This window comes from Haematobia irritans, chromosome 1, assembly GCF_050003625.1.
Source record: "Haematobia irritans isolate KBUSLIRL chromosome 1, ASM5000362v1, whole genome shotgun sequence".
In the NCBI taxonomy this organism is placed as follows: domain Eukaryota; kingdom Metazoa; phylum Arthropoda; class Insecta; order Diptera; family Muscidae; genus Haematobia; species Haematobia irritans.
The window spans coordinates 81,873,678-82,017,856 of NC_134397.1; the positions used below are offsets into that span (position 1 = coordinate 81,873,678).

Genomic DNA, 144,179 nt, shown 5'->3' on the forward strand with positions numbered 1-144,179 from the left:
TGCATGGTTGTTAGAGACCATATACCAACATCATGTACCAAATTTCAGCCTGATCGGATGAAATTTGCTTCTCTTTGAGGCTCCGCAAGCCACATCTGGGGATCGGTTTATATGGGGGCTATATATAATTATAGACCGATGTGGACCAATTTTTGCATGATTGTTAGAGACCATATACCAACACCATGTACCAAATTTCAGCCAGATCGGATGAAATTTGCTTCTCTTTGAGGCTCCGCAAGCCAAATCTGGGGATCGGTTTATATGGGGGCTATATATAATTATAGACCGATGTGGACCAATTTTTGCATGATTGTTAGAGACCATATACCAACACCATGTACCAAATTTCATCCGGATTGGATGAAATATGCTTCTCTTAGAGGCTCCACAAGCCAAATCTGGGGATCGGTTTATATGGGGGCTATATATAATTAAGGACCGATATGGACCAATTTTTGCATGGTTGTTGGAGACCATATACCAACACCATGTACCAAATTTCAGCCGGATCGGATGAAATTTACTTCTCTTTTAGGCTTCGCAAGCCAAATCTGGGGATCGGTTTATAAGTGGGCTATATATAATTATGGACCGATGTGGACCAATTTTTGCATGGTTGTTAGAGACTATATACCAACACCATGTACCAAATTTCAGCCGGATCGGATGAAATTTACTTCACTTTTAGGCTTCGCAAGCCAAATCTGGGGATCGGTTTATATGGGGGCTATATATAATTACGAACCGATGTAGGCCAATTTTTGCATGGTTGTTAGAGACCATATACCAACACCATATACGAAATTTCAATCGGATCGGATGAAATATGCTCCCGTTAGAGGCTCCAGAAACCAAATCTGGGATCGGTTTATATGGGGGCTATATATAATTAAGGAACGATATGAACCAATTTTTGAATGGTTGTTGGAGACCATATACCAACACCATGTACCAAATTTCAGCCGGATCGGATGAAATTTACTTCTCTTTTAGGCTTCGCAAGCCAAATCTGGGGATCGGTTTATATGGGGGCTATATATAATTATGGACCGATGTGGACCAATTTTTGCATGGTTGTTAGAGACCATATACCAACACCATATACCAAATTTCAGCCGGATCGGATGAAATATGCTTCTGTTAGAGGCTCCACAAGCCAAATCTGAGGGTCCCTTTATATGGGGGCTATACGTAAAAGTGGACCGATATGGCCCATTTTCAATACCATCCGACCTACATCGATAACAACTACTTGTGCCAAGTTTCAAGTCGATAGCTTGTTTCGTTCGGAAGTTAGCGTGATTTCAACAGACGGACGGACGGACGGACGGACATGCTTAGATCGACTCAGAATTTCACCACGACCCAGAATATATATACTTTATGGGGTCTTAGAGCAATATTTCGATGTGCTACAAACGGAATGACAAAGTTAATATACCCCCATCCTATGATGGAGGGTATAAAAATATGGGAAAGGTCTTCACAAAAGTTTATTTATGATTTATCGCTCGATATATATATGTATTTGAAGTTAAGGAAAATTACAGTCAGTTTTAAAACTTTTCGACTAAGCAGAGGCGATTTTACAAGGAAAATGTTGGTATTTTGACCATTTTTGTCGAAGTCAGAAAAACATATATCTGAACCGATTCCAACCAAATTTGGCACACACAGCCACAATGCAAATTATACTCCCTGTGCAAAATTTCAACTAAATCGGAGTAAAAAATTGGCCTCTGTGGTCATATGAGTGTAAATCGGGCGAAAGCTATATATGGGAGCCATATCTAAATCTGAACCGATTGCAATCAAATTTGGCACACTTGACTCTACTGCTAATAATAATAAAACTCTGGCTTCTAGGACCATATTAGTCCATACCGGGCGAAAGATATATATGGGAGCTATATCTAAATCTGAACCGATTTCAATCAAATTGAGTACAATTAACTACACTACTAATTGTGCTCCTAGTGCAAACTTTCGACCAAATTGGGCCAAAACTCTGGCTTCTGGGGTCATATAAGTCCATATCGGGCGAAAGATATATATGGAAGCTATATCTAAATCTGAACCGATTTCAATCAAATGTGGCACACATGACTATACTACTAATTTTACTCCTTGTGGAAAATTTCAAGCTAATCGGGATAAAACTCTGGCTTCTGGGTCCATATAAGTGCTTATCGGGCGAAATATATATATGGGAGCTATATCTAAATCTGAACCGATTTCAATCAAATTTGGCACACATAACTATACTACTAATTGTACTCCTAGTGCAAAGTTTCAACCAAATTGGGCCAAAACTCTGGCTTCTGGGGCTATATAAGTGCATATCGGGCGAAAGATATATATGGGAGCTATATCTAAATCTGAACCGATTTCTTCGAAAATCAATAGGGTTCTATTCTGACCCAAAAAAGGAACAAGTGCCAAATTTGAAGGCGATTGGGCTTAAATTGCGACCTAGACTTTGATCACAAAAATGTGTTCACAGACAGACGGACGGACAGACGGACATGGTTATATCGACTCAGGGAACCACCCTGAGCATTATTGCCAAAGACACCATATGTCTACCTCGTCTCCTTCTGGGTGGTACAAACATATGCACTAACTTATAATACCCTGATCCAAAGTGTGGCGCAGGGTATAAATATTGAAGTAAGGATTTTATACTTTATTTTAATTAAAATTTCATTATTTTAAAGAAATGTCTCCTTAATATTTTGTAAATTGCGCGCAATCTTTAATATCACGTAAATATTTTTTTCAGTGTACGGTCACACTGGGAAATCCAAAACGTATTCTTTGTCATAGTCAAAGCAGCAAATTTATTTAGCTCATATTTGATATACAGCATGACGATAGTAACATTTTCCCAAACACGATTTCCAGACATTTCTAACCTGCTCCTGAAAGTAAAATTTTATATTTGTTTTTTGTCCAATATTTGCCAAGTGTGACCTATGTATTGTGAAATTAATCAAAAATGTATTTACAATATTCTCTTTATTTGCTGAATTGCTTGGCAACAAAAACTCTATAAAACATCAAGTGTACACAACTAACAGAGCAATGTAAATTGGAGCATATCACCGGTGTGCTCTTTTTTCCCAACCAGCATACGTATGCTTACATACAACGAGATGAAGTTCTCCCAAGTGTCAATGGCAGATATCTACGTTTGGAACTCTATTTCTGAATATGATGATGGATGAATAGATTCTCTAATTTCACTTTGAATAGGTTTTCCTCATGCATCTAAAAAGCCAAAAAGCTGTTCGTTCTTTGCGCAGCAGTTGATGAATGCGGGTTTCTTGCTTTTGTAAGAGCAAAACAAAAAAAAATCATCATCATCATCCCTAACCACTTTTTGAAATGATTACAATTTATGGCATTTGTAATAAACGAAGCGCAGCGAATGTCATGGGAAACACAAAAACCTATCAATTTATTCGATAACAATCATGGTTATATGACTATCTATGATTTATTACATAGACAAACATACAGAGATAGATGCAAGCACATAAACGCTGATGTGATTTCAAGGATAATAATTTATTGTTAATTATGTCTAAAGTTAATTGGTGTGTAAGCAAACCTACATTCTGTGCTCAATAGTGCTTGAGGCATTTATAATCCTCATATTGAATAGGTTTTTTTTTTCTTTATTTGTGTAGTGGTTCTAAGGTCTCCTCACAAAATTAGGAATTGACAACCGAACTGATATGGTATACGCTGCGGTAATGGAGACGATGATTATCAAGATTCTAGGTAATTAAATAGAAACTACTAATGGAATACGAGTAAATGATAATGACTCAGTGAGGACAAATTCGAACAAATGACAAGTTATTGATTTACTCTGCCAAAACTTTGAGATGTCAAAGTTGTGATATCTATTTAAAGATGCTCGTATGTGAAGACATGTCGTTGACCGACTAAAGTGTATCTGCAGATTCTTTGTAAACAATTTTCGAAATTAGCAAATTTGGGTACAAGCGAAGTTTGAAAGAAATTCCAAGAAGAATATTTAAAAATTTGTAATATGTGGTGCCATGTCAAGTTTGAATGATGTTTGTTATAAAAAATAAATACATATGTGGAATGAATTTGCTCCTTAAAAAAGTAGAAAATGTGAGCGTATGCGCAGTTTGGAAGAATTTTCGTCATTATTTTCTTTTCCAAAAACTGTAAACAAATTTAGTAAAAAAAAACAAGTATATACGGCCGTAAGTTCGGCCAGGCCGAAGCTTACGTACCCTCCACCATGGATTGCGTAGAAACTTATTCTAAACACTGCCATCCACAATCGAATTGCTTAAGTTGCGGTAACGCTTGCCGATGGCAAGGTATCTTAAAACCTCCTAACACCGTCTTCTAAATTGTATGTAAGTCCATATGTGGTATATATTAAATCAAAAAAGATCGATTAAATACGTATATAATTCAGTTTGACAAATTTTTCTATAGAAATAAAATTTTCACAAAATTTTCTATAGAAATAAAATTTTCTAAAGAAATAAAATTTTCACAAAATTTTCTATAGAAATAAAATTTTGGTAGATTATTTTTGACTCGAGTGGTAACCATGATTATGAACCGATATGGACCAATTTTTGTGTGATTGGAGATCGGCTATATATAACTATAGACCGATATGGACCAATTTTGGTATGGTTGTTAGCGGCCATATACTGACACCACGTTCCAAATTTGAACCGGAACGCATATATAATTATGGACCAATTCTGGCACGGTTGTTAAATACCATATACTAGCTCCATGTTCCAAATTTCAACCGGATCGGATGAACTATGCTTCTCTTAGCGGCTCCGCAAGCCAAATCTGGGGCTCGGTTTATAAGGGGCCATAACATATAATTACACGCACAGAAAAAACATGTCTAGACATGGTTGTCGCATCCATTTAATGCTTATCTAGAGTAGGTAATTGTCTCGAAAACCATGTATTTTGTCTTTGTAAAAATAATTGTCGAGCGGAGAAAAATATATGGTGGCAATAAGCATTTAAATGGTTCTCAAATGCCGCAAACATCTTCTATTATTTAAATGATAGAATTTGAGACCATTACATGGTCGGGAAAATCATGTACCTGGCCATTCATTTTTTTTTAATTGACCTGGTTTTCGTTCTGCATTTTGCTTATGGTATAATTTATTTTTATTTGCAGTTACATGATGCCTGCATTTTTAAATTTGATGGGCACGAAGTAAATATCGAATGATTACTTATTGTTGAAATTGAACCAAAATAGTGTGTAAAAATATGTGATGTTTGCTTGCACGACATTATAAATACAAATAAACAATGAATTAGTTTATGAATAAATAATTTTTCTTTTCTCAAGTGGTGTCCTTTCTTCGACGATGAAAAAAGTTTTTTCATAAAGATCAAAATATTTTAGGTTGTGACCATGTTCTTTTAACTGGAAGAAAAAAATTTTTGACGAATACCGTAACATTTTAGATCGTGACCATTGTCTTTTAATGGAAACAAAATTATTTTTATCAATATAATAACATTTAAGATGAGGACAATTTTATTTTTCTTAGAACCATGTTTACTGAGCCAACGTGGTTGCAGGTGAGAATGTTACATGGTCGCCGCAAACATAGCTTCTATCATATTATTTTGCTCTTCGAATATGATTGTGACAATCATGTTTCTTCTCCGCGTGTATGGACCGATGTGGACCAATTTTAGCATGGTTGTTAGAGACCATATACCAACACCATGTACCAAATTTCAGCGATATCGGATGAAATGTGCTTCTTTGCAAGCCAAATCTGGGGATCGGTTTATATGGGGGCTATATATAATTATGAACCAATGTGGACCAATTTTTGCATGGTTGTTAGAGACCATATACCAACACCATGTACCAAATTTCAGCAAGATCGGATGAAATTTGCTTCTCTTTGAGGCACCGCAAGACAAATCTGAGGGTCCGTTTATATAGGGGCTATACGTAAAAGTGGACCGATATGGACCATTTGCAATACCATCGGACCTACATCAATAACAACTACTTGCGCCAAGTTTAAGTCGATAGCTTGTTTCGTTCGGATGTTAGCGTGATTTCCACAGACGGATGGACACCGCTGGATTGACTCAGAATTTCACAACGACGAGATTTTATATACTTTATGGGGTCTGAGACCAATATTTCGATGTTTTACACATGGAATGACAGAGTTAGATTAGTATAATTTTAATATTTAAGAAAATGAAGCATTTTATTTCACGTCAATTGACCGCCTAGATCGTGCGATCTAACGCCTTTCGACTACTTTTTGTACCATGCCCGCTTCTATTGAAGCATTGATTCGTGAAATACCGGCCGAAATGTTTGAAAGCTAATGCCAAAATTGAATTAAGCGGATGGGCCATTTAAGGCGCAGTCGAGTTCAATAGTTGCATAAAATAATTTTCAAACATTAAATTATATGCACCACATTATCTATGTTCTAACATCCCAGCAAAAAAAAAAAAAAAGCGCCGCCAAAAAGTATTGAAAGTATTAGATCTGAAAGTGGTGCAAAAGTGGCGCAGAAGCGATGAATTTAATATGGACTTGTCGTAGGACGGATGTTCACCATTTCAACAGCCGTTGCACTGAATTTGTATAACTTCTTTGGATGATATCCGAATTCAGTGTTTTGGATGTGAATTAAAAAATTTTGTGGTATTTTGACAAATAATTAATTATTATAATTTTTTATGATTTTTAATGCAATCTAACCTCCTCAATATTTTCAAAAATTTTCAAAATTTCGCAATTTTTCTAGCATGAACTTAGAAATTTTTTCGACAAAATTTATACCCTGCGCCACACTGTGGAACGGGGTATTATAAGTTAGTGCATATGTTTGTAACACCTAGAAGGAGACGAGATAGACACATGGTGTCTTTGGCAATAATGCTCAGGGTGGGTCCCTGAGTCGATATAACCATGTCCGTCTGTCCGTCCGTCTGTCTGTGAACACATTTTTGTGATCAAAGTCTAGGTCGCAATTTAAGCCCAATCGCCTTCAAATTTGGCACATGTTCCTGATTTGGGTCAGAATAGAACCCTATTGATTTTGGAAGAAATCGGTTCAGATTTAAATATAGCTCCCAGCAGCCAGAGTTTTATACCGATTTGCTTGTAATTTTGTACAAACATAACACTTAGTCGTATAGTCAAGTGCGCAAAATTTGATTGAAACCGGTTCAGATTTAGATATAGCTCCCATATATATCTTTCGCCCGATATGCAACTTATATGGACCCAGAAGCCAGAGTTTTATCCCGATTAGCTTGAAATTTTGCACAAGGAGTACAATTGGTAGTGTAGTCATGTGTGCCAACTTTGATTGAAATCGGTTGAGATTTAGATATAGCTTCCATATATATTTTCGCCCGATATGGACTTATATGGCCCCAGAAGCCCGAGTTTTGGCCCAATTTGGTTGAAATTTTGAACAGGGAGTAGAATTAGCATTGTAGCTATGCGTGCCAAATTTGGTTGAAATCGGTTCAGATTTAGATATAGCTCGAATATATAGCTTTCGGCCGATTTACACTCATATGACCACAGAGGCCAATCTTTTGCTCCGATTTAGTTGAAATTTTGCACAGGGAATAGAATTAGCATTGTAGCTATGCGTACCAAATTTGGTTGAAATCGTTTCAGATTTAGATATATCTCCCACATATAGCTTTCGCCCGATTTACACTCATATGACCACAGAGGCCAATTTTTAACTCCGATTTAATTGAAATTTTGCACAGGGAGTAGAAATACCATTGTTGCTATGCGTGCCAAATTTGGTTGAAATCGTTTTAGATTTAGATCTAGCTCTCATATATATGTTTTTCTGATTTCGACAAAAATAGCCAAAATACCAAAATTTTCCTTGTAAAATCGCCACTGCTTAATCGAAAAGTTTTTAAAAATGACTCTAATTTTCCTAAACTTCTAATACATACACAGAAAAAATTTTCACGACAATTTTTCCAATTAAAATTTTAATTGAGTTTTAAAAAATATTCAATTAAAAATTTAATTGAATTAACAAATTTTTTAATTGAAAAAAAACTCAATCACAAAAATTAATAGTATCAATTAATTTTTTAATTGGATCAATTAATTTTTAATTGACCGTCAATTAATTTTTTAATTGATAATATCATTTCTGTGATTGAAGACATTCCAATTAAAAAATTAATTGGATCAATTAATTTCGTGATTGAATCTGAAAAAATTTTTTTGTGTGTATATATCGAGCGATAAATCATAAATAAACTTTTGCGTAGTTTCCTGAAAATTGCTTCAGATTTAAATGTTTCCCATATTTATACCCTGCTCCACACTGTGGAACAGGGTATTATAAGTTAGAGCATATGTTTGCAACACCCAGAAGGAGACGAGATAGACACATGGTGTCTTTGGCAAAAATGCTCAGTGTGGGCTCTTGAGTCGATATAGCGATGTCCGTCTGTCCGTGAACACATTTTTGTAATCACAGTCTAGGTCGCAGTTTTAGTCCAATCGACTTCAAATTTGGCACACGTATGTGTTTTCGCTCAGAATAGATCCCAATTGATTTTGGAAGAAATCGGAAATTTAGATATAACTCCCATATATATATTTCGCCCGATATGGACTTATATGGCCCCAGAGGCCAGAGTTTTATCCTAATTTGCTTAAAATTTTGCACAAGAAGAACAATTAGTACTATAGTCAAGTGTGCCAAATTTTATTGAAATCGGTTCAGATTTAGATATAGCTCCCATATATATCTTTCGCCCGATATGGAATAATAAGGTCCCAGAAGCTAGAGTTTTACCCCAATTTGGTTGAAATTTTGCACAGGGAGTAGAATTAGCATTGTTGCTATGCGAGCCAAATTTGGTTGAAATCGGTCCAGATTTAGATACAGCTCCCATATATAGCTTTCGCCCGATTTACACTCATATGACCACAGAGGCCAATTTTAAACTCCGATTTAGTTGAAATTTTGCACAAGAAGTAGAACTAGCATTGTTGCTATGCGTGCCAAATTTGGTTGAAATCGGTTCAGATTTAGATATAGCTCCCATATATATGTTTTTCTGATTTCGACAAAAAAGATCAAAATACCAACATTTTCCTTGTAAAATCGCCACTGCTTAGTCAAAAAGTTGTAAAAATGACTCTAATTTTCCTAAACTTCTATACATATATATCGAGCGATAAATCATAAATAAACTTTTTCGAAGTTTCCTGAAAATTGCTTCAGATTTAAATGTTTCCCATATTTATACCCTGCTCCACACTGTGGAACAGGGTATTATAAGTTAGAGCATATGTTTGCAACACCCAGAAGGAGACGAGATAGACACATGGTGTCTTTGGCAAAAATGCTCAGGGTGGGCTCCTGAGTCGATATGGCGATGTCCGTCTGTCCGTCTGTCCGTGAACACATTTTTGTAATCAAAGTCTAGGTCGCAGTTTTAGTCCAATCGACTTCAAATTTGCATAAGTATGTGTTTTGGCTCAGAATAGATCCCTATTGATTTTGGAAGAAATCGGTTCAGATTTAGATATAGCTCCCATATATATATTTCGCCCGGTATGGACTTATATGGCCCCAGAAGCCAGAGTTTTACCCTAATTTGCTTAAAATTTTGCACAAGAAGAACAATTAGTACTATAGTCAAGTGTGCCAAATTTTATTGAAATCGGTTCAGATTTAGATATAGCTCCCATATATATCTTTCGCCCGATATGGACTAATACGGTCCCAGAAGCTAGAGTTTTACCCCAATTGGTTGAAAATTTGCACAGGGAGTAGACTTAGCATTGTAGCTATGGGTGCAAATTTGGTTGAAATCGGTTCAGATTTAGATATAGTTCCCATATATAGCTTTCGCCCGATTTACACTCATATGACCACAGATGCCAATTTTTAACTCCAATTTAGTTGAAATTTTGCACAGGGAGTTGAATTAGCATTGTAGCTATGCGTGCCAAATTTGGTTGACATCGGTTCAGATTTAGATTTAGCTCCCATATATATGTTTTTCTGATTTCGACAAAAATGGTCAAAATATCAACATTTTCCTTGTAAAATCGCCACTGCTTAGTCGAAAAGTTGCAAAACTGGCTCTAATTTTCCTAAACTTCTAATACATATATATCGAGCGATAAATCATAAATAAACTTTTTTGAAGTTTCCTTAAAATTGCTTCAGATTTAAACGTTTCCCATATTTATACCCTTCACCACAACTGTTGTACAGGGTATAATAAGTTTGTGCATTTGTATGTAACGCCAAGAAGGAAAAGTCTGAGACCCATCGTTTAGTATACCGATCGTCTTAGAATTAAATTCTGAGTCGATTTAGCGATGTCCGTCTGTCTGTCTGTCCGTCCGTCTGTCTGTCTGTTGATGTATGTTTGTGTGCAAAGTACAGTTCGCAGTTTTAGTCCGATTGTCCTAAAATTTGGTATAGGGTCCTGTTTCGGCTCAAAGACGACCCCTATTGATTTTGGAAAAAATCGGTTCAGATTTAGATATAGCTGCCATATATATTTTTCACCGATCTGGTCATAATTGGCGTGTATATCAACCGATCTTCCTCAAATTCCGTACATCCGAATATTTTATGACTCACGAAAAACTTGCAAAATATCAGCCAAATCGGTTCAGATTTAGATATAGCTCCAATATATAGCTTTCGCCCGATTTACACTCATTTGCCCACAGAGGCCAATTTTTTGCTCCGATTTAGTTGAAATTTTGCACAGGGAGTATAATTAGCATTGTCGTTATGCGTGCAAAATTTGGTTGAAATCGGTTCAGATTGAGATATAGCTCCCATATATAGCTTTCGCCCGATTTACACTCATATGACCACAGAGGCCAATTTTTAACTCCGATTTAGTTGAAATTTTGCACAGGGAGTAGAATTAGCATTGTAGCTATGCGTGCCAAATTTGGTTGACATCGGTTCAGATTTAGATTTAGCTCCCATATATATGTTTTTCTGATTTCGACCAACATTTTCCTTGTAAAATCGCCACTGCTTAGTCGAAAAGTTGTAAAAATGACTCTAATTTTCCTAAACTTCTAATACATATATATCGAGCGATAAATCATAAATAAACTTTTTTGAAGTTTCCTTAAAATTGCTTCAGATTTAAACGTTTCCCATATTTTGTACCCTTCACCACTACTGTGGTACAGGGTATAATAAGTTTGTGCATTTGTATGTAACGCCAAGAAGGAAAAGTTTGAGACCCATCGTTTAGTATACCGATCGTCTTAAAATTAAATTCTGAGTCGATTTAGCGATGTTCGTCTGTCTGTCTGTCTGTTGATGTATTTTTGTGTGCAAAGTACAGTTCGCAGTTTTAGTCCTATTGTCCTAAAATTTGGTATAGGGTCCTGTTTCGGCTCAAAGACGATCCCTATTGATTTTGGAAAAAATCGGTTCAGATTTAGATATAGCTGCCATATATATTTTTCACCGAATTGGTCATAATTGGCGTGTATATGAACCGATCTTCCTCAAATTCCGTACATTCGAATATTTTAAGAGTCTCGAAAAACTTGAAAATTTCAGCCAAATCGGTTCAGATTTAGATATAGCTCCCATATATAGCTTTCGCCCGATTTGCACTCATTTGCCCACAGAGGCCAATTTTTTGCTCCGATTTAGTTGAAATTTTGCACAGGGAGTAGAATTAGCATTATAGCTATACATGTCAAATTTGGTTGAAATCGGTTCAGATTTAGATATAGCTTCCATATATAGTTTCGCCCGATTTACACTCAAATGACCACAGAGGCCAACTTTTTGCTCCGAATTCGTTGAAATTTTGCACAGGAAGTAGAATTAGTATTGTAGCTATGTGTGCCAAATTTGGTTGAAATCGGTTCAGATTTAGATATAGCTCCCATATATAGCTTTCGCCCGATTTACACTCATATGACCACAGAGGCCAATTTTTTGCTACGATTTAATTGAAATTTTGCACAGGGAGTAGAATTAGCATTGTAGCTATGCGTGCTAAATTTGGTTGAAATTGGTTCAGATTTAGATATATCTCCCATATATAGCTTTCGCCCGATTTACACTCATATGACCACAGATGCCAATTTTTAACTCCGATTTAGTTGAAATTTTGCACAGGTAGTAAAATTAGCATTGTAGCTATGCGTGCCAAATTTGGTTGAAATCGGTTCACATTTAGATATAGCTTCCATATATATGTTTTTCTGATTGCGACAAAAATGGTCAAAATACCAACATCTTCCTTGTAAAATTCCACTGCTTAGTCGAAAAGTTGTAAACATGACTCTACTTTTCCTAAACTTCTAATACATTTATATCGAGGGATAAATCATAAATAAACTTTTGCGAAGTTTCCTTAAAATTGCTTCAGATTTAATTGTCTCCCATATTTTTTTAATAAAATTGTGTTCCACCCTAGTGCATTAGCCGACTTAAATTTTGAGTCTATAGATTTTGTAAAAGTCTATCAAATTCTGTCCAGATCGAGTGATATTTAAATGTATGTATTTGGGACAAACCTTTATATATAGCCCCAACACATTTAACGGATGTGATATGGTATCGAAAATTTAGATCTACAAAGTGGTGCAGGGTATAATATAGTCGGCCCCGCTCGACTTTAGACTATCCTTACTTGTTTCTACTAACATTGTGTTCCGCCCTAGTGCATTAGCCGACTTAAATTTTGAGTCTATAGATTTTGTAAAAGTCTATCAAATTCTGTCTAGATCGAGTGATACTTAAACGTATGTATATGGGACATACATTTATATATTGCACCCAACGGTTGTGATATGGTATCGAAAATTTAGATCTACAAAGTGGTGCAGGGTATAATATAGTCGGCCCCGCCCGACTTTAGACTTTTCTTACTTTTTTTAGTATATTTTAAACAAAAAATGTTAAAATTGCCCTTTAAAAGTATGAAAAAAGCGAGTTATAAACAATTCAATTAAAAGAACTTCCTGAGTAGTTAAAATAAAGAACATCTCTTGCAGGACATTTTTGGAAGTTCTTTCAAAGTTGTGTCTTTAGAAATATGTTACTTCCAAATTTTTTTCTGAGATGTTAATATATGTATCCCAAACAATTTGTATTTTACACTCAGAGAAGAAATATGATCACATATGATACATGTTTACCGTGAAGAAGTAACATGGTGTCTCTAGATACATGTTTGACGTGATCATATTCCTTCTTTGAAAATGTTATTTTTGCATGGGGAACATGTAATATATTTTCGCAACCATAATATTTTCGGACGTTATATATCTGATTTCGAGAACTATTTTATGTTTGGGGAGAAAACAACGTTTTTGCAGCAAAAATGATCCATTTTCCCCATCCAAAAGTTACATTTTGTTCTAGGAGGTGATCATATTCCTTCTCTGCGTGCACAAAGACCGTTTCCGCATGTTTCTACAATTTAATCATAAAACAAAACTATAACTATAACATGTTAATAAATGCAAATCACTCATTGGGTGAAATAACCAGAACGAACCCTCAATCTTTTCTCCAACAAATTCGAGAGATTACAAGTAAAGCAATGTTGAGGCATATTTTCAATTAATTTGGTCAATGTAAAGTAATATTCCCATCTTAGTATATGACTTCTTAAACGTTCAGGAATATTTCCAATCACTCTTTGCAATTTAGGGATCGGTTCATATATTTTATAACTAAATTTGCTCAAATATGGCCCATATAATAACCGCATTAAGTTCTACTTTAGCAAAGTTTATGCAATAATGCCCATTATCCATAGATATTAAATATTAATAAATATTTAAATTCGATATTGTGCGTCTATTAAATTATTTTGTATCTATGACCAATTTATGTACCACTTAAATGGTGTCTACCTTATACTTACTTGCTGGCATAATAATAAAACTCATTCACTATGGTATTATTTTTGTAAATTTTCGCATATATAATGAGCAAGGAAATTATCATTTACATACATACATAGATATATTGAACGAAACATATATACATTTCTAGTTTATAATCTAACATAGTTTTGTTTTTGTTTGTTTTATTTTAGATTTGATGAATTAAATTGGGATGCGAATTCGCAAGGAGTATAAAGGAAATATATAAATTCCAAATTACATTCACTATGAGTCAGTGAAGGCACAGAGTATCTATACAATCGAAGTAAATAAACTTTATTAAAAAAATTATAAATCAACAGTCTAACACGCTCGGGCACTAGGAGGGCACGTTCGCATTATTCACGCTTATTCTACGGTCACAGATTTAGCCAAGTTACGCGGACAGTCAACGTCACAGCCACGGAGAACAGCAATGTGGTAGGAGAGCAATTGCATAGGAATGACAGTGAGTATACCTTGGAGACAGTCAACAGTGCGTGGAATCTCTAAGCTGCGGGAACTGAATGATTTCGTCTCTTCATCACCTTCCTCGCAAATGATAATGGGGCAGCCTTTACGCGATGTGACCTGTTGCAAAGCATTCATGCATTTCACATAGACAGGATCACGTAGTACGATCATGAGAACAGGCATGGAATCGTCGACCAGAGCAAGAGGTCCATGTTTCAATTCTCCTGCCATGATGCCTTCACTGTGCATGTAGGTCAATTCCTTAACTTTCTATAAATTATAATCAGAAAGAGAGAGATTCATTGAATACAAAAATTATTTATATTTCCAAGTCTTTTGTGAACTTACCAAAGCACCTTCCATACAAGTGGCAAAGTTATAACCTCGACCCATTATCAGGAGAGATTTATGCTGATACAAGTCTTTAGCTAATTCCTGAACTTTTGTGTCAAGCTTGAGGACATCACGAATTTGATCTGCCAACTTTGAGAGAGCCTGGATAATTTCCAAACGTCTTTGCTGCAGCGACAAACGATCTTCCGACATTACCAAAGCGAACATAACCAATGAGATGAATTGAGATGTATAAGCTTTTGTGGAAGCTACACCAATTTCTGGACCAGCATTGATGTGAACACCACAATGAGATTCACGGCAGATACTGCTGCCTACAGTATTAGTGATACCAACAATGAGAGCTCCACGTTGTTTGCAATAACGTAAGGCCATCAGTGTATCGGCAGTTTCACCAGATTGTGAGATAAAGAAGCAGACGTCATCACGGAAAATGGGAGTATTACGATCGAGGAAATCTGAAGCCAACTCAATCATTACGGGCAATTCAGTAAGTTCTTCGAGAAGTTGACGTGTAGCAACAGCACTGTGGTACGAGGTACCACATCCAATCAACATCAAACGGCGACAACGTTTAATCTCGGGAATATAGTCCTTGATGCCACCCAATACAATCGAATTGGTATCGAAACGGACCCGGCCACGCATTGTATTGACCACGGACTCGGGTTGTTCGAAAATTTCCTTCAACATGAAGTAGTCATAGTTGCCCTTCATGATTTGTTGAATTTCCATTTTAAGAGTGATAATTTCACGGGCATGCGAATCATCAGTGGATTTCTTCAAACGATGAATACTTAGGCAGCCATCGCGAACAGCAGCAACGTCGTCATCCTATATGCGTAAGGAGGAAAAAGGGCGATTATTTAAAAAGAATTTCTATTAAGATTTTATTTCGTTATTTGTAAACAGTTCGCTCCAGATTTGTCATGGGATTCTACGACATACTAAACCATGGTCGTGAGCATTAAGGTCCTTATCGGTCCATAATTATATAAAGCCCCCATATAAAACGATCCCCAGATTTGAATTTCAAGGAACAAAATTTCATCTGATCCCTCCTTAGAGAACAACTCAAACTGTTTTATGGCAAGAATGAACTACGTCGTGCGAAAATGACACTATCTTATGCACCACATATTGAGATTTAACTAAAACTCACGAAATTATATCCTCTCATAGAAGATACAATGAACTAAAGGTAAAGAAAAAATCATTGGCCCCAAATCATGACCATTTTAACCATACTGTAGTTCTTCTTACTATTTTCGAGAATCGTACGAAAATGTTTTTTTGCTTTAGTTCATATTGAACTTAGGAACAATGGAGTGAATAGTCTAAGTGGCATGATACATTGGGCTGTCATCTAACCTAAGACATACTTAAGAAAAGGAACATTTCATTGGGCTGTGGAAATTTTCGAACAAAATAATAAAATTTAACTACAAACAAATATTTGTTTTGCAATAAAATAAGTTAAATATAGCTTTAGTTTAACTACGGATTTTTTTCCGATGTAATTACGATGCAAAAAGTGTTTCATTTCGGTTCTACTGAAGCCGATGGCAAGGTATCTAAAACTTCCTATCACCGTAATATATACCACATAGTCCATACGTCATATATATTAAACTAAAAAAAAGGCCGATTAAATACGTATATAATTAAGTTTAAAGTTTCTATAGAAATAAAATTTTGACAACATTTTCTATAGAAGTAAAATTTTGACAAAATTTTCTATAGAAATAAAATTTGGAAAAAATTTTCTATAGAAATAAAATTTGGAAAAAATTTTCTATAGAAATAAAATTTTGACAAAATTTTCTATAGAAATAAAATTTTGTCAAAATTTTCTATAGAAATCATTTTGACAATGTTTTCTATAAAAATAAAATTTTGGTAGATTATTATTGGCTCGAGTGGCAACCATGATTATGAACCGATATGGACCAATTTTTGTGTGATTAGGGATCGGTTATATATAACTATAGACCGATATGGACCACTTTTGGCATGGTTATTAGCGGCCTTATACTAACACCATGTTCCAAATTTCAACCGGATCGGATGAATTTTGCTCCTCCAAGAGGCTCCGGAGGACAAATCTGGGGATCGATTTATATGGGGGCTATATATAATTATGGACCGATATGGACCAATTCTTGCATGGTTGTTAGAGACCCTATACTAACACCACGTACCAAATTTCAACCGCATCGGATGAATTTTGCTCCTCTAAGAGGCTCCGGAGATCAAATCAGGGGATTGGTTTATATGGGGATGGAATTTGCTTCTCTTAGAGCAATCGCAAGTGGACCTATATGCCCATTTGCAATACCATCCGACCTACATCAATAACAACTACTTATGCCAAGTTTCAAGTCGATAGCTTGTTTCGTTCGGAAGTTAGCGTGATTTAAACAGACAGACGGACGGACATGCTCAGATCGACTCAGAATTTCACCACGACGCAGAATATATATACTTTATGGGGTCTTAGAGCAATATTTCGATGTGTTACAAACGGAATGACAAAGTTAATATACCCCCATCCTATGGTGGAGGGTATAAAAATTTAATGTGAAGATTAGAGGTAAAACCAATAATAACAAAACAAAAGATATAAACAATTTTGTTTGTTTTGTTTCAATTAAAAACAAGATTTTTTTTTCAATTTACATAATTTTGTATTTAATTGTGAAACGGTTTTTCTTTTTAATTTTATTAAGTTTGTAGCAAATTGTAGGCTGCAGAATTTCCTTCAATGAGACAGATATTCAGATGTAAACTTTTTCATCGACATACAAGCTGCAAAAAGGCCTTGGATAGTGCAAACCTAAGGTGACTACCTTCGACCTTAGGCTTTTATAAAGAGCTTGGAAAACACCTGTTAAGGATTGGACTACTAAATGATGATGTTTTTAGATGGTGTCTGGACCCTGAAGTTAGGGAAAATTCTTAACATTTGCTTTGCCAATGTCCTGCATTATCATTTGGAAGGAGCAAGTTACTTGCTCCCTTTTTCTTTACGAATATTACCGATTTTCTAGGCTGTAATCTGAGGAATATACTCGCATTTATCAAAGCTTCCTGGTGAAGGACCTAGGCAATGATTCGTGAAGTTACACGAATATGATGAGATTAATCCTGACGAAGCGGACCATCAAGAAGAGAGGGGAAAATCTTTGAGCGATCAAAATGGATCGCCAGGGTTAAAATGGACACCAATTCGTTGCCACGGAGCGTTGCCAGAATTGTTTAACCATAAAGACCACAAAAAATATTAAATATTTTTGTACAAACATTCACAGCAGCAATTATTGTTAATGTTAAGATTGAGCTTTGAAATATGTGGAAAACCTTATTAGATAAAACATATTACATGGTCACCATCCAAAAAATATTATCCTTTACAGTTAATGTCTTCGAGAATTGGCAGACCAAACAATTAGCGTGAAAGTTGGTAAGTTTACGGTTAAGGAATTTAGGGAATTTTGACCTATTGAAAGCTCGTTCTTAGCAAATAGAAGAATGCTTGACCAATATAGTTTAGTAATTGACATGAATATATCGTTCAATGAAGGGAACTGACGAGGATGGGGAAACCCGAAACAGCTGACTTTCCAACTATTTTGGACAACAGTTTTAACTTTCCATAACAGCATAAAAATACCAGTAATGATAGGCTAATAAATAAGCGATTCTATCACTACATGTATTGTGGTACGTCCTATGTACTTCGTATAACAACCGTCTCAAATGCAAAACCAAAAGATTGGAAAACAAAAACAATATTATTTATTGATCTATTTATGTTTAAATGCAATCACGAAAGAATACTATAGAAGCCATATCCACATTCTTAGCAATGTGGCCCAGACTCCAACCTCTTTGAAATGATTAACAAACACAGTTGAAAGTGGGCGCGAAGCATATTTTTTGTTCAAAACACTTTTTGTGCATAGCGGTATTAAACATTGACTAAATATAAATTTAGAATAGGTGGCATTGACTGGCTTCATATCTACTAGCTCCTTTCTATAGACACTTGTGATGTTTACCAAATATCTCAGTTCACCTTCAAACGGTTTTCCTGCCCAAAGAGTCTATACATACGGATGGAGGTATTAAGGCGTTTGTTTATTTAGGTTCTCCTTAGTGAACGTTCCCCATTGATTTAGTTGTCAATTCTTATCAATTGTTGAAAACTTAATTTAATTTGTATATGATTAATGTTATACCAAGAATGCTGATTAAGAGAGATTTCTTCTAGGTAGCGACAATACAGGAAACAATTGGTGTCAAAAGACATTTGAGATAATGGCATTAAAAAATTAGGCCATGTTAATGATAACTGTCCCCAAAAGTGCCACTCATGCCCATCGGAGTTTTTCCCAATAGTCACGTAGTCTCTTATTGTCCAAGTCATCGTGCTAAAGAATACTCTTTCACTTACCTCCAAATAAATGACACGATTTGTGTGCTCTATGACAGCTGAAGCATCCGACGCAAAGAAATATTCCACCTCCTTCTGTTCCATTGGCAAGAACTCCGAGGTACTCTCCGAACGTGGCAAAACTGATAAATCACGATTTTGAACATATGGACGATGTTCTTTAGATTAGTATTCAACAAAAATGTCGTTGTTCATTTGTTGTTTTTATATGACGTTGATGATGATGTCGATAAAAGCCGTAGAGTATATCGATATTAAAGATGACAATAGCGATGGCAATGGTATGGCATTTACAGAAGCGTAAGCATTTGCGAATCCATGCCAGTTTTGTGTTTTTTTTGGTATAGAGAGGATTTTATATGAATATTTACAATGTCATCGATTGTGACCATTGTGCAGCATTGCATTGTTGGCACAAATTTCACGTGAATGCGAAATCAGCCACCGCCATGAACGCAATGCGACAATACCAGCCATAAGAATTGCCCAACGTTTGGATTTGAGTTAATGGCAGGCGTATTTGCATTCGGTCCATAATCCACAAGAAGTTGTAAAAATATTTGTTCATCGATTTGCCATCGCAGAATATGATGGATAAGGCGTGGGATATTAAATAAAATGATGGATGCCACAGATATTAAATAATGAAATCAAAATTTTACATTAGCATAAAAAATTAATATATAAGGATGTAGCCATATAAATATTGTATATAATTATGTATGCGGGCATGTATATAAACAAAACTATAGTAGTAGAGCATATTCTTGAGCTTAAAATACGATATATTACGAGTTAAGCGTATAATAATTTAATTATCCAACACCAATAAACATCCGATACCATATTTTTAATGTCGAAGGAAACACACGATAATAAAATAAACAAAAATGAAATTTAAAAAGTACTATTTAATTCAATTAATCGTAGGACAAAATCGATTATAATTGATAATGAGATTTACGATATGAATTGAAGTTGAATTTTTACAACAAATTTCATTTCCAAAACTCCAACACATATACTTGATTAAAAAATTAATTGATGTCTTCGGCACTCTCAATTAATTTTTTAATTGGTTCCATTAAAAATTTAGTTAATTTTGGTCGCAAAACGCAAAACTTAATAGAAACAATTAATTACACTAGTTTACAAAAAAATTATGTACACTTGATGAGAGGCAACTTTTCTTATGTATTTTGATCTGCTGAATTCGAAAAAAACATTTTAAAATTTTATTTTATGGAACAGTTTTTGAGATATCCCGTCATTTTTAGTTTTTCGCTCTTTTTATACCCTCCGCCATAGGATGGGGGGTATACTAACTTTGACATTCCGTTTGTAACACATCGAAATATTGCTCTAAGACCCTATAAAGTATATATATATATATATATATATATATATATATATATATATATATATATATATATATATATATATATATATATATATATATATATATATATATATATATATATATATATATATATATATATATATATATATATATATATATATATATATATATATATATATATATATATATATATATATATATATATATATATATATATATATATATATATATATATATATATATATATATATATATATATATATATATATATATATATATATATATATATATTCTGGGTCGTGGTGAAATGCTGTGTCGATCTGAGCATGTCCGTCCGTCCGTCTGTTGAAATCACGCTTACTTGAAACTTCCCACAAGTAGTTGTTATTGATGTAGGTCAGATTGTATTGCAAATGGGCCATATCGGTCCAATTTTACGTATAGCCCCCATATAAACGGACCCCCAAATTTGGCTTGCGATTGCTGTAAGAGAAGAAAATTTCATCCGATCCGCCTGAAATTTGGTACATGGTGTTAGTATATGATCTCTAACAACCTTGCAAAAATTGGTCCACATCGGTCCATAATTATATATAGCCCCCATATAAACCGATCCCCCGATTTGGCTTGCGGAGCCTCTAAGAGAAGCAAATTTCATCCGATCCGACTGAAATTTGGTACATGGGGTAAGTATATGGTCTCTAACAAGCATGCAAAAATTCGTCCACATCGGTCCATAATTACATATAGCCCCCTTATAAACCGATCCCCCGATTTGGCTTGCGGAGCCTCTAAGAGAAGCAAATTTCATCCGATCCGGCTGAAATTTGGTACATGGTGTTAGTATATGGTCTCTAACAAGCATGCAAAAATTGGTCCACATGGGTTCATAATTATACATAGCCCCATATAAACCGATCACCAGATTTGAACTCCGGAGCCTCTTGGAACCAAAATGCATCTGATTCAGTTGAAATTTGGTACGTGATGTTAGTATATTATATCCACCAACAATGCAGGAATTGGTTCATATCAGTCCATAATTATATATAGCCATATAAACCGATCCCCACACGCAAAAAAATAATTCTTTCCTCCCAAACGAAATTTTAGACAAACAAAGTTCGTTTCTCATTTGCTTTTCGCTGTAAGGAAGTGTATTTGGAAGAAAAGTATATACTTTTTGTGATAAACGTTTATTCTTTTCCAGGATGTAAAAACAATTTCATAAAGACTAACTCAAAAAAATTTTTTTTTCTGGCTAATTGCATTTTCCCTCACATCTTTCTCACTTCCACGAAGATTTTTAGTTCTTAGTACCTTTTTCTGTAATACAAACAATGTAGAAGAAATTTTACGATTTTATAAATTTTTAAAATTTTTTTACCTTTCGCCTGGACGGAGAATCGAACCGCGGACCATGCACTTTGTAAGCCAACACACTAACCACTGAGCTATGTACCTGTTATGGTCATCAATAGATAAATATCCATATAAGTTATATTTATAAGCATAGCTTGCGGCGCCCACGAACCGAATAAACAAAGTTTATTTAACAGAAACAAACATTTAGTTTGGCACCGTGGAGCAGTGGTTGCTACGTCTGACTCTCATGCCAAGGGTCGTGGGTTCGATCCCTGCTTCGACCAAAGGTTTTTTTTTTTGTTTTTTTTTTTTTTACATACATTCTACATATGTTCGGAAGATTCCGAAAAAAATGTTCAACATTACATTGTACTATATTAAATTTTGAACTGTAAAATGTGTTTTATTAAAGACCAAAAGTCAGAAAAGAACAGTGTTTGATATAAACGAAATGGACTCTGTTGTTGTTTCAAAAATAACTTTGTTTATTGAAAAAATAATAACTTTGTAACAAACGAATTTTTTTGGTGATAAAAGTTTAAAATTTTCGAAGCAATTCAAAAAACTCTAACAAAAGAAAAACGTTTTCTGTACACGTTTTCCAAACGTTTTTTTTCTTTGCGTGCAGATTTGACCTCCGGTGCCTTTTGGAGAAGCAAAATTCATCCGATCTGGTTGAAATTTGGTACTTGGTGGTAGTAAATGATATTTAAAAACCATGCCAAAAGTGGTCCATATCAGTCCATAATCATATATAGCCCCAATATAAACCGATCCCGAGATTTGGTTTTGGAGCCTCTTGGAGGAGCAAATTTCATCCGAGTCAGTTGAAATTTGGTACATTGTGCTAGTATATGGCCGTTGATAACCATGCCTAACTAGGTCCATATCGGTCTATAGTTATATATAGTCCTCAGATAAATCGATCCCCAATCACACATATCAAGTTCATAATTCTATATAGCCCCCATCTGGCTCTCTACGTACCGTGCAAAAGTCCACGTCAATTTTTAATAATTATTTGTAGACTTACCTATACATAACATTTTTGTCTAATATATACCACGTATGGACTAATTTAGAAAACGATGTTAAGAAGTTTTAAGATACCACAACCAAATAATTCGATTGTGGATGACAGTCTTTCGTAGAAGTTTCTACGCAATCCATGGTGGAGGGTACATAATATTCGGCCTGGCCGAACTTACGGCGGTATATACTTGTTTTTTTTTTTTTTTGCTATATATATACTGAAAAAAAAATATTGTTTTGAGCACAAATATTTCACGTCCTTCTAATACGATAGTGAGTTTTGCTTAGCATAGAAAACGCATTCCAAAAAATGTTGTTTTCTTGACCAAAAGTCGATACATTTTTCAATAACGGTATCCTTAGGATTAGGAGATTAACCCGACAAAGTCTGATTCTCAAACTAGAGTTCATTAGAAGGTTTTTGAGATTTAAAGAATTACTTGATTAAATTTCACCTTTAAATGAAATGAAGTCACGAAATGAAAAACTTACAAATTCCCTGTAATTGCATTGACAAAATTCAGTGGTAAGGGGTTTTTATTGAAAGCATAGATAATTTTGTCTTATTCATAGTTTTAAAGAAATAAAATTTCTTTTTACCAACAGTTTCATCTCTGATTATATCTCTACCCACAGTAAATTCGTACGTATATATGCTTCCTACTAATAACAAAAAAGTATGGTTTCTTTGTTAGTTGACAATAATGTTTACATTTTATGAACAAAATATTATTATCTTCCTTTTTTTCCTTTCAAATAATAAAAAACATGTTAAAACGTAATCGAAATTTAAACCCGAAATGTGCGTTGAAAGCACTCTTAAAGTGAACAAAAAAAAAAAACGCATGTTTATTTTCAATTAATCGATTTATGGTTCATAAACATATTTTCAATAGCCATAATAAGAATCGCAATACAGCGAAGAAACCCCCCTCAAAGCGGCAGTGTGCAGTATATTATTGTGTGAAATATGTAGTCTTTCGCATTTCCTCTCAAACCCATATTGATGTGAACAGGATATGCTCTTACTCGTCCATAAAAAATGGAAAAAAGGGAAACTTTTTTGAGGTAAAATAAACTAACAAAGGACTTTATTTAAGGTCCATGCTTCGAATACCACAATGTGGTAGCTATAGCAGAGGGCATTAGTACCATTAACCACAATGTCATTGAAGTGGACATATCAGAGGTACAAAAGGACATTTTCTTAACTCTTTGTTCAACGTAGAAATTGATATTTACCTTTTTGAAATTCCATATTTCTTATCTAGATATAGCTGTAGAAATGGGTGCATGTTTGTTGTTGCTATTTTGAAAATCTCATGAGCAGTATTTATATTCCTCATACAAACCTCGTATACTTCAGACATATGCTATTAGTTTAGAATAACCTCCCATGTTCTACCCTAAAATTGCATTCAGGAGTCAAGTTATTATGCAGAGTAATCAGAGGTGGGTTCATTTATAATAAAGGCTTGAAAACAGCGGAGTTCTTTAGTTATTAATTATTTCGAAGAAATTTTCTCTTCCATTACTTTAGTTACATGAACCAAAAAGGAGAAAAATGTTATGCATAAATGAAGCATAAAATATTACTGGATTTGAGTTTCGCATAAAGTAGTTCAGGATTTCCTGAATTTTGTAAATTTTACCAAAACTATGTTCATCTTCAAATTCATATGACGCTAAAGAAATTTTTATAAATCAAAATACGAAATTTTCCTTAACAAGAGAAAAGTAATAATGCCTAATAAATGTTCTTATATTTGTGGGAAATAATTTACTTAATATAAGTTACTGAGTTGATTTAACGATGACCGTCTGTCTGTGAATCACAATCTAGGTCTTAGTCAAGTCGACTTCAAATTTGGTACAATTATGTTTTGGCTCAGAACAGAACCCTAGTTCACCACTGTGGTGTTACAATGAACTGAATAGTCTATTTAAGTGAGCCTGATACATCGGATTGCCACCTAACCTAACCTAGAAGCCTATTGATTTTAGAAGAAATCGGCTCAGAGCTAGATCGAGCTTTCTTTTATATAGATTGAAAAAAATATTGTCGTTAGGCCAACGATTTCATGTCTTTAAAATACGAAAGCAAATTTTGCTTAGTATAGAAGACGCATTTTTTTTGTCCAAAAGTCGATAAACTTTTTAATGAAGTCGTATTGTCCTTACAATTAAGTGATTTGACTTAAAAATGGTTATCATAACATGAAAGAAAAAACTTTTGGTCTAAAGTCAACATGACTTTAATAATTCATAAAACTTCTTTAAAATTAATGAAATTATCTTTAAATTTATTGCCTTTTTGCAACTTGAATACAAAGCAAAAAATCGTTCAAAAATAGGACATTTTTTCCAACACTTTATTATAAAGATTTTTTACTTGAATCAGAGCATAATTTCTAACGAAACTCGAGTCTGTATTTGGAAAAGAAAGTTGTCGTTAACTCGTTTTTAAAGGACTTTAATAGCATATGAAGAAAAAAGCTGAAAAAAACGAAAAATTAAAATTTGCTTCCTACACCCTCAAAACAAAAAAAAATCGCTTCTGTAACATATATCCCAAACACATTTTGCTTCAAGTGTATATATTTTCAGGATTGGTGCAAACAAAATATTGTTTGTATTGTTCAAACATATTATTTTTCACCATAGGGCATACACTGGTAATAAAAATTTTAATGAAATTTTTTTTGTGTGGATATATTTTTAAGGCGCATGTTATGCTAGTTTATGAACATTATATGCTTGCACTTAAAAATGTTGTGTTAATAAATTTGAGTTCCAAACATATAATTTTTACACCCAAACATATGAAAAACAATATTTTTCGTCCGTGTAGAAGCAAGTACACAAATCCCAAATTTAAAAGAGAATTGTGTCTTAAAAGTATCCGCTTCTTTGGCTCGGGAGTAAAGACAAAATCTTTGGAACAGGGCATGCTTTTTTTTTAGTATATATTTCGCTCGATTTAGATTGATGACCACGGAGGCCAAAGCTTCATACCGAATTTTTGAAATTGAAATTTTTAAAATTTTGCATGGAGAGTAAACATTTTAAAAATGTGTGCCAAATTTGGTAAAAATCGGTTCAGATTTAGATAAAGCTCCCATACACATGTTCTTCCGATTTGGGGAAATATAGCCAGAATACCCTCAGTTTCTGTGGTGTACTCATTTTATAGTTTACACACCGCAATTGCTTTCTTTCAACAGAATCGGTTAAAATTATTGGCCAAATATTGTCCAAAACCCCAAAATTCACCGCCCGGTTCCAAAGATTTTGTCCTTACTCTAATGATTTGGGTATTGATTCCGAGCCAAAGAAGCGGAGAATTGAAGTAAGAACATTTTTAAAATTGAGTTTGGGGTACTTGATTCTGGGAAACAAATTTTAATTGAATTGTTTTTCAGTTTTTTTTCTTCATTTTCTAACAATAAGCTTTAAAAAACGTGTGAACTAAAACTTAAGTTTCCAAATTCAGACTCGACTTCAAGTAGAAATTTTGCTATGTTTTAAATAAAACACGTCTTTAAAATAAAGTGTTGAAAAAAATCTCTTATTTATAAACTCATTTTTGCTTTGTAATAAAGATGAAAACATTTAACAAATTTAAAAACGATTTCATTAGTCTTGAGGAATTTTGCAGAAATATTTAACCCAAGTTGACCATAATCAAACAAAATTTTCTTTCATGTAAAAATACCTAGTTGTAAGTCGAATGGCTTAGCTATAAGGACAAAATGACTTCATTGAAAACTTTATCGACTTTTGAACAAGGAAAAAGACTTTTTAGCAGAGAAATGTGTTTTCTATGCTAAGCAAAATACGCATTTGCATTCTAAGGATATGAAATCTTTGGCTTCACGACAATATTTTTTCAGTATATCTTAGCGAGATCTAGCCCATTTTCTTGTAAAATCGCCAATGTTTAGTCAAAAAAAAAAAAACTGTAAAAAATGCCTATACCTCAAATTCGTATGTATCGACCTATAAATAATAAATGCCGGTTTAGAAATTGGAGTGAAAATGGCTTTACATTTAAAATGTTTCCATAGTTTTTACTAACATTGTGCTCTGTCCCAAGACATTAGCCCGTTTGTAAAAATTTTTTTTTTCCAAATCGGTTTAGTTCTCAATGTATGTAAAGGGTGATTTGTTAAGAGCTTGATAACTTTTTTTTTTTAAAAAAACGCATAAAATTTGCAAAATCTCATCGGTTCTTTATTTGAAACGTTAGATTGGTCCATGACATTTACTTTTTGAAGATAATTTCATTTAAATGTTGACCGCGGCTGCGTCTTAGGTGGTCCATTCGGAAAGTCCAATTTTGGGCAACTTTTTCGAGCATTTCGGCCGGAATAGCCCGAATTTCTTCGGAAATGTTGTCTTCCAAAGCTGGAATAGTTGCTGGCTTATTTCTGTAGACTTTAGACTTGACGTAGCCCCACAAAAAATAGTCTAAAGGCGTCAAATCGCATGATCTTGGTGGCCAACTTACCGGTCCATTTCTTGAGATGAATTGTTCTCCGAAGTTTTCCCTCAAAATGGCCATAGAATCGCGAGCTGTGTGGCATGTAGCGCCATCTTGTTGAAACCACATGTCAACCAAGTTCAGTTCTTCCATTTTTGGCAACAAAAAGTTTGTTAGCATCGAACGATAGCGATCGCCATTCACCGTAACGTTGCGTCCAACAGCATCTTTGAAAAAATACGGTCCAATGATTCCACCAGCGTACAAACCACACCAAACAGTGCATTTTTCGGGATGCATGGGCAGTTCTTGAACGGCTTCTGGTTGCTCTTCACTCCAAATGCGGCAATTTTGCTTATTTACGTAGCCATTCAACCAGAAATGAGCCTCATCGCTGAACAAAATTTGTCGATAAAAAAGCGGATTTTCTGCCAACTTTTCTAGGTAATAAAATTCAATGATTTGCAAGCGTTGCTCGTTAGTAAGTCTATTCATGATGAAATGTCAAAGCATACTGAGCATCTTTCTCTTTGACACCATGTCTGAAATCCCACGTGATCTGTCAAATACTAATGCATGAAAATCCTAACCTCAAAAGAATCACCCTTTACATGGCAATATAACTCTTTTGAAGGATTCGAAATGGTATTGAATGGTGCAGGGTATAATATAGTCGTCCCGCCCAACTTTTGACTTTTCTTAGTACTTTTTTCCCTTCTTGGGAATTGACGTTCCTTTCTTGGAGTGAGTATAAAAGTCTCCTCGTCAATAGTTCGCTAATCAGTACCATTATCTTTTGATTAACTGCTACGTTGCCAATATGTTCAAATGGAGCTGGGAGGTAAATTGTTATATGCTCCTTTGATGTCTAATAACCCCACTCACCTTCTATGAAGCTAAATAGTTCATGCAGTGCGGTCTCAGTATACATGCCCCTCCAGATATCTATCAAGCTTACTAGATGAAAATCCTTAATACCCTATAACTTTTGTTTCCCTAAAGATTCATTGATTATATGATAAGTTGATATAGCCGACAACAATGATATGTTCCCATATTCGGAATTGCAAATCGCGAGCATTTATTTTACCTATAACGAAAAATGTATGTAGTCTCTAACTTAAATTCATGCTTAATTTTAACTTCTCATTAAAGAAAACCATATTGCCTAATTTTGGGTTTATATATTTTATAATTGAGAAAATATCGACAAACCGACAGCAATCAATTCCCGATTGGCATTCAAAATATAACTCATTTCCGTTCAGATTTATATCTACACGCAAAAGAAAAATTCTTTCCTCCCAAACGAAATTTTAGACAAACAAAGTTCGTTTCTCATTTGCTTTTCGTTGAAAGGAAGTGTATTTGGAAGAAAAGTATATACTTTTTGTGATAAACGTTTATTTTTTCCAGGATGTAAAAACAATTTCATAAAGACTACCTCAAAAAAAAAAAAAATTAGCTAATTGCATTTTCCCTCACATCTTTCTCACTTCCACGAAGTTTTTTTAGTTATTAGCACCTTTTTCTGTAATACAAACAATGTAGAAGTTATATTTATATAGCATAGCTTGCGGCGCCCACGAGACGATTAAACAAAGTTTATTTAACAGAAAAATACGTTTAGTTGGGCACCGTGGAGCAGTGTTTGCTACGTCCAACTAGCATGCCAAGGGTCGTGGGTTCGATCCCTGATTCGACCAAAGTTTTTTTTTTACATATATTCCAGATATGGTCGGAAGATTCCGAAAAAATGTTCAACATTACATTCTACTATATTAAATTTTTAGTATGAACTGTATAATGTGTCTTATTAAAAACCTAAAGTCAGAAAAGAACAGTGTTTGATATAAACGAAATGGACTTCAAAAATAACTTTTTTTATTGAAAAAATAAAAATTTTGTAACAAGCGAATTTTTTTGGTGATAAAAGTGTATAGTTTTCGAAGCAATTAAAAAAACTCTAACAAAAGAAAAACGTTTTCTGTACACGTTTTCCAAACGTTTTTTTTTTTCTTTGCGTGTAACTCTCATATACATGAAACTAACGATTTTCACATGTAAGACTATAGGATTAAAACTTTTTAGTCAATCGAATGCAAGGTATATTTTAGGTGAAATCGGTGAAAATGTAATCACAACAACTTACAAAAAAGATCACAAAGTAACGAACTTTCTTTTTAGTAATACACCTCAAATGTGACGGTACGTTAATTCATAAGGTTTGACCTATGGTCTCACGTAGGGTCGGCTACGTTAACATTACCTATTATAGCCATTATTTAATACCATTATTATGGTCAATCTCATAAGATTTATTTTTATCAAAGAAAATTATTAGCATAAAAACTTAATCGATATTTAGGTAGCCACATTAATACAAGGAATTAATACAAAACTTTTATAAATTTTGACACTTTTGTGTTCTTTGCTCTTTCTCTTGCTTACTTAATTATTGTTATTAGCTCACCTTGTTTTTCACCCACATAAATAATCCTTATATTTTTATTAAAATTAACTTTTCGATCTGTCACAAAATAAATTCATTGCCATTGTATTTTATTATTGTTTTCTCTGCCACAGAGGTATATGCAATTAAAATAAATGCCATATTTTCATAACATGCCTTTGGATTAAGGCAATGTAATAATTTGTAAATGTAATAAGCCAACATAATGTTAATCACATTTAAAATAATTAAGTAAATCAAATTAATGGCTTTGACTCGTCAACGATATTTAACTAGGACTCGGCAAGGCATTATTTCAACCATAAAGGAGAGTCAATATCCACCACAACAAACTTACAGGAATAAATGAAATATTTACATTATGCGGTTTATTAAAGAGTTACTGCAATATAATTTTAAATTGTCCATAACCGTTTGATTTTAATTAAACAATGGAAGAAAGGTCTTTGGGATTTCGACAGATAGATAAAATATTGACTCCATTTGTATGGAGCTGCGACCAGGCATCCATTTGGGATTTTTCTTCACGACAGTGATAGTCCAATTGCCTTGCTAGTGCTGCTAAAGCGATCATAATGAGTGTCGAGAAGTCAACTATTGACTTCTACATAAGGTGGAGTTTCCCAAATTTCGTTTTTTTTTTATAAATTAGATTTCTACGTTTATTCACAGCCGACTTCGATTGCTTGATGAATTTTCAGCATTAAAAGGACTACATCACTTTCCCTTTTCAATTGCAAATTCGACTATTTCGTTAAAGTTCAATTAGTCGTTTTTGATCATTATATCACCATGTGGCCAACATCCAAAGTCGATTAGTCGTTTTGACTTTATTTTCAAAAAAAAAAAAAAAAAAATCTAAAGTATATTAGACTTTTTTGAAGATCACAAAAAGTCGACTTAGATTTTTGAATCCTTACGCTGTATTTGGCTAATATTTGAATAGAAAATAAATGTAACCTCTGGAGGCTGTTTGGTTTATTCACTCACATATGTAAGTCGAAAGCCGACTTTTACAAAATCTTATAGTTTAGAAATTTCAGAAATTTACAAAAATACTTCTCTTTACTGAAGGTTTTAAGGGGAAGATGTCTTCGATATGGCTCAAGTGCAACGATGCTTTAGATAGCTCATAAAAATTTTATGTCCAGTACTAAAAGAAACAGCCCTAATAACGGTATTCCTATTAAATTGAGAATAAAGGACATATTTCTACTGCCAAAACCAAACAGGAAGCTAGCTGGTATGAAGGACCAAATTTAGAAAAACCTTCATGTAGATGAAGTAGAAATGTGGCCATCATTATTGAATTGTTTAGAACACCACTGAACATCTTTTATTTATTTTTTTTTCAACAACTATGACAACAATGGCATATATTTTTTGGTGATAAATATTTTTCTGATCTATGCTTTCAATCCATAAAATATGAAAAATATTTATAGTGATTTTCTGTACATGAATTTATGCACATATGTTTGTCTCCTCTCCCATATTTTCCACATAATAGATTTCTAACCCCAATGTTATTTAGTTTAATAGGCTATATGAGAATAATAAATTCAAAATTTAATATCACTAAAAATAGTTGTACTTTATTTATTTCCATATAGTGGAATATAATAAAATATTAAGCGGCTTCCAACACATTTATGAAAGCCACGGCTTTGCCTTTTCCTCATTGTAAGCCATTTAAAAACAAACAACAATTCCCCGAAATTTCCCATAATTAGCTCCACTATTTTCGTTAACAATACATGGACAAATTAAATGCATTATTTAATTTTCACATTGTGGAAAGAATTTGTACTCCATCAATTGCATTGCAATTGTATTTACTTTTTGTTTTTTCAGAGAATTCACACGATTTTAGTTCAAATGGATCAATTTACCAATCGAAAATGCCAATGAATTGATTGCGGCCACAGCACATTCACCTCGTTCACTCTCAAAGAAATTTATTCATAGACTCAGACCAAGATTTTTGTGCACCTGGACCATCGAATTTCAAAAAGGGTTCGGTGTATTTTCGATAGAAGAAAAACAAAGCCTTGGATATGGCTTGACGGATAGCATACATTTGGGCAACATTACCATTAGAGTGATCAAAACCGGTGGACCGGTTTTTCGTTTTTCACCGATTGTCGGTTTTGTATAAAATCGCACTTTTTGATAGGTCGGCATTTTAATATAAAACAAGTATATACGGCCATAAGTTCGGCCAGGCCGAAGCTTATGTACCCTCCACCATGGATTGCATAGAAACTTCTTCTAAACACGGCCATCCACAATCGAATTACTTGGGTTGCGGTAACGCTTGCCGATGGCATGGTACCTTAAAACCTCCTAACACCGTCTTCTAAATTGTAAGTAAGTCCATACGTGGTATATATTAAATTAAAACAAGTATATACGGCCGTAAGTTCGGCCAGGCCGAAGCTTATGTACCCTCCATCATGGATTGCGTAGAAACTTCTTCTAAACACTGCCATTCAGAATCGAATTACTTAAGTTGCGGTAACGCTTGCCGATGGCAAGGTATCTTAAAACCTCCTCACACCATCTTCTAAATTGTATGTAAGTCCATACGTGGTATATATGAAATCAAAAAAGATCGATCCAATACGTATATAATTCAGTTTGACAAAGTAGACATAAAATTTTAACAACATTTTCTATAGAAATAAAATTTTCACAAAATTTTCTATAGAAATAAAAATTTTGACAAAATTTTCTATAGGAAGAAAATTTTGACAAAAATTTCTAAAGAAATAAAATTTTAACAAAATTTTCTATAGAAATAAAATCTTGGTAGATTATTTTTGGCTCGAGTGGCAACTATGATTGTGAACCGAATAAAATTTGAACAAAATTTTCTATAGAAATAAAATTTTGACAAAATTTTTTATAGAAATAAAATTTTGACAATGATGAAAATTTTATTATGAACCGACTAAAATTTTAACAAAATTTTCTCTAGAAATAAAATTTTGACAAAATTTTCTATAGAAATAAAATTTTGGTAGATTATTTTTGGCTCTAGTGGCAACCATGATTATGAACCGGTATGGACCAATTTTTGTGTGATTGGACCAATTTTGGTATGGTTGTTAGCAACCATATACTAACACCACGTTCCTAATTTGAACCGGATCGGATGAAATTTGCTTCTCGTGGAGACTTCGCAAGCCAAATCTGGGGATCGGTTTATATGGGGGCTATATATAATTATGAACCGATGTGGACCAATTTTTGCATGGTTGTTAGAGACCATATACCAATACCATGTACCAAATTTCAGGCGGATCGGATGAAATTTGCTTCTCTTTGAGTCTCCGCAACCCAAATCTGGGGATCGGTTTATATGGGCGCTATATATAATTATGGACCGATGTGGACCAATTTTTGCACGGTTGTTAGAGACCATATACCAATACCATGTACCAAATTTCAGCCGGATCGGATGCAATTTGCTTCTCTTTGAGGCTTCGCAAGCCAAATCTGGAGATCGCTTTATATTGGGTCTATATATAATTATGGACCGATGTGGACCAATTTTGGCATGGTTGTTAGAGACCATATACCAACATCATGTACCAAATTTCAGCCGGATCGGATGAAATTTGCTTCTCTTTGAGGCTCCGCAAGCCAAATCTGGGGATCGGTTTATATGGGGGCTATATATAATTATGGACCGATGTGGACCAATTTTTGCACGATTGTTAGATACCATATACCAACACCATGTACCAAATTTCAGGCGGATCGAATGAAATATGCTTCTCTTATAGGCTCCACAAGCCAAATCTGGGGATCGGTTTATATGGGGGCTATATATAATTATGGACCGATGTGAACCAATTTTTGCACGGTTGTTAGAGACCATATACCAACACCATGTACCAAATTTCAGACGGATCGGATGAAATTTGCTTCTCTTTTAGGCTCCGCAAGCCAAATCTGGGGATCGGTTTATATGGGGGCTATATATAATTATGGACCGATGTGAACCAATTTTTGCATGGTTGTTAGAGACCATATCCCAACACCATGTACCAAATTTCAGCCGGATCGGATGAAATTTGCTTCTCTTTTAGGCTCCGCAAGCCAAATCTGGGGATCGGTTTATATGGGGGCTATATATAATTATGGACCGATGTGAACCAATTTTTGCATGGTTGTTAGAGACCATATACTAACACCACGTTCCACATTTGAACCGGATCGGATGAATTTTGCTCCTCCAAGAGGCTCCGCAAGCCAAATCTGGGGATCGGTTTATATGGGGGCTATATATAATTATGGACCGATATGGACCAATTCTGGCACAGTTGTTAGAGACAATGTACTTACACCATGTACCAAATTGCAGCCTGATCGGATAAAATTTGCTTCTCATAGAGGCTCCGCAAGCCAATTCTGGGGATCGGTTTATATGGTTGCTATATATAATTATGGATCGATGTGGACGAATTTTTGCATGTTTGTTAAAGACCATATACTAGCACCATGTACCAAATTTCAACCGGATCGGATAAATTTTGCTTCTCTTAGAGGCTCCGCAAACCAAGTCTGGGGATCGGTTTATATGGGGGCTGTATATATAATTATGGACCGATGTGGACGAATGTTTGCATGTTTGTTAAGACCATATACTAGCAACATGTACCAAATTTCAACCGGATCGGATGAATTTTGCTTCTCCAAGAGGCTCCGCAATCTAAATCTGAGCGTCGGTTTATATGGGGGCTATACGTAAAAGTGGTCCGATATGTCCCATTTTCAATACCATCCAACCTACATCAATAATAACAACTTGTGCCAAGTTTCAAGTCGATTGCTTGTTTCATTCGGAAGTTAGCGTGATTTCAACAGACGGACGGATGGACATGCTTAGATCGACTCAGAATTTCACCACGACCCAGAATATATATACTTTATGGGGTCTTAGAGCAATATTTCGATGTGTTACAAACGGAATGACAAAGTTAAAAGTCGATTTTAAATTAAATTTATTTGTGATTTATAGTTTTTGCAGAAAACTATTAAGAAATGGAAAATCTTGACTTTAATAGTCAACTTGTCAATAATTGCCAAATTGGAAAGTCTACATTTACAAATTTTTAAATAACGAATGTAAACCTTTTCAAATTTTCAAAAAACTGGAACAGTAAAACTTTCCAAACTACAAAAAAAGTTGAAAATTCAAGCTTTGGATTCTCGCTGTATAATCCGCAACATTCATAGAGAGATTATACCGGAAAAACAAATTGCTTTAAATTTTTTACCTTGAGCGTAGTTATACAAAATGACGAACATAAGCCTAATGTAAATTTGTTTTATTTGTAGAATTTTTGATTTAGCCCATTCTCAGTTTATATGGCAAATAAAATGGAATTCACTTACAGAGATTATGAAATTTTGTTGATTAATGTTATATTTTTATACGTATTTATTTTTTGTAGTTTTTATACGTATTTATTTTAAAAAGGTAGCCCGCATATTATCATTTTTTTATTTTGCGATTAGACAAAACTTTAAATCTTTTTTCTAATGGTAAGCAAATTTCTAATTTCTATTGACAATTTAACAAATAGAAAAAACATTTATCTCTGACCTCAGTAATCTGTAGAATTTCATTTGGAATTTTTTCAGGACAATTTATTTTTCTTTGTGAAATTTCTTTACAATATGCATTGAATACATACATACATATACACATGTCTATACATATATGTAAATTCTGATTGCAATAACATTTTTTTGATTATCAATATATGTATGTGGCCTATCAAGAGAAAATGCCAAATGTTTATACCGTCATTTTGGCAATGTCCTTTAGTAATGTTTTTCATGTCGTTTCTATTGATATTTCATGAAATGCTAGAAATTTCTGCATTTTCTACATTCCATTGTTATCATTTGAAATACTGACATGCATGAAATCAATTTTATTTTTATAAGAATTGAATTATTGAGAACAAATAACAAAATAAAAATATATTCAATGAACCAAATCTGGTAAACCTTTAACCCCGAATAGATAAACATATTACCTTTAATTATTTCATATTTAAAATAAATTGTGTTACTAAGATTTCTTTCTACACCAAAAAAATATATAATTTTCAGAACTAAAAAAATAAAAACTTCTGAGCACAAACAAATACCAAACTTATTGCGAAACTTTAATTAATAGAAAGAAATTTAAAAATTATTAATTTATGTATTTATCTATGGCTCGCAAATAATACAAAAAATAGAAAATCAAAATCCGTGAAATCCGATACGGGAAATTTTGGCAGAGTTTAAATCTATTTCAGATATATTTCCTACACACAAATTAAATAAAACGTTAAGAAAACGGGAATCGCAAACTTTGTCCGATTCCTATACTTTGTTTTTTAATTCAAAATCACTATCTATTTCGTTTATATCAAGCACTTTCTTGCTTCGTGTTGGAAAATTTTACAAAACATGAATAACAGTTTTAAAACCAGTTTCCAAACAACCGCAGTTGCAACTGAAAGTGGAACTTTTTCTTACTGGTATTTATGTATATTTACCAAGCAATATCTAGTATATTCTATTTCAAAATATTAAATATATGCGAAACCCGCAATCTTATTTAATAGCATATTCACATTAGGTTCGAAATCTACTAAAAGTGGATTTCAAATCTCTTTTTATAAAGCATATGACAGTTGAAATCTAGTTAAAATGGATTTTGGAAGTGTAATGTAAATGAGGTATAATAGTATCAGTACGTTGACTACTTTGCCTACCAATGTCCATCCAGGAGGAATATAGATACATTATATCTGTATTCATGATCGGGAGAAATTCTAAGATGATATAACGTGGTCCGTCTGTCTGTTGTAATCACCACACAGCCTTCAATAATGAAGCAATCGTTCGGAAATTTTGCATCCATTCGTTTTTTGGATCAAGTATACCAATACATGGGCCGATATATAAATACTATATTGGGCACGTCTACTTATGGACCAAAAATACATCTAGATTTCCAATCTCAAGCAAATAAATAAATAAATATTTCGGTGTATAGATATTCAAGATAAGGGGGTTGGTTTATTAAAAAGAACGAAAAAAATCGTTAAAAGTACGAAATTTGTCATTGTTCTACAACCCAAGAAATTTTTCATTAAAGCAGAATGTTTCGTAAAATTTTCATAAATTCGTAAAAACTTCTTCGCAAAGGTTATGAAATTTAAAGAAAGTTTCGTTAAAAATACGAACTTTTTACGAAAAACAGTTAATGTAGAATATTTCGTATATTCGTAAAATGTTCTTCGTAAAATTTACGAAAATGAATGAAAATTTCGTTGTCTTAATGAAAAATTCACGAAGAATAGTTAATAAAGAATTCTTCGTAAAATTAACGAAGATAATTCTCGGTGTATAGACCCCATATAGATCGATCACTCGTTATTTGGGTGAAATTAGAAGCCTAGAGGTCTTTTAGATCGTTTTTTATCGGCCTATGTTTTGGGTATTTAAGATTCGGTCCTGTAACACTTAAGGAATCAGCTGGTTTATCGAGACGATAGATACTAACAAGTCATTGGGAAATCGGCCCTAAAAATAATTATTTTGTACTTTACAACACTAGAATAAAACAAGTATATATGGCCGTAAGTTCGGCCAGGCCGAATCTTATTTACCCTCCACCATGAATTGCGTAGAAGGTTCTACGAAAGACTGTCATCCACAATCGAATTACTTGGGTTGTGGTATCTTAAATCGTTTTCTAAATTGTGAGTTAGTCCATACGTGGTATATATTAGACAAAAAAGGTATGTGTAGGTACCCAGGAAAAAAAATTGGAAGTTCTTCCTAACGCACAAATTTAAAAGCACTTCCAGAATATGCACTCCCAATGATGTTCTTTATTTTAACTACCCAGGAAGTTCTTTTAATTAAATTTTTCATAATTTTAATGGGTAATTTTATTTTTTTTTTCAAATAGGTTAAAACAGAGTAAGAATTCATAAAATGGTACAAATCATTTAAGTTTTGTCGGAAAAAATGCTAAATCCATTCTGAAAAAATTGCGAATTTTTGAAAATATTTGATGCCGAACGTTCCACACAAGCGCAAGAATGCATTAAAACTCATAAAAAAAAAATTTTAAAATTATTTATTTGTGAAATATCACAAAATTTCTTAATTCGCATCCAAAACATTGAATTCGGATCACACCTAAAGAAGTGATGCAAATTCAGTGCAACGGCTGTTGAAATGGGGGACTTCCGTCCTATGACAAGCCCATGTTAAATTCATCGCTTCTGCGTCAATTTTGCATCACTTCCGGATCCAAAAAGAACATTTTCATTACTTTTTTGGCTACGCTTTTTTTGCTGGGTAAGTATACAAATAATTACGAATCGATATGGACTGTTGCACGGTACGTAGGGAGCCAGAATTGAAATATGGCGGCTATATACAATTATGAACTTAATATGGACCAATTTTTGTGTGATTGGGGATCGATTTATCTGAGGGCTATATATAACTATAGACTGATATGGACCTAGTTAGGCATGGTTTTTAACGGCCATATACTAGCACAATGTACCAAATTTCAAATGACTCGGATGAAATTTGCTCTTCCAAGAGGTTCCAAAACCAAATCTCGGGATCGGTTTATATGGGGGCTATATATGATTATGGACTGATATGGACCATTTTGGCATGGTTGCTAAATACCATATACTACCATCACGTACCAAATTTCAACCAGATCGGATGAATTCTACTTCTCCAAAAGGCACCGGGGGTCAAATCTGGGGATCGGTTTATAAGGGGGCTATATATAATTATGGACTGATATGAACCAATTCATGCATGGTTGTGGTATACCATATACTAACATCACATACCAAATTTCAACCGAATCGGATGAATTTTGCTCTTCCAATGAGCTCCGGAGGTCAAATCTGGGGATCGGTTTATCAGGGGACTATATATAATTATGGACTGATATGAACCAATTCATGCATGGTTGTTGTATAGCATATACTAACATCACGTACCAAATTTTAACCGAATCGAAGGAATTTTGCTCTTCCAATGAGCTCCGGAGGTCAAATCTGGGGATCGGTTTATAAGGGGACTATATATAATTATGGACCGATTTCGACCAATTTTTGCATAGTTGTTAGAGACCATATACTAACACCATGTACCAAATTTCAGCCGGATCGGGTGAAATTTTCTTCTCTTAGGGGCTCCGTAAGCCAAATCTGGGGGATCGGTTTATATGGGGGCTATATATAATTATGGACCGATTTCGACCAATTTTTGCATAGTTGTTAGAGACCATATACTAACACCATGTACCAAATTTCAGCCGGATCGGGTGAAATTTTCTGCTCTTAGAGGCTCCGCAAGCCAAATCTGGGGATCGGTTTATATGGGAACTATATATAATTATGGACCGATGTTGACCAATTTATATGGTTTATATGGGGGCTATACGTAAAAGTGGACCGATATGGCCCATTTGCAATACCATACGACCTACATCAATAACAACTACTTGTGCCAAGTTTCAAGTCGATAGCTTGTTTCGTTCGGAAGTTAGCGTGATTTCAACAGACGGACGGACGGACATGCTCAGATCGACTCAGAATTTCACCACGACCCAGAATATATATACATTATGGGGTCTTAGAGCAATATTTCGATGTGTTACAAACGGAATGACAAAGTTAATATACCCCCATCCTATGGTGGAGGGTATAAAAAAATTCTGAATTATTTGCATACGCCACTTTTAACTCAATAGTGAAAGGGTTAAAGCCAAGTTGATCTCTACTCAAACGATATATAAAAATAACAATTTTAAAGTCGAATAGTAGTCTGAGCTGCTCAAACATGCCATTGGTATTGTAAGGACAGGCATTTTTTGTGCTTAAAATATTTTTTTTCAGTATGTAAACTGTACACCGAAAGAATTCTCTTCGTTAATTTTACGAAGAATTCTTCATTAATTATTCTTCCTGAATTCTTCATTAAAATAACGAAATTTTCATTCATTTTCGTAAATTTTACGAAGAACATTTTACGAATATACGAAACTTCTACGAAACATTCTACATTAACTTTTCTTCGTAAGAAGTTCGTACTTTTAACGAAACTTTCTTCACATTTCATGAATTTTGTGAAGAAGTTTTTACGAATATTTTACGAAACATTCTGCGTTAAAATTTCTTCATAAAAAGTACGAAACATTTTCTTTGAAATAACGAAGAAGTATCATTGAAGTTGTAAAATTTCCGTTCGCGGCATTAAATTGTCTTTTATAATGTGCTTGAGTGTATTCCTTTATTCTATTTTTTATGCAAGTCTATGCTACTTCTCATTTGGGTGATAGCGCGCTACGAATAAAAGTGAAGCAATAAAACTAAAAATTATTGAAAAACTTAAGATGTAAAGTAGTGATGTCATTTTTCACACTTGCAACTACAACCAAATGCACTTTCGACTATAATTTTTTTTCTAAAAGTTCGAACATTTTTCAGAAAAAGTACGAAATTTTTTCATAAAAAGTACGACAATTTTTCATAAAAACTACAAAAATTTTTCATAAAAAGTACGAAACATTTTCATAAAAAGAACGAAATTGTTTCATAAAAAGTACGAAGATTTTTCATAAAAAGTACGAAGATTCTTCATAAAAAGTACGAATTTTTTTCTTACAAACTACGAAAATTTTGGAAGAACATTTCTTCGTAAAAAGTACGAAATATTTCGTACTTTTAATGAAAAGTTTCTTTGGTTGTAAAACAATGACAAATTTCGTACTTTTAACGAAATTTTTCGTTCTTTTTACGAAGAAAATTCTTTCGGTGTAACTAACCTGATTTAGAGAAAATGATTTAGAATTTATTTTTACAACAAATGGATAATAATTTGAGCCAATTGCAAGAACTCTATACAAGTATGTATGCACAAAAGCAATTAGGTAAAAAAAATATCTATTGCATTTTAAAATAGATTCCCCATGGAAAAACAACAAGGGTAATAAATTTAGCATAATTTAAGTTTTGCCTTTACAAAATGGTCATGATTTGTAGTTTCAAATTTAGCCAACAAATTTTCGGAAGTTGGTTTTTGTGTTTAAACAACCAAACACGTTATACAAACAAATAAGCAAATGATAATATTTGCTTAAATCCTCTTATCATAAATATACATTTGCTCCGTCGATATGTATACACAAATACACACAGTCATATATGGATATATTACAAATACAATCGAATGCCGACACATATGTACATAGTCTGATATATGTATGTATATATAAAGCTTATCCTTATGCAAATACAAAGTGAGTTTTTTGGTCTTATTTACATATCGATGAAATAAAATATAAATTTTAAACAATAAAGTTAGTTAAAATTTCCAATAAAATGAAATACAAAACAAAATAGTGACACAGAGCTAGAGTGGAGTGGCTAGCCACAAGAGAGAGAGAGATAGAGATAAGCAAATAAGAAATTTCATTTAAAAGCTCTTGATGTGTAGAATGTGTCAAATTTATTTACTGGCCACAACCGGTATTGATTTTGGTATTAAATTTACATTAGGGCCCCTATCCACATATACACCACACCGCCCACACTATTGGTTGGAGCTGGTACTACTTCATATGAAATAGCCCTGTATAGGTGTGTATGTGTATTAGGTTGATTTGTTTGTTTACCTTGTGGTTTGCCGGTTACAGTTTCTTTAGATGAGTTAATTTTTCGATTTGTTCATTTAGGTTTGTTTGTTTTTTTTTTTTTAACCATATAAATTATTGAATTTTATTGTTTGTTTTTGTGGTATTGTAATTTATATTTAATAAAGATTCACGTACATAGACACACACACGTATGTTTGTTTGTTTTTTTTTCAAAAAGGCCAAGGGGAGAGAAAGAAAAATAACAAAAGTAAATATTTAGAAAGTTCATTGATTGTTACAAATGGTTTCAGTGGGAAAGTAGGGGGGAAAACTCATAAATAATCTATTTACAACAATCTATTGCATGCGAGGAGGATGAAATTATATGGGGCTGTAACAAAAAATAACAACTAAATAAATTGAATACTTAATAATAATAATATAATATTTTGCATACTCACTGACACCAAGCACACATACACATATGCGTGTCCATATGCCACAGTGGATAGTAATGTGAAACAAAAAAGATTACATTTGTTAGACCTTAATGCCGTTATAGGGCTCTCACGAATGCCAATAAAGCAGTTTTAACGATAACAATACCTCAGGGAATTTTCATTAGGCAAAATTTCCTGTCCATTTCGTAGGGGTAGCGAAAAATACATTTGAAGTTTAAGTTACAGAAGTTCGAGGAGAATTTCAAATGCAAACAATCCCTTCAAGCAATTGGGTGATTATTTTTCCCTTCCTACAGCTAAAATTTAGTTAATTTTCACTTAATAACACACAATATTAAGGAAATATATTTTTTAAACACAGAAATTTCAATTGGATAAAATTTTATACTCATTGTTTAAAAAACAAAATTCTGTCTGCACATCATTGAATTTCGAGTCCTTCCATGTCTTTGAAACGAAGCTATTTTTTTTCTTATTGTAAAGGCAAACATTTTCAGTTTAATAACATAAACGAAAAAAGTTAATCTTTGGATAGAAGTAAACTGCTGAAATTTTTTCCGTTAATGTTAACCGGAGAGAAGATATTGGCAAAACCTTAACATTTCCCAGGTTCACCTATTCCCTAAAGCTACACTAAAAAAAATATTGTCGTAAGGTCAAAGATTTCATGACCTTAAAATATGAATGAAAATTTTGCTTAGCATAACATAGAAGACGCATTTCTCTAATATAAAGATTTTTTTTCTTATCCAAAAGTCGATAAACTTTTCAATGAAGTCGTATTGTCCTTATAATTATGTGATTTGACTTAAAAATTGGTATCATAACATGAAAGAAAAAAATTTTGGGCTAAGGTCAACTTGACTTTAATAATTTAGAAAATTTCTTTAAAATTAATGAAATTGTCTTTAAATTTGTTATCTTTTTGCATCTTGACTACAAAGCAAAAAATCGTTCAAAAATAGGACATGTTTTTTAACACTTTATTTTAAAGACGTTTTTTACTTTAAACTGGAAGTCGAGTCTGAATTTGGAAAATAAAGTTGTCGTTAACTCGTTTTTAAAGGACTTCGACAGCATATGAAGAAAAAAAGCTGAAAAAAACGAAGAATTAAAATTTGCTTCCTAGAAGCAAGTACACAAAACCCAAATTTAAAAGAGAATTAAATTTACTTGTATTCTCTGCTTCTTTGGCTCGGAATCAATACCAAAATTTTTAAAACAAAGACAAAATCTTTGGAACGGGGCATGCTTTTTTTTAGTGTGTAAACACACAATTTTTTCTTTTTTTTTTGTTCTGAATTGCAATCTTCCAATCTGTCATTCGTTCTTTGAATAGCCTTCTCATGAAATATGAGCTTCTAGTTTGTTACCGTCATACAAGCATCTATTTCCGTTTTGCTAAATCATCATATGCTTTTCAGCTCCTTACACTCCAAAGTTTTTGGCCTTCCTTTAAGGGTTTTGGTATTAATTTTATGCTAATGATGATGTTTTAGGGATGCATTTTTTGTGATATATTAATAAAGCTATTCATAGCAATTAACAGATGCATCAAAGTAAAAAGGGTTTGAATTCCAACAAAAAAAAATTTCAACCAAATATGAAAAGCCTCAGCCTACATTTGAAGCGTATTTATCTTGAATATAAATATTCAATACATCAATTATTTATGGAAAATTAAAATATTTAAAATATTTTTCTTTACGTTAAGAAAAGTTTGTCCTACTTCAAAGGCCTATAACGTTAACAGAGGTTTAACTAGGACACCCAAAATGAATTTTTTTTGTAGAAAAAATTATAAACTTTCTTTAAATTAAATTGACATTATTTTAAATAAATATGTCCTTAATTTCATATACTAAAATTTAATAATCTTCCGTATTAGATCAATATTTTTTGCCATGTTGTATATTGTTATGGTCCCTGTACACTGAAAAAGCAGTGAACCCACCAGTACGAAAACATTTAGTTAATTTTAGAAAATTTTTAATTTTTTTAGAAAATGTTAACTAAACCTTATTACAAACGCTGACATCACTCCGATATCACAAAAGTAAGTAAATAATTTCCAACAAATTCAAGAAAATTTATTGGATATAATTAATTTTTTTCACTTGTTAAAGAAAATTTTGTAGTTTGAAAGAAAAAATTGGAGTTCAAAATTGCAAGAATGTCTTTAGTGATATACGAAGTTCATGATGGATGCATTTGTAGTAAAATTTACCAATTTAAAGAAATAATGAACTATTTTGTGAGAAGTAAATCTTTTAACTTCATTTATGTATAATTTTTTCCCGTTTTTTAGTTCATTTAACTAACATACGCAAAAAAATATTAGAGTAAAGGAAACTTTCTCCATATGTAATAATTCCATGAACTCATCTAGAGTTAAATTGGCTTTAGTGAAATAGAGAGTTCACTTTTTTTGAGTGTAAGGCGAATAATGAATTGCTTAGTATTTTTATTTTGGAGATTTGCTATGTTATGTATATTTTCAATTTGTGATATTGTGAAATTAGGACCCTAAACTACAAACCTTGAATATTCTTTCTGAAAAAACAGTGAACCCACCAGGGAGAAAAATGTCAGTTAATTTTAGAAAATTTTGAATATTTTTAGAAAAACAGCATAACAAACGCTGGCATCACGCCGATGTCATAAAAATAAGTAAATATTTTTCGACAAATTCAACAAAATTTATTAGTATTTTAATAAAGTTTTTTCATTTGTTAAAGAAAATTTTGTTTTTGAAGGAAAAAATTGGAGTTCAATTTTGTAGTAAAATTTACAAATCTAAAGAAATATTGAACTATTTTGTGGAAGGCGCGAATTTAGTTAATCTTTATCCTTCATTTGTGTATATTTTTTTCCTCGGTTTTAGTTAATTTAACTAACGTACACAAAAAAATTATTAGAGTAGAGGAAACTTTCACCAAACGTAATAACTCCATGAACTAAAATAAAGTTAAATTGGCTCTAGTGAATTAGAGAGTTCACTTTTTTTGAGTGTATGCATACACACTTAGATAAAACTATTTTCTTTAGATTACGTTAGAAAAACTGGATTATCTAAGTAGGGATTTTAATGAAAAGAATAATGTCAATATTTCAAATTTTTCCAAATTTGGAAAAGTAGATTTTTCTAGCTAGATTTTTAGTTTTTTTTTTGTTGTAATTCGTAAAGTTTTACTCTTAAACCAAATTCGATTTTTTACTAACAGTCTATTTATTGATTTTAAAATTAAACAAAAAAGAATTTGAATCAATTTTCAAAATTATCCTAAGTTGATTAGTCGAACTGTGAGACTAGGAAAATACAAATAAAAAAAATTTGCATTTTCGAATTTTACATCCTTATCCCTCAAGTAAAATTGATATTTTTTTAGCCCATATATTTCAAGACAAACACCCATTACAAAATTCGTTAAAATGTATTGTAGACCATTCGAAAAGTTTCAAATAGACAAACCACTATGCATCGTTTTGACACATCTACATATATGTGTGAGGTATGCTTGTTTTTGTATTAGATTTTACCAATGTATTAGTAATCACCTTCACCATTACCCTTATGTTAGTCGTACATATTTCATTTCCGGATAGAAGCAAAAAAAAAATATAACGTTTCCGCCCTTTCTAGGACCAACTCAATGTATATTCCATGCCCAAGCAGTTAAGGAAAAATATTATAATATGGCAACTACCTTGTTCACTTTGTTGCTTCTTATCGTCTATAAACATCGCGTTCAAAAAGAGTAGGAGTAGTACAGTACAATACGGTAGTAGTGGTAGTAGTAGTAGCAGGGAGAGTAGTTTCACATAAAGATAGTAATGTGGTTGTGAGCGGCAGTAGAGAGGGAGTTGATAGACACGGTTCGTATTGTTGCCGCCACAAGCAGTTCCGATGAAGAGCCGTTAAGAGTTTTTTCGGGGAATCATGAACGACCCAATAACCGTTATATTTACACACACGCACGCATACACCCAAACGAAGGGATTCATATTCGTAGATACCCGTAAACAAAACCGTACGAAAATTCATAAGGCATGGACGAAAGTAAGTGCGAACATCGCATTAATTTCCGGATGAATTTAACACAGATGATTGGGTGCGTATGGAAGACAGTAGAGGCAGTAGTAGGGTAGTAGTAGTAGTAGTAAATATAATAGGCAAACCGCATACAACACGCGTACACCCGCAACCGCGCACACAGACACACACACATATGCACATTCAACAAACACAGATTCACCCGAGGATAGTATAGGAAGAGAAAAGAAAAAAAAAGAGAAGACATTGGACTTATTAATCTGAACACAGATAGGAGGACACAGGAAGACGAGGAACATGAATTCAAAGTTAGAATACAATTGACATCCAGCCGCACTATGCTGAGACTTGGTTATTACAGGAAAAAACAACACTGACAACAATCAATGGACTATGGTCCCCTGAGTTAAGTTGATAATCATACCTTTTCCATACAGGATGGGAATGTGATCCGTGGCCAAACGAGTTTTAGTTTTTATGCCAACCAACAATGGAGAACCACGTCTGGAAGCAACGCATTCACCGGGAAAGTATTTCGATTTCATGGCAATAGCAAATGCACCTTCCTGCAATGATACAAACGAAACAGACAAAGTTAGTATATATGAAATCAGTTTCAATGCAATACCCTAATGAGTTTTTATAATTGCAAGATACTAGAGGAGGAAAATATATAGAGAAAATCAAATTTCAGTAGAATATTCTATTTCAAGCTTGCTTTCTTCACAGTATGACATTTTTTAGTATAAAAGATATTAACATCAGTAATTTAAAACTTAAATATAATGATGAGGATAAAATCCTTGCAGCACACACAAAAATAAGATTCTTCCCTACCAAAATGAAATTTTGAACCAACGAAAATTGTTCGGAATTTTTCTATCGTAATAAAAACAAAATTGTGTTGAAGGAAAGTATCTTATTCTTGTGATAAAAGTTGACGAAAAGAACAATTTTCTTTTCTTAGGATAGATATTTCAGACAAACGAAATATTTTTTTGTCTTTAAAAAAAATTCTTTAAGAGCAAATAAAATGAATTTAAGGCAATTACGCTTGTTATATATTAAATTTTTTGTCTTTAAAAAACTACATTGTAAAAAACGGGCATTTCGTTCCTACCAAAAAAAGCTTACCAAGTCCAAAGACTTTGTCTTTACTTTAATTGTTTTTGGGAAATTAATCCGAACAAACGCAGTGCGGAATGACACTAGAGATACATTTAAGATGCAATTCTTTTATATATAGGTTTTGCATACTTGATACCCTAAAAAAATATTGTACTCGTATTAAGACCAATCCGCATTTCTGTGATATACAATTTTACAATGAAGTCATTTAATTGATTCAACTTAACTTGGTCAAAGGTTAACTTGTTAACTTAATAAGTCTGAAAAAAATCTTCAAAATTAATGAAATCTTTAATTTTTATTTACTTTGTCACTTTTTTTTATTAACTTTGTCATTCCGTTTGTAACACATCGAAATATTGCTTTAAGACCCCATAAAGTATATATATTCTGGGTCGTGGTGAAATTCTGAGTCGATCTGAGCATGTCCGTCCGTCCGTCCGTCTGTTGAAATCACGCTAACTTCCGAACGAAACAAGCTGTCGACTTGAAACTTGGCACAAGTAGTTGTTATTGATGTAGGTCGGATAGTCTTGCAAATGGGCCATATCGGTCCACTTTTACGTATAGCCCCCATATAAACGGACCCCCAAATTTGCCTTGCGAGGCCTCTGAGAGAAGCAAATTTCATCCGATCCGGCTGAAATTTTGTACATGGTGTTAGTATATGGTCTCTAACAACCATGCAAAAATTGGTCCACATCGGTCCATAATTATATATAGCCCCCATATAAACCGATCACCAGATTTGACCTCCGGAGCCTCTTGGAAGACCAAAATTCATCTGATTCAGTTGAAATTTGGTACGTGGTGTTAATATATGGCCTCAAACTCCCATACAAAAATTGGTCGAAATCGGTCCATAATTATATATAGGCGCCATATAAACCGATCCCCAGATTTGACCTCCAGAGCCCCTTGGAAGAGCAAAATTCTTTCCATTCGGTTGAAATTTGGTACGTGATGTTAGTATATGGTATCCAACAACCATGCAGGAATTGGTTCCTATCAGCCCATAATTATATATAGCTCCCATATAAACGGAGAAGCAAAATTCATCCGATCTGCTTGAAATTTGGTGATCGTATATGATATTTAACAACCATGCCAAAAGTGGTCCATATCAGTCCAAAATCATATATAGCCCCATATAAACCGATCCCGAGATATGATGTTGGAGCCTCTTGGAGGAGCAAATTTCATCCGAGTGAGTTGAAATTTGGTACATTGTGCTAGTATATGGTCGTTAACAACCATGCCTAACTAGGTCCATATCGGTCTATAGTTATATGTATCCCTCAGATAAATCGATTGTGGATGACAGTCTTTCTTAGAAGTTTCTACGCAATCCATGGTGGAGGGTACATAAGATTCGGACTGGTCGAACTTACGGCCGTATATACTTGTTTTATCTGACATTTATATATACATGAATAGATTTGCTAATAAATCGCAAAAAGGACATGAAAATTCGAAAAATGGAATCTGTATTAATTTAATATAGCCTAGATTTAAAGCTTCATACCTCCCTAAAAAAAATCTTTATTAAAAAACCCGCATTTTTGGCTCAGAATCAATTCATCATCCTTAAAGGAAGGTCTAATCTTTGGATCTGTTCAAGTCGAAATTAATTTATTTTAAAAATCTTCATCCATAACTTGGTTTGAATCGGTACATTCAAAAAGTCATCATAAAGATTGATAACCATGCGACAGCGCGCCTATAACCAAATGTCATGAACAAAGAAAATGTACAAATTTTTGCTTTAAATAAGAACTACTAAAAATAAGTGCAACTTCCGTCGATAGATAGTTAAGTTCAGTGCTATTCCTAATCACCACTTCTACTGGTGAGAACGAATTCTGTCAGAAATAAATCAAATCATTTGGATTCCATCCTAAAACATTTGTGTTTTTGTTTTTCCTTGATTTCTTTCCTCACGAGTTTAAATTAACTTAAACTCGTTTTATAGAACATCATACGCAGTCGATTGTGATTTGTCGTTCTTTGTCACCTGGGTCAAGAGAAATTAATTTGTGTCCAGCGACTCCATCGTCCACTACATTCGTACAAACAATCGAAATACATTTTTTTGTTTTAGTGTATGTATCACCCATTTACCACAAATATGGAGATACTACTCATATTACTATTATTTACCAGCTTATCATATTGAAATTAGACACAAAGTAATGTTTCAATGTGTCTATTAAACTTGTAAAACTTCAGTCAAATTGCTTGTGGTATAGAATTTCATAATCTAGCATGAGCCATTTATAATATTCGAAATATTTTTAAAAAATGTTTACAGGCCCATTCTGTATAAGTGAATTTGAAAGATTTTGGAACACAAACTTTGAGGTCATTTTGTATTTAATTTTCTCGTTCGAAATTAATTGAATTTATTTCGAATTCTTTTGGTTTGCTTCCTTTTAGTGGTTTTGGTTTTCTTCTCGTTTGTAAGCTTCCATGTCGTAATGGAATGTTTTGGTAGAAGAAACTGTATAGGAAACTACTGAAAATGACACAGATATAAGAAATCTCATATTTTGCTGGTAATGCATCAAAGAGCAAAAAAAAAAGAATACTGTTCAAATCAAGAAAGACATTTAAGGGGTTAAAAAATTATTTAAAAGTTTTAAAAATAAATTACTTCAGGTGACTATGTTAATTTTTTTTGGGATGTAATTCACTTATTTAATATCGTAACAAGATTTTCTGATGGTTTGTATAAAACAGAAATACACCTTAAGAAAATCAATTGCAGTAGGAGATTGCACACCGTCGTGAGACTATAAACATAAATCTACGATTTTGTATTATCGACTTTCAACCTATATCAGGTTATTTTTGTGAGCGTAGTAGTTTATGGATATTTTCATGAAAATCAAATGTGGACATAAGACGATACCCTTCATAGTGGGTTTGAGAATTTTATAAAATGTAGGTTAATTTTATAAAATTTTAACCAAATTATATTACAAACATCGTCATGATACAGACAGAATACTATCAGAAATCTATCGATCGGACGGTGTGAAACTTAGTGGAATTCAATACCATGCCGGATGTGAAAAACTGGCTTTCGGTTTTAACCAAAACCAAAAATTCTTGCGCTGGCAAAATGGAGGAATCTTAACTGAAACTCTTGTAATTTCTTGATGTCCAGCAGTAAAGCGATCATCAATTGGGTTACTTTGTTCTAGAAATGGAGGATTCATTCCCGGTATAAGGACTTCTTGACGAAGTTACCTTGATTCTTCGTGGGCTATAGAAAATAATCGTTTCGTCTTTAGTGATTGATTATTGTTGTGTAGGAGTAGGAGTCACCAATTGCAGTTGAAATAATGTACTTAATACTTTAATACCTAATACTTTCAGTAAATGCTTTTAAGAAAAAATGCAAAAACAAAAACTTTAAACCAAAAATGGTAAATCCTCAAAAAAATTCTCAGCCTACAGAGAAAAAAGTGTCTTGTGAATTTTATGACCATTTTAACTTCAACATAGTTCAAAAACTTTACTCTAATATAGTTCATTTTTCGTAACCATAACGAAAATAAACTTAGCTAAAATTTCAGTAAATGCTTTTCAGTTCACTAACTACGAAATGGGAACGATTCTTCCTTAAATAAATTTCCAACACAGTAGTTAATGCATCGTTGATTGTATTATAAAAATACATAGGCTCCATACACAGAGATGGAATATGATCACCTCAAACATGTTTCAAGAGCAAAATGTTATTTTTGTATGGTGACCATGTAACATGTTTGTCATTAAAATGTTATTTTCTCGTCAAATATAACTTGCTTGCCGAAAGCACATACATGATTTCCGAGAAAATAATATGTTTGAGAAAACCATGTTACATGGTCACCACCCAAAAATAACATTTTGCTCTTAAAACATGTTTGAGGTGATCATATTCCTTCTCTGGGTGCATACTTCCTAAATGTCCAGAATATCTCTAATGTGGTGGCAGTATGATACTGATTGGTGTAGAACACCATTTTGTCTACTTTTCCCGACCATTTTTATACCCACCACCATAGAATGGGGACGGGGCTATAATAAGTTTGTCATTACGTTTGTAACACATCGAAATATCGATTTCCGACTATATAAAGTACTAGCGTAACCCGGCCCGCTTCGCTGCGCCTTCCGAAACGTATTTTGAGGAACATTTTGCGTTAACTTAGTCAACTATATCCTTCGTGCTGAAAACAAATTCGAAAAGATTTGAATTCTTTCAAACAAATCGGACTACTTGATTTTTCGTTTATAGGTACAAATACGGCGAGAATGCATATGTAAAACGGTTCGTCTTAAGGATTATTGTTGTGTAGGAGTAGGAGTCACCAATTGCAGTTGAAATAATGTACTTAATACTTTAATACCTAATACTTTCAGTAAATGCTTTTAAGAAAAAATGCAAAAACAAAAACTTTAAACCAAAAATGGTAAATCCTCAAAAAAATTCTCAGCCTACAGAGAAAAAAGTGTCTTGTGAATTTTATGACCATTTTAACTTCAACATAGTTCAAAAACTTTACTCTAATATAGTTCATTTTTCGTAACCATAACGAAAATAAACTTAGCTAAAATTTCAGTAAATGCTTTTCAGTTCACTAACTACGAAATGGGAACGATTCTTCCTTAAATAAATTTCCAACACAGTAGTTAATGCATCGTTGATTGTATTATAAAAATACATAGGCTCCATACACAGAGATGGAATATGATCACCTCAAACATGTTTCAAGAGCAAAATGTTATTTTTGTATGGTGACCATGTAACATGTTTGTCATTAAAATGTTATTTTCTCGTCAAATATAACTTGCTTGCCGAAAGCACATACATGATTTCCGAGAAAATAATATGTTTGAGAAAACCATGTTACATGGTCACCACCCAAAAATAACATTTTGCTCTTAAAACATGTTTGAGGTGATCATATTCCTTCTCTGGGTGCATACTTCCTAAATGTCCAGAATATCTCTAATGTGGTGGCAGTATGATACTGATTGGTGTAGAACACCATTTTGTCTACTTTTCCCGACCATTTTTATACCCACCACCATAGAATGGGGACGGGGCTATAATAAGTTTGTCATTACGTTTGTAACACATCGAAATATCGATTTCCGACTATATAAAGTACTAGCGTAACCCGGCCCGCTTCGCTGCGCCTTCCGAAACGTATTTTGAGGAACATTTTGCGTTAACTTAGTCAACTATATCCTTCGTGCTGAAAACAAATTCGAAAAGATTTGAATTCTTTCAAACAAATCGGACTACTTGATTTTTCGTTTATAGGTACAAATACGGCGAGAATGCATATGTAAAACGGTTCGTCTTAAGGAGAGGGTGTACCCTTTCCTCCAAATTTTTTATATAATGTTTTGTATGCAAGTAGTTGGGCAATCTTCGATATTTCTTGTGAATTTTAAGTGTGGTTTGTCAAGGAAAGGTATCCTTCTCCTCAACATATGTGAAAATTAAGCACTATATTATAATAACATATATACAAAGAATTACTGTTTCCCATCCAATAAATCGGAAAAAGCAAAAGTAGTAAAAAATTTTACCACATTAACATCTGCTAAAATGTTGGGAAATGATGCACCATCTACGTTGGCTGCCAATTTCATGTAAATTTAAGTTCTTTACTAAAAAGAAGTCTGGCAGAAGCCTGTGCAAAAATCATAAAATTATGTACCGAGTTCCCATTTACGGACAACCCTCTACTTTCAATTTAAGAAAACAAAAAAACGGACAAAAGGGAACCCTCTCCCCACCTTCGCTCCACTCCGACCTGATATCGGACTATCACGTACCCTGTATTAATTTCGCAACTACTCAATGGTCCCTATAAATTCTATCGAAGTAAATCGACAAAGTTTATTTCAATTTTCCCCTTCCCCAACCAGATATCGAAAAATCATATACTAATTTAAAAATCATGTATAAATTTAATCACCTCCTCCCACGTTCCCTGTAAATTTCAAGTAGATCGGCGATGTTTAAATTTTGCTCTATTGTTTTAAAGGGACGTCACTTTCCCCGATACAATATCGACAAACACCGTAGTGAATAGCCCCCCTAACCTTCCCTGAAAATTCTTGAAACTTTCCTTCAAGTGTGGGGCAAGGAAGGTTGCCTCTTCGTTCATAACCTTCCCCCACTGCTTTTGTAAATTTCAAGAAAACTTATTTTTTTTTTGCAGTTTTAGAGGATGGCCTCCTCCCCGACCAAATGTCGAAAAGCGTATCTTTTGTAAACGTCCCAGAAAATGTCAAGCAAATTATAAGCCTAAAGGGCAAAGGGGTGGTCCCCCTCCCCGACAAAATATCGAAAAATAATGTAGCGGATTTTTGTCTAGATGCCAACCCCAACATTCAATGAAAATTTCAAGCAAATCGCATAATTTTGTTCCAAGTTTCAAAAAGTAGGGCAAAGGGGAGGTCCCCCTCCCCATCCACATATGAAATCATCGGATACCCCATATTAATTCCATAACCTCACCATATGTTCTCTGTAAATCTCAGATAATTTAGAGAATTTTAGTTTTTCACTGTACTTTAAAAAAAGTCGAACAAAGGGGAGGCCCCCCACCTCCACCAAATATCGAAATAAAAAGTGGCGGATCTTTGTCTAGATGTCAACCCCATTCTTCAACGAAAATTTCAACCAAATCGGTCAACTTTGGTCCAATTTTCAAAAAGTCCGACAAAGGGGAGGTCCCCCTCCGCGGTCAGGTGTCAAAAAATGAGGTACCCTACTTTCACCACATGAACGCCCCCCACGATCTCTGAAAATTTCAAGTAAATCGGTTCAGCCGTTTTGGAGCCAACTCGGAACATACAAACAAACAAACAAACAAACAAATAAACAAACATAGATTGAATTTTATATATATATATATATATATATATATATATATATATATATATATATATATATATATATATATATATATATATATATATATATATATATATATATATATATATATATATATATATATATATATATATATATATATATATATATATATATATATATATATATATATATATATATATATATATATATATATATATATATATATATATATATAGATATATATTCTTGATCAGGGCGAAATTCTAAGACGATATAAAGATGTCCGTCTGTCCGTCCGTCCGTCCGTCTGTTGTAATCACGCTACAGTCTTCAAGAATGAAGCAATCGTGCTGAAATTTTGTACAAACTCGTCTTTTGTCTGCAGGCAGGTCAAGTTCGAAGATGGTCCAGCTTTTGATATAGTTCCCATATAAACCGACCTCCCGATTTGGGGTCTTGGGCTTATAGAAATCGTAGTTTTTATCCAATTTGCCTAAAATTTGAAATCTAGAGGTATTTTATGACCATAAAGAGGTGTGCCAAAAATGGTGAGTATCGGCCCATGTTTTGGTATAGCCCCCATATAGACCGATCTCCCGATTTTATTTCTTGGGCTTATAGAAACCGCAGTTTTTATTCAATTTACCTGAAATTGTAAATCTAGAGGTATTGTTGGACCACAAATACGTGTGCCAAAAATTGTGAGTATCGGTCCATGTTTTGGTATGATCCCCATATAAAACGACCTCCCGATTTGTTGTCTTGGGCTTATAGAAACCGTAGTTTTTATCAAATTTGTCTGAAATTGGAAATCTAGAGGTATTTTAGGACCATAAAGAGGTGAGTATCGGCCCATATTTTGGTATAGCCCCCATATAGACCGATTTTACTTCGTGCGCTTCTAGAATCCGAAGTTTTTATCCTATTTGCCTGAAATTGGAAATCTAGAGGTATTTTCGGGTCATAAATAGGTGTGCCGAAAACGGTGAGTATCGGTCCATATTTTAGTATAGCCCCCATAAGAACGATCTCCCGATTGAACTCCTTGGATTTCTAGAAACCGTAGTTTTTATCTGATTTGCCTGAAATTGTAAATATTCTGGTATTTTAGGCTCACAAAAACGTGTATCGGATTAAGTTTTTATCGGTCCATTTGGTAATGTCTCCATATAGACCCACTTCACTTCTTGAGGGTATAGAAGGCGCACTGATCATGAAAATTGCTTGAAACTCAATGTAAAATTTCCAGATTTTACTTCTACAGATTTAAGATTTCAAATCGAGACGTTATTTTATAATTTTCTTGTACACTTACAAGAGATGTTAATGATTCCTCTAAAACTCAAACAAAAATGGTTCTTATAAATCCAGAATCTGATATAAACATAGGTGAAATCTTTAAATTTATCTTTGGGAAGTGTCCTCAAGTCATCAAGCCCTTCTGAAATTTCAAAGGAAACCCTAATATTTGGTTCATGGTGGTGGGTATTTAAGATGCGGCCCGGCCGAACTTAGTGCTGTATATACTTGTTTTTTTTTTATAATATTGTGAAACAAAAAACTTATTCAGTTCCAAAATTTTATCTTTCTCTTATAATTATTATTCGAGTTTTTTGGGATAAAGTATATGAAGGAACTTGATTAATTGAATCATTAAAACAGAATGCCAGATACAAATCTATACACGCTAAAAATGTATTTCTTCTCTTGGAAACAAAATTTTATATCAACGAGGTTTTCTTTTATTGTTAAAGTTTTTCACTCAAGCCAAACAAAGTTCGTTGGGGACAAAGGTGTCAATGGATACCATAAATAAAGATTTGTTTGGCTTTAAGGGGACAAGTTTAACTATAAACCTCATTGGCCTAAAATTTTGTTTCGGAAAAAAAATTATTTTTGTTTTCTCTGGACAAGCCTAACTTTAAATGCAAATTGGCATTTCCCTAGTTTTCATTACAGATCTGGCATGGGGAGATGACTCAATTTGGGTCTTTATTATCTTTTATTTTATCTTTACTTTAATAATTTTTTAGTATTGATTTCAAGCCAAGGAAGCGAGAAATTATATTTAGTATTTATCACTTTTAAATTTTGGTTTGACGATACTAACCGCAACTTAATATTCCACATAAAAACTCGACTTCAACTATAAATTATATAATTTTTCAAGAAGAAACAATCATTAAAATAAAGTATTGAAAAACGTTTCCTAATGTTCACCAATTTTAGCTTTATAATCAGGATACGAAAAAATCATCAAACTTAAGTATAATTTTAATAATACTGAAGAGTTTTTATCTTAGATTTATTAATGTCAGGTTGACTTCAGTTCAGCGAAAACTTCTTTTATGTTCGAACATATTTTAAGGACATGAAATCCGACGACGATATAATTTTTCTCTGCGTGTAAGTAGGTCTTTAATTGCAACATGCTTGAATTAACATTAAATGAATGCTATACAAAAAGAACACTCACCAATTGTTGAATGGCCTGCTCAACCAATTCTCTGAATGAATATCCGGGATGTTTCTTCCACAAATGGTGAACCAACTTGGCAATGACTTCGGTATCTGTATCTGATTCGAATTCGTAGCCTCTTGTTTCCAAATAGGTTTTCACATCTTTGTAATTGGTCACAATGCCATTGTGGACAACAACAAAACTGTTATCAAAGTCTGAACGTTGGGGATGGGAATTCTTCTCACATGGAACACCATGGGTCGCCCAACGTGTGTGTGAAATGCCAACATGTACATTAATTGGTTCATCATATTCCTTGCCGCTAAAATCTGAAAAAGATAAATGGCATAAGTTAAGGTCAAGCAATCAAATGTGTGGAGGCACTCACTCTTCGCAATTGAATCCTCTAGAACTTTGACTTTGCCTACACTTTTTACCATGACAATGTCTTTGCCACTGGGTCCATCGATAGCCACCCCTGTCGAGTCATAGCCACGGTATTCCAATCGCTTGAGGCCATTAACCAATAACTCTAAAACCTCGGAACGAGATTTAGGTGTCAAGTAGTTCAAATAAGCAAAGATTCCTGCAAAAAACAAAAGAAGAAAAAATAAACCAACATGTATTGAATGTCATGAAGAAGAGAACAGTGAATTTTTATTATCAAAACGTCGAGAAAAAAAAATGTTAAAGTTTGAGCGCCAAAATAAACCCATGTTGTGAATTGTTTTGACCTACTATAATTAATTACATAATCAGGAAATATTTTACAAAACATAATTTTCCTTTGAACTCACGTCATCGGGCCAACTATACAGTGAAACTTCTGACAATTAGGTTTAAGTTGCAGTCCCTTTATTTCAGGCTCACTTAGACTATTCAGTCCATTGCGATTTGGTGTATGTTTGAGTGGCAGATATTGTCGATATTTATTCCACATTATATCAAACGACTCCAGAAAATTGCCCACTTTTTGGGAGATCCCACAGTAGTAACATTGTAAATCCGTTTTTTAATGTATTGTCGCCATCAAGCATTTATATTATTGATCTCTATAAATCTATTAGTGTATGCAGTGGGGTCGGAACCTCTGCAGAAATTTCTCACGAATTGTAAACATATCGGTCTGAAATTTGAGTTTCATTGTTATAGGGTCCGCTTCAAATGCCCTTCAATATTAAAAAGAAAATTTGATCATTATTTTAAAGAAAGTTGTCCTTCATTCCATCTATAATCTTTCACACTGGGTCAATATTTTTGTCAGAGATTGATATTGAGAATGTGAGTCCTTGATTTAAAATCTTTGAAAAAAAAAATAGATAAATGATATCTATATCATAGTTTCCGTCTTATAAAACACATATTGTAAAGCATATATTTACAATATGTGTCAAGATTACTCGACAACAAAATATGAAGTGACTTGCCTTTCGAAATAGAGTAACCAAAATCAATTTTCTTTCGTTTGGAATACGAAAGAAAGATTTCGTTCTATATACAGGAACATTGGATTGGACTATATATAAAGCGTTTTCCGCTTAAATCTAATAATTCAATATATCTGTCAATTTAAAGACGATTTCTTTAAATCAAAAATATTTTTCTTTGTTTTAAAGAAAATTTGCCTTAGTTTAAAGACATACGACTTTACCAGAGGGACGCAAATTTTTATCAGATTTGTGTCCTAAATTTAATGAAAAAAAATTTTGAAGAAGAGATTATAAGATTTGTTTTAATTAAAATTTCATTATTTTAAAGAAATTTGTCCTTAATATTGTGAAAATAGTATATCCTAAAATATAAACTGCATAATCTTCCATATTAGGTCAATAGTTTTTCAGTGCAGATCAGAAAATGGTTAAGAACTTATTATAATCTGACCCCATTTATCGAAATCGGGCAATACATATATATGGGAGCTATATCAAAATTTGATCCGATTTTTTATAGCGTTCGTCCTTATGCCAAACAAGCATATACAGTAGTAAGTTCGGCCGGGCCGAATCTTAAATACCCACCACCATGGGGGGGGGGGGGGGATGGTGGTTTGATGACAGATATTTCCCCAAGCAGATCAGTTCAACCGTTACGCTTCCCACAGATAAATGTATGTTAAAGATTTTACCTATGAAGACTAGATCAGATTCTGAATTTATAAGAACCATTTTTTGTTTGAGTTTTAGAGGAATCATAAACATCTCTTGTAAGTATGCAAGAAAATTATGAAATAACGCCTTGATTTGAAATCTAAAATCTGTGAATTTTCATTCCAATTATTTAAATGATTACGATAAGTAAAATCTGGAAATTTTGCATTCAGTTTCAAGCAATTTTCATGATCAGTGTGCCTTCTATACCCTCAATAAGTGAAATCGGTCTATATGGAGGGCTTACCAAATGGACCGATAAAACTAAATCACATACACTTTGTTATGGGTGCCAGTATATTTTCAATTTGTGGCAAATCGGATAAAAACTACAATTTTTAGAAGCCTTAGGAGTTAAATCGGGAGTTCGGTGTAATGTGGGCTATACCAAAACATGGAAGGATACACACGGTATTCAGCACATTTAATTTCAGTTCTAGAATCTAGACCCAAAATCGGAGAGTTTATAAGGGGGCTATATAAAACTGTACCGATACTCAATATATTCGGCACACCTCTTTATGGTCCTAGAATACATCTAGATTTCAAATTTCAGGCAAATTGGGTAAAAACTACGGATTCTAGAAGCCCAAGAAGTAAAATCGGGAGATCGATCTATATGGGGGCTATATCAACACATCGACCGATACACCCCATTTTGGGCACACCTCTTTAGGGTCCCAAATACCTCTAGATTTCCAATTTCTGGCAAATCGGATAGAAAATACACTTTCTAGACGCCCAAGACGCAAAATCGGTTCATATGGGGGCTATACCGAAACATGGACCGATAGGCACAACCGATAGGTCCTAAAATACCTCTAGATTTCTAATTTCAGGCAAATTGGGTAAAAACTACAATTTTTATAAACCCAAGATCCCAAATCTGGAGGTCGGTTTATATGGGGACTATATCAAAACTTGGGCCGGTATAGCCCATCTTCGAACTTGACCTGCCTGCAAACAAAAGACGAATGTGTGCCACATTTCAGGACAATAGCGCCATTATTGAAGGCTGTAGCGTGATTACAACAGACAGACAGACGGACATACTTATATCGTCTTAGAATTTCTCCCTGATCAAGAATATATATACTTTATATAGTCGAAAATCGATATTTCGATGTGTTACAAACGGAATGACAAACTTATTATACCCCCGTCACCATTCTATGGTGGTGGGTATAAAAAGCGCGACCGCAATCCTGCGAACAACAAATACATGGTAGGCACATTTTTTGGCAAATCAAAGTTATTATACGCTGACCACCATGTAGTTAAGGGTATAACAAATTTGAGATCTTAACAATTCTTTTGGTAACATTTTTGTGGACTGAATTTTCTAATGTGGCCTGAAATAACCTAAAAAATGTTAAGAATTTTTGTTCGATAGATCAAACATGGTTGCGGAAATCAGATATATGATTTTCATGGTCACCATCCAAAAGTAACATTTGCTCGAAACATGTTTGGGGTGATCATATTTCTCCTCTGGTGTAACGATGCGTCGTGCGACGGTGCGAAAATTGGTTCATATAGGTTCTGAAATAACCTAAAAAGTGTTAAGATTTTTAAAAACAATTACAGAGAACAAGTGAAATCTTATATTTCTGTATTCAGTACTAAGAGAAAACATGCCTAAAACAACAGCATACTGCTGATTTTGCAGACATTTGTCTATGAGTGTATATTTATGACATGATACTACTATGGAGTTCTCAGTCAACCTAAAATAATAGAATAACACTATAAAGTTTGTTGTTTTGTTTTTTTTTTTTTTTTGTAAAAAAAAAAACAAGTATATACGGCCGTAAGTTCGGCCAGGCCGAAGCTTATGTACACTCCACCATGGATTGCGTAGAAACTTCTACTGAAGACTGTCATCCACAATCGAATTTCTTGGGTTGCGGTAACACTTGCCGATGGCAAGGTATCTTACAACTTCCTAACACCGTATTAAACTAAAAGAGGCCGATTAAATACGTATATAATTAAGTTTAAAGTTTCTATAGAAATAAAATGTTGACAACATTTGCTATAGAAGTAAAATTTGGAAAAAAAAATTCTAAAGAAAAAAAATTGGAAAAAAATTTCTATAGAAATAAAATTTTGAGAAAATTTTCTATAGAAATAAAAATTTTGACAAAATTTTCTATAGAAACAAAATTTTGAGAAAATTTTCTATAGAACTAAATTTAGACAAAATTTTCTATAGAAATAACATTTTGACAATGTTTTCTGTAAAAATAAAATTTTGGTAGATTATTTTTGGCACGTGTGGCAACCATGATTATGAACCGATATGGTCCAATTTTTGTGTGATTGGGGATCGGCTATATATAACTAAAGACCGATATGGACCAATTTTGGCATGGTTATTAGCAAATTTCAACCGGATGAATATTGCTCCTCCAAGAGGCTCCGGAGATCAAATCTGGGAACGGTTTATATGGGGGCTTTATATAATTATGGACCGATATGGACCAATTCTTGCGTTGTTGTTAGAGACCATATTCTAACACCACGTACCAAATTTCAACTGGATCGGATGAATTTTGCTCCTCTAAGAGGCTCCGGAGGTCAAATCTGGGGATCGGCTTATATGGGAGCTATATATAATTATGGACCGATATGGACCAATTTTGGCATGGTTGTTAGAGACAATATACTAACACCACGTGGGAGCCACCGTGGTGCAATGGTTAGCATGCCCGCCTTGCATACACAAGGTCGTGGGTTCGATTCCTGCTACGACCGAACACCAAGACATTTTTCAGCGGTGGATTATCCCACCTCAGTAATGCTGGTGACATTTCTGAGGGTTTCAAAGCTTCTCTAAGTGGTTTCACTGGAATGTGGAACGCCGTTCGGACTCGGTTATAAAAAGGAGGTCCCTTGTCATTGAGCTTAACATGGAATCAGGCAGCACTCAATGATAAGAGAGAAGTTCACCACTGTGGTATCACAATGGACTGAATAGTCTAAGTGAGTCTGATACATCGGGCTGCCACATAACCTAACCTAACACCACGTACCAAATTTCAATCGGATCGGATGACTTTTGCTTCTCTAAGAGGCTCCGCAAGCCAAATCGGGGGATTGGATCGGATGAAATTTGCTTCTCTTTGAGCAATCACAAGCCAAATTTGGGGGTCCGTTTATATGGGGGCTATACGTAAAAGTGGACCGATATGGACCAATTTTTGTATGGTTGTTAGAGACCATATACTAACACCATGTACCAAAATTCAGCCGGATCGGATGAAATTTGCTTCTCTTAGAGCAATCGCAAGCCAAATTTGGGGGGTCCGTTTATATGGGGGCTATACGTAAAAGTGGACCGATATGGCCCATTTGTAATACCATCCGACCTACATCAATAACAACTACTTGTGCCAAGTTTCAAGTCGATAGCTTGTTTCGTTCGGAAGTTAGCGTGATTTCAACGGACGGACGGACGGACGGACATGCTCAGATCGACTCAGAATTTCACCACGACCCAGAATATATATACTTTATGGGGTCTTAGAGCAATATTTCGATGTGTTACAAACGGAATGACAATGTTAATATACCCCCATCCTATGGTGGAGGGTATAAAAACATTCTAAGGAAAGATTAATAATTTAACGAATTAAGACCTACTTTTTTATTGCTAGCTGATTTTGACTGTTTCTATTGATGTTGATTGTAATCGATTTCATTTATTCGAATCATTGTCATTCCTTCTACGAAATGATTGCTTATTTTTGCCGCTATCCTAAATACAAACGGAATTGAAAGTCCTTTGTGAGTTGCTATTAGATTTGATTTCGGAGAATTAAACTTTTTGTTGTTTTGAGAGGGTCAGCAAACAGGAAAAGAACTTGAAAATATTCTGCTAATATTTTGGACCATTTATTGGCAAGCGTTTATGTCTATTAGAAAAAAATATGTCCTAAGTAATAATTTAAGAGTTCTTTTATATATGGCCCGCCAACCCCATTCCTAGGAGGATTGAAGTCGGTGAAATGTGAAAAAGGTTTCCCTTGAATGCAGCTGAATTGCTTTTCTTTTGGCCCCTGTATGTATTGTTAATGTTTTTCACCATCTCCATTGCCACGAAGGCTGGAGAAGTCATCTCTATGGTGCAAACGTGATTGAAAAGGATTTATTTTCTCAAAACGTTTCTCGCTCGCAACCAATTGAAATTTCCGCATGAATAGCCGTCCTCTACAATAGGAAAATCCCAAAAAGGACCAACACCAAAAATAGAGTGGTCAGATTTGATTAATGCTTCGGTTAGTTTTGGATTTTAGCCCCTTGACTATTTCGGTTCGATTGAAAATAAGTGAATCGGCCAGAAGTCAATGGCGACTGAACAATAGGAGCCCTAACTATGTAGTGACCCTTAACAAATCTACGCTATGTTTCGGGGGTTAAACTCTTTAACCCTTCCAAAGAGTCGGATAAATAACCATTCCATGCCAATATGATGGATGACTGTTTTGGACAGTATCAGTGTGTCAGTGGTTGGATGAGCAATACAACCAATTTTTAAACAAACCCAATAATTAAACTGTAAGGCTACAAAAGTTAACAATATTATATCCTGAACCCCAACAGGCAAATACTTACATTTGAAAGGGAAAAACCCCCTTGATCGAATTTGCTTGACAATCTTTTTTTCTGTGAACATAACATATATTGGACTTTGGGAAGTCCCCACAACACGAGATAGAAAATATTAACCAGAAACAAATAAAATGTTTAATTCTTTAAAAACTTCAAATTTTTTATTATTTTTTTATTTTCTTAATTTTATTGTTTTCTTAATTAATTGCGATTTAAGACAATTCCATTTAAAATAATTGGATCGATTAATTTTGGAATTGAAGACACAATATATTTTTTCTATGTAAATATGTTACAATGAATCTTAAAAAAAAAAGATTAAGAACTTTCCTCAGGAAAAATGTCATTGTTTAAGTGTCAAAAATTATTTCATTTAAATTATCTGAATATTGGCATATGCCAAACACTCGGAACGCAATAACGTTTTAGCATTCCAAACAAAATGTACAGTCCAAACCTATATTTGAAGTGCTGCCCGATTCCATGTTAAGCTCAATGACAAGGGATCTCCTGTTTTATAGCCGAGTCCGAACGGCGTGCCACATTGCAGTGAAACCACTTAGAGAAGCTTTGAAACCCACAAAAATGTCACCAGCATTACTGAGGTGGGATAATCCACCGCTGAAAAGCTTTTTGGTGTTCGGTCGATTTACACTTCTATGGTCCCATAGGTCAATGTTTTATTCTGATTTACGTAAAAATTTTCACAGGAAGTAGAATTTACATTATAACTTTGCACACCGAAATTGATTGAAATCGGTTCAGTTTTAGATATAGACCACCGTTAGTCAAAGGCTCACTCCGATTTACTTGAAATTGTGCACAGGGAATGGATAATATTTTTAGTATGCATGTCAAATTTAGTTGAAATTGGTTCAGATTTAGATATTGCTGTCATATATATCTTTCGTCCGATATGCACTTATATGGCCCTAGAGGCCAAAATTTCACTCCGCTTTTTGCATAAAGAATAGAATTAACGCTCTTGCTATGCATGTCAAAATTGGTCAAAATTGGTCAAAATTTGTTCAGATATAACCTCCATATATATCTTTTAGATATATATTCAAATGACCACGGGGTCAAAAGTTTTATTTCGAAAATGTTGAAGTTTTGCACAAAGAGTGCAATTAAATTTTAAGCCATTTTGTTTTAGTGTGCCAAATTTTGTCATTGTGGTTCTTCCTGGTCATTAAGCAATTTAAGTCTAGAGATTTTGTGAAAGTTCAAAAAATTTATATAGCTCCCAACAAATTTGAAGTTGTTAGGATGGTATTTTGGTATACATAGTGGTGAAGAGTATAATATAGTCGGCCCCGCCCGACTTTAGACTTTCCTTACCGGTTTTAAAGAAATTTGTGTAATTTGCGTATCCGAAAATTTAATTACTCCGGAGGGATTGTTAGCAGTAACTGACAGAAATATCCCATGGGGATAATTATTACCTCAAAATTTAATTTCTGGTTCATGTTCACTATCCAAAACTAACATTTGCTTGAAACATGTTTGGGGTGATCATATTCCTTCTCTGGGTGTAACTACCGAAAATGGGTTCATACACACAAAAAAATATCAATTAATTTGATTGTCAATACAATTAAAATTATGTTTAAATTTGAGCTAACAACGTAATTTGTAAATACAATTACGATTTTTGCAACCAATTTTGTTATATTAACAAACATTTTGTTATATCAACAAAAATTTTGTTGAACTTAAAAATTTTCTGTAACAACAATTTATTGTTAGCTCAAAAATTATAATATTATTTTCTGTGTATAGGTTCATAATTATTTATATAAACCTATCAAGAACTGAATTTGCTTATATATGTTAGGTATTCAATGTGCCTTACTGTCTAACATAGACTCCATATGGACTAAGTTACAATTTAGAAGACCAAGTAATTCGATTGTGGATGACAGTCTCCGATTGTGGTTGACAGTCTACGCAATCAACACTGAAAAAAAATGCTTTTTCAGTTCCAAAGATTTTGTCTGTACACTAATGATGTTGATATTGATTCCGATCCAAAGAATTGGATACTTAAAGTAAGGATACATTTAAGACAAAATTCTCTTTTAAAATTGAGTTTTGCGTACTTTATTCAGACTCCATTTCAATAAGGAATTGTGCTATGTGTCAAGTAGAACACGTCTTTAAAATAATGTGTTGAAAGACATGTCCTATATTTGAACGAATTTTTGCTTTGTAGTCAAGATGCAAACAGACAAAAAAAATTTAAGACAATATCATGAATTTTAAAGAATTTTTCTGAATTATTAAAGTCAAGTTGACCTTATCCCAAAAATTCTTTCTTTGTTATGATACCAATTTTCAAGTCAAATCACTTAATTATGTGGACAATACGACTTCATTGAAAAGTTTATCGACTTTTGGACAAGGAAAAAATATTTATATTAGAGAAATGCGTTTTCTATGCTAAGCAAAATTTGTATTCGAATTTTAAGGATATGAAATCTTTGACCCCCGACAATATTTTTTTCAGTGTATCACCGAGGATATTGATGTACAAAGATGATGTTGTTGTTTTTTTCATTTGATAATTCTAGTGATTCTTTACTTTTTCAGGAGGACATTGACAAGTTAGCTGATTTGTGTGCTTCGAATTGTATGTTACTCAATCTTGTGAAGTGTAACAAGATGACATTTTCGCGTAGAGTTTGTGAACAGACTGAGTACTATATTTGGGGCCATAGGCTTGAGAATGTGCTTAGATTTAATGATTTAGGTGTTTTGTTTGATTCCAGGCTTGACTTTGGTCTTCATATTGAGGGATGTGTCAATAAGGCAACTAGTGTTTTGGGTTTCATTAAGAGATGGTGTTTACGACTCTGGTTAGACCGATATTAGAGTATGCATGTGTTGTGTGATCACTGAGTTATCGTTGTTCAATTGATCGTATTGAATCTGTACAGAAGCAGTTTTTATTTTTGCTTTGATGGGGCTTGGCTGGAATAATTTATACGATTTACCTCCATATTCTAGTTGTCTTATGTTAATAGATTTTCCATCTCTTGAACGTAGAGGGTTTATGCATGGTATTGTGTTTCTCACTAAACTTATTAAGGGAGATACTGATTCACACTACTTAACATCGATAATTTGCTACAATGTTCCAAATCGTATAACTAGGAACTTTGTATTTTTAAAGACAGAATTTTGCAGACATAATCTAGAGGTGTGCGCGAGACTGAAATTTCACTCACACTCACGCACATTCACGAAGCAAAATGTTTATTCACGCACACTCACTCACTATATGTGTGGTAGCCAATCCCACTCACGCCAGTACTCGAAATGAAAACCAGTACTCGAGCACGCTTACGCATGAACTACTTTTAAAGACTCACCCTCACGCACGATTCACGACAACTCACGTGATTCGCGACAAATTCACGAGACTCACGATATTTTCCAAACGAAAATCAGCAAATGTAACAAAATTCAAAAATAGAATATAGTTCGAGAGTTAAATTAATTTCAGTTAACATACGAGTATGAATTAAATCTTGACTTGTCGTCGTCAGTGTGATTTTGCAGAAATTTTATTCACGCACATTCACCAACCGATTTTATTTCTCACGCACTACATATTTAATTTAGTCCCATTCACGCACATTCACGAGAGTTTCTTTGGATTTTGATCACGACTCAAGTGATTCACGCGTGTCACGAGAATTTCGTGTCACGCGCACACCTCTAATTTAATCCACTTAATGTTTTATGTAAAAATTTTAATTCGGTCTATTAATTGATTTATTTAACTGATTTGATTCGTGCTATCAAGGAAATTATTCTTAATTTTAACAACAGAGTTTCTGATCCAAGGGTTGTTGGCTTAAACTTTCAGCTGTATTATAAAAAATTTTGATCCTGCTCATCTAATTGCTGTTTCTATGATCCTGTTTTCCGCGCCCTTACCGACTATGATGACACTTTTTAAACTTTGTCTGGTTCAATGGGGTCCCTTCTGACTCATCTGTTAATATATGTTGAACCTTATTAAGTACCGCGGAGCCCTTATTGACTCAACGGGGTCCCTACTGACCCATCTTGAATAACTAGCTTGGTAGTCCCTTCTGACTCGCTGTAGTCCTTACTGGCCTATAGGGTCCCTTCTGGTCCACTTGGAATATAGAATTATATTTAATTGAATAGAAAGTTATTTTGCAATGTCCCGGCTGCTATTAGCCGTGTAAATAAATAAATAAATTACAAACAATAGTTCATTTTACCGAAAATTGAAATATGTGTTTGACTCAAATTTAAGGAAATTCTTGTCACCATGATTGCTACAAATATCATAGTAAACTCGACATACACAGGGTTCATGGTATGTGCTATATAATGGATAAAAAGTCATGACGTTCTTCTTACATTGCAGTATGTATAATCGTCCCAATTGTTCAATACAAATACAAATATGATCAGATTTGGGTACATCTGATAAAGCCCATTCAAGCATTTTTTTGTGGGCTTCTTTTTACATAATTGATATCATGGTAGGACTACAGAGACAGGCACATGTTCATGTGTCAATTTATAAGTGAATACATCTACATACTTCATACATATCCTGCAGCTTTCATCAGTTGTAGTCTATTTTAGGCGACCATTTAGGTGGGTGAGGCGAGATATTTGAATGCTATTTGGTCATCATACGGTCATCCGAATTCGTCCAACCAACTGACCAAAAAAACAAACTTGCAGACAACAACTTTAGATAACAATCGAACGAACTATTACCGAAACTAAAATATTTTTAGCTATAAAAGCATCACGAACCCAGGAACATGACAGCAGTCCACAGACAGTGGCTACAACCAAAAGAGTCAGAGCCCAAAAGTCATTCATGTTGGCAATTTGCGTTACGAGTACATATTTATGGCGCAAGCATTGAATTGGTGCCATTCGATTCTGGACAATCAGATGTAAATTGTAATTTGCAAATTTTCAGTAACCGGCTTTTGCATACATATTCAAATAAATATGTACATATTTATGGATGTATGCTTTCATACACCCAAACCGACAGCGAGAACATAAGGGTGGATCAGTGAGAAACGTCAAATATAGGCAACAAAGTAAAAGGTTAAAATATTTATCGACCAGTACACCAGTACAACAACAACTTAAACTGAACAAATCATACATACAAAATCTTTGGAATGTGTCTTTGCTAATGCCATTGGTATTGGTTCTAAGCCACATAAGCAATCTTTATACTGGGGGAAAAATTTAGTTTGAGCGTTAACCAAAACTTAAAACTCCAACTTTGAACTCGTCTTTAAAAATAAACAACGTTACGTTTCAATTAAAAACGTCTTTACAATAAAGTATTTTGTAAATTGTCTATTCTTATATACTCAAGCAACAATAGAACCTTGATAGACATTAAAGCCAATTTAACTCTATTTTCGTTCATGGATAAGATCATTATACCCACCACCATAGAATGGGGGTATAATAAGTTTTGTCATAACACATCCGAAAATTGATCTTCGACTATTCTAAGACGATGTACGCAAAGAAACAAAAACGTTTGGAAAACGTGTATCGAAAACCTTGTTCTTTCGATCGTGTTTTTTTTAATTTCTTCGAAAATTTCAAACTTTTATCAAACAAAAAAAATTCTTACAATTAAAAAAAAAAAAAAAAAACTTTTGTTTCCAAATCACAGTCCATTTTGTTTATGTTAATCACTTTTCCTTTTGACATTAAGTCTTTATGAAACTTCACAATGTGTCTTATCATTTTGAAGCTTCATAGTACAAAATTAATAAAGTAGTATGTAATGCCGCACATCGTTTCGAAATCTGGCGAACATTTTTGGAATATAAAATTACATTATCTTCGTTTCCAAAAGTTCTATTTTTAAGAAAGTGTTCAACTAAAGGTATATTTCTGTTAAATAAAGTTTCTTTACGTCGACTCGTGGGCGCCCAAAACTATGCTCTATAATTTAAGGAACTTATGGTGGGAAGTTCGATTCGCCGTCCAGGCGAAAAGTAAAATAAAAAACTATATAAAATCAAATAATTTCTTCTACATTGTTTGTATTACAGCAAAAAGTGCTAATAACAAAATAAACCTCGTAGAAGTGAGAAAGATGTGAGGAAGACGCATTTAACCGGAAAGAAAAATAAAAAAAATATTTCAGTTGGTCCTTACGAAAATGTTTTTACATCCTTGTTGTTGTTTTTGATTTCAGCTTAAAACCATGCATTAACTAAACTACAAGTGTAGCTTAACCAACAGAGGAAAAGAATATTTGTCAAATTTATTTGGGCCAAGCCCTAGACTGCAGATGGTTGGATGGACGCACGTTTCGGAATTACGACATTCCTCATCAGCATTCTCTACCCCAGCAAAAAAATTTGGAAGTTCTTCCAAAGGCACAACTTTAAAAGCACTTCCAGAAGATGCACTCCCAATGATGTTCTTTATTTTAACTACCCAGGAAGTTATTTTAATTAATTTTTTTATAACTTGGTTTTTTCATACTTTTAATGGGTAATTTTATCTTTTTTTGTTTCAAATAGGTTAAAAACAGAGTACGAATTCATAAAATGGTAGAAATCATTTAAATTTTGTCGAAAAAAATGCTAAATCCAATCTGAAAAAATTGTGAATTTTTGAAAATATTTGAGGTCAAACGTTTCCGACAAGTGTTAGAAACCATTAAAAATTATAAAAAATTATAAAAATTATTTATTTGACAAAATATCACAGAATTTTTTAATTTACATCCAAAACATTGAATTCGAATCACACCTAAAGAAGTGATGCAAATTCAGTGCAACGGCTGTTTCAATGGAGGACTTCCGTCCTATGACAAGCCCATGTTAAATTCATCGCTTCTGCGTCAATTTTGCAATTTTGCTGGGTACTTGCAATTTTGCTGGGTACTTGCAGCAAAACTATCAACCAATTATCAGAATAAATTCAGGCAGTTCATTTAACCCAACAATGAACCACCCTTGAACCTTCCGAAAAAAAGGTTTTTTTTTTCATAAGCCGGCTATCATGGCTTATGCCGAAAGTTGGCTGTGTTTATTGTGAGCGTGCTTCCTCTTTTTTCATTCGTTTTGTTTTGTTATTGTTGGTTTTGTTCTTTAATCATTGTTGTTGTTTTTTATTTCAGCTTAAAACCATGCATTGACTAAACTACAAGTGTAGCTTAAACAACAGAGGAAAAGAATGTTTGTCAAATTTATTTGGGCAAAGCCCTATAGACTGCAGGATTGTTGGATGGATCCTATAAAACCATCAACGTTTATCACCAAAAGTATCACAATCACGCTACAGCCCTCAATAACGAACGATTCGTGCATAATCTTTTGTCTGTAAGCAGATCAAGTTCGAAGACCTACTTACGCAGATTTTGATATAGCTCCCTTATAAATCGACCCCCTATTCGGGGTCTTGAGCATCTAACTTATATACACTGATCGCCCAAGTTGACTTGGTGAGCGTCTAGACATCACAATTTTTCATCTTGGTTAGGTTAGGTTGCAGCCCGATGTATCAGGCTCACTTAGACCATTGTGATACAACATTGGTGAACTTCTCTCTTATCAATGAGTGCTGCCCGATTCCATGTTAAGCTCAATGACAAGGAATCTCCTTTTTATAGCCGAGTCCGAACGGCGTTCCACATTGCAGTGAAACCACTTAGAGAAGCTTTGAAACCCTCAGAAATGTCACCAGCATTACTGAGGTGGGATAATCCACCGCGGAAAAACTTTTTGGTGTTCAGTCGAAGCAGGAATCGAACCCACGACACTGTGTATGCAAGCGGGCATGCTAACCATTGCACCACGGTGGCTCCCAATTTTTCATCTAAATTTCGTACCTTCACTCAAGAAGGCCCAAGGATTTAGCTGATCTTGCAAGATTTTAGGCTTCCAAGTTCGTGATTTTTATTCTTGCAAATTATTATCTTTTAATTAAGAACTTAAACGATACACCCCAATACACATATGTATTATGAGGATATTACATTGGAACATGGGTTTGTCTGTATAGGATTCTTAATGCCCGCCGCAAAAGCAGCAATACAAGATATGGCCAACTTATTGGCTCACATGATTTGGGAAGAAAAGAGTGACGAAACCAAATATCACAGCATGAAGTGAGCATGAAATACCAACACCAGACTGAAAAGAATGGAAAAATTGCCAAATACTCGTAGACAAGGGATTGGCATAAGGCAACCAAGTCCGTAGTGAGAATTGAAGGGAGGGGCCGAACGAGAAAATAAATACAGTGTGGGGTAATGTTTAAATTGCAGATACATCGATGACGGTGATCAACTAAGGCATCTCTCTCCCCCCGGTTTGCAAATAGTATCTATCAGTGTGAGGACAGTGGGCTTCAATGCATATGTGCCGGTCTTGTGGATGTATGTGGTCTATGAATGTGGTTAGTAAAACAGAGCACACACCGGCAACTCCCCCAAACGTGCCATATGCATGGAAAATAGGACACAGTGTTGCCAAACATAAATAATTCAATAACATCAATTACCTTTGTCTTCATTATTAAATCCGACTTTTTTGGAGAAGACATTTTAATCACATGTCATTTGTATAAGGAAATTATCAGAAACCATACCAGATATAATTAGGTTAAAGTGGCATCCCGATTTAGTTTCAGGCTCTCTTAGACTATTCAATCCATTGTGATATACCAGATATTCTGAGTCGATTTAGTGATATACGTCCGTCATGTTAATGTATTTTAGTGTGAAAAATTGACATAAAGTATTATTTTGGCTCAAAGAAAATCGAGACAATTTTAGAAAAAATCGGTTCAGATTTAGATATGGCTTCCATTTATGTCTTTCGCCCGATTTAAACACTTATGACCACAGAGGCCAAAGTTCTAATCCGATTTACGATGTGAAACTTTGCACATGGAGTAGAATTAACCTTCTTACTATGCATGACAAATTTGGTTGAAATCGGTTCAGATTTATATACAGCTCCGATATATATCTTTCGTTCGATTTGCACTTATATGACCTGCAAAACTAGCAAAATCTTGATTTGCTCCAACTTTGCCACAAGGAGTATAAGTAACAGTATCGTCAAATGTGCCAGATTTAGATAAGGTTAGGTTAGGTAAAGTGGCAGCCCGATGTATCAGGCTCACTTAGACTATTCAGTCCATTGTGATATCACATTGGTGAACTTCTCTCTTATCACTGAGTGCTACCCGATTCCATGTTAAGCTCAATGACAAGGGACCTCCTTTTTAATAGCCGAGTCCGAACGGCGTTCCACATTGCAGTGAAACCACTTAGAAGAAGAAATGTCACCAGCATCAATGAGGTGGGATAATCCACATGTGAAAAACTTTTTGGTGCTCGGTCTAAGTAGGAATCGAACCCATGACCAAGGCGGGCATGCTAACCATTGCACTACGGTGGCTAATCAGATTTATATGAAGATCCCATATACATGTAAGCCTGATTTGGGAAAATAAGATAGAATATATCATATTTTACACCCATTTTACTCCAATTTACTTGATATTTTACACAGAAAATAGAGTTATTATTCTATTTAGGTGCGTCGAATTCGTTCTTCCGGTTTAGGCCATTATGACCACAATAGTCATATCCTACACACTGTAATGTCACACTTTCCTCAGGACGTTTAGATTTGGATAAGGCTCCGACATGTGTAAATGTCGCCCGATTTGGCCAAATAATATCTCACAACCCACAAGTTACCTACTATCATAGGGAGATCTATCCAATATCCTTGTAAAATCGTCACTGCTAAGTAGCAGTGATACCTCTAAACATACGTATTGTCCGATAATCATAAAATATTTATTGTTCAATTGCATAGAAATGGTTCTATCTTTATTTGTCCTGCTGACATTGTGATTCGCCCAGGGCGTTAGTTGCTCTTAATTTTAAGTCTAGAGATTTTGTATAAGTTTAAAATATTCTCTCCTAATCGGTTCAGATTTAAATATTTATATTGAAGGAGTTGAGATGGTATCAAAAATTTCGGTGTAAATAGTAGTGAATATATCCCGTTTTGGGATATATTTAGAAATCTATTCACATAAAAACAAATGACAGCTACAAAATCCAAATTATAACCGATAATTCCAATACTAAAAAATATTGTCGTGAGGCCAAAGATTTCATGTCCTTAAAATACGAATGCGAATTTTGTTTATCATAGAAGACGAATTTCTATGACATAAAGTTTTTTATACCCTAAACCACATAGTGGTTTGGGTATAATAAGTTTGATCGGCCAAAAAATGTGCCTACCAGAAATATTGATTTTAGACCCCATAAAATATATACCGATGGACTCAGAATCACCTCCTGAGTCGATCTAGCGCTTGGTGTCCGTCCGTCCGTCCGTCAGTCCGTCCGTCTGTCCATGTATTTGTTGTTCACAGGATTCCGGTCGCAATTATTAACCGATTTTGATGAAATTTGGTACAGGGAGTTTTTTGGGCACAAGGACGAACGCTATTGAATTTGGAAGAAATCGGATCAAATTTAGATATAGCTCCCATATATATGTATCGCCCGATTTCGACAAATGGGGTCACGTTGCGCGTTTTTGCAGACGCATCGTCACCAAATTTGGCAAAAGGTAATCTTTTCCATCGCCCTTCAAGTCTGCAAAATTTCATCCAAATCGGTTCAGATTTAGATATAGCTCCCATATATATGTATCGCCCGATTTTCCCAAATTTGGCCACAAAACCTTTATTTATCAACCGATCTTACTCAAAGTTGGCTAAATATAATCTTATATAGCACTAACTATATGTGCAAAAAATCATCGAAATTGGTTCAGATTTAGCTATAGCTCCCATATATATGTACCGCCCGATTTTTCTAAATTTGGCCATAAAAAAAATTTATCAACCGATCTGACCCAAATTTGGCTAAATGTAGTCTTCTATAGCACTTACTATATGTGAAAAAAATCATCGAAATCGGTTCAGATTTAGATATAGCTCCCATATATATTATAGCCCGATTTTCCCAAATTTGGCTATAGAACCCTTATTTATTAACCGATCTTACTAAAAGTTTGCTAGATTCAGTCCTCTATAGTACTAACTATATGTGCAAAATTTCATCGAAATCGGTTCAGATGTAGATATAGCTCCCATATATGTATCACCCGATTTTGAAAAATTCGCCCCTAATAACCTTATGTTTGACCATTCAGGCCTCATTTCTTAACTTATCTTACTCAAATCTTGCACAACCTAACCTTTTGTGGTATTAATCAAACCCGCAAAATATTATGCAATTTGGTTCAGATTTAGATATAGCTTCCATATATATGCATCGCTCTATTTTCCCAAATTTGGCCATAATACCTTTATTTATTAACCAATGTTACTTAAATTTCAAATTTTGTTGTACTAGCCGATCGTATTTATACGTACTTGTAGCTTTTACATAAGAATATTGCTCGATTTTTACAAATTTTGATTTATTAACCACACTAATTTAACGATTTTCTCTTTTTTAATAATGGGCTCAATATTAGTGGCATACTAACTCCGTAGGTGCAATATCAACACAGCCAGTGTTGCTAGAAGTAGGGGAAATTCCCTATATGTAGGGGTTTTCTAATATTTAGCGTCTTGTAGGGACGTAGGGCCACAATGTAGGACATTTTCACTCAACATAATTTGTAATAATTTTTAGATTTTGGTGGCTCTAGAGGAGGAAATTAGAGCCGGCAAGGCTTAATCTTTAATAATGTGTGGTAAACTTTATTCCTGTAGAAAATTTTGTCAACATTTTATTTCTATAAAACATTTGTCAAAATTGTATTTCTATAGAATTTTTTTTCAAAATATTATTTCTATAAAAAAATTTTCTCAAAATTTTATTTCTGTGGAATTTTTTCTCAAAATTTTATTTCTATAGAAAAATTTCTCACAAAAATTTGTTTATAGAAACTTTTTCCAAACTTTTATTTTTATAGAGATTTAACAAAAAAGGTTACTAATTTGGGTAGAATTCTACCAACTGTGGCAACCGTGGTGGTAATACAAATTTATATTCTAAGTTATATACGTTGCATATTCATGTTTTAAGATAATAAAGTACTTAGAACCATTTTTGTTTTGTAAAATTTTTTAAATTTAACGAAAAATATAGTAGGAAAAATTGTTTGGGAATGTATGGGAAAGTAGGGAACTTTTTTTTTGTCCTTGTAGGGTAAACCGAACATTTTCCCTGGCAACATTGACTATGAGCTATAGTCAGATTGACACAAAGCACCCATAGACATGTACCCCTTAATTTTCTTAAATATTTAACTGCGGTTTATCTCCCAGACCTATATGTTACCCCACAAATGCTTATGATTACTAATTCTGTAATGGTGGTTTAGGGTATGATATAGTCGGCCCCGCCCGACTTTCTACTTTACTTACTTGTTTTCTTTTTCCAAAAGTCGATAAACTTTTCAATGAAGTCATTTTTATACCACGCGCCACACTGTGGGACAGGGTATTATAAGTTAGTGCATATGTTTACAACACCCAGAAGGAGACGAGATAGACACATGGTGTCTTTGGCAAAAATGCTCAGGGTGGGCTCCTGAGTCGATATAGCTATGTCCGTCTGTCCGTGAAAACATTTTTGTAATCAAAGTTTAGGTCGCAGTTTTAGTCCATCGACTTCAAATTTGGCACAAGTATGTGCTTCGGCTCAGAATAGAACCCTATTGATTTTGGAAGAAATCGGTTCAGATTTAGATACAGCTCCCCTATATATATATATATTTCGGCCCCAGAAGCCAGAGTAATTTGCTTAAAATTTTGCACAAGAAGAACAATTAGTACTACACCCAGAGAAGGAATATGATCACCTCAAACATGTTTTAAGAGCAAAATGTTATTTTTGGGTGGTGACCATGTAACATGGTTTTCGCAACCATGTTATTTTCTCGGAAATCATGTATCTGATTTCGGCAAGCAGGTTATATTTGAAGAGAAAATAACATTTTATCGACAAACATGTTACATGGTCACCATACAAAAATAACATTTTGCTCTTGAAATATGTTTGAGGTGATCATATTCCTTCTCTGAGTGTATAGTCAAGTGTGCCAAATTTTATTGAAATCGGTTCAGATTTAGATATAGCTCCCATATATATCTTTCGCCCGATATGGACTAATAGGGTCCCAGAAGCCAGAGTTTTACCCCAATTTGGTTGAAATTTTGCACTAGGAGTACAATTAGTGGTGTAGTCAAGTGTGCCAAATTTTATTGAAATCGGTTCAGATTTAGATATAGATCCCATATATATCGTTCACCCGATTTACACTCATATGACCACATTGACCAATCTTTTACTCCGATTTAATTGAAATTTTGCAGAGTACGTAGAATTAGCATTGTAGCTATGCGTGCCACATTTGGTTAAAATCTGTTCAGATTTAGATATAGCTCCCATATATATGTTTTTCTGATTCCGACAAAAATGGTCAAAATACCAACATTTTCCTTGTAAAATCGCCACTGCTGAGTCGAAAACTGGTAAAAATGACTCTAATTTTCTTAAAGTTTTAATGCATATATATCGAGCGATAAATCATAAATAAAGTTTTGCGAAGTTTCCTTAAAAATGCTTCAGATTTAAATGTTTCCCATATTTTTTTACTAACATTGTTTTCCACCGTAGTGCATTAGCCAACTTAAATTTTGAGTCTATAGATTTTGTAGAAGCCTATCAAATTCTGTCCATATCGAGTGCTATTTAAATGTATGTATTTGGGACAAACCTTTATATATAGCCCCCAACACATTTGACGGATGTGATATGGTAATTTAGATCTACAAAGTGGTGCAGGGTATAATATAGTCGGCCCCGCCCGACTTTAGACTTTCCTTACTTGTTTTCTTATCGTTAAGTGATTCGGCTTTAAAATGAGTATTTTTATACACGCTCCAAAAAAATCGCTTCTGTAACATAACCCCAAACACATTTTGCTTCAAGCATATATATTTGCAGGATTGGTCCAAACAAAATATTGTTTGTATTGTTCAAACTTATTATGTTTCACCTTAGGGTATACATTGGTAGTGAAAAATTTTAATGAAATTTTCTTTGTGTGGATATATTTTTAGGGCGCCAATTGGTTACTTCCATTATTTTACGTGCAGCATACTCTTTAGGCCTCTCTTTCTAAACACATATATGTTTATAGGCTATTTCTAAGTTAATATATATTTGCATCCAAGCATATTATATTTACAAACATTTTATGTCCCAAACATAATATGTTCTAACATATTAACATATACGTCCCAAACATGTTATGCTAGTTTATGAACATTATATGATTGCACATAAAAATATTATGTTAAAAAATTTGAGTTCCAAACATATAATTGTTACACCCAAATATACGAAAAACAGTCTTTTTCGTCCATGTATGAAAGAAAATTTTGTTTGAGTAAGATAAACTTGGCATTAATAATTTTGAAAAATTCTTCAAAACTCGTCTTTAAATTGGTTGATTTTTGTATCTTTACTAGATAGCAAGACAGCGTTTAAAAAAAGAGATTTGTTCAACACTTTATCTTACTTGAAACAAGGCATATTTTCTACTTGAAGTCGAAACTGAATGTGGAAAATTGAATGGTCGTTAACATGGTTGTAAAAGAATTTGATAGAAGTTGTAGAAAAAAAAGGCAAACGGAATGAATTCGAATTGTTTCTAGTATTAAATACGTATACCGTAAATTTGAAAGAGAATTGTGTCTTAAAAATATCCTTACTCGCCGCTGTTCAGCACGAAATAAATACTAAAATCATTCCTGTAAAGATATTTTGAACCGGGCTTGCTTTTCATTCAGCAAAAAAAAAAAAAACTTTGAATTAAACTTGACTTCAAGTCCTTAATATAAAATGTTGAAAATCATCTCTTATTTCGGAATACGGATTAGCTTTATAGCCACGTTACAATAAGTAAAAGATGCCCGTACTATAGTTACTTATTAAGTGTTAATAAAATACCAATAATAAGTGTGCACAAATTTCCAAATATTCAGAAGATTGTGCTGACATATTAACGATCGATCTTTTGGTTTTTGCAAAATTCTAGTTTTTTAGATGTTTTTTTTCTACATTTAAGACAAGAGATATTCTTCACTTACCCTCTACTCTTCCAAGAAAATGTTATCACGAAATCGATTTTAAAAGTGAATATTATATAATCAATTCCGACAAGTTCAATAAATACTTAGTGAAAAGTTTTATCAATTCTTATATCCAAAATAACAATAAAGACCTTTTGTTTCGCTACAGATGGCAACATTCAATAGGTAAAGAAGCCTACTTCTTCCAGTTCTACTGTGAGGCTTCTGTTTGATTTTGTTTTACTTCTGGTCTTGCCTGCTATTGCTGCGTGTCATGAAACATAGCCGCAATCAGGTTTCTGTTTCTCATTGTGGATTTCTTCATGAAATGTAATTCAGGTTTTGACTTCTTGCAAAACTTGTGTCATATAATTTTATTTTAATTCCATCTTGCTGTTCTTGTTGCTGTTTCTTCATTTCTTCATTGTTGATACCTAGGTGGGTATCTTTGGGCTGCTAATTTGGTTGCTCCTACATTCGGTTTGTGGTGATTGGTAACTAACTGGCTGTTTGGATGACTGCTTGGATTACTACTGTATGTGATCGTTATTATTAGATTTGCTGTTGGTATCGATGCTTCTATCCCAAATGTGGGTGGTTTGCGGGAGGAGTTCGACGGGTAGTACACGTTTTGCATTGGAATTGAAATTGGTAACACACCCGCTTTTACTGAATGCGAACGTGTCTGTGATAATTTTCAAGCAACGTCGAACCTAAGCCGACAGTCATGGATGTTGAAGAAATGTTAAAGCTAGAGCACCAGCAGCGTCCAATCTTCTCTGCTGCTGCGGTGTCGTCAGAGCAAAGTAATGAGTAAAATCGAACAAGCCTAGTAGCAGCAGCGAAAGTCCATTGAATTGTTGTTATTTCTTTTTTTTACGAAGCTAATGAAAATGGCATTGTGGGGCGAAGGGGATAATATTGCACATTTATTGCATAATTATGATTGGTTTTCATTGTTCAATACTAATGGTGAACATTCACAAAATTTGGAGCTCATCTAAGTGAATTTGTGGTTATTTTTTCGTAATAAAAATTTGAAATTAACCAAAATTGTAACAAGCTACCCAGTCAGTAAATAACGTCAAGTCATCTACCCAAGTCTCAGCAACAGTGTGTCCCGTAGTCGATACCACGCATTGAGAAATCGATATGATAGCCATTAATATTGTGTTTGTAACACATTTAAATATTGATTTTTTTTTAATTTGTAGAGGTTGTTAATTCGTTTCGAGAAGTACACAGACGAAAAAGACTGTTTTTCATATGTTTGGGGGTAAAAATTATATGTTTTGAACTCAAATTTTTTAACACCATATTTTTAAGTGCAAGCATATAATGTTCATAAACTAGCATAACATGTTATATTAATATGTTAGGTTAAAGTGGCAGCCCGATTAAGATTCAGGCTCACTTAGACTATTCAGTCCATTGTGATATGTTAGAACATATTATGTTTGGGACATAAACCGTTTGTAATATGCTTAGATGCAAACATATATTATGTTTAATAATATATAATATATGTTTGCATATAATATATGTTTGCATCTAAGCATATTATTTGGAAATAGCCTATAAACATATATGTGTTTAGAAAGATAGACCTAGAGAGTATGCTGCAAGTAAAATAATGGAAGTAACCAATTGGCACCTTAAAAATATATCCACACAAAGAAAATTTCATAAAAATTTTTTACTACAAGTGTATGCCCTAAGGTGAAACATAATATGTTTGAACAATACAAACAATATTTTGTTTGGACCAACCCTGAAAATATATATGCTTGAAGTAAAATGTGTTTGGGGTATATGTTACAGAAGCGATTTTTTGCGAAAATTTATTGAACTAAGTGCAACTTTCATGAATTTCCTCTGCACCCATTCAATTCGGTTCACATTAGTTGCGGTGTATGGTACAATACTCCAATTTGGACCTAACATAATAATCAGTGATGCGCATCAGGGATGGAAAATACAATTTTTAAGAAAGTACAAAGAAGGTATTTTTTAATCGAAAAGGTACTTTTTACTAAATTTCAACAAAAATTCCACTGGAAGATTATTGTCAAAAATTGTCAAGAAAATAAAATTTTGACAAAATTTTCTATAGAAATAAAGTTTTGACAAAAATTTCTATAAAAATAAAATTTTGACAAAATTTTCTATATAAATAAAATTTTGACAAAATATTCTATAGAAATAAAATTTTGCAACAATTTTTTTTGCAAAAAAATTTTATACAAATAAAATTTTGCAAAAATTTTCTATAAAAATAAAATTTTGACAAAATTTCCTAAAGACATAAAATTTTTACAAAATTTTCTATAGAAATAAAATTTTTACAAAATTTTCTATTGAACTAAAATTTTGATAAAATGTCCTATAGAAATAACATTTTACAAAAATTGTATAAAGAAAGAAATTTTTGAGAAAATTTTCTACCGAAATAAAAAATCGATAATATAGAATCGCATGCTTTTTTTGACTAAAACATTCTTGAAATTCAATAAAATCGTGTTTTTTTACAATGGCTTTTACAAAATCGAGATTTTCTTCCCCCATGAACTTGTCTGTTTTGCCAAATTTGTAAAAGACTATTAGCAAATAAGGTTGATAAAGACTTTCTCAAAATATTTTAATATCAAAAAAAATTTCTACACAAAAGGTACTAAATCATTCGCGGGGGTGCTACGGTACTGACGGGGGTGAAAAAGTATTGAAAAAAGTACTATAGTACTGCATTTTCCATCCCTGATGCGCATTCGAGACTTTTTTATGGTACGACTTTTTTAGTGTACCGTAATATATATATATATATATATATATACAATGATATAATGGTTATATAATATGGTTATTTTTATGTGTATGGAAACGTAAAAAAGTTGTCCAAAATGTTTGGGAAGACAGCATTTTCGGATTTCAACATCCTCATCAGTTCCCTTTTTTGGACGATCTACACATTTCAATTATTAGAGTATATTGTTCAAGAGTTCTTCTCTTGCAAAGAACACACTGAAAAAAAAGCACGCCCGGTTCCAAAGATTTTGTCTTTACTTTAAAAAATTTGGTATTGATTCCGAGCCAAAGACGCGGAGAATACAAAAAACTTTTGAATAAGGAAAAAACTTTATATTAGAGAAATGCGTCTTCTGGCTAAGCAAAATTTGCATTCGTATTTTAATAACATGAAATCTTTGACCTCACGACAATATTTTTTTCAGTGCAAGCTTTAAATAATCCAATATGTCAAAAAAGGAATACAGCAGAGAACTGCAACCGGTAGCTTTTTATACCCTCCATCATAGGATGGGGGTATATTAACTTTGTCATTCCGTTTGTAACACATCGAAATATTGCTCTAAGACCCCATAAAGTATATATATTCTGGGTCGTGGTGAAATTCTGAGTCGATCTAAGCATGTCCGTCCGTCCGTCCGTCCGTCCGTCCGTCCGTCCGTCTGTTGAAATCACGCTAACTTCCGAACGAAACAAGCTATCGACTTGAAACTTGGCACAAGTAGTTGTTATCGATGTAGGTCGGATGGTATTGAAAATGGGCCATATCGGTCCACTTTTACGTATAGCCCCCATATAAAGGGACCCTCAGATTTGGCTTGTGGAGCCTCTAAAAGAAGCATATTTCATCCGATCCGGCTGAAATTTGGTATATGGTGTTGGTATATGGTCTCTAACAACCATGCAAAAATTGGTCCACATCGGTCCATAATTATATATAGCCCCCATATAAACCGATCCCCAGATTTGGGTTGCGGAGCCTAAAAGAGGAGCAAATTTCATCCGATCCGGCTGAAATTTGTTACATGGTGTTGGTATATGGTCTCTAACAACCGCGCAAAAATTGGTTCACATCGGTCCATAATTATATATAGCCCCCATATAAACCGATCCCCAGATTTGGCTTGCCGAGCCTCAAAGAGAAGAAAATTTCATCCGATCCGGCTGAAATTTGGTATATGGTGTTGGTATATGGTCTCTAACAACCATGCAAAAATTGGTCCATATCGGTCCTTAATTATATATAGCCCCCATATAAACCGATCCCCAGATTTCGCTTGTGGAGCCTCTAAGAGAAGCATATTTCATCCGATCCGGCTGAAATTTGGTACATGGTGTTGGTATATGGTCTCTAACAATCATGCAAAAATTGGTCCACATCGGTCCATAATTATATATAGCGCCCATATAAACCGATCCCCAGATTTGGGTTGCGGAGCCTCAAAGAGAAGCAAATTTCATCCGATCCGCCTGAAATTTGGTACATTATATTGGTATATGGTCTCTAACAACCATGCAAAAATTGGTCCACATCGGTTCATAATTATATATAGCCCCCATATAAACCGATCCCCAGATTTGGCTTGCGAAGTCTCCAACAGAAGCAAATTTCATCCAATCCGGTTGTAATTTGGAACATGGTGTTAGTATATGATCTTTAACAACCGTGGCAGAATTGGTCCATATCGGTCCATAATTATATATAGCCCCCATATAAAACGTTCTCCAGATTTGACCTCCAGAGCCTCTTGGAGGAGCAAAATTCATCCGATCCGGTTCAAATTAGGAACGTGGTGTTAGTATATGGTCGCTAACAACCATACCAAAATTTATCCAATGACACAAAAATTGGTCCATATCGGTTCATAATCATGGTTGCCACTAGAGCCAAAAATAATCTACCAAATTTTTATTTCTATAGAAAATTTTGTCAAAATTTTATTTCTAGAGAAAATTTTGTTAAAATTTTATTCGGTTCATAATAAAATTTTCATCATTGTCAGAATTTTATTTCTATAAAAAATTTTGTCAAAATTTTATTTATATAGAAAATTTTGTTCAAATTTTATTCGGTTCATAATCATGGTTGCCACTCGAGCCAAAAATAATCTACCAAGATTTTATTTCTATAGAAAATTGTTTTAAAATTTTATTTCTGTAGAAATTTTTGTCAAAATTTTCTTTCTATAGAAAATTTTGTCAAAATTTTTATTTCTATAGAAAATTTTGTGAAAATTTTATTTCTATCGAAAATTTTGTTAAAATTTTATTTCTACTTTTTCAAACTGAATTATATACGTATTGGATCGATCTTTTTTGATTTAATATATACCACGTATGGACTTACATACAATTTAGAAGATGGTGTTAGGAGGTTTTAAGATACCTTGCCATCGGCAAGCGTTACCGCAACTTAGGTCATTCGATTGTGGATGGCAGTGTTTAGAAGAAGTTTCTAAGCAATCCATGATGGAGGGTACATAAGCTTCGGCCTGGCCGAACTTACGGCCGTATATACTTGTTTCGTATTGCAATCTTACCCAGCAAAATGACGGTGGCAGTTAGTATGTTAAGACACCAATTACCATGCGATCTTTTACATTGATACAAATGCGAGAATAAAAACACCAATAGTATATAACAATGTTCGTATGCAGTGTCTTGCAATCTTAAACCAATCGACATCGTAACAACGCTCGGTAAACAAAAAACGAGGTTGGCACTTAAATGTGATTGCACTCAACAACAACAATTACTAGCAGTTCGCATTAGCTCAAGAGAATTGAGAGAGTACCAAATAATAGAATACCAAAGTGCTGAGATATGGGTAACCAATTTGTGTGATTGCTTTACTACACTGTTAGAAAAATATGTTTTTCATATGTTCCGATATAAACAAAATGTGTTTCGGGCACAATTTTTAAACACAATATATTTAAGTGCAAACATGTAATGTTCCTCAACTAACTCTAAATGTTTGGGACACATATGTTAGTATGCTAGAATATATTATGTTTGGGGCATGAATGTTTCATAAAACTAATATGTGTGAATGTAAACATATATACATTTACAAATTTCGAGTAAACATATTTATGTTGTGATATTTTATTCAGAGAGCGGCAGAGAGAGAGAGAGACATACTATAGAGAAAGAAATAGAGATGGAAACCGGGAGGGTTGACGAATGATATCAACATAACACAGCGAGAGAATCAAATGAGAGCAACTTGTGTGAAACCGCTTGTATGTTGTTTCGGAAAACTGTTTTATGACAAGGCCAAAAATTTGATATGCTTAAGTCTAAATATTATTTAATTTATTAGAATTTATACTCTTTTTAGAGTTGGGACAGTAAAATGAAAAAAGGAGGAAACAGTGAAAAATTAAACAGTAAAATCTATAAAAAAGTTTAGTTCCCCTTTATTAATAAGTAGTCCAAGAAGATTTGACGGACACCTTCAAATATAAAAGCGGACATTAAGTTCGAGTTTTGCAGCTACAATAATTGAAAAAGTTTATTTTCTTTAAAATGAATTATTAAAGAAAAGTAAAAGGCAAAATAGGGTCATTTTAGAGCAATAATGCCAACTTAATACCGGCCTTAAAGGTAAAAATGAAATTAAGTACAAAACACGATAAGTTTTAAATGCATTTAAAATGGTCTTAAATGCTAGTAAAAAACTGTACACGCTTAAATAAATTTATGTGTATATTATAAAATTATTTATGTATGTTTATACTCGACTCCACGTTCTTCTTTTGTTAGAGTTTTTGAATTCCTTCCAAAATTTCAAACTTTTATACCAAAAAGAGTTTTTTATTACAAAATTGTTATTTTTCCAATAAAAAAAAATAATATTTTATCCAAAAGCTCAGTCCATTTCGTTTATATCAAGCACTGTTTCTGACTGTAAATCTTTAATAACCCACATTTCGAAGTTTCATTATAAAAATTTAATATAGTATAAATATAAATGTGTAAATTAAAAAAAATTGGTGTATGGTCGCAGGGATTGAACCCACGACCCTTTGCATGAAAGGCGGACATGCTAACCATTGCTCCACGTGGCACATAAATGTGTGTTTCTGTTAAATAATGTTTTGTTTGCATCGGCTCATGGGCGCTGCAGACTATGCTACATAAATATAACTTATAACGGTAATTGTCTATTGATGGCCATAACAGCTACGTAGCCCAGTGGATAGTGTGATGGCTTACAAACTTTATGGTCCTCGGTTCGATTCTCCGTCCAGGAGAATGGTAAAATTTTAAAAATTTATAAAATTAAATAATTTCTTCAACATTATTTGTATTACAGAAAAAGAGGCCAAGAACTAAAAAAATTCTTGGAAATGAAAATTATGTGAGGGAATGACCACAATCTTCTTTGGGGAGAATTCTTCCAAGCATATAATATTTTTGGGCTCAAAATGCTTCCAAACATACAATATCTTCACATAAAACAAACATATTAATGTTTCCGCAGTATCCAATAATATATATGCTTCCTGCAAAATATGTTTGGAACATATGTTAGAGAAGCGATTTTTTTGAGGGTGTACCAGTGCTGCCGCTACTACTTCAATCGAAGTATTTTGCTTCATTTTCACAAAATTTACTTCATCACTCCTTCTTCCAAAAATCTGCTTCACTTTTTGTTCTGCTTCAAATTTTAAAATTTTTCCCCATATTACCTAATTGTTTTTCCTATTCCATTAATTACGATGAACATAGCGGTTTTAATCATTGAATTATTAACCGATGTATACCAATTTTTGCATAGTTGTTAGAGACCATATACTTACACCATGTACCAAATTTCAGCCGGATTGGATGAAATTTGGTTCTCTTAGAGGCTCCGCAAGCCAAATCGGGGGATCAGTTAATATGGGGGCTACATATAATAATGAACCGATGTGGACCAATTTTTGCATGGTTGTTAGAGATCATATGCTGAAACCATGTACCAAATTTCAGCTGGATCGGATGAAATTTGCTTCTCTTAGAATCCCCGCGAGCCAAATTTAATGGTCCGTTTATATGGGGGCTATACGTAAAAGTGGACCGATATGGCCCATTTGCAATACCATCCGACCTACATCAATAACAACTGCTTGTGCCAAGTTTCAAGTCGATAGCTTCTTTCGTTCGGAAGTTAGCGTGATTTCAACAGACGGATGGGCGGACATGGTCAGATCGACTCAGAATTTCACCACGACCCAGAATATATACACCCAGAGAAGGAATATGATCACCTCAAACATGTTTTAAGAGCAAAATGTTATTTTTGGGTGGTGACCATGTAACATGGTTTTCGCAACCATGTTATTTTCTCGGAAATCATGTATCTGATTTCGGCAAGCAGTTTATATTTGACGATAAAATAACATTTTAGTGACAAACATGTTACATGGTCACCATACAAAAATAACATTTTGCTCTTGAAACATGTTTGAGGTGATCATATTCCTTCTCTGCGTGTACTTTATGGGGTCTTAGAGCAATATTTCGATGTGTTACAAACGGAATGACAAAGTTAATATATCCCCATCTTATGGTGGAGGGTATAATAAATTGAATTCTATTGTTTTGTTTTCAAAAATGTATGCTACTTCAATTTTATTCAATCTACTCCACTTTTTTCCAAAATCTACTTCACTCAATTTTTCACTAGCGGCAGCACTGTTTACTACGGTGTTTTCGAGAGACCATCACTCATACTAACAAACACAGACAGACGTCGGTTGCATTGGATATTGGTGGTTGAATTTTTTTACCAATTGGTGTTTTAAGATTGCAAATGTTGGTGTTTACTAAATACACTGGTCGGTTGCGGTAGATCGCAGCCGTTCTCTAGAATACGTAGTCATAATATAGAAAAACTTCAAAAATAGTTTAAATACTTGTATTGAAGTTGTATTGAAACTAAGAAAACATTTTTTGCTTTGAAGTATCTGTTATAATATGAATTTTTAAATTGACATTTATTTGTAAGTTAAAAGGTATATATCGCAAAAAGAGAGTGAAAGTTCTATAACTGTGATATGTATCCTAATTTTACATAAGCCCTAGATTAAAAAGGCGGTATCTTTGGCTACACTGAAAAAATAATTACGTGATATTACAAATTATGCAACCTAAATTTAAGGATGCGCAATTTACAAAATATTTAGGACACATTTCTTTACAATAATGGAAATTAAATTAAAATAAAGTTTGTATTCTGTGCATCAAAAAAGAAAAATTGTCATTAAGTTTAGGACAGAAATTTTGGAAACTTGCGTCCCTCCGTTAAAGTCGTATGTCTTTGAACTAAGGAACATTTTCCTCAAACACATTTTGATTTAAAGACATCGTAATTTTATGGATCCTAGATTTAAGCCCATACCGAGCCGGGCCGGTAAAAAATATCTTTATTTTAAAGAAGCCGCATATCTGGCTCGGAATCAATACCAATATCCTTAAGGAAATGTCAAAATTTTTGGATCCAAGTAAACTTTGAGTGTAGGAATCAATACCACAATCCCTAAGAATCGTTGAATTCAAGTAAAATTTTTGTTTGAGTGTGATACATTTTGAAAACTATGGAACATCCTTTCTACTATCGCAACCTTGACAATCTAACATTAATAGTTTTCTTAATTAAAGACAGAAATTGAAACAACTAAATAATTGAAATGTACCTGACGAATATTTGATTTGATTTTTAATGCCCTAATTAATTTATCAAAGATTCATGTTCTGCCGCCGCATCGATATTTTGCGAATTTTTAAATAGACTTTGAGAGTGAATAGAATTTCCACTTAATTCATCTGTGATGTGTTCATTCACAGTTTACCCTGAAGCGAAACTAATTTTGTCATTTCATTATTTTGCCATTAATTAAAAATTTGTGATGGCCGTACACGTTTAAATACCATATCGGTTTGCTGTTGTTTTGCATTGAAATTAAAAACTTGATGGTGTTTTTGTTGCTTGACTCCGTTGTACTTACCGCACATTTTGCCGAGCTCTACGTAGTGTGTTCAGCAGTGAGTATTCAATTAATTCCTCCGAAATGAGTTTCAACAATCTGCAAATAAAAGAAATTAAAGGGAATGTTAAAACAAAGAAAAAAGGGTATTATCATCGGCCATCCTCATCATTGGATCATAGCTGTTTGGACTGAATTTAATTTTAAGAAAAACAATTTGTTTAATTGCCTCCGTTAAAACGGTCATTCGACGGAATGATGGCGTCGGCGATAACAGCAACGACGACGGAGACGGCACACGGACAAGTGGATTTGTTTTCGTCTTTAAAAGGTCTCATTACCATTGTTACGTTTGACTTGAGTTTCATTCGCATTCTTAGCAATGGACTGTGGTTTGCGTATTCCGGCCATTAAGGTTGTAAATATCCATGTTTATGTTTGATACGTAACAAGCAGATGGCAAATAATTTGTAAATTACGTTTTCAAATATGCACTACACAATTGTTATTATCTGTAAATGACAATTCAATGCAAAGTCAAGATGTTAAACATTAAAAAATTATCCAAATTGATGTAGCCATAAGAGCTAAGTGGACAATATTGATCTCGAGTATGTTTTATTGAGAAGTTTTATTTATCTCTTTTGTTTCTTTGTTGTTCTAACTAAAAGGCGAAAACTACATAAGGAAGAGGACGAAAAAAGAAATCACACAGAAAAAATATTGTCGTGAGGCCAAAGAGTTCATGTCCTTAAAATACGAATGCGAATTTTGCTTATCACAGCAAACGCATTTCTCTGATATTTATTTTTTTTTTTCCAAAAGTCGATAATCTTTTCAATGAAGTCGTTTTGGCCTTAAAGTTCAGTCATTCGGTCTAACAATGGGTATCTTTACATGAAATAAAGTTTTGTTTGACTAAGGCCAAACTTCAGACTTTAATAAGTCTGAACATTTTTGTCAAAACTAATGAAATCGTCTTAAAATTTGTTGGCTTTTATCGTGTATCTTGATTACAAAGCAAGAAAACGTTCAAAAAGAGGAGATGTCTGTCAACACTTTATTTTAAATACGCGTTTTACTTGAAATATAGCACAATTTCGAGTCTGAATTTGGAAATTTAAGTTTTTGTCAATACTTTTTACGCAAAACTGAACTTTAAAAGGAATGTGTCATTCATGTGTCATGGATAGCATGCCCGCCTTGCATGGATCATGGATTCATTCCCAGTTTCCAACAAACTCCAAAAAAATTTTCATCGGTGGATTATGTTATATAAATACTCATTATACCCTAAACCACATAGTGGTCAGGGTATAATAAGTTTGATCTGCCAAAAAATGTGCTTACCAGAAATATTGATTTTAGACCCCATAAAATATATACCGATCGACTCAGAATCACCTCCTTAGTCGATCTAGCGCTTGGTCCGTCTGTCCATATATAACCGATTTGGATGAAATTTGCTACAGGGAGTTTCTTGGGCATAAGGACGAACGCTATTGAATTTGGAAGAAATCGGATCAAATTTAGATATAGCTCCCATATATATGTATCGCCCGATTTCGACAAATGGGGTCACGTTGCACTTTTTTACTAACCGATCGTCGTCAAATTTAGCGCAAAATAATCTTCTGCATCACCCTTTAAGTCTGCGAAATTTCATCGAAATCGGTTCAGATTCAGATATAGCTCCCATATATAAGTATCGCCCGATTTTGCCAAATTAGGTCATAAAACTCTTATTTGTCAACCGATCTTACTCAAAGTTGGCTACATGTAATCCTCTATAGCACTAACTATATGTGCAAAAATTCATCGAAATCGGTTCAGATTTAGCCATAGCTCCCATATATATGTACCGCCCGATTTTCCCAAATTTGGCCATAGAACCCATATTTATTTTCCGATCTTACTCAAAGTTGGCTAGGTCCAGTCCTCTGTAGTACTAACGGTATGTGCAAAATTTCATCGAAATCGGTTCAGATGTAGATATAGCTCACATATATGTATTGCCCGATTTTGAAAAATTTGTCCCTAATAACTTTTTGTTTGACCATAAAGGCCTCATTTCTTAACTGATCTTACTCAATTTTTTTTTGTGATATTAATCAAACCCGCAAAATATTATGCAAATTGGTTTAGATTTACATATAGCTTCCATATATATGCATCGCTCGATTTTCCCAAATTTGGCCATAATACTCTTATTTATTAACCAATGTTACTCAAATTTCAAATTTTGATATACTAGGCGATCGTATTTATACGTACTTTTAGCACTTTAATAAGAATATTGCTCGATTTTTACAAATTTGGATTTATTACCCACACTACTTTTCTCTTTTTTAACAATGAGCTTAATATTAGTACCATACTAACCCCGTAGGTGCAATATCAACTACAGCCAGTGTTGCTAGAACTAGGGGAAATTTCCTATATGTAGTTTTTTCTAATATTTAGCGTCTTGTAAGAAGTAGGGCCACAATGTAGGGACATTTTCACTCAGCACAATTTGTAATAATTTTTACATTTTGGTGACTGTAGAGGAGGAAATTAGAACCCGCAAGGCTTGATCTTTGACAAATTGTGGCAACAACAGTTACCACTCGTGCCAAAAAAAATCTAACAAAATTTGAAGATTACCACAAATTACCACAAATTTACCAAACAAATATTTCTATAGAAATTTTTGTCAAAACTTTATTCCTGTAGAAAATTTTGTCAACATTTTATTGCTATAGAAAATTTTGTCAAAATTGTATTTGTATAGAATTTTTTTTTTTCAAAATATTATTTATATAAACAATTTTCTCAAAATCTTATTTCTATGGAAATTTTCCCAAAATTTTATTTCTATAGAATTTATTATCAAAATTTTATTTCTATAGAAAAATTTCTCAAAAAATGTTGTTTATAGAAACTTTTCTCAAAATTTTATTTCTATAGAGATTTAACCAATAAAATTACTATTTTTGGTAGAATTCTACCAACTGTGGCAACCGTGGTGGTAATACAAATTTTTTTTCTATGTTATATACGTTGCATTTTCATGTTTTAAGGTAATAAAGTACTAAGCAACATTTTTATTTTGTAAAATTTGTTTAAACTTAACGAAAAATATTGTAGGGAAAATTGTTTGGGAATGTATGGGAAAGTAGGGAACTTTTTTTGTTCTTGTAGGGTAAACCGAACATTTTCCCTGGCAACACTGACGATGAGCTATAGTCAGATTGAGACAAAGTACCCATAAACATGTACCCCTTAATTTTCTTAAATATGCAACTGCGGTTTATCTCCCAGACCTATATCAATGTTACCCCACAAATGCTTACGATTACTAATTCAGTAATGGTGGTTTAGGGTATGATATAGTCGGCCCCGCCCGACTTTCTACTTTACTTACTTGTTTTTGATAATATAAATACTCATTTTTGATAATCAATGTATTCTCATACAAACGAAATGAACTTTCAAAAATAGAGAAACCCCATATTCATTCGAATTCGAACGACTGCCTTTCTTTCGAAGGGGTTTTCGTTCGATATACAGGAATAGGGCATATATTTAAATTAATACCCTGTTCCTAAATATCGAACAAAAACCCATTCGTAAGAAAGGCAGACATTCGAATTGGAATGAGTTTGGGTTTTGCTATTTTTGAAAGTGCGTTTCGTTTGTTTAAGAATACATTGATTGTCAAAAATGAGAAGAATTCTTTCGGTGTAGTATAAAAATATATTCACGTATTCAAGTCTATTAATTTACCATAATCTCATTACAAGAAAGGATTGCGGCTCCTTGAAATTTGTTTGAATTTATCTTTGTGTTCCACGAAATCATAATTAAATTCCCCAATTAGTGAGAATAAAAATTAATATGAAATTCTTTTGAGTTTCATTTTAAATGAAAATCTACCATTGTGGCAAATCAAACCTCAAAACCTATGATTTCTAGAAATAATTGATTGAGTTATTAATGACTATTATAGTAATACTATTGGTAGAATTTTTGTGAAGCATTGTATTGTGTGAAACAAAAAACTTGAACGAAAATTCCTCAAATGGTTATGAAATTAGGCATCAACTAAAAACCATTATAAGTTAAAGTTAACTGACAATACACTGAAAAAACAGTGAAATTTTAGTTAGTTTTAGAAGAAAACAAGTAAGGAAAGTCTAAAGTCGGGCGGGGCCGACTATATTATACCCTGCACCACTTTGTAGATCTAAATTTTCACATCCGTCAAATGTGTTGGGGGCTATATATAAAGGTTTGTCCCAAATACATACATTTAAATATCACTCGATCTGGACAGAATTTGATAGACTTCTACAAATCTATAGACTCAAAATTTAAGTCGGCTAATGCACTAGGGTGGAACACAATATTAGTAAAAAAATATGTGAAACATTTAAATCTGAAGCAATTTTAAGGAAGCTTCGCAAAAGTTTATTTATGATTTATCGCTCGATATATATGTATTAGAAGTTTAGGAAAATTAAGTCATTTGTGCAACTTTTGGACTAAGCAGTGTCGATTTTACAAGGAAAATGTTGGTATTTTGACAATTTTTGTCGAAATCAGAAAAACATATATATTGGAGCTATATCTAAAACTGAACCGATTTCAACCAAATTTGGCACGCAGAGCAACAATGCTAATTCTACTCTCTGTGCAAAATTTCAACTAAATCGGAGTTAAAAATTGGCCTCTGTGGTCATATGAGTGTAAATCGGGCGAAAGCTATATATGGGAGCTATATCTAAATCTGAACCGATTTCAACCAAATGTGGCACGCATGGCTACAATGCTAATTCTACTCCCTGTGCAAAATTTCAACTAAATCGGAGTTAAAAATTGGCCTCTGTGGTCATATGAGTGTAAATCGGGCGAAAGGTATATATGGGAGATATATCCAAATCTGAACCGATTTCAACCAAATTTGGCACGCATATTTACAATGCTAATTCTACTCCCTATGCATAATTTCAACTAAATCGGAGTTAAAAATTGGCCTCTGTGGGAAAATGAGTGTAAATCGGGCGAAAGCTATATATGGGAGCTATATCTAAATCTGAACCGATTTGGCTGATATTTCGCAAGTTTTTCGAGACCCATAAAATATTCGGATGTACGGAATGTGAGGAAGATCGGTTGATATACACGCCAATTATGACCAGATCGGCGAAAAATATATATGGCAGCTATATCTAAATCTGAACCGATTTTTTTCCAAAATCAATGGGGATCGTCTTTGAGACGAAACAGGACCCTATACCAAATTTTAGGACAATCGGACTAAAATTGCGAGCTGTACTTTGCACACAAAAATACATCAACAGACAGACGGACAGACAGACAGACGGACATCGCTAAATCGACTCAGAATTTAATTCTAAGCCGATCCGTATACTAAAAGGTTGGTCTATGATTACTCCTTCTTGGCGTTACATACAAATGCACAAACTTTTTATACCCTGTACCACAGTAGTGGTGAAGGGTATAAAGATTAATTTTAGAAAATTTTAACTAAACTGTATTAGAAACGCAGATGTCACGCCGATTTCACAAAACTCAGTAAATAATTTTCGACAAACACAAGAAAATTTATTAGACATAATTAATTTTTTTCATATGTTAAAGAAAATTTCGAAGTATGAAGAAAAAAATTGGAGTTAAAATAAATAGCAAAAATGGCTTTAGTGTCATTCGAAGTTCAAGATTTTAAGAAATTCGGGTCTCCCACAGAAAAATATTCTGTGGGAGACCCGAATTTAGTTAATCTTAATGTTTCATTTGTGCATAATTGTTTCGTCTGTTTTAGTTATTTTAACTAACGTACTCAAAAAATTAACGTACTCAAATTATTAAAATCATGGAAACTTTCTTACAACGTAATAATTCCATGAACTAAAATAAAATTAAATCGGCTTCAGTGAAATATAGGGTTCACTTTTTTGAGTGTACGAATTTATAATAAATAAATAAAATTAAGTTTATGTAAATTACCGCAGAAATTCAGATTTGTATGATTATGGGGATCGTTTATACTTTCGGACTGCAAAGCAATGACCATAGATTGCAGCATTGCATAAAATCAATGGGCAGATGAAATGGGTTGAGAATTCTAAATAGATGCTAAATTGGGTATGTGATTGCAATCTTTATTGGCGTAGGGATTTGATGGATAATTTTCAAAGATATGAACATTTTGTTGGAGCTTTTTCGAAATCTTTTCAGTATTTCTTTAGATCACACGAACTCGTTCAATCGCCTGAAATGCCAAACTACGCCGAAAAAAACGTGAACTCTTTTTTGGGAATACCTCGGGCGAAAATGAAACTAAATTGAGATTTCCATAATGCGTTGTTACAATTTCTCAAATCCAATATTAGTCTAGTGCAATAGAAAATAGGGAAAGGTGTGCTGAATTTAAGAATTTTTTACATTACTTGTATTTATTGGAAATATTTAATAGTAAGACAACGTCAGTGAAAGCCACCATAACTACTGAGTTTTTAATAATCTTCATGGGATAGAATTAAAGATTTAAAGATTATTCAATAAATTTTAGGTCAAGGTCACTGTAAAGTCTACTATTTTGCTCGCTCAACAGTCATTTCATAGTCTTAAAATATGAATGCAATTTTTACGAATTTTCACTTGACAAAAATTCGATCAACTTTTCATAGTAGGAAGAGACAAGTTCATCAATGTGGTATCACAATGGACTGAATAGTCTAAGTAAGCATGATACATCGGGCTGCCACCTAACCTAACCTAACCTTCATAGTAGGAATTTTAGGTGGTCACTTTTTAATATAGGCATAGTCACATAAAATAAATTTTATTGAACCGTGGAGAGTTTATATTGAATGCTTGTTTGTAATTTGTTTATAAAGCTAAACATTCTTTAAAAATATGGAACGCCTTTCTTAATTTATTTATATACCCTGAGTCACGCTGTGGAACAGGGTATTATAAGTTAGTGCATATGTTTGCAACACCCAGAAGGAGACGAGATAGGCATATGATGTCTTTGGCAGTAACTATTGCTCAGGATCGGTCCCTGAGTCAATATAGCCATGTTCGTCTGTCCGTCCGTCTGTCTGTGAACACAGACAGACAGTCCAATCGAACTCAAATTTGGCACAAGTTTCTGTTTTGGGTCAGGATAGAACCCTATTGATTTTGGGAGAAATCGGTTCAGATTTAGATATAGCTCCCATATATATTTTTCGCCCAACATGGACTTATATGACCCCAGAAGCTAGGGGTTTACCTTCATTTGCTTGAAATTTTGCATGAGGAGTACAATTAGTAGTATCATATAGTAGTATAAGTGTGAAAAATTTAATTAAAATCGGTTCAGATTAGATATAGCTCACATATACATATATCTTTCGCCAGATATGGACTTATATGGCACCAGAAGCCAGAGTTTTACCATGAGTTGCTTGAATTTTTGCACAAGGAATACAAGTAGTATTATCGTTGAGTATGCTAAATTTTATTGAAATCGGTTCAGATACAGATATAGCACCCATATATATCTTTCACCCGATATGAACTTATGTGGCCCCAGAAGCCAGAAATTTACCCTGATTTGCTTAAAATTTTGCACGAGTTGTACAATTAGTAGTATCGTCAAGAGTACTTAATTTGATTGAAATCGGTGCAGATTTAGATATAGCTCTCATATATATCTTTTGTCCGATTTAGACTTATAGGACCACAGAGGTCAAATTTGTTATCCGATGAAATCTTGCACAGGAAGTAGAATTAACATTGCCAAATTTGATTGTAATCGGTTCAGATTTAGATATAGCTCCCATGTATACGTTTTTCTGATTTCGGCAAAAATTGGCAATATACCAACATTTTCTTTGTAAAATCGCGTCTGTTAAGTCGAAAAATTATAAAAATGGCTCCAATTTGCTATACTCGACAAATAAATCATAAATACACTTTTGCGAAGTTGCATAAAAATTGCTTCAGATTTAAATGTTTCCCATATTTTTTTGTAACATTGTGTTCAACCCTAGGGCATTAGCCGACTTAAATTGTAAGCCTATAGATTTTGTAGAAGTCTAAAAAATTTTGGGACCAATATGGTATGGTATCGAAAATGTGGATCTACAAAGTGGTGCAGGGTATAATATAGTCGGCCCCGCCCGACTTTAGACTTTCTTTACTTGTTTATGATGTCGTTATGGAATGACATTATTTATGCACTGACAGGAAGAAAAAATATTTGTTTATTTTAGAAAATTTAGATTACTTTTAGAAAATTTTAACGAAACAGTGTTACAAACGCTGACATCACAAAAATAAGTTAATATTAAAAGTAAACATTTAGTAGATATAATTAATTTTTTCACTCGTTAAAGGAAATTTTGTAGTTTGATGGCAAAAATTGGAGTTCAAAATTGCAAGAATGTCTTTAGTGTCATGTTGAAGATGGGCGCATTTGTAGTAAAATTTACAAATTTAAAGAAATTATGAACTATTTTGTAAGAAGTACGAATTTAGTAAATCCTTATGCTTCATTTGTGCATAATTTGTTCTCGTTTTTAGTTCATTTAACTACCCAGCAAAAAATTTGGAAGTTCTTCCAAAGGCAGAATCCATTAAAAATTATAAAAAATCATAAAAATTATTTATTTGGCAAAATATCACAGAATTTTTTAATTTACATCCAAACATTGATCCAAAACATCTAAATAAGAAGTTGAAATGGAGGACTTCCGTCCTATGACAGGCCCATTTTAAATTCATCGCTTCTGCGTCAATTTTGCACTACTTCCGGATCCAAAAAGAACATTTTCATTACTTTTTTTTGGCGACGCTTTTTTGCTGGGTAACGAACAACAAATTATTAGAGTAAATAAAACTTTCATGAACTAAATTTCATGAACTAAAACAAAGTTAAAGTGGCTTTAGTGAAATAGAGGTTTAGTTTTTTTTAGTGTACTTTAAATCGAGTAGAAATCGGAATTTTAGTTGTGGTTAAAATGCTTATGAAGAACTTCCATATTACATGATGAACAAAGGTCAAAAAGTGATTAATTAGGATTTGTTTCCCAATGTGAAGTAATTAGGTTAGATTAAAGTGGCAGCCCGATTTATTTTCAGGCTCACTTAGACTATTAAGTCCATTGAGATGCCATTAACTAAAAGTACCTATTACAGATGGGCACTTCTAGTTTTAACCGCTGAATCTACTCGATTATTTTCTTTTGTTGAACCAACCAGATTAACTAACGTACGCAAATAATTATTAAAGTCATGGGATAAAGGGATAAAAAGAAAACTTTCTTATAACGTAATAATTCCATGAACTAAAATAGAATTAAATCGGCTTTAATGAAATAAAAGGTTAACTTTTTTTGAGTGCTTAAAATACGAATGTGAATTTTGCTTATCAAATAAATCACAGCTAAGTGATTCGATTTAAAACTAGCTACCATTACACAAAAGAAAATTTTGTTTGACTAAGGTCAACTTCGCTTCAATAAATCAGAAAAATTCTTAGAAATTAATGAAATCTTTATTTTTTTTTTTTGAATTTTTGTGTCTTGAGTTCAGAAGCAAAAAACGTTCCAAAAATAGAAAATGTTTTTCAATATTTTATTTGAAAGACGTTCTTGAATCATAGCATAATTTCTATTTGAAATGGAATTTGGTTATTTAAGTTTTCGTTAACACTATTTGAAATGACTTTAAAAGCACATGAAAAAAAAGAAAAACGAATAAATTGAAATTTGTGTCCTAGTATCAAGTACTCAAAACTCAAATTTAAAAGAGAATTGTGTCTTAAAAGTATCCTTACTTCATGTCTGCGCTTTTTTGTCTCGGAATAAATACCAAAATCATTAGTGTAAAAACAAAACGTTTGGGCAAGCTTTTTTCAATGCAGTTCTAGAAACGAACTTCAAAAATTCTATAGCGTAAAGTATAAAAATACATTTCTAGTTTGTAAATTTCCTGCAGCTCTTTGGTCCTTTTATATCGCTCACACCCCCTCTATAACCTAGGCTTCAACGTCTTTTTACGTTACAGTATGTAGCGGAAAGAAATTACGAATCCGATTATAGGGCAACTCACTTTTTTTATGGTAATGTTCACAAAACATGGCTATGAAAAAATAAACACCTAATTCTTTTCCATTAATTAATGTTCAAATAAGTTATACGTATGTTTTGTCATTCTCATTTTTTGACGTTTTAAACCACAAAATGTGTATGCTGATTAATATTCCCTTTGTTGCATTATTATCAATATTATTTTCCCATTTTTTTATTTATATTGAAATCAGAAAATGTAATAAACTTTGACCCTTTAACCATAAAACATAAGTACAAATTACATGTGCATATAGCCATTTATAATAATTAACATCACCGTTTAACGTGCACTTTTTATAAAAAAATACAACGCCAACATAATATAATATTGTTGGTAATTTATTTCATTGTCATTGAATAATATTTAATTTAATCTAAATAAAATTGTGTTCGAAATGATTTATAATGAAAATTAATTTTATTGCATAAAATATTCAAGTGCATTGCTATGCTTACACATGTGTATTTAGTAATGCAGTCGGTAAATTAAATGAAGCAAAAACTTTAGAATTTCATTAAATCCATTTATTTTACCATAAAACGAAGAAATAAAACAAAAAAAATCATATTCTATTACTGTCAAATATAACGTTAGTAAAAATTGGTTTTATTTTAAAGTCCTTGTAAACATAGTGGTATAATTCACTTTGGTCACCATGGTTGTCGATGTTGAAAATATATGCATAGTCTCCTATACAGATGCACCCTCAAAAAAATCGATTCTGTAAAATATACCCCAAACACATTTTGCTTCAAGCATATATATTTTCAGGATTGGTCCAAACAAAATATTGTTCGTATTGTTCAAACATATTATGTTTCACCTTAGGGCATACACTGGTACAAAAAAAATTATGAAATGTATAAAAAAATTTTAATGAAATTTTTTTGTATGGATATATTTTTAAGGCTCCAATTGGTTACTTCCACTATTTTACTTGCAGCATACTCTCTAGGTCTCTCTTTCTAAACACATATATGTTTATAGGCTATTTCTAAATTAATATATGTGTGCATATAAGCATATTATATTTACAAACAGTTTATGTCCCAAACACAATATGTTCTAACATATTAACATGTATGTCCCAAACATGTTATGCTAGTTTATGAACATTATATGCTTGCACTTAAAAATATTGTGTTAAACATTTGAGTTCAGAACATATAATTTTTACACCCAAACATATGAAAAATAATATTTTTCGTCCGTGTACATGTTTTCTATAAAATAGCATGGTTGTAACAAACATGTTCCATGTTTCCCGTCCAAAAATAACATTTTGCTCTTGAAATATGTTTGAGGTGACCATAGGTTAGGTTAGGTTAAGTGGCAACCCGATGTATCAGGCTCACTTAGACTATTCAGTCCATTGTGATACCACATTGGTGAACTTCTCTCTTATCACTGAGTGCTGCCCGATTCCATGTTAAGCTCAATGACAAGCGACCTCCTTCCTATAGCAGTGAAACCACTCAGAGAAGTTTTGAAACCCTCAGAAATGTCACCAGAATTTCTGAGGTGGGGTAATCCACCGCTGAAAAATTTTTGGTGTTCGGTCGAAGCAGGAATCGAACCCACGACCTTGTGTATGCAAGGCGGGCATGCTAACCATTGCACCACGGTGGCTCCCAGGTGACCATAATCCTTCTCTGTGTGTATGGGATTCCCACTATTGTTTAATTGCCCAATTTTTTGAATCCTCATTTATTATTTATGTTTTCAATTCACAAATATATAGATAATTAATTTCCTCTTGGTTAATCGTTCAAATAATTTTATCCCGAAAATTAAAAATCCTTCTCAGAAGAAAGGAGTTACATGGGGATATACATATTGAAAGATCAGTGATCCTAGGTATCAATCTATTTGCCGTTTTTATGCGGTCTTGTCAATTATTGGAAATGATCCTACTAACCTATGTTGGCAACATTGGCAGGTGCCATTAAATGAAGATAACACCCAGCGAATTGTTTTTTAAATATATTTCAGTTAATAATTGATTTTATTTATCTTTTTTACAAACAATAAATTTGTTTTTACTGATAGTTGTCAATTTGTCTCTTCGCTACTCACTTCCAATTATTGTATAAAAATAAAACTCATCTACTTTCTCATACTCAATTTTGTTACGCCACTATGCAATCTCTATTATTTATTCCCTATCACAGATTAGGGACAATAGCCCTATTTAGACCTACAACAAATATTTGCGTTCTCCACTGCATAGTGCCACCCACTTTCTTGTTTTCCTTATCAACAAAAAGTCCCATTTCCGTAAGCAATTAAATAAATATGTAAACAAATGCTATAACTTGGAGAGTCTACTATATAAAGATATACGAACGCACAAATTTGTATTAGGTTGGATCATTTTATTCTTACGATGGCAAATGGAACATGGAATAGAAACAAGAAATATAAAGGTAGATGGATAGATATGATACCATGGTCCGATATTCGGAATCGCAATAATTTATTTTTCTTCTGAAAAAAAAACTCTCGATACTCCCGGACATGGCGACAAACGAAAATTTTGCGATTACGAAAATATGTGTTTGGTGCTCAATTTTTCAGCACCTTATATGTACGAGTAAGTGCAAGCACATAATTCTCATAAATTAGTATAAAATATTTGCTACATATGTTGTACTGTTAGAACATATTATGTTCGTAACATGAAATTTTTTTCTAATATAATATGTGTGAATGCAAATATTTATTAATTTAGAAATTTTTGGTAAACATATAACATATGTCTTTGGAAATGTCAGAATGTGAGAGAGCTAGAAAGTGATAAGGGAATTAAGATAGCGAGACAACGAAAGACATCAGCAAAGTACTTGAGCGATATATTCTGTTGTGCATAAATGTGCTCGTAGGAGTGGATTCATTTTGAATATACATCAACCATGTAATGGATATAATCAAAGTTTCGACCAAACACAAAAAAAAATCAACTGTGGATTATCACATCTCATGTAAACTTTAGGTCACACAATTTATACAGTATTAAGGACAAATTTCTTTAAAATAAAGAAATTTTTATTAAAGGAAAGTTTATAATCATTAATTTAAAAATGCCTTCTGTAAGTTTAGGGCATGAATCTTTGAAATTCGCGTTCTTTGAATTAAGGGAAATTTTCCTTAAAGTAAAGTAATTTAACTGTGATATTATATCCTTGGATGAAATATAAAAAGCTTCAAATATATGCAAAGACTTATATTAAGGATTTTGCAGTTTTGGTTCAGTTTTTTTTTTGTTTTTTTGTTTTTTTTTTTTTTGATATTACGAAAACATTTTTTACTTTGAAGTATCAGTTATAATTTCAATTTTTTAATATATCGCAAAAATTAAATGAAATTTCGATAGATCAAGTTTGTGTACTAGATAGGGTTACGGCCTAAAGGAAAAAAAAAGTTGATGCGGTCACCCCCCAGTTTTGTAGCATATTCGAAGACAATTTCGGAACACCAAAACTTTTTTTTCGTGCACCCTACGACCCCCCGAAATACAATTTATTGTGCTGTGTCGTCATTTGAAGTCCGATCGAAAAGAAAGGCATATCGTTGTTGATAATAGGCTATATTTCGTGCATTGGTCATTTTTGACTCCGACGTCAAATTTGATTTTTAATATTTTTATTTCGCTTCGTATACCCCTATGATGCCCATTTCCGCATCAACTTTTTTTCGTGACCCTATCTAAAGGGTGATTTGTTAAGAGCTTGATAACTTTTTTTAAAAAAAAACGCATAAAGTTTGCAAAATCTCATCGGTTCTTTATTTGAAACGTTAGATTGGTCCATGACATTTACTTTTTGAAGATAATTTCATTTAAATGTTGACCGCGGCTGCGTCTTAGGTGGTCCATTCGGAAAGTCCAATTTTGGGCAACTTTTTCGAGCATTTCGGCCGGAATAGCCCGAATTTCTTCGGAAATGTTGTCTTCCAAAGCTGGAATAGTTGCTGGCTTATTTCTGTAGACTTTAGACTTGACGTAGCCCCACAAAAAATAGTCTAAAGGCGTCAAATCGCATGATCTTGGTGGCCAACTTACCGGTCCATTTCTTGAGATGAATTGTTCTCCGAAGTTTTCCCTCAAAATGGCCATAGAATCGCGAGCTGTGTGGCAAGTAGCGCCATCTTGTTGAAACCACATGTCAACCAAGTTCAGTTCTTCCATTTTTGGCAACAAAAAGTTTGTTAGCATCGAACGATAGCGATCGCCATTCACCGTAACGTTGCGTCCAACAGCATCTTTGAAAAAATACGGTCCAATGATTCCACCAGCGTACAAACCACACCAAACAGTGCATTTTTCGGGATGCATGGGCAGTTCTTGAACGGCTTCTGGTTGCTCTTCACTCCAAATGCGGCAATTTTGCTTATTTACGTAGCCATTCAACCAGAAATGAGCCTCATCGCTGAACAAAATTTGTCGATAAAAAAGCGGATTTTCTGCCACTGATTTTGGTAATAAAATTCAATGATTTGCAAGCGTTGCTCGTTAGTAAGTCTATTCATGATGAAATGTCAAAGCATACTGAGCATCTTTCTCTTTGACACCATGTCTGAAATCCCACGTGATCTGTCAAATACTAATGCATGACAATCCTAACCTCAAAAGAATCACCCTTTATTATATACAAATTTTAATTTTATAGAGCCTAGATTTCAAGACCGATAACTCCTTAAAATATGTCTTTATTGTAAAGAAGCCGAATCTTTAGCTCGGAATAAATGCCAAAATCCTTAAGGGAAAATCAAAATCTTTGGATCGAAGTAAACTTTTTTTGAGTGAATAATTATAGAAAAAATAAAACATTTAACGCGAGTGAAAATTGAGAGATCTAATTTGATACAACAAAATATGAGTTGAATCGAAAAATGGTAAGATCTAATAATATTTAATTACTACGGAAATAGGTCTAATCAGATCTCAATATTGGCCTAGATCTAATGTCTTAGATATATTATATCTATCCATATATACAATTGGATCTGAAGCTAGATCTGATCATATAGGGAATTATATATAATTGTATCTAATTCTATCTCATCATATGTGGGTATATCTGCTTATATCTAAAGGTGCCAATTTTGAGATCTAATCATATAAGGTTAGACACCCCAATTTTTACACGGGAAGCTATATTGTAATTGATCATTGAGACTATGTGTTTTAAATATGAATAATGTGATGTCTATATGAAAAACTATCATACTAATTCAAAGCTCCCATGTCTAAAGGGAATAATCCCCGACCCTAATTAAAATTTCTTTATTTTAAAGAGTTTGTCTTTAATGTTGTGTAAATTTTGCATACTTTAGGTTGCATAACCCCTCGTGCTAGATAAACCTATTTGTGAGTGTAGGACTGTCAGCGCATTGCTCAATGATCTTCGAGCATGACAATATTATTTTTATTGAAGATGACGGCTGTGAAGATGTTATATGACTATTGCGAAAATGTATTTATTGTCTTTATGTACACTGAAAAATAGGGCTGGCCCGCTTCCAAAGATTTTGCCTTTACACGAATGATTTTGATATTGATTTCGAGCCAAAGAAGCGGAGAATTCAAGTCAGGATACTTTTAAGACACACTTTTCTTTTAAATTTGAGTTTTGCGTACTTGATCCTAGGAAACAAATTTTAATTTATTCGTTTTTTCATCAATTGCAGACTCAACAAGTAGAAATTATGTTATGTTTCAAGTAGGTTAGGTTAGTGTTGAAAGTCATCCCCTATTTTTTTAACGCACTTTTGCTTTGCTGTTAAGACACAAGAAGTCAATAAATGTTAAGAAGATTTAATTAATTTTGAAGAATTTTTTTAGAATTTTTAAAGCCAAGTTGACCTAAACAAAATTTCCTTTCATGTAAAGATAACTAGTTTCAAATCAACTTTAGTTGGTTTTTAATTAAGATAACAAATCCTAGCTAATAGGTATCCGTTCAATTCTAAGAGATTTTTTCACATAGGTTTTTTCAAAAATTGTCATTTCTATTGAAAAATTTTGGTTCGTTACTAATTACTCACCTTCCTCTTCGATCTACCCTATTATTCATACCCTTTTCACAGCAAGTAATATACATTAATGGCTACATAAAACAATGTGGCAGTAGACAAATCACAACTTCAACGATAACAATCAATTTCCTAAAATCATTCACAAACAGCACCACTTGCTTACCAAAATGAGTACCATTATGGGGTCGCTGATATGGGGAGGGGACGACGACGAGAAGCAATTAATTGGTGGGAAAAACACATTTACCAAGAAACAGCGAATAGTACTTAAGAATACTTCCACATGCATTTTCTTTTGAATAAAAAAGATAAATTTTGATAAGAGGTTCATAACGAAAGATACGGAATGTAGTACAAGCCAATCTATGAGAGTAATATACCATAAAAAAGAGACAATAACAATAGCTTTCTATGACAAAGTTCTTTTTTTAAGGGTTTCAGTTGTCAACATCAAATTTTGTCTATGCTCACAATCCGGATTCATAAAAAAAGTTTATTATACACTTACACAAAAAAGTTAGTGAATATAAAAGTCGAATATAACATAAATTAACTGAAATATTATGGTATTTGACTTGAGAACTGAATTACGTGTAGTATTAGCTATTAATATAATAAATAGAGTTAGCTAATTATGGTAAATAATCAGGGCTAAGCCGAAGGAATATTACTGAAATTGCCAAGAGTCAGACCAGAAAAGTTGAGCAATAGGCAAGCTTAAGGTTTCATAAAGATAGTGTCTATCGCCGGGTTGGTTTCGGTGGGTGGTTAAATCAGACTGTCGATTTGCAGTGCAAAGAGTCGGTTTATTACTAATCGGCTGAACCCAGAATACTTTTATGGGTTTTCACAAATCCTCCCGTAACTAATTTGATTTGACTAATTGAATGAAATATTGCACTTTACAATTGAGATCAGAAAGTCTGGGTAGGTTGACCAGGCGAAGGAGCTAAAAGGCGGCCAGTTATTATATAGAATATTCAATCTTTCCCAAACTTTGTGAAGTATAGTTAACATAATATCCACATGCGTATATACAAAAGCGACCACTATAAGGATTTTGAAATTACTAACCCACACGCAAAGAAAAAAAAACGTTTGGAAAACGTGTACCAAAAACGTTTTTCTTTTGTTAGAGTTTTTTGAATTGCTTCGGAAATTTTAAACTTTTATCACCAAAAAAATTCGTTTGTTACAAAATTTTTATTTTTTCAATAAAAAAAGTTATTTTTGAAACAACAACACAGTCCATTTCGTTTATATCAAACACTGTTCTTTTCTGACTTTAGGTCTTTAATAAGACACATTTTACAGTTCAATATTTAATATACTACAATGTAATGTTGATCATTTTTTCGGAATCTTCCGAACATATCTGGAACATATTAAAAAAAAAAACAAAAAAAAAACTTTGGTCGAAGCAGGGATCGAACCCACGACCCTTGGCATGCAAGTCGGACGTAGCAACCACTGCTCCACGGTGCCAATCTAAATGTTTGTTTCTGTTAAATAAACTTTGTTTATTCGGTTCGTGGGCGCCGCAAGCTATGCTATATAAATATAACTTATATGGATATTTATCTATTGATGACCATAACAGGTACATAGCTCAGTGGTTAGTGTGTTGGCTTACAAAGTGCATGGTCCGTGGTTCGATTCTCCGTCCAGGCGAAAGGTAAAAAAATTTTAAAAATTTATAAAATCGTATAATTTCTTCTACATTGTTGGTATTACAGGAAAAGGTGTTAAGAACTAAAAAACCTCGTGGATGTGAGAAAGATGCGAGGGAAAATTCAATTAGCAAGAAAACAATGTTTTTCTTTTTTTTGAGTTTGACTTTATGAAATTGTTTTTACATCCTGGAAAAGAATAAACGTTTATCACAAAAAGTATATACTTTTCTTCCACATACACTTCCTTACAGCGAAAAGCAAACGATAAACGAACTTTGTTTGTCTAAAATTTCGTTTGGGAGGAAAGAATTATTTTTTTGCGTGCATCATCAGATTTAGGAATCGAGGATTTTCGTAAAGCAATTAAACAAGAAACCAAAGTCTATAGTCAAAATCATGAGCGTCATGTGGTTCTCAGTGCTTGTGTTTGGAAAGAAGAGGATTGCAAACTTTATTCATTGTTATATATCTTTTGGAGATTCCCTGAAAAGTTCACACTTTTATCTCAAAAATATTCCGACAACTTTTAGAGTTTAAAGAAAATCGATCAAACATTGCACAAAGTGCGTACATTTCACCCATTTCTGGAATAGCTTATTTGCAACATATGTGATTAGAAACTAAAAAAAAAGAATGTGGTAGAAAAGGTTTATATATCCGATTCTTTAAATCTTACACGCAAATGGAAATAAGATTATTATCACACTGAAGATATTGAAAATATATTATGTTCTATTATCATCTTTACAGGATTCGTGTCAAATATGATGAACTATGGCGAGAACGTTGATATGACACGAAAAAACCGTAGCAATTCCGAAATTCTGATGACGATGAACAGATAGTAATTTCCATCATAACAGGACATAGCACACTTGGGAAACATATGGTAAGAATAGGCCTTCAAGATGATGATATCTTCAGATGGTGGACCTGGAAGCTACAAAAGACTCGTACCATTTCTTATACCAGTGTCCAACAATCGGGCTCTCACTGATCTGCGGGAGTGTAGCTTAGAGAACATACTCACCTTCATCAGATCCACTGGCTGGTTGTTTTAAGGAAGACTGGCAAATAAAAGTAGCAAGAAATTGAGAAAAATAAATCGAGGAACCAATCGACCTATAGTGGTCTCAGTGGACATCAAATCAATTCAAGAATTGATGTCATCTGCTACAATCTAACTTAACCGATCTACAATTCTCTGCTTCTTTGGCTCGGAATCGATATCAGAATCATTAGTACCGGACATTATTATACTCTCCACCATAGGATGGGGGTATATTAACTTTGTCATTCCGTTTGTAACACATCGAAATATTGCTCTAAGACCCGATAAAGTATATATATTCTGGGTCGTGGTGAAATTCTGAGTCGATCTGAGCATGTCCGTCCGTCCGTCTGTTGAAATCACGCTAACTTCCGAACGAAACAAGCTATCGACTTGAACCTTGGCACAAGTAGTTGCTATTGATGTAGGTCGGATGGTATTGCAAATGGGCCATATCGGTCCACTTTTACGTATAGCCCCCATATAAACGGACCCCCAAATTTGGCTTGCGATTGCTCTAAGGGAAGCAAATTTCATCCGATCCGGCTGAAATTTGGTACATGGCGTTAGTATATGGTCTCTAACAAACATGCAAAAATTTGTCCACATCGGTCCATAATTATATATAGCCCCCACATAAACCGATCCCCAGATTTGACCACCGGACCTCTTAGAGGAGTAAAAGTCATCCGATTGAAATTTGGTCCGTGGTGTTAGTATATTGTCTCTAACAACCATGGCAAAATTGGTCCATATCGGTCCATAATTATATATAGCCCGCATATAAGCCGATCCCCAGATTTGACCTCCGGAGCCTCTTAGAGGAGCAAAATTCATCCGATCCGGTTGAAATTGGGTACGTGGTGTTAGAATGTGGTCTACAACAAACACGAAAGAATTGGTCCATATCGGCCCATAATTATACATAGCCCCCATATAAACCGTTCCCCAGGTTTGATCTCCGGAGCCTCTTAGAGGAGCAAAATTCATCCGATCCGGTTGAAATAAGGCCTCTAATAACCATGCCAAAATTGGTCCATATCGGTCTACAGTTATATATAGGCGATCCCCAATCACACAAAAATTGGTCCTTATCGGTTCATAATCATGGTTGCCGCTCGAGCCAAAAATAATCTACCAAAATTTTATTTTTATAGAAAACATTGTCCAAATGTTATTTCTATAGAAAATTTTGTCAAAATTTTATATCTAGAGAAAATTTTGTCAAAATTTTATTTCTATAGAACATTTTGTCAAAATTTTATTTCTATAGAAAATTTTGTCAAAATTTTATTTATATAAAAATTTTTTTCCAAATTTTACTTCTATTGAAAATGTTGTCAAAATTTTATTTCTATAGAAACTTTAAACTTAATTATATACGTATTTAATCGGCCTTTTTTAGTTTAATATATACTACGTATGGACTATGTAATTCGATTGTGGATGACAGTCTTCAGTAGAAGTTTCTACGCAATCCATGGTGGAGGGTACATAAGCTTCGGCCTGGCCGAACTTACGGCCGTATATACTTGTTTTTTTTTTTTCAGTTATGGTGGAACTGATCTAATGTTATTAATTCTCGTATGTTATTATTAGGTGGGTTCGATTCCTGCTTCGACCGAACACAAAAAGTTTTTCAGCGGTGGATTATCCCACCTCTGTAATGCTGGTGGCATTTCTGAGGGTTTCAAAGCTTATCTAAGTGGTTTCACTGCAATGTGGAACGCGATCGGACTCGGCTATAGAAAAGGAGGTTGCTTGTCATTGAGTTTAACATGGTATCGGGCAGCACTCAGTGATAAGAGAGAAATTCACCAATGTGGTATCACAATGGACTGAATAGTCTAAGTGAGCCTGATACATCGGGCTGCCACCTAACCTAACCTAACGTGACCACCATGTTATTCCCCGCCATGCTAAGACAAATCATCTTAACCGGTAAAGAAACATGTGTAATTAGGCTTGTATTAATTTATGTTTTTCTTTTCAGTTATTTAAAAAAAGACACTTCCTCCATATTTTTGTTCAAGAAAGTTCGCTTGTATTGATATCATACATAATATTTTTGAAGAACAAGTCTGTTATTTTTTTGAGTTAGGTATTCCACTATAAAATATTCTCAGCGTAAATGACAAAATCAATTATTTAAAAAACTTGTCCAAATTGAAATTGGAAAAAAATTTAATGTCATAGATAAGAAATAAATGTTTTACATACGAGCCAGGGAGCGTTTTTCTCCAATAATTCGTTCTTGCCAATTCTTATCATATAAAAGTACCATGGTATGTCACTTGTCAATAAATGATTAAAAATTGATATAAATTGAATAAGGTATATTTGAATGGGTTTTATGCCAATTCACATAGTGATTTTCTATGAACTGATACAATTGAAACTATACTCTGTATCATCCTGTGATACAAAGTGCTTATTAGAAGCGTGTATTGCGAAATCCAAAAATAGATGACGATTACACTGTCAATACGTTTGTAACGTATCGCAATAGTGATCTGCATAGAAAAAATCATGACCATTTCAAAACGATCCCTTTATGATAGTGAATCAACACACAACAACAACCAGCGATCATGATCTGAAAACGTAATTGTTAAGAATTTATATATAAAAAAATCGTTACCAATAGATTGCACCATATGCACTAAAAGTCGACATTGCACCACTGACGGAGATGCAGTTACAACGTCTAACGAATATTTTAGGACTTTTCGTGGACAAAGAAACATGAAATCGCGAATACCCGTAGAAGAAACCGTGAACATTCCGTTTTGATTTTTCGTGAACGTTTCCATTTCATTTTGTTTTTTCTATTAGTGTTACAAAATTTTGATTTCAAATACAGCCCATCCAACCTAACGCAAATAGAACCGTTTTTATATTCATATATAAGATTTGTACCGTGCCTAATAAATTGCTGAATGCCTTATATTGTAACATTCAAACTCTATATTACTTTAATTTCATGCCATATTTTCATTGGCGAATATTGACAACCAAAATTCGACAGACGTTTTAACAATTTGCTAACCGTTATGCACTATCGATTTAATGCCAATGCAATTTTTCTGAGTTTTTTTGTTTTTTTGTTACCATGCTTCATTCCGATAGGTTTTCTCGTTCTCCTACTGAATGTTTACTTCCTCGGGCACTGTTCACAAAAGATTAAAAAGTAGTACTAAATTTCTTCCGTATAGAAATATAGTGCAAATTTTCTATCTTTTGTGAATAATGCCTAGATAAAGTGACCTTCTTTAAAACGGTACAAATAGTAAGTATGGTACAAATGGTACAAATAGTTAGTATGCCCGTCTTTCATGCAAATGATCGTGGGTTCAAACTCAGTTTCTGTCGAACCCGAAAAATATTTTTAAACGATTTCAAGTTTCAAATCAGTTGGGTTGATTATCGTGTAATCTGCCCCTTTAAATTAAACTATTTCTTGCATTTATTTGTGTCAATAAACCCGTAATTGTAGATATCATATAAACGTTTTCTTATAACTCTGCCATAAGAATGAACCCTAGAATAGTGTCATATCATCTACTTTGAAGTATTTATTTTATTATTTTTATTTATGTGTAGACTCATTAGATTCCAGGTGTTTTAGTGTGTCACTATTTTCTCTACGAATATAGGAAATTCTCATGTTCTCTTTCTCATACATGTTGTTATTGACTTATTTGTGTGTAGAAAGAAATTACTTTACCAATACCAAATAAGGTTCAAGAGCGCGTATTTAGTCCGCGTCATAAACCAAAACAAAAGAGATTACAATTGATGGACGCCTATAATATAGACCAAATATACTCTGGAAAATATAAACAATTTAAACAAAGCCTAAAATATGTGACGCTCTTAGAAATGGAGTGGATTGATCAGCCAATTAAGTAAAAAAACCTATAATCGCAACCTAACCTTATATATGGCATTAAATAAATATAAATATAAGTGTATATACAAGTTTACAACAAGTATCAAAATATTCGACAATTTTAATTTATTAAATTTTGGAAAATTTGATTTTAGGCTGTTGATATCTTTAATTGTTTATGAGATTTTTCTCACATGTTTCATATTTAATGTTAATATTTATGCCTTAATATGTAAGTAACTATGAAATAGGGATGGCAGACATGCTCTTTTAAAGAGCACGTGTGCTCTTTTTTGCAAAATGTGCTCTTAAAACAAGATAGAACAAAAGAGCACGCAAAAGTGCTCTGTTTTTAGTTAAGTACTCTTTTTGTGCTCTTTGTATGCATCACAACAAATATTACTCCAACGCGATTCAATAAATGGTAAAAGTAAACTGAACATACTACGAGATTTTCCTACGCCGTTGTTTTACTTTATATATCAGAGTCGAAGAAGAGCACGCCGATGTTGCTTCTTCACTTTGTACTCTGTTCTAAATGTAAACAAACTTCTTTCAATAACGTTTTTCACAAAAACACCAAACAAATTACTTACAAAGAATTGTAAGAAAATTAGCTTGAGTTGAAAGTGCTTTATTTTATCTATATGTTATGAACCTTTTTTATGTTTAAATGAATTATTATGGAATTAAATGTTTTTATTTTATTAGAAAAAGTGTGCTCTTTTTTTCGTATGTGCTCGTTTTATAAACTGAATGTGCTCTTTTTGCCTCTTCAAAATCTGGCATCCCTACTATGAAATGAGTGGCAACCACCAGAGCTGGGGGCCATTCCTTAACGAATTTTCTATTTAAAATTATTATCATTATATTATTTGCAATGGAGTATACTTTCGTACACCAAACAAAAACTTTTACATTGCCAAGTATGTCCTTTTGTTGCAGTTTTCTGAATGTGTTCAAACTTGTATTTATTTATTTACAGCTAATTAATGCTTGTTACAAAATGTTTGTTTTTACAGTAAATAAAAAATTGAAAATCACAGACGATTTCCATTAAATCAAGCATTGTGTTTTTTTTTCCTGAAAAAGAGTGATTTTATGCCGCAAACACGAAATATTTTGAGGTTTCGCAGTAGACATTTTTTATAGTACTATATCAAATTTGCAATGCCACACATCCTTTGAAAGTCCGGGGAAAAATCTTGAAATATTTGTAAAATTGTTATCTACCCAAAGGATGTACATCGTTTGAAAGAAAGGCAGCATCAGATATCTTTATATAAATCTTATTGTTTTTCAAATCTGCTTGTTTGTGCACTACAATCTGGTGTATATAGAATTACTTAAATGTTATAAGCTGTTTGCGATATTTGTATCTTGATTACTCTGAGAGGCAAATGACCCATTGGATACAAAATACCTCTGTAAAATAAATATGTGTGCAAAAATTGTTTCATTTCTCTTTTGGACGAAAATAACAGTACATAAAATTTTTCTCTTTAACGTTGTTTATCACCCTCTATGCTATGATTATCATTAGCGATTTTATCGCTAGACACCAATTCGATGTACCGTTTAATGAAATTTGTAATGAAAGTTACAAGTTCAATAGCAAATAGTTATACACGCAAAGAAAAAAAACGTTTGGAAAACGTGTACCGAAAACGTTTTTCTTTTGTTTGAGTTTTTTGAATTGCTTCGAAAATGTTAAACTTTTATCACCAAAAAAATTCGTTTGTTACAAAATTTTTATTTTTTCAATAAAAAAAAGTTATTTTTGAAACAACAACACAGTCCATTTCGTTTATATAAAACACTGTTTTTCATAAGACACATTTTACAGTTCAAAATTTAATATAGTACAATGTAATGTTGAACATTTTTTCGGAATCTTCCGGACATATCTGGAATATATGTAAAAAAAAAAGAAAAAAAAAAACTTGGGTCGAAGCAGGGATCGAACCCACGACCCTTGGCATGCAAGTCGGACGTAGCAACCACTGCTCCACGGTGCCAAACTAAATGTATGTTTCTGTTAAATAAACTTTGTTTATTCGGTTCGTGGGCGCCGCAAGCTATGCTATACAAATATAACTTATTTGGATATTTATCTATTGATGACCATAACAGGTACATAGCTCAGTGGTTAGTGTGTTGGCTTACAAAGTGCATGGTCTGCGGTTCGATTCTCCGTCCAGGCAAAAGGTAAACAAAATTTTAAAAATTTATAAAATCGTATAATTTCTTCTACATTGTTGGTATTACAGGAAAAGGTGTTAAGAACTACAAAACCTAGTTTTGATAAAATACTGTTTTCTGAAGGGGAAAAATACGGTGAAAGCAAAAACTTGGCTTTATAATGAGTTTCCGGACTCTGCCCCAGGGAAATCAACAATAATTGATTGGTATGCAAAATTCAAGAGTGGTGAAATGAGCACGGAGAACGCCCGAAAGAGGTGGTTGCAGACGAAAGCATCAAAAAAATCCACAAAATGATTTTGAATGACCGTAAAATGAAGTTGATCGAGATAGCAGAGGCCTGAAAAATTTCAAAGGAACGTGTTGGTCATATCATTCATCAATATTTGGATATGCGGAAGCTCTGTGCAAAATGGGTGCCGCGCGAGCTCACATTTGACCAAAAACAACAACGTGTTGATGATTCTGAGCGGTGTTTGCAGCTGTTAACTCGTAATACACCCGAGTTTTTCCGTCGATATGTGACAATGGATGAAACATGGCTCCATCACTACACTCCTGAGTCCAATCGACAGTCGGCTGAGTGGACAGTCCGCTGGCAAAGTAATGGCCTCTGTTGTTTGGGATGCGCATGGAATAATTTTTATCGATTATCTTGAGAAGGGAAAAAACATCAAACAGTGACTATTATATGGCGTTATTGGAGCCTTTGAAGGTCGAAATCGCGGCAAAACGGCCCACTATGAAGAAGAAAAAAAGTGTTGTTCCACCAAGACAACGCACCGTGCCACAAGTCATTGAGAACGATGGCAAAAATTCATGAATTGGGATTCGAATTGCTTCCCTACCCACCGTATTCTCCAGATCTGGCCCCAGCGACTTTTTCTTGTTCTCAGACCTCAAAAAGATGCTCGAAGGGAAAAAATTTGGCTGCAATGAAGAGGTGATCGCCGAAACTGAGGCCTATTTTGAGGCAAAACCGAAGGAGTACTACCAAAATGGTATCATAAAATTGGAAGGTCGTTATAATCATTGTATCGCTCTGGAAGGGAACTATGTTGAATAATAAAAACGTATTTTGACAAAAAATGTGTTTTTCTTTGTTAGACCGGGGACTTATCAGCCAACCTGTTACATCATTTACATTTTTTTTCGCTGAAGAGTGCACAGGTTCATTACAGTTTCGTTGTGAATAATAAATGTAGATTGTGGGTGAGTTACATTGCAAATTTTTAATCTTTAGTGAAAAATTCCTCGAGAAAGTGAACTTTCAGAGGAAGGACGCGGAAAAATTATCGGAATGGACCTATGTGGCAAAAAAAATTGACAAATTGCATCGGCAACAAATCGACACCGCAATACGATTAGCAATTTTTTAAAAAATCCCACAAACTATGGTTGTGCTAAACGCAGTGGGCGCATTCCAACTTTTGATCAGAGAACTAAAGACTAGGCAACGAATTCAGCAAATTATCAAGCACGATATAGGACTAAAATACCAAAATAAAATTTCTTAACCGCGGTTAACCATAAAAATGCTCGTATTTCTTTTGCTGAAAAATACAAGTTTTGGGTCGAAGATTTCGAAACGGTTATATTTAGTGACGAAAAAAAATTCAATTTGGATGATCCTGATGGCCATCACAAATATTGGCGAGATTCCCGGTACCCTCGCCAAATTTGCTATAAACGCACCCACGGGGGTGGATCTCTTATGGTATTGGCAGCTTTTGAAGCACGAGGAAAATCTAAAATATGTTTTGTCCCCACTAAATGAACGCAGAGATATATGTCGATTTATTGGAGAATAATTAAAAATTTATTGGAGTATAATTAAAAAATGCTTCTATACTCAAAAAGAGGTGAACCCTTTCTTTCACTAAAGCCAATTTAACTTTCGTTTAGCTCATGGAATAATTATGTTTTTAAAATTAACCAAAATGTTTCTTCCTGGTGGGTTCACTATTTTTTTCAGTGTACATTTTATTACATAAGAGAAAGTTTTAAGAACTGCCCAGCAAAAAAATTTGGAAGTTCTTTCAAAGGCACAACTTTAAAAGCACTTCCAGAAGATGCACTCCCAATAATGTTCTTTATTTTAACTACCCAGGAAGTTCTTTTAATTCAATTTTTTATAACTTGTTTTTTTTCATACTTTTAATGGTTAATTTTAACTTTTTTTGTTTCAAGTACCTTAAAAACAAAGTAAGAAATTATAAAATGGTACAAATCGTTTAAATTTTGTCGAAAAAAAATCTTAATTCCAATCTGAAAAATTGTGAATTAAATGTGGAAACGAGAAAGATATATATAGTCTTTATTAAATTATTTTTATATTCTGTAAAAGACATCAACGGTTATCAAAAACGTATTAGACTTTTATTCTAAACGAAAAGAAATTGGTAAACGGCAAAGATTAGGATTTGCAAGAAAATCCCCCACGTTCTGATATTCGGAATCGCAAATCGCAAGAATTTATTTTTCTTATAATGAAAAAATTGGGATACTCTCGGACCCAAAACCAATTTCAATTTGAACTTCCAACTAAAGAGAGCTATATTGAATTTATACGTTTTTGGGTTAACAAAATATCACGAAATGAAAATCCGAATATCGGAACATGGTGCAATATGTGATCGTATTAAAACATAGAGAAACATAGAGTAGAAATCGTAAAGTAAAGAGAAGTCTAATAAGTTTCTATTTTTTTGAAATGAAATTCAAATTTTTAAGTAACATTACATCTGAATAACCTACGCGAAATCAATATAGCCAAGCACTGATGAATTTCATCCTATAGACTATCAAAAACAATCGTAATATTAACAATTGCTGTTCGTTGACTAACGTTCGTTAATACAACGAAATTTATGTTAATACAACAAATCCAATGAAAAATGTACGCTGGTTACATTGTCAAACGTCGGAATCGATTAATATAATGAATGCTTCTGCTCCGATTTGCAACACTTCTGAATGCAAAAAGAAGATTTTAATTGCTTTTTTAGCTACACTTCTTTGCTGGACAGTTGAAGCAAGAACTTGATGTAGGGTTTCCTGGCTCCCTAAGGCGTCCGTGTAAATCGAATATTTTTCATTGACGGCTTTGGAAAATGAAGCAATATCAACAGCGGCTGGTACATAATGCTATTCGACAATTTAAGGGACGAAATATGTTCGCATTTCAACAAAAAAGAATCTGCTGGTTCAGCAAGATTTTAGTAAAAGCGATAGTGATTCGAATTGCATCCAAATTATTTTTTTAAATTAAATTTTAGCACCACTGGGATCTCTTAAAATTTATTCCACATAGCATTTTCAAATTATTCCACCAACTGCGTCTTACAGAAAATCTGGCATCATTGTTATTGAACCGTTATTTTATATTTTCAAAACTAGCACAATAAAAAAAAAATATTCATGACAACACACCTATAAACACTTAGCCATTATTATAGCACGTACTTCGTTCTTCTTTAATTATTCCAACCATGTTCTTTAAGTTCTTTGTGTCCATTACCAGTTTTTTTAACCAAGGCACTTCAGGTTGCCCCTTTCTAAATGCATTCCGATGTAATTGCTGCTTGAATTGATTTAGTAAAGAGGTAGTTACTCAACCTCTGACTGGTCTTAGCCGGTTTATTGGATTGCTGCACCACAGTTTCCTTGTAAATAAACTATGCAAGTGTCATGCTCAAGCCATGTCACAGTACACCGTCCCAAAGATCTACACCTTTCAATAATCACCCCGCGTCTTTGAAAATTCACCCACGTACAAAAGAAATAAAAACAGCTGATTTGTATGGAGCGTAAGTTAGCGTACGAGGGTGTATGTGCTCACACACAAATTGTGATAAGACGACAAAATTGTATAATCCAAAATTTTGAAGATGATTTTCGTATATATTTTGATGGTAACAAATTACCCCTTCCACCTCATAGAAATACGTACAACCTAAGCATATATCCATTTTTTGTGCTCACTATAAAAAGGCAAAAGATAACAATTCCAACGACAAAGCCCTAGGTGAGGTAGCGCAATATTTTATGTAACAACTGCTTTGGAGGAAACAATTCAAAAGTAATGACTTTTTTCGGGGGATTTCTTATAAATTAGGTAGTTTAACATAGTGTTCGATATTTGCAAATAGTTTTGGTTGTTGGATTTATTCAAGTTTGCACACACACACACACACACCCCACCCATCTTGGTATTCAGGTTAATGTCATGGTAAAGTGGAGCAGTATGCTTGCAAAAACAAATCGACATATCCGTTTCAGATAGAGATTAATTAAAAAAGAGAGTGTTTTTTTCTGGGGGAAAATTTCATATATGAATTGTTTACCGTTTTTCACTTCACTTTTTTCCGGTTGCTGTCAATTCGCTGCGGTTTTTCAAACGGTCTTCTTGCTGAGTGGTTTGGTTTGCCCGTCGATCGTTTTTGTTTTGATGATGATCTTTGTTTGTTTTGCTTTGAATATTTTAGATTGTTTTGTTTGCTTCTTTCTTTTGGGGCTTTATGGTTTACTTTACTCTTTTTTTGTTTTTGTTTTATTTTGTTTTTGTTTGCCTTTCGCCACACTATCAATGGTATACACGCACTCACGGAAGCTGAACTGAACTCACTTAGTTCGCGTCTTAATTAACACTGAGCTCAAATCAAAAAGTATCGCGAGCAAAATGCCTCACTTTTATAGCAAAAGTCGGCCGCAACAAGGCAAACACCAACAGCTAACGCTGACGGCTGTGATCGTGTTCCAAAACAATTGGTGCCTGGTGCCTGGTGCTGGTGTCGGCTATATGGCTGCAGAACCTGCATTTAAAACAAGTTAACAACTCACTTCTGCTCTGCTGCTTGAACTGGCTACATACAATTGTTTTGGGTTTGTTGTTGGAGGAGTTGTGTTTGGCCCGAAGAGTGAGTGTATGAGCGATTATTACCAGCCCGGCAGCAAACTCATTTCGGGCAGTGTTAAGCAGTAAGTGATGTAGGAATTGTTGACAAGTAACCGAACACATTCAATTGATCATTCGACAGTAGAGTATCTCTATGATCACCGTGTCCAACAATGAGTAACAAATAACAATGGAAGGGGGCCGGGTTGAGAAGGCATTAGATAGCTCCACAAAGGTAAAATCATAGATATACGAGTATGCTCAATCAATCGTTGTTCTTTTTTAAACACAATCAGAGAACCGATTACCACCAATATGTATTTGTATGTGTGTGAGAGAGTGTAAGCGAGCAATATTTTCAATTGTGTGTCGCGATTATCGTAGTAACCCTATTACTAACGTATGATTAATGTACTACGCGGGTCTTGTATTCAATGAATGGTTACTACGGTCGCTGCCTATCAACCACTCTGGGTTAACCGGTAACTTCGCTTCTCTTCTATTTTTTCGGCACTCTTTTCCGCACAAGTTCTCAAATGTCTGGGTAATGGTGTTTCCCGACTTGTTGATTGTTTTTTGGTTGCAAGGCAACAAGTTAACTACTAGCCAACATACATTTGTAGTAATGCCAACGATGCGCTTTTGACATTAAAACAATACTAGAACCGTTACCAAACGAGTGCAACATAAACTACAAAAAATTTAAGAAAAATTCGCAACATTTAACAAAAAAAATATTTTATCAAGTTTTAGTAGTTTGCGAATAAAAATGGTTTTATTTTAAAGAAGTAAGTTTAGTCATATGACATTAAAAACAAGCTTTATAATTATACACGCAAAAAAAATAATTCTTTCCTCCCAAACGAAATTTTAGACAAACAAAGTTCGTTTCTCATTTGCTTTTCGTTGAAAGGAAGTACATTTGGAAGAAAAGTATATACTTTTTGTGATAAACGTTTATTCTTTTCCAGGTTGTAAAAACAATTTCATAAAGACTAACTCAAAAAAATTTTTTTTTGGCTAATTGCATTTTCCCTCACATATTTCTCACTTCCACGAAGTTTTTTAGTTCTTAGCACATTTTTCTGTAATACCAACAGTGTAGAAGAAATTATACGATTTTATAAATTTTTAAAATTTTTTTACCTTTCGCCTGGACGGAGAATCGAACCGCGGACCATGCACTTTGTAAGCCAACACACTAACCACTGAGCTATGTACCTGTTATGGTCATCAATAGATAAATATCCATATAAGTTATAATTATATAGCATAGCTTGCGGCGACCACGAACCGAATAAACAAAGTTTATTTAACAGAAACAAACATTTAGTTTGGCACCGTGGAGCAGTGGTTGCTACGTCCGACTTGCATGCCAAGGGTCGTGGGTTCGATCCCCGCTTCGACCAAAGTTTTTTTTTGTTTCTTTTTTTACATATATTCCAGATATGTTCGGAAGATTCCGAAAAAATGTTCAACATTACATTGTAGTATATTAAATTTTGAACTGTAAACTGTGTCTTATTAAAGACCTAAAGTCGGAAAAGAACAGTGTTTGATATAAACGAAATAGACTGTGTTGTTGTTTCAAAAATAACTTTTTTTATTGAAAAAATAAAAATTTTGTAACAAACGAATTTTTTTGGTGATAAAAGTTTAAAATTTTCGAAGCAATTCAAAAAACTCTAACAAAAGAAAAACGTTTTCAGTACACGTTTTCCAAACGTTTTTTTTCTTTGCGTGTACTGTATTGCGTTAAATATTAAATTATTAGTATTATAAAACCTTTTGCAATAAGAGCTATTGAGGTTTATTCTGGCAAACTCAAAAATTTGCTTTTTTGGCGTATTCTGGTCAGCCAAATACGCTAGATTGAAAACCCTTGGATTTGGGTCGGCTAATTTAATATTGTACTCTGTATGTCAATATTTACTCTACCCACGATGGTAATGAAACGTTAGGCAACTTATTTTAAAATACCTTAATTTGAAAATATGTCAAAATTTGCAAAGTTGACAATTTAATTTGGATCTCACTACGGACTTTGATATATGATATTTATTTTTTTTTTTTCGAACGGTCCCATCGCCCACTTCCCCGCCCCTTCCGACCGTGAGGATCTCGTCCCCATAATGTAGGGACAGCATACACACCACAATCCGGACCATGTCGGGGTGGAGTCTACCAGCTACAGAGAAGTACTCATCAGCCGGATATATTACATACAAGACTAAATACTAGTGTATTCAACAAAAAATGTATTAGTTATCCAAATATGCTAAAATTCTGGAATTCATCACATCAACACTTGAGTTAGTGTCAATTAGATGATGGATTGAATTAAAATTAATGCACATCCTACGAATAGGCTCCACAGAAGCATAATTCGAACATTGAAAATCAATGAAAAGGAACCAGTAATTTCTAAATGCCCTAAAATGAATATTTATCCTAATCCTAGATATCAATTCCGAGCACGAAACATAACCACTAACTAACCTATACATCATCATAGAGTTCAACATCGTCCGTCGGCTCCTAAGAGTAGGTAAATGAGTCAGCCTCAATCTAGAAATGTATGGAGGAAGAACAAAATCACTGTTCCAATGAAGATGTCTCAAAGCGAACAATAAGAACTGCTTCTGTTCCAATTCTATCCTATCGCCCAACGCGAAAGAGTTACAAGCCATAACAGGCTCCATATTATCCATTACCACTCTTAAAATTAATTCATAGTGAGTAAGGTTAAGTTCGTAGCCAGTGTAGCCAAAAAATTCTTCCAAATTAATGAAATTGCCTTTAAATTTGTTGAATTTTTGTATCTTAACTTCAAAAAAAAAAAAGCGTTGGAGATGTAGGAGTTGTTTTCCAATATTTTATTTCAATACTTTATTTACTTTAACCAAATCATAATTTCTACTTGCTGTCGAGTCTGAATTTCGTTATTAAGTAGTCGTTAATATGATTTTAAATGACTTTGATAGCACATGAAGAAAAAAAACTTAAAAACACTGATAAATTAAACATTCTTTGATAGAATCAAGTACGCAAAACTTAAATTGATCTAGACAAAGATCCGCTACATTATTTTTCGATATTTGGACGCGGAGGGGGACCTCCCCTTTTCGCGATTTTTTTTAAGTACATTGAAAACTAAACTAAACTCTTCCGACTGAAATTTTACGGAAAAATGGGTGAGGTTATGAAATTTATATCAAGTTCATTTTTTTTAATATTTGGTCGGGGAAAAATAAATAAACTTTACCAAGTTACTTGAAATTTACAGAGGACTGGGGAGAGGTTACAATATTAATATTTGATACATGATTTTGTGATATTTGGACGGGGCCGCCCCTTGCCCTGCTTTTTGAAATTTGGGCTTATAATTTGCTTGACATTTTCTGGGGCGTTTGCAAAACATACGCTGTATCACTTTTCGATATTTGTCCGGGGAGGAGAACCTCCTCTTAAACTGAAAAAAAAAATTCTTAAGTTTTCTTTAAATTTACAAAGGCAGTGGGGGAAGGTTATGAAAGGGGAGGCAACCTTCCTTGCCCCCACACTTGAAGGAAAGTTTCAAGAATTTTCAGGGTAGGTTAAGGGTGCTATTCACGTTGGTGTTTGTCGATATTGTATCGGGGAAAATGACGTCCCTTTAAAACAATAGAGCAAAATTTACACTTCTCCGATCATTAAATTAATACATGATTTTTAAATTAGTATATGATTTTTCGATATCTGGTTGAGGAAGGAGATAAGTGAAATAAACTTTGTCGATTTACTTCGATAGAATTTATGGAGACCATTGAGAGGGTTCCCTTTTGTACGTTTTTTTTTTTTAATTGAAAGTAGAGGTTTGTCCGTAAATTGGAACTCGGTACATTTATGATTTTTGCACAGGCTTCTGCCAGACTTCTTTCTAGTAAAGAACTTAAATTTAAATGAAATTGGCAGCCAACGTAGAGGTTGCATCATTTTCCGGTAAATGTTCGGGAAAGGGATTTTCTCCATGTCCAACATTTTTTTTTTTTTTATTTATTCATTGAATCTTCCTAGTACATTAAGACATATGTCTTATAACTTTGCACTAGAATCATTTTTGTTAACTAGGGAAGAGTTATAAGTGCGGAAAGCAAATGTAGAACTATTATACAAGAGTATACAAATAAGCATTTCAATAACAATATTAAGCATTTTGAATACATACAATTTTGATACATAAAAAAATAATAAAAAATTAAACGTAGATTTAAATAAATGAAAATATTGAATATTAAAATATTACTGCAATAATATTTAATTATTTAATTGTTATTTAAATAAAAATTAACTAAACGACGTTTAAATTTTCCAGTGTTGTGGATTGTTTGGATATCAGTAGGTACTTGGTTCCAGAGACGTATTGCTCGTATTATAAATTGTATTTCTGATATCATTGATCTATGGGGAATCTGGCATATGTTGCGTCCTCTATAAGATCTGCAGAATGTTAGATGATTATAAATATGTGTTGGTTCCATTGTTACGATAATCTTATGTAGGAATGTAACAGTTCTAAATATCAAATATTTGTCAAATGGCATTTTGAGAACTTGACTATTGTATGGTGAAAATAGGTCAAATCGTTTCAGACCAAAAACATAACGAGTTATACTATTAAATGTTGTTTTCAGTTTCTTAAAATCTTGAGTATTGCATCCAGCAAAAATTTCGCAGCCATATAATAGGGTCGGTATTAAGTAAGATTTGGCCAAAAGCATTCTGATATTGAATGGTGTAAATGAAAAGGTAGCCCAGAGACTACGAAGCATTCCATATATTTTGCCACACACTACACTTATGTGGTCAGTCCAATCCAAAAACTCATTAAATATTATTCCAAGATTTTTTGCTTTATTAACTGATTCAATTCTTTCCCCTGCCAAGAAAAGATTAAACTCCCCGACGTTAAGACTACGTTTGCGTATTAATATCATCTTGGACTTCTTTGGGTTAAGACTTAATCCATTTCCTTTTGCCCATCGGTGTATACTGCTAAGGTCATCAGACATTTTTGCCACATAATCATTTAGAAAAGTAATATCACATGAAGCGTACAGTTGGACATCATCTGCATACGTCCTAATGTTAGAATGTTGCACTTGTTGTGGGAGGTCATTCGAATACATTGTATATAGTAACGGTCCAAGTATCGAACCTTGAGGTACACCCTTTCCTGTCGCAATGCAAGATAAACATCGATCACCTTGAACAGTGTATTGATATCTGCCGCATAAATATGATTCCATCAGTTCAATTGAAATAGCAGAAAAGTTAAACATATTCGCTAGTTTTTGGCAAAGTGTAGGGTGGAGGACACTGTCAAAAGCTTTAGAATGATCTAATAGAACCAATATAGATACTTGATTCTTGTCCAGACCTTCACGTATTGATTCTATGACTTCTAGTAGGGCTGTGACACAGCTATTTTTTGGTCGAAACCCGGATTGATGATCAGTTAGAAGTTTATGATGACAGATGAATTCAAATATTTGACAATGTAGTATTCTTTCTAATACTTTAGATAAGAATGGCAGTATGGCTAATGGCCTGTATTCAGTATTAGATTTAGGTATGGGAATAATTTTCGCACATTTCCATTCTTTGGGAAAACATCTTGTGGTTATTATGTGGTTCAATAAATGCGTTACATTTTAACAAATGTTAATGTGGTAAATTTTTTTACTACTTTTGCTTTTTCCGATTTATTGGATGGGAAACAGTAATTCCTTGTATGTAATTAAATATGTTATAATATAGTGCTTAATTTTCAGGTATGTTGAGGAGAAGGAGACCTTTCCTTGACAAACCACGCTTTAAAATTCATAAGAGATATAGAAGATTGTCCAACTACTTGAATACAGAACATTATTTAAAAAATTTGGTGGAAAGGGTGCAGCCTCTCCCCGACATTTTTTAAGACGAACGGTTCTACATAAGCATATCCGCCGTATTTGTACCTACACTGTTAGAAAAATATGTTTTTCATATGTTCCGATATAAACAAAATGTGTTTCGGGCACAATTTTAAAACACAATTTATTTAAGTGCAAACATGTAATGTTCCTAAACTAACACTAAATGTTTGGGACATCTATGTTAGTATGTTAGAATATATTATGTTTGTGGCATGAATGTTTCATAAAAATCATATGTGTGAATGCAAACATATATAAATTTACAAATTTCGACTAAACATACATATGTTGTGATATTTTATTCAAAGCGACAGAGAGAGTATAGAGAAAGAAATAGAAATGGAAACCGGGAGAGTTGACGAAAGATATCAACATAACAGCGAAAGAATCAAACGAGAACAATTTTTGTGAAACCGCTTGTATGTTGTTTCGGAAAATTGTTTTATGATAAGGCAAAAATTTGATATGCTTAAGTCTAAATATTATTTAATTTGAATAAAGAGAATAGACACTCGGAACCAAGAGAATAGACATTTGAAAAACAAACAGCATATGTTTTCGCCTTGAGAGCACCATTTTATGTATGTGTGGACATGTATTTTGTTTATCATTTTGGCATTATGGGCACAATTTTTTTCTTGGTTCATTAAAAGAAATCAGGGGTCTTCATAAAAATAACGAAAGGGCACTATACTCTTTTTAGAGTTGGGACAGTAAAATGAAATAAGGAGGAAATAGTGAAAAATTACACAGTAAAATGTATAAAAACAAAGTTTAGTTCCTCTTTATTAATAAGTAGTCCACGAGGAGTTGACGGACACCTTCAAATATAAAAGCGGGCATAAAATTCCAATTTTGCAGCTAAAACAATTTAAAAAGTTTATTTTCTTTAAAATGAATTATTAAGAAAAATAAAAGGCATTTTAGAGCGACGGTGTTAAATGCTAGTAAAAAACTGTTCACACCTGAATAAATTTATGTATATATTATAAAATTATTTATGTATGTTTATACTCGACTCCACGTTCTTCTTTTGTTAGAGTTTTTGAATTCCTTCCAAATTTTAAAGTTTTGTACCAAAAACAGTTTTTTGTTACAAAATTGTTATTTTGCAATAAAAAAATAATATTTTATCAAAAAATCAGTCAATTTCGTTTATATCAAGCACTGTTACTGACTATAAATCTTTAATAACCCACATTTCGAAGTTTCATTATAAAAATTTAGTGTATTATAAATATAAATGTGTAAATTAAAAATAAAAAAAGTGTTCGGTCGGAGCAGGGATTGAACCCACGACCCTTTGCATGGAAGGCAGACATGCTAACCACTGCTCCACGTGGCAAACAAATGTATTTTTCTGTTAAATAATGTTATGTTTGCATGGGCTCGTGGGCGCTGCAAACTATGCTATATAAATGTAATTTATAACGATAATTATCTCCTGGTAACTATAACAGCTATGTAATCCAGTGGATAGTGTGTTGGCTTACAAACTGTATGGTGCTCGGTTCGATTCTCCGTGCAGGCGAAAGGTAAAATTTAAAAAATGTATAAAAGTGAATAATTTCTTCAACATTATTTGTATTACAGAAATCGGTGCCAAAAACTAAAATATTTCGTGGATGTGAAAATTACGAGTATGTTAGGCAATGAGCACAATTGCCTTTGGGAAGAATTCTTCCAAGCATATAATATTTTTTGGCTCAAAATGCTTCCAAACATATAATATGTTCACATAAAACAAGCATATTAATGTTTCGGCAGTATCCAATAATATATGTGCTTCCTGCAAAATATGTTTGGAACATATGTTAAAGAAGCGATTTTTTTGAGGGTGTATAAATGAAAAAGCAAGTAGTCCAATTTGTTTGAAAGAATTCAAATCTTTTCGAATTTGTTTTCAGCACGAAGGATAGATATGGTTGAGTAAGTGTTCCTACAAATACGCTTCGGAAGGCGCAGCGAAACGGGCCGGTTTACGCTAGTATATGTATATATTTAAACTTTATATATAAGAATAAAAATTAATGTGATGTTGACCTTAGGTCGTCAGTCTTTAACTTAATTATGTAATGCTTAGATTTTGTTTTTATTTTTTTTTTTTTCAGAAGTTAAATTCAGCTAATAATTGTGTTTGAATTCGATACAAATTCTAATGAACATTGCTAGTAGGGGTGTGCACGTGAGTAATATTTTACTCACGCTCACGCACACTCACGACGGAAAAATCTTACTCACGCACACTCACGCACGATATTGTTTGGTAGGACTCACGCTCACGCACACTCACGAAAAGAAAATTTGTATTCACGCACACTCACGCACGAAAATGTCGTGACTCACGAACAATTTTTTGAGTAATTTACCTTAGCAACGCGTCTGAAAACATGAGCATTATTAAAATCGAGAGCGTTATTACACTCTTAACATCCCACACTGTTAGAAAACTATGTTTTTCATATGTTCCGATATAAACAAAATGTGTTTCGGGCACAATTTTTAAACACAATATATTTAAGTGCAAACATGTAATGTTCCTAAACTAACACTAAATGTTTGGGACATATATGTTAATATGTTAGAATATATTATGTTTGGGGCATGAATGTTTTATAAAAATAATATGTGTAAATGTAAACATATATAAATATACAAATTTCTAGTAAACATATATATGTTGTGATATTTTATTCAGAGAGCGACAGAGAGAGTATAGAGAAAGAAATAGAGATGGAAACCGGGAGTGTTGACGAAAGATATCAACATAACACAGCAAGAGAATGAAAAGAGAGCAATTTCTGTGAAACCGCTAGTATGTTGTTTCGGAAAACTGTTTTAAGACAAGGCCCAATATTATTTAATTTGAATATTAGAATGAGTATTCGGAGTAAAGAGAATAGACATTTGGAACCAAGAGAATAGACATTTGAAAAAAAAAACAACAGCATGTGTTTTCGCCTTGAGAGCAGCATTTTATGTATGTGTGGACATGTGTTTTGTTTATCATTTTGTCATTATGGGCACAATTTTTTTCTTGGTTCGTTAAAAGAAATCGGAACGTATGCTAACCACTGCTTTACGTGACCAACAAATGTATGTTTCTATTAAATAATGTTATGTTTGTATGGGCTCGTGGGACGCTATTTAAATGTAACTTATAACGATAATTGTCTATTGGTAACTACACGGTTGAAAAAGACTGTTTTTCATATGTTTGGCTATAAACATTATATGTTTGGAACACAAATTTTTAAACACAATATTTTTGAGTGCAAGCATATAATGTTCATAAACTAGCATAACATGTTTGGGACATATATGTTAATATGTTAGAACATATTATGTTTGGGACATAAAATGTTTGTAAATATAATATGCTTGAATGCAAACATATATTAATTTAGAAATAGCCTATAAACATATATGTGTTTAGTAGCTTGGAGCGCTATTTAACAGGGAGCGATATTGAATTAAGTTGGTGGTTGTTGCTTGTTATTACAAAATTAACATTTTATTTTTCCTTGGGCAATTGATCAGCTACTTCTTTGATCCTTACAAACTGTGTGGTCCGCTGTTCGAATCCCCGTCCGGCAAAAGGTAAAATTAAAATAAAATAAAAAATCATAAAATTGAATAATTTCTTCTAATTTTTGTATTACAGAAAAAGGTGCTAAGAACTAAAAAATCTCGTGGAAGTGAGAAAGATGTCGGGGAATATACAATTGGTCAGAAACAAAATTTTGAGCATTCAGGTCGAAAACCTATGTTGTTAGCACCTATATTACCTGTTTATTTTCATAATTCATTATGATTGTAAATATATAAATAAATAAATAAAATTTTGAGCACAATATTGTTTGGGAGAATTTTTTTTAAGCATATAATATTTTTAGGTGCAAAATGCTTCCAAACATATTATATGGTCACATAATAACATATTGTTTTTTGGAAGATAACATTATTGAATTTGGATGCAAAAATACAAAATGTTTGGAACTTAGGCTACCCAAACATATATTGTTTAGACCAATATGCTTTCAAACATATTATATATTGGTAGAGATCAAACATATAAATGTGTGGGCAATACCCAAAAATGTATATGCTTGAAGCAAAATATGTTTGGGAGTATATGTTACAGAAGCGATTTTTTGTGAGGGTGTATAACAGCTACGTAGCCCAGTGATAGTGTGTTGCAAATTGCATGGTTCCCGGTTCGATTCTCCGTCCAGGCGAAAGGAAACATTTAAAAAAATTATAAAATTGAATAATTTCTTCAACATTATTTGTATTACAGAAAAAGGTGCCGAGAACTAAAAATTTCGTGGAAGTGAAAATAATATGAGGGAATGAGCACAATCTTCTTGGGGAGAAAATTCTTCCAAGCATACAATATTTTTGGGCTTAAATGCTTCCAAACATATAATATGTTCACATAAAACAAACATAATAATGATTCGGCAATATCCAATAATATATGTGCTTCCTGCAAAATATGTTTGGAACATATGTTAGAGAAGCGATTTTTTTTGAGGGTGCAGGTGTCACTAAAATTGTAAATGAATTTAACTCTTAAGCGTTTTATGTTGGTGAGCAGGATTATTTTCGTGAGCGTAAATCTTTACTAACGCACACTCACGAAGGTAATATTTTCGTGACTCACGCTCACGCACGACATTTTGGTTTGTTAATCACGCTCACGCACACTCACGCCGTTGCCATGAGCGTGACTCACGACTCACGCGTGAGTCACGAAAATTTTCGTGAGTCACGACAATTTCGTGTCACGTGCACACCTCTAATTGCTAGTTTCTTTCAGTTTACGACTAATCCATTTAGAATGTTACTAAGAAAATGTTCTTGAAATGTGATAGCTTGAAAAACCATTTGTCTAAAAGCGGGACATCGGCCTAGAAAATGCCATATATATTATCAGTTTCATCCAAATTGCACATAGAGCAATTTGTGTTGCTAACAACTCGAAAATTTCTGCCGCTTAGCTCAATTATAAGATCTGAATCTTAATATTAATAATGCTTTGCAGTTGCGGCACAAAATTTAGTCCAAAATATAGAAATTTTCTAGTTGTTAACAACACAAATTGCTCCATGTCCAATTTGGATGAAACTGAAAATATACAGCATTTTCTAAGGCCGATGTCCCGCTTTAAGAGAATTCAGACAAATGTTTTTTCAAGCTACCACATTTCAAGAAACTTTTCTTATTAACATTCTAACCCCCATTTTCATGAAGCTCCATTAGTGTTCCGTTAGCTAACGAACTTTTAAACCGAGCTATGGACATATCTATCATCTTGCCTATATATTCTTTTCATTAAATTTAGGACACAAATTTTGTAAATTTGCGTCCCTCCGTTCAAGTCGCTAATTTTCCTTAAAGTAAAGAAACACATTTTTGATTTAAAGAAATTGTCCTCAAATTAACTGAAATATTGAAACTCTAGATTTAAGATAAAAACGCTTCAAATATAGGCTAAGACTTATTTTGAGGATTTAGCGTCTTTGGTTTAAAGTTTTTTTGGAATTAAGAAAACATTTTTACTTTGAAGTATCCGTTATAATTTGGATTTTGGCATTTGTTTGTGCGTGAGTACCTTTATTAATAAACCGCGAAAAGAGAATGAAAACTTGATAAATTTGATCTGTATCATAATTTTTTTTTATTGGTCCTAGATTTAAAGTCAGACAGGTCTCTAAAAATTTCTTTATTTTAAAGAAGCCGCAAAGAAAAGGTAAAAAAATCTTTGGATCCAAGTAAACTTTTTTTGAGTGTGATGTAATTTGTAATTGTAATTTATAAAATTGTAAATTTGTAAATTGTAATTTGTAAAAACAGGGCAATATATTTATGTAAAAGCTACATATAAGCCCAAGTAATTTACAAATTTTGAAATTTAGAAGCATAAGCCGGCTTCTAAATTTAACATTTGAGCAAGATTGGTTAATAAATAAGAGTATTATTGCAACATTTGTTAAAATCTGGTGATACATATATATGAGAGCTATATCTTAATTTGAACCGATTTGGATGATATTTAGCAGATATGGTCGACACTGCAGAAGATTACCTTATGCTGAAATCGGGCGATCCACATATATATATATAAGAGTTATATCTTAATCTGAACCGATTTGAATATTTTGCAGCCAGGATAATCCAGAAGATGACTTTGTGCTAAATTTGATTAAGATCGGGTTATATTTAAATGAGGGCATTATGGTCAGTTATAAGGTTATTAGAATGACATTTTCCAAATACCCCAAATATTTGAAAATTGGGCGATTCATATATATATATATATATATATATATATATATATATATATATATATATATATATATATATATATATATATATATATATATATATATATATATATATATATATATATATATTATATATATATATATATATATATATATATATATATATATATATATATAATATATATATATATACATATATATATATATATATATATATATATATATATATATATATATATATATATATATATATATATATATATATTATATATATATATATATATATATATATATATATATGGGAGCTATATCAAAATCTGAAGCGATTTGGATAAATCTTTGCATGTACAATTAATTAGTACTATACAATATTAGAGTTTGCCAACTTTGAGTAAGACTGATTAATAAATAAGGGTTTTTATGGCAAAATTTTGAAAAATGTTTCGATACATATGTATATAGGAGTTATTTCTAAATCGCAACCGATTTCGATGAAATTTTGCACACTTAAAGGGTGGTAAATTAGATTACTTTTGACCATTAGAAAAATAGCAGTGTGACCGCATTTGTCGAAATGTCGGTTAGGTGGCAGCCCGATGTATCAGGCTCACTTAAACTATTCAGTCCATTGTGATACCACATTGGTGAACTTCTCTCTTATCACTGAGTGGTGCCCGATTCCATGTTAAGCTCAATGACAAGGGATCTCCTTTTTATAGCCGAGTCCGAACGGCGTTCCACATTGCAGTGAAACCACTTAGAGAAGCTTTGAAACCCTCAGAAATGCCACCAGCATTACTGAGGTGGAATAATCCACCGCTGAAAAAGTTTTTGGTGTTCGGTCGAAGCAGGAATCGAACCCACGACCTTGTGCATGCAAGGCGGGCATGCTAACCATAGCACCACGGTGGCTCCCATAAATATATACAAAATTAGATCCGATTTTTGCCAAATTCAATAGCGTTCGTCCTTGTGACATAGAAACAACTTGTACCAAATAAATAAATGTAAATGCGACCGAAATTGTCCAAACAACTAATACATGAACGGACACTAATTGCTAGATCGACTTAGGAGGTGATTCTGAGTCGATCGGTATATATTTTATAGGGTATAAAATCAATATTTCTGGTTCACACAATTTCTGGCAGATCAAAGTTATTATATCCTGACCACTATGTGATTTAGGCTATAAAAAGAATCATTTATTAGAAGTATATATAGAATCTGATATTACAAATGGTCTTGTCAAAATCACTTGCCATATAATTCCATACAAAACTTTTTATACCCTCCACCACGAGGTGTATATTAACTTTGTCATTCCATCCGTATATTCTGGGTCGTGATGAAAGTTTGAGTGGATCTACCGATTTCCGTATGTCCGATTGAATCAAACTATCGACTTAAAACTTGGTACAAGTATTTGTTATTGATTTGTCGACTGGGCCATATCGGACCATTTTTAGGCATAGCATCCATATAAACCGTTCTCAGATTTGACTTCCGTACAAATATCATGCGATCCTCTTGCATTATATATCGATCCTTAATTATATATAGCTATAATATAAACCGATCCCTAGATTTGTACACAATCCCAGGCCGAACTTTTCTTTTTCCTTTTTTGTTGCTGTCAGACACATGAAAATCTTCACCTAATTGTTGCTCAAATCTGACAATATGTAGGTTTTATCACCACTACGATTTTCTTGAATCAAATTTACATTTCACTTAAATTTTCGGAGCTAAATTTTTACAAAATTTTTATAACAATTTGATACTGATCAATTGTGTGTGGAAAGTTCAACATTTTTGCAAAAAATCCAACAATTATTAATAATTTTTTTTTTCTGATTTAAATCAATATTTTTGATTATGTTGATATGTAAATTAATTCAAATTCAGACATATTATTCAAGTATAATATGACGAGTAAAAATACACTGAAAAAATAGTGAACCCACCAGGAAGAAAACATTTAGTTAATTTTAGAATATTTATTTTTTAATTTTTTCAGAAAATTTTAAACCTTATTACAAACGCTAACATCACGCCGATATCACAAAAGTAAGTAAATAATTTTCAACAAATTCAAGAAAATTTATTGGACATAATTAATTTTTTTTCACTTGTTAAAGAAAATTTTGTAGTTTGAAAGAAAAAATTGTTCAAAATTGCAAGAATGTCTTTAGTGATATACGAAGTTCATGATGGATGCTTTTGCAGAAAAATTTACAAAGTCAAAGAAATAAAGAACTATTTTGTAAGGAGTACGAATTTAGTAAAACTCTTTACTTCATTTATGTATAATGTTTTCCGTTTTTAGTTCATTTAACTAACGTACGCAAAAAAATATTAGAGTAAAGAAAACCTTCTCCATATGTATTAATTCCATGAACTAATATAAAGTTAAATTGGCTTTAGTGAAATAGAGAGTTCACTTTTTTTTTGAGTGTACATTTTTTTCCATCTCATTCTTTATTTTCTTCATAAGATATTGTATTTCTTTACAGTGATTGACATTACTGAAAGTGCATACAGCGATAATGTGTTAAAAAGGCATAAGAGTGTTAAAATTCCTGTTCCTGGTACATATCGAGCATGTTCACACGGCTGCAACTACAGCCATTTCGACAATTAATAAATTCTAATTGCTACGAATATAGCGGGCAACCTTGTGAACTCACATAATATCTGATATGGTTATGCTTAATGTTGGATGAATTTTCTATATCAGTTTCTTGAAAAACAAATCGAATCTCTCTCAGCCAACTAACAACACTCATCATTAGTACAACCAAATCCAAATCAAACCAACCGACCAAGTGAATAAATTGTGATTAATAATTAATTAGCCACTGTCAAACGATAGGGAACTCGTTTACCATTTAGGCAAAATTAAAATCTGGTTTTGGGCTGATGTTGTCTGGCGTGACCTATAACATTTCGTGGAGTTTTGATATTTGGGAACTTTATTTGGCATAAAATTCATCTGTTCGTCAAATGTCACCAAATTGAACTTAGTTGAGATTCGTTATTTATTTCTTATTTGGCTACACACGAATGCACGACACCATCAACCAGAAAACTGGTATTTCTTAGTCAGTCTTATAAGACAAGCAGAAAGCCATGATAAGTGTCAGTTGATTTGAATTTACTTAAAGTAATTGCACAAGCATGAAATATTCAGGAAGAATAAAGTTTCATTGCACGAAGAGGTGTTTTCTTGATACATAGCTTTGATACGGTGCTCTGAATATAGATACAAATTTAATCCGAAATTTGGGCGCATCCCAAACTTTATAAGAAACGAATGTGGTTCCTTGAAGTCTATTTACGTCGAAGAGAGCCAATATGGTGCAGTTTTGTTACTTTAATGAAGTTTTTTCTATCAGTGTAGCATTACATCAACACTTTTCACACAATTTTTCCAATAAAACAAAAATTGTTGACACATGATAGCCTTTTTTCGAATCTAAACTGATACATTCGGCAGGAAACTACTTCTCCGATTTTAAAAAACTATTCTGTGTTATATTTAAAATATGGCGTTGGAACACAATCGATTTTTTGGACAACAAATTGAGGATTTCACATTGGACAAAACTTCTATTTTAGAAAAGCAATGATAAAGATATGTACATATGTATGTGCAAATGAAAACTCGATAATTGATTTGTGGATGCACATTAGAAATATAGGAAAAGTTTTAAATATGTATGTATATGGTAAAACATAGAGAAACTTTTAATTCACATATAAGACAATGAACATGGATCACACCGTTAGAAGTGATGCGGCTGTTGAAATTGTGGACATCCATCTTACGTTGATTTGATTTGTTCTATGCCAATTTCGCACTGGATCCAAACAAATCAATTTCAGTACTTTTTTGACGACGTATTTTTCTGGCATATTTTAAAATTTAACATTATCTATTTGCATTTTAATAAAATTTTTTTGTAGTATGATTTTATTGCTGATTTAGTTGCAACATTTTTGTAGATCTTGCTCCTCAGCTCAGACCACATAAATTAAATATGCTTTGAGGTGGAGAAATTCTACGCATTTGAATTTTAGGACCCCCGGTTTTATCCGAGTTGGTTGAAATTCCATATGTGATGCCAGTATTTATCTCTAAACACTTTGGAATAATAAGTCCATGACGATAACCATAAATATATTTAACCCTCATATAAACCTATTACCAAATTTGACTTAAGTAATTCGAAGACAGTCCTTAGTAGAACATTGTACTCAATCCATGGTGGAGGGCAAATGTTATAAGATATGGCCGAATTTTCGGTGGCATTGCCGTTTATGTAAAGGATAAAACTTCTATACTGTTTGATCAACATGTAAACCGTAAAGTGTATCTTAAATTATTGCTCGCTAAACATCAAGCAAGCAAAATTAGACCTGAATGAGACTTCAATTCCAACTTGCTGACTAACACGACTTTGTCACTGGAAATGTCAACGCTGGGCCTGTCTATTGTGAAAGCATCTACTCCGACACATCTACCAATAGCACACTGCTTGATCTTTTCTTTGTCAGTAGTAGAAGTGATGTACTGCTCTATGATCAGCTGTCAGTCTCAAGTTTTTCCAAGCATGTTCTTATCTTCATGGTATAAAATTTTCGGGTTATACGATGTGATCAAGAGTATTCGTACAGGGATTTCAGTAATTTGAATTACGATGCCTTGGGAAACTTTACTTCGACATCAAATAGGAAGATATAAGTATATTGTTGTCCCACGGCTGAGGAACAGGTCACTTTTCTTAATAGAAATATATTGCATCTTTATGATACTTGCGTACCTACTCGGACGAATCGTATAACTCCGAAATCGAAACCATGGTTCAAAAATGAAATAAGATGTGCCCTAGAGAGGAGGGATATAGCCTACTTGAGGTGGATACGATTCAAATCGCCTGATCTGAAGGAAGAATTCCGAGCAATCAGGAGTAGTGCAAATTCCATGATTAAAAAGGTGAAAAGTCGCTACTATTCTTTCCGTTTCAGCTCTGCTGTTGAGTCAAGTGCGAAATGTAGACTGATAAAAGACATAAGCATTGGTAGATCCGACAATATTTCTGACTGTACAATCGATGTTAATGAACTCAACGAATCCCTTATTATTCATTCTGACGACATACACGGATTTGAGTTTAATGGTGTGGGAGTATCTGATGTTTTACGGGCTTTTGCGGATGTGAGGTCTAATGCGATAGGGATAGATCAAAGGTTTCTGAAGATTCTGCTGCCATACATTGTAAGATATATCACTTATATTTTCAACGCCATTCTCACCACCAGCTCTTTGGCCAAGAGTAGGGAGCCACCGTGGTGCAATGGTTAGCATGCCCGCCTTGAATACACAAGGTCGTGGGTTCGATTCCTACTTCTACCGAACACCAAAAAATTTTTCAGCGGTGGATTATCTCACCTTAGTAATGCTGGTGACATTTCTGAGGGTTTAACAGCTTCTCTAAGTCGTTTCATTGCAATGTGGAACGCCGTTCGGACTCGGCTATAAGAAGGAGGTCCCTTGTCATTGAGCTTAACATGGAATCGGGCAGCACTCAGTGATAAGAGAGAAGTTCATCAATGTGGTATTACAATGGACTGAAAAGTCTAAGTGAGCCAGATACATCGGGCTGCCACCTAACCTAACCTTGGCCAAGAGTTGGAAGCATGCTAAGGTGATTCCTCTTCCGAAGTCTGTAACGGAATATCGGCCAATAGCGCTTCCGCCGTATATCTCCAAGATCTTTGAGAAGTTACTGCATGGTCAGATGATGGGGCATTTGACGCAATTTTCTTTGATGTCGACAAGACAATCAGATTTTCGCCCGGGGCATGGCTGTTTCACTGCCCTAACGGACGTGTGTGAGGATTGAATTAGACATTGGTAAGGTTGGGTTTTTTGTTTTACTGGACCATTCGAAGGCATTCGATACCGTCAATCATTCATTATTATGCTTGAAACTGAGAAAGTCTTCAATTTCTCTTCACGTTCTGTCCGTCTGCTGAATTCTTATTTAAGCGAACGAACACAGTCTGTGCACAATCGGACATGTGTCTTTATGTTCGTTCATGTTTAAAGTGTGTTTCCCGGGGATCTGTCCTTGGCCCCCTGCTTTTTTCTGTTTATATCAACGACTTTCCACTGCGTTTGAACCATTGTAGGATACATATGTATGCCGATGACGTTCAAGTCTATATAACAGGGGATTCCGGGACAATTTGCGATCAGGCTACTTTGCCGAATGACGATCTGACCACAGTTCAGGGATGGGCGACAGCAAACGGTCTCTACCTTAACCCCAGAAAGACGAAATGTCTTGTTTTGATTAGGCGCGGTTTTCAACTTCCAAGTGATATCGGTATCGTTATCAACGGTCAGAAGATAGAAATTGTGAACCCTGTGAAGAACTGGGGCATCACGTTAAGTAGCACTCTTACTTGGACGAACCATATGAATAATGTTATAGGACAGGCATATTCTAAACTGAGATTTTTGTGGCATATCCAGCACCTAACTCCACAGAATATTCGAATTCTTTTGGCGAAATGTATGATTATTCCGAGTGGATGTGAGCAAGATGTGATGCCGCAAGTAAAAGGAAATTGAATGTTTTATATAACAAAATAATTAATCGTTTCGAACATATCTCCCAGTACAGTAACTTGCTCTACGGTATGTCTATAGAAAATCTGCTTAAATACTCGGAAACCTCCTTAACATATCTCTACGAGAGGCTTCAGTTTGCCCCGATTCAATCGGGGCAAAATAGTGACTCCATGTCGGTACCGATCCATGTTTTCGGAATGGCACTTCTTTATAAACACAGTGCGACTCTGGAATGTTCTTCCACATAGTCTACAGCTTAACAGCAATGCAAATGTTTTTAAGGAAAAACTTATTATTTATCTTAGCCAAAACTAATATAACTCAACATCGTAATTGTATCATATAATTCATGTACTTTAATTTATAAGATCTAAATCTTATTGTGTATGATAAAAATAAAAAAACAAACAAACAAACAATGTTACGAAAAAAAGAAAGAAGGTTTCAGTTTTGAAAAAGGGGCATAATGCAGTCCTTGTTCTTAATTATATTTATCCTTTCTTGTAGGGTAAGTACTTAACGGGCCATTCCCGCATACTCTTTTTGTGACTGTGAAATGCATAAAAATAAGGAACCTGTTTCCAAAATTTGCTGCTAGTAACACTACGTCAACGCACATCTTAAAGCCTGCCCTGATTCATGAAATGAGAGGGGACACACAAGCATTGAGATGTTCTTCTAAAGCTATCCAACAACTTCGCCACTGAAATTTAGCTATTTTTTGTTATGATCGTCATGCCGGTTGGTCTCTTGTTTTGCCCGTTCACCTTGAACTATTTAAATAAAGGTAATCAACCCGTTAATGAAATTGGCTTTATTTATAACCGCAACATTATTACCAAACATTCAAAAAGGCGACAAATGGAAACTCTACATAGGATGCTTTCTCTCTCGCACACACTCTCTACTATTTTAGCGTAACGGAACAATTTCTATTGAGGCTAATTAACACGAGTAATTAGATAGATCGAATTTCGAAGATCAACCATTACCACAAATTGGGGAAATCGAATTGAAAACAATTTCTGTATGTGTAACTATCGTTTGTTTATGAATTCGAGTTGAGTGGATATTCATCTCTTCAACTGGGATGTTACGCAAATTGCTAACCTTGGTGAACGAGTCTGTAAAACAATCCAAGCATCATCGAATCGCCAACAACGAAAGTCCAATCATTCATTCCAGCATCAACCACTGACGTTACTGTTACAATTAGTGCGAATCGTTTCTCAAAACCCAAATTGTTAAAGATCAAGGAATGGAAGTTTTGTATTTTTCATTTTAAGAAGAAGATAAGGAGCATTTATCATTGGTTCTATTGTTATGTTTGTTTGTTTGACATTACGGAACATAATTTATACAGCAGATGCCGCAGTTAATATCAATTTCATATGTCCAAAAATTTTTTCTGGTCGATATAGGGGAACATTTGAAAAGTTGTTTGTTACACCTACAACCATAGGATGGAGGTATAATGAGTTTGTCATTCCGTTTGTAACAAATCGAAATATTGAAATTTCCGATCGTAGATTTTACATATTATTGACTTTGGTGAACTTCCAAGACAATCTGCCATCGCCTACCTACCTGTTATCATGACGCTACAGATTCCAATAATGACGATTTCATGCTGAAATTTCGCACAAACTCGTTTTTTCTGAAAGTAGGTCAAGTTCAAAGGTTTTGATTAGGGGTGTGTGCGTGACATGAAATTATCGTGACTCACGTGAATCACGTGAATGAGACTAAACCAAAGTGTGTCACACACTGTTAGAAAAATATGTTTTTCATATCGATGCCGTCATTCCAGAGTACGCTAAGTCGACTTATCAACATATCACAGCGAGATAATCAATAGAGAGCAATTTCTGTGAAACTGCTTGTATGTTGTTTCGGAAAACTGTTTTATGTGTTCATATTATTTAATTTGAATATTAAATTGCGTATTCGGAGTACTGTTTTATGTGTTCATTTGTTTTAGCTATGCGCTTGGCATGTTAATAAGGCTTTGCCAAAAATTTGATATGCTTAAGTCTAAATATTATTTAATTTGAATATTAAATTGCGTATTCGGAGTAAAGAGAATAGACATTCGGAACGAAGAGAATAACCATTTAAAAAACAGCATGTGTTTTTGCCTGTTTTGTGTTTTGTTTATCATTTTGGCATAATGGGCACATTTTTTTGTTCGTCAAAAGAAATCGGAACGTACGACGAGTAAGTCAAAATATTTGGGAAGAAAGGAAATTACAAAAAAAAAAACGGTGGAAAATATGTCAAGATTACAAAGGGATTTTCAGACAAAAAATAAGTTTAGTCCCACTTCATTAATAAGTAGTCCAAGATGAGTTGACGGACACTTTCAAAAATAAAAGCGGGAATGAAGTTCGAGTTTTGCCGCTAAAATTATTTTTCATTTTAGTGGCAAAACTCAAATCTCTAAAAGCAGAATAATATAAATTTTTTGTCAAATTGTATTATAACTTGGTAGGGAATTATCTAAGCAATGTTTATTTTCTTTAAAATTCATTAAAATTCATTATTAAAGAAAAGTAAACGCGAAAACATTGCCATTTTAGAGCGATAATGCCAACTTAATACCGGCCCTAAAGATAAAAATTAAATTAAGTACAAAATAATTAATAAATATTCATAGTTGATAAATATTCATAGTTATTTGTATTTCTAAATACGATAAATTTAAATGCATTTAAAATGGCGTTAAATGCTAGTAAGAAATAGTTCACACCTAAATAAATTTATGTTTATTTTGCTTTACTTATTTATGTTTATACTCGACTATGACCGACTTGCGAGAATGCATCCTGAGGACTATTCGCGCTTTCATCAAGACATCGAGGTGAAGGACCTAGGCGAATTCGAAGGACGCATTTTCATAGGATGGACTCATTCCGGCCGGAGTGAGACAGACACGAAGAGGAAGATGGGAAGAAATTTGAGGAACCGCAATGGACCAACTATGGTCTAAGTGGACACAAATCCGCTAGCTCAGATTCATGTCATCCTTTATAACCTAACCTAACCTAACCTAAACTAACTTTCTCGACTTCACTTTCTTCTTTTGTTAGAGTTTTTGAATTTCTTCGAAAATTTCAAACTTTTATACCAAACACATTTTGTTTTTGTTACAAAATTGTTATTTTTGCAATAAAAAAATAATATTTTATTCAAAAGCTCAGTCCATTTTGTTTATATCAAGCACTGTATATATATCTTTCTGACTGTAAATATTTAATAACTCACATTTCGGAGTTTCATTGTAAAATTTTAATTTAGTAATATATAAGTATAAAAATATAAATTAAACAAATTTTTTTGGTGTTCGGTCGGAGCAGGGATTGAACCCAGGATCCTTTGCATTCAAGGCGGACATGCTAACCATTGCTCCATGTGGCCAACAAATGTATGTTTCTGTTGAATAATGTTTTGTTTGCATCGGCTCGTGGGCGCTGCGAACTATGCTATATGAATGTAACTTATAACGATAATTGTCTATTGGTGACTATAACAGCTACGTAGACCAGTGGATAGTGTGTTGGCTTACAAACTGTACGGTCCTCGGTTCGATTCACAGTCCAGGCGAAAGGTAAAATTTAAAAAATTTATAAAATTGCATAATTTCTTCAATTGTTTGTATTACAGAAAAAGGTGCTAAGAACTAAAAAATCTCGTGGAAATGAGAAAGATATGAGGGAATATGCAATTAGGCATAAATAAATTCTTTTGAACACAATATTCTTTGGGAGAAAATTATTCCAAGCATATAATATTTTTCGGCAATATTTAATAATATATGTGCTTCCTGCAAAATAGGTTTGGAACATATGTAGAGAAGCAATTTTTTAGGGTGTTCGTGAGCATGAGTGAAAGTCAAATTTTGTTCGGAAACGTGCGTGAGTACAATTTCTTCAAATTCACATTTGGAAAAACAATCACTTTCACGATCAAATTCACGTTCATGATAAAATATATGCACATGAAAAAATCACACCCACGAACAAATTCACGTTCACGATTAAATTTATGTTTACGATTTCAATCACAGTCACGGGTTTGATCACGCTCAAGATTTCAATAATGTTGGTAATGGTGAGATAGGAAAATTTTCCTTACTCATGAATAACATAATTGCAGTGAGTCATAAAATTTATCATGAATCCAAAAATTGTCGTTCATCGCGACAAAATGTAATGTGACGAACATTTTTGGGAATGTGCGTGAGCGTGAGGGAAACTTCACTCACGATATTATCTACATGTAGGAACGTTATATAAAAACCGAGATAGGTTTTTGTTTTGCATGTTTCGGGTAAGCTTGGAAACGGTTAAACCGCTGTACGTGAAATTTTCTGGGAACATAGAGGGCTATTATGTGGTGACGCGTTAAATAGCAAGGTAATGAGGTAAAAATATCGATCATGTGGTGAAACTATGGATCATGTGTTGAAAACATGGTACCACTTCTGGTCGGGACAGGAAACCTCCCTTTTGCCCGACGTTTTTTAAAGTACAGTGAATAAACTATACTTTTCCGAGGGAATTTGATACAGGTTGGGAAATGAATGTATAGTATATTATTATTATTCGATATCTGGTCGTGGCGACTCCTACTGGAACGGCTTTTTGAAAATTTTGCTATCTTGAAATTTGCAGAAAAAGTAAAAGGAGCTCTCTAAATGTGGAGAGGCAGCTCCTTCTTGCCAGACTTTTTAAAGTAAAAAACTTAAATGTATAGCCAATATACTTGGTGCTTCTTGTTTCGGTATATGTTCGAAAAAAGCATCTTTCCGGTGTTCGACATTTAAAAAAATTGTTATGTTATTTTTTTAAAAATTGAATTTGTTGTGTTTTATTTGCACTTGAAAGATCACCATCACGATATATTGACGCCTCTGGTATCTTCTTATCCGTGTAACTTATTTTACTTTTCCATTTGAGCTGAAGTCCAATATGTCACCCAGTGTTCATGGTGAAGATTTGGACTACGTATGCATTGACTTGTGTATTCCCTTCCAATGAAGTGTGGCATATGCACAAATGGTAATTTAATGGCATTTTCGTTTCAAGTTTTTAAGCGACAGAGATAAAAACCAGAAATACTATTCCCATATAATCCACAATCTGGTCTGGGTTATTATGGAGTGACAAAGTAGTAGCAAACATTAAATTAACTCTTGTTTCACCGCTCCCAGATTATAGTGGTATTTGGTTTAAATTTAATGTGGTTGCTGCTGCTGTGAACTCTATGGGATTGTTGGTGTTTTTGGCCACCTTCACGGCTGGTCAAGCAACAACAAAGGCCAGTATACTAGAGGAACCAGGTTGGCGAACTTGCAAGCGAAAGGTTTGAATGTGCATACATCGAATGTTCTCGTAGACTGGAGACGTGACGCATGCGGAAAAGTCGACTTTTAAAAAGCCAAAACGCCAATTAAGTAAATGTAAGTGAAACTATCTACGTCTCTTTGTTTCTCCAAAGAATGGAGGTGTCGGCAAAAGACGCGGAAATACTGCAACAATCTTTTGCATATGCTGAGGAAAAAAATCTAGCACTTAAAATATCGTTCCCATTCAGATAAGAAGTGTAAAATAGAATGACAGTAATAATAAACTTAAGTTCGGCAAATCAGTTCATGAATGCTCTAGATTAAGTGGTGTAAGTTAAAATAAGGACAAAATAATAACATGAATTTTTCCAAAAAATGAAATTTATAGATAAAGAACTTTCAAACAATCGGTGTTTCGGCAGCAGTCATTCATTTTTCATATTCCTCTTTTTATACCCTCCACCATAGGATGGTGGTATATTAACTTTGTCATTCCGTTTGTAACACATCGAAATATTGTTCTAAGACCCCATAAAATATATATATTCAGGGTCGTGGTAAAATTCTGAGTCGATTTAAGCATGTCCGTCCGTCCGTCCGTTGAAATCACACTAACAACGACGTGAAACTTGGCATAAGTAGTTGTTATTGATGTAGGTCGGATGGTATTGCAAATGGGCCATATTGTACCACTTTTACGTATAACCCCCATATAAACCGACCCCCAGATTTGAATTGCGGAGTCTCTTAGAGAAGCAAAATTCATGCGATCCAGTTGAAATTTGAAATTTCATCCGATGCGGTTGAAATTTGGCACATTGCGCTAGCATATGGCCGGTAACAACCACGACAAAATTGGTCCATATCGGTCTATAGTTATATATAGTCGATCCCCAATCACTCAAAAATTGGTCCATATCGCCAAAAATAATCTACCATAATTTTATTTCTATAGGTAATTTTGTAAAATGTTATTACTATAGAAAATGTTGTCAAAATTTTATTTCTATAGAAAATTTTAACAAAATTTAATTTCTATAGAAAATTTTGCCAAATTTTATTTCTATAGAAAATTTTGTCAAAATTTTATTTCTGTAGAAAGTTTTGTTAAAATTTTTTTCTATAGAAAATTTCTTCAAAATTTTATTTCTATAGAAAATTTTATCAAAATTTTATTTTTATAGAAAATTTCGTCAAAATTTTATTTCTATAGAAAATTTTGTCAAAATTTTATTTCTATAGAAAATTCTGTCCAAATTTTATTTCTATAGAAAATTTGTCATACTGAATTATATACGTATTTAATCGGCCTTTTTTACACCCTCCACCATAGGATGGGGGTATATTAACTTTGTCATTCCGTTTGTAACACATCGAAATATTGCTCTAAGACCCCATAAAGTAATATATATACTGGGTCGTGGTGAAATTCTGAGTCGGTCTGAGCATGTCCGTTGAAATCACGCTAACTTCCGAACGAAACAAGCTATCGACTTGAAACTTGGCACAAGTAGTTGTTATTGATGTAGGTCGGAATGGTATTGTAAATGGGCCATATCGGTCCACTTTTACGTATAGCCCCCATATACACGAACCCCTAGATTTGGATTTGGCAAATTTCATCCGATCCGGCTGAAATTTGGTACATGGTGTTAGTATATGCAAAAATTGGTCCACATCGGTCTATAATTA

General features: G+C 33.5%; 1 protein-coding gene across 8 annotated transcripts; it reads right to left on the bottom strand.

Annotated features, from left to right (window-relative positions):
• Positions 1-13,995: 13,995 nt before the first annotated feature.
• Positions 13,996-118,107, bottom strand: Gfat1 (Glutamine:fructose-6-phosphate aminotransferase 1). Of its 8 annotated transcripts, none has more exons than XM_075290970.1 (10): positions 117,700-118,107; positions 88,390-88,467; positions 57,034-57,231; positions 56,661-56,974; positions 46,592-46,733; positions 45,821-45,847; positions 41,692-41,715; positions 19,245-19,366; positions 14,783-15,622; positions 13,996-14,704 (listed from the first exon to the last, which is right to left on the bottom strand). In XM_075290970.1, the coding sequence occupies exons 2-10, from the start codon at positions 88,394-88,396 to the stop codon at positions 14,330-14,332; spliced, it is 2,049 nt and encodes a 682-aa protein (XP_075147085.1). In that variant the 5' UTR covers positions 88,397-88,467; positions 117,700-118,107; the 3' UTR covers positions 13,996-14,329. The 8 variants fall into 8 exon arrangements, with proteins under 8 accessions (XP_075147085.1, XP_075147081.1, XP_075147088.1 ...); XM_075290966.1 differs by having other exon boundaries at positions 19,245-19,402; XM_075290973.1 differs by lacking the exon at positions 45,821-45,847.
• Between the last annotated feature and the right edge of the window lie 26,072 nt (positions 118,108-144,179).

What these genes read in the sequence shown, in the direction of transcription:
- Gfat1 (XM_075290966.1), bottom strand. An exon ending in TCCCATCCTGTATGGAAAAG is followed by an intron (nt 45,848 to 46,591) that starts GTATGATTATCA and finishes CGATGTTTATAG; the next exon opens with ACGATAAGAAGCAACAAAGT. An exon ending in CTTGTATGGAAGGTGCTTTG is followed by an intron (nt 14,705 to 14,782) that starts GTAAGTTCACAA and finishes TATAATTTATAG; the next exon opens with AAAGTTAAGGAATTGACCTA.